The following is a 139,135-nucleotide window of genomic DNA, read 5'->3' on the forward strand; positions in this document are numbered from 1 at the left end:
GCGCCAGTGCCCGTTCCAGTGCAGTGCCAGCCATCGTGCAGCGCCCAGTGCTGTATTCAACACCCCCCACCACCACCACCCAGCACCCACACCATACCCACGCCATACGCACGCCAACCCCGTGCAGTGCCCGTGCCAGTGCCAGCGCAGTGCCAGTGCAGCGCAGCGCCCGCGCAGCGCCGGCGGTGCCGCTGGGCTCACCCAGGAGCAGGAGGGCGAGGGCCATGGCGGGCGCTGGTGGCGGCGATGGGGCCGGCCGGCGGGCGGGGAGGACGAGATGGGGCTGCTGGGCCAAGGATGACTCAGTCCGTCCGTCCGTCCGTCCAGCCAGCCGTCCAGGGGACAGGGGGGGCTGGGCTGGGGGAAGAGGGGGGACCCTGGGACCCCCCAGGCTGGGGGGCAGAGGGGGGGGCGGGCAGGGTGTCCCCCTTGTTTTGTGTCCCCCCCCAACCCGGTGGGGCTTGGGTCAGGGCAGGTGGGGGTTAACGCCAGAGCCACGCGGCGCCCAGGGGACACACGTGCAGCGCCCACACGTCTGCACGCGGCCTCCCGCCGCCCCGACACGCGTGTGCAAGCGGCCTCCCGCCACCCCGACACGTGTGTGCACGGGGCCTCCTGACGCCCCGCCACGCATGTGCAAGCAGCCTCCCACCACCCCACCACGCGTGTGCAAGTGGCCTCCGACCACCTTGACATGCGTGTGCATGGGGCTTCCTGCCATGTGTGTGCACACAGCCTTCTGTCACCTCGCCACGTGTGTGCACGCGGTCTCCTGCCATCCCGACACATGTGTGCAAGTGGCCTCCTGCTGCCCCGACATGCGTGTGCAGAGATGGGCGCACACATGTGCACACTCACTTGCAAACACATGTATTCATGCACATATGCACAGACATCCATATGCATGCACACACTCGTGCACAGACATGCATGCTCACACACGTGCACATGCACACATATGCACACATGCAAACATACATACGCATGCACACACACATGCACACTGAGATGCACAAATATGCACACATGCACACACATGTACAAATGCACACATGTGCCCACATACACCCACACATGCAAACATATGCACACGCACACACATAACATGCACACATGTGCACACACCGGCACGCATGCAAGCACATACTTGCGCATGCACATGTACAAATGCACACACATGCACACATGTGCAGACACGTGCACATGCACGTGCATACATGCACACATGTGCAGATGCACACACATGTGCAAACACATGCGCACACATACACCCACACATGCAGACACATGCGCACGCACACATACATATGCACACACGCACATGCACACACATGCACACATGCAAACACACACAGGTGCATGCACATGTACAAATGCACACACGTGCACGTGCATGTGCACACGCACGTGTGCAGGCACACACGCACACATGCAAGCACACACGTGTGCACACACACGTACAAATGCACACATGTGCGCACACACCTGCACATGTGCACACACGCACACAGACACACCTGCACACATGGGCACATGCAAACACATACTGGGAGTCAGTGGGGCCATACTGGGGAGGGATACTGGGGCCATACTGGGGGGTCAGTGGGGCCACACTGGGGGGGGGATACTGGGGCGATAGTGGGGGCCAGCAGGGCCATACTGGGGGTCAGTTGGGCTGTACTGGGGGGGATGCCACAGGCCCACTAGCCTGGGGGGGGGCAGTGGGGCAGGATTTGGGGCACCCCTGTCCCCCCCAGACCCCTGTCCCCCCCATTGCCCCCAAATGTCCCTCAGAGCCCCACCCCCCCGCCTCCCAGTGCCTCCCTTCTCCCCCAACCCCACCTCTCCAGTGTTCCCAGTAAAACCCCCAGTTCCCCAGTAACCCCCCACCCCCCCCGCCGCAGTGCTCCCCCATGGTCCCTCCCGCGCCCCCCCCCCCCCCGCCCCTGGACCCGCCCAGGCCACGCTGCATCGCGCAGGCCACGCCCCTGGCCACGCCTCCCTCTCCATGACTGCCGGGCAGCAACCCCACCCCTCGCCACCGGCCCCGCCCCTAGCGACGACACCTTCCCACAGCGACAGCCCCGCCCCTAGCGACGGCCCCGCCCCCCCAGTCCCCCCGTCGTGTCCCCCCCCCCGTAAGGAAGAGCCGCACGGCGCGGGGCGGGGCACCGTTTATTGACCACGCCCACGGCGGACCCAGGCAGCCGGGGGGGGGGCCGACCCCCTCCCGGGACTCCAAGGCTACGACCCCCCCCCCCCCCAGCACCGGTTCCACAGGGGTGGCTGGGGGGGCCACGGGGCATCCTGGGTGGGGGGTCCTGGGTGCCTTTGGGGGGGCCCTGGGGGGTCCTGTGGCATCCTGGGGGTCCCGGGGGTCCGGCCCCCTCCCCCCAGAAGATGTGCATCAGTGAGACCCCGGGGCTGAGCGCCCCCCCCCCCAGCTCTGGCTCTGCAGGGGGGGGTCTTGGGGGGTCCCCCCCCCCTCAGAAGGTGTGAACCAGAGGGACATTGGGCAGCTCTGGGGCAGGGGGGCCCGTCCCTGTCCCCCCCCCACTACTGCCACCCCCGGGCACACCCCGGGCTGGGGTGGGGGGCTGCCCCCCACCGCTGCTCGCCGGCACTGGGTCACCCCGGACTAGGAGGATTCGGGGGGGGGCCGGGGGGGGGGGAGCTGGGCCAGCGCCTGCAGGCAGAGGCGGGCAGGTCCCCCCCCACTCCCCCGTAGCAGCAGGACGGGGGGCAGCCCCCCGGCTGCCCCCACCACCGCCAGCTGTGGGGACGGGGAGGGGGACGGGCCCCCCCCCGCCACAAGCACCTCGGGGGGCTGCGGCTGGACGTTGGGCACCTCTGCGGCCTGGAGATGGACATTGGTCACCTCCGTGGGCTTGAGTTGGACGTTGGGCATCTCCAAGGTCTTGAGTTGGACGTTGGGCATCTCCACGGTCTTGAGTTGGACGTTGGGCATCTCCAAGGTCTTGAGTTGGACGTTGGGCACCTCCACGGTCTTGAGTTGGACGTTGGGCATCTCCACGGTCTTGAGTTGGACGTTGGGCACCTCCACGGTCTTGAGTTGGACGCTGGGCATCTCCACGGTCTTGAGTTGGACGTTGGGCACCTCCACGGTCTTGAGTTGGATGTTGGGCACCTCCTCCGTGGTCTTGAGATGCATGTTAGGCCCCTCTGTGGTCTTGAGTTGGACGCTGGGCACCTCCAACACTTGGTGACAGGCGCTGGGCACCTCAGTGGCCTGGAGATGGACATTTGTCACCTCCATTGTCTTCAGTTGGATGTTGGGCACCTCCGTGATCTTGAGATGGATGTTGGGCACCTCCATCATTTGGTGATGGACACTGGACACCTCGGTGTCTTGGAGATGGACATTGGTCATCTCCGTGGTCTGGAGATGGACACTGGGCACCTCTGTGACTTGGAGATGGACACTGGGCACCTCAGTGGTTTGGTGACACACAGTGGGCACCTCTGCATCCTGGAGATGGACATTTGTCACCTCCGTGGTTTGGGGATGGATGCTGGGCACCTCGGTGGCTTGCAGCTGGACAGCGGTTACCTCTGCATCCTGGACATGGACGCTGGGCACCTCTGCAGCCTGGAGATGGACACTGGGCACCTCCATGGTTTGGTGATGGACATTGGTCACCTCAGTGGCCTGCAGGTGGACATTGGTCACCTTCGTGGTCTGGAGATGGACACCGGGCACCTCTGTGGCTTCAAGATGGACGTCGGGCACCTCAGTGGTTTCAAGATGGACATCGGGCACCTCAGTGGTGTCAAGATGGACATTGGGCACCTCTGTGGTCTGCAGCTGGATGTTGGCCACCTCCATGGCCTGTAGCTGGATGTCGGGCACCTCTGTGGCTTGGAGATGGATGCTGGGCAACTCTGTAGCCGGGAGATGGATGTCAGGCACCTCTGTGGCCTCGAGATGGACACTGGGGACCTCCGTGGTTTGGAGAGGGACACTGGGGACCTCAGCGGCTTGGAGAGGGACATTGGACACCTCTGTGGCTTGGAGATGGATGTCGGGTACCTTGGTGGTCTGCAGCTGGACGTTGGGTACCTCCGTGGCCTGGAGATGGACATCTGTCACCTCCGTGGCCTGGAGATGGATGCCGGACAGCTCTGAGGGCTGCGGCAGGGCTTGGAGCTGGATGTTGGTGATCTCAGAGGGCTGTGGCAGGGCTTGGAGCTGGACATTTGTCACCTCGGTGGCCTGCAGCTGGATGTTGGTGACATCCAAGGGTTGTGGCAGGGCTTGCAGCTGGATGTTGGTCACCTTGGAGGATTGTGGCAGGGCTTGGAGCTGGACATTTGTCACCTCAGTGGCCTGCAGCTGGATGTTGGTGACCTCAGAGGGTTGTGGCAGGGCTCGGAGCTGGATGTTGGTGACATCCAAGGGTTGTGGCAGGGCTTGCAGCTGGACGTTGGTCACCTCTGCGGCCTGCAGTTGGATGTTGGTGACGTCCGAGGCTTGTGGCAGAGCTTGGAGCTGGATGTTGGTGACGTCTGAGGGTTGTGGCAGAGCACGGAGCTGGATGTTGGCCACCTTGGAGGGCTGTGGCAGGGCTTGCAGCTGGACATTTGTCACCTCACTGGCTTGGAGCTGGATGTTGGTGACATCCAAGGGCTGCGGCAGGGCTTGCAGCTGGACGTTGGTCACCTCGGCAGCTTGGAGCTGGATGTTGGTGACGTCCAAGGGCTGCGGCAGGGCTTGGAGCTGGACGTTGGTCACCTCACTGGCTTGGAGCTGGATGTTGGCCACCTTGGAGGGCTGCGGCAGGGCTTGGAGCTGGACATTCGTCATCTCGGCAGCTTGGAGCTGGATGTTGGCGACATCCAAGGGCTGCGGCAGGGCTTGGAGCTGGACGCTTGTCACCTCCGTGGCTTGGAGCTGGACATTTGTCACCTCGGCGGCTTGGAGCTGGATATTGGTGACCTCCAAGGGTTGCGGCAGGGCTTGGAGCTGGACGTTGGTCACCTCGGCCGCCTGCAGCTGGATGCCAGTGACCTCGGGGGCCTGCGGTCCCCGCGGCGGGAGGACACCACCAACGCCACCTCTCAGGACGATGACGCTGGCCCCCGCCGGGGTCCCCGCCACCGCCTGGAGCTGGACGCTGGGCAGTGCCTGCCCCGTGCCGGGTACCAACAGGATGCTCTGCCCGGCAGTGGGGGATCCCGATGCCCGGGGACCCTTCCCCGCCCGGGACGGGGGACCCTCGGCGGGTAGGAGGGTGAAAGCAGGGGGCTCGGCCGGGGGGCTGGGGAGCAGGAGGAGCTTCCGCGGGGGGGCCGGGGGGCTGGGGATGAGCTGCAGGCCCTGCGGGGTCTGCACCAGCAGGAAGGTCTGGGCTTCGGAAGGGGGCGGAGGGGGGCGGCGGGGGGTCCCGCGGGGGCCGGGAGCGTGGGTGCGGAGGTGACGCTGGAGGTAGGAAGCCATGACGAAGGCCTTGGGACAGAGCGGGCAGCGGTAGGGGCGGGCGGCGGAGTGGGTACGGCGGTGGAGCTGGAGGTTGGAAGAGTGGGTGAAGGTCTTGCCGCACTGGGGGCAGGCGTAGGGCCGCTCGCCGGTGTGGACCCGCTGGTGTTGCCGGAGGTTGGAGGTTTGGGCGAAGGCTTTGCCGCAGACGGGGCAGGCGTGGGGGCCGCTCGCCGGTGTGGAGCTGGCGATGGCGGCGGAGGCAGGAGGTGTTCTTGAAGGCTTTGGGGCAGTCGGGGCAGCGGTAGGGCCGCTCGCCGGTGTGCTGTCGGAGGTGGTACTGGTAGTGGGATGCCCACTTGAAGGTGAGACCGCACTGGGCGCACTCGAAAGCCCGCAGCCCCGTGTGAACCCGCTGGTGGATCTGGAGGAGGGAAGAACGCTTGAAAGCCTTACCGCACTCGCGGCAGGCGTAGGGTCGCTCACCCGTGTGGTCCCGCATGTGGTAACGCAGCCCCGAGGAGCCCTTGAAGGCTTTGCCGCACTCAGTGCATTGGTAAGGGCGCTCCGGGGCAGGCTGGGGCACTGCTGGGGGGTGAGGATCCTCGGGGGGGGGGACGAGGTGGGACAGCAGCGGGGTGGCTGCGTTGGTGGCCCAGCAGCCCGGCCAGTTGGGTGAAGGTCTTGGGGCAGACGGCGCACTTGAAGGGCCGCTCGGCAGCGTGGCCGTGCCGGTGCCGGGCCAGCCCCGAGCTGTTCTTGAAGGTCTTCCCACAGGTGGGGCAGCGGTGGGATGCAGCCGGGGGGGTCACCGCTGTCACCGAGTGGCTGCCTTGGTGACCCAGCAGCTCCTCCTCGCTGGTGAAGCTCAGCGGGCAGGCGGAGCACCTCCAGAGCGTCTCCGGCGCTGCGGCGGGAGCCGGGAGGAGCGGCGGCATGGCAGCGTGGCCGGCGTGGCTCTGGAGGTGTTTCTGCAAGCAGGCGTCGGAGACGAAGGCCTTGGCGCAGGTCGGGCACTCGTGGGGCCGGGTGCCGGTGTGGGTGCGGCGGTGGAGGAGGAGGTTGGAAGAGTGGGTGAAGGTCTTACCACACTGGGAGCAGGCGTAGGGCCGCTCGCCGGTGTGGACCCGCTGGTGTTGCCGGAGGTTGGTGGCTTGGGCGAAGGCTTTGCCGCAGACGGGGCAGGCGTGGGGCCGCTCGCCGGTGTGGGTGTGACGGTGACGGCGGAGGCTGGAAGAGTTCTTGAAGGCCTTGGGGCAAGCGGGGCAGCGGTAGGGCCGCTCGCCGGTGTGTTGTCGGAGGTGGTACTGGTAGTGGGATGCCCACTTGAAGGTGAGACCGCACTGGGCGCACTCGAAAGCCCGCAGCCCCGTGTGAACCCGCTGGTGGGTCTGGAGGAGGGAGGAACGCTTGAAGGCCTTGCCGCACTGGGGGCAGGCGTAGGGTCGCTCGCCCGTGTGGCCCCGCTGGTGGTAGAGGAGGGCGGAGGAGCCCTTGAAGGCCTTGGGGCACTCGGGGCACTTGTAGGGCCGTTCGCCCGTGTGGCTGCGTTGGTGGTGGGCCAGGCGGGATGACCACCTGAAGGCCTTCCCGCATTCCCGGCAGGCGTAGGGCTGGTCGGCCGTGCCCGGACCACCGGTCCGGGACCCGGTTGGCCCCGCTGGTGGTGTCGCTCCTGCCATGCTGTACAGCCCTGGGGGGGGACATAAGGGGAAGCTGGGCAGGGGGCGACAGCCACCCCCCCCCCCGCCATCAGAGGGACCCGGCCCAGACACGTGGAGCTGCTGAGAGCAGGGGGAGGGGGCGTGGCCTCCACGAGGAGGCGTGGCCTCACCGGCTAGGGAGGAGTCGGCCCCGGCGCGTTGGCAGCGCCGCGGGGGCGTGGCCTGGCCTGCGGAGGGCGGGGCCACCCCGCGGAAGGCCCGCCCCCACCAGCCACTCTACTCCTTCACGCCCCGCCCCCGCCGGGGCCGTGATCCCCTCCGGGCCTCGCCCCCGCCGGCCAACTTTCCCCTTCCAGGCCACGCCCCCACCGTACCTGAAAGCCTTTCAGGCCCCGCCCCCGCCGCCCCTCCAGACCACGCCCCCTCCGCCGGCCCTCAAGCCCCCCAGGCCCCGCCCCCCTTTCCCCCTCAGGCCCCGCCCCTGCCGGGCCCTGATCCCTTCCAGGCCCCGCCCCCGCCCCGCCTCCAGGCCCCGCCCTCGCCGCCCGCCCCGCGCAGGCGCCGCCGCCGCCACCGCCCCGGCCCCGCCGCCGTCGCCGCCGCCCCCCGCTGCCCGCTCACCTGCCGGGAAGGGGCGGGGGAAGGCGCCGCCGCGGCGGGGCAGGGCAGGGCAAGGCAGGGCAGGGCCCGCTCCGGCCGCCCGCCGCCGCACGCCCGCCCGCCCCCGCCGCCGCCGCCGCCGCGCACCCGACTGGGCCGCGCCGCGCGCGGAGCCACGCCCCCCCCCGGCGCGCCGCGCGCACTCGGTGGCCGGGCCGGGCCCGCGCGGGGAGCTCCTGGGAAATGGAGTCCGCGCCGCCGCCATCTTGGAGCGGGGACGGAGGGAGGTGAGGGGCGACCCCCGTGTCCCCGCCATAACGGGGCCGGGGAACCGGCGGGTCACCGCGATAACGGGATCGGGTGCCCGGCGGGCCGCGTGTCGGTCCCCCCGTGAACCCCCCAGGGGACTCAGGGGATGGGGGGGGGGAAGTCCGCGGGGGGGAGTTGGAAGGATTGGGGGCCTCGGGCTGTTCGGGGGGGGCGTGGGATCGGGGGGAGGGGGCAGGAGGTTGGGGGGGGTGATGAGGATTTGGGGGGCTCGGAGGGGTTGGGGGAGCTGGGGGGGGCAGGAGGTTGGGGGGCTGATGGGGACTTGGGGGGCTCGGAGGGGTTGGGGGGCTGATGGGGACTTGGGGGGCTCGGAGGGGTTGGGGGCTCAGAAGGGTTGTAGGAACTGGGGGGCAGGAGGTTGGGGGGTGATGGGGATTTGGGGGGCTCGGAGGGGTTGGGGGAACTGGGGGGGCAAGAGGTGGGGGGGGCTGATGGGGATTTGGGGGGCTTGGAGGGGTTGGGGGACTGATGGGGATTTGGGGGCCTCAGAGGGGTTGTGGGAACTGGGGGGCAGGAGGCTGGGGGACTGATGGGGATTTGGGGGGCTTGGAGGGGTTGGGGGAACTGGGGGGTGCAGGAGGCTGGGGGACTGATGTGGATTTGGGGGGCTCGGAGGGGTTGGGGGAACTGGGGGGGCAAGAGGTGGGGGGGCTGATGGGGATTTGGGGTGCTCGGAGGGGTTGGGGGACTGATGGGGATTTGGGGGGCTCATGGGTTGGGGGAACTGGGGGGGGCAGGAGGTTGGGGGGCTGATGGGGATTTGGGGTGCTCGGAGGGGTTGGGGGCTCGGAAGGGTTGTAGGAACTGGGGGGCTGGAGGTTGGGGGGGTGATGGGGATTTGGGGGGCTCAGAGGGGTTGGGGGCTCGGAAGGGTTGTAGGAACTGGGGGGCAGGAGGTTGGGGGGGTGATGGGGATTTGGGGGGCTCAGAGGGGTTGGGGGAACTGGGGGGGGCAGGAGGCTGGGAGACTGATGGGGATCTGAGGGGCTCAGAGGGGTTGGGGAACTGGGGGGCAGGAGGTTGGGGGCTGATGGGGATTTGGGGGCCTCAGAGGGGTTGGGGAACTGGGGGGGAAGGAGGTTGGGGGGGTGATGGGGATCTGGGGGGGTCAGAGGGGCTGGGGGAGCTGGGGGTGTTGGGGGGCTTGGGGAGGGTTGGGAGGAGCCGGGAGAAAGGGGTTGGATGAATTTGGGGGCCTCAGAGGGGGTTGGAGCAACTGGTGCACTATGAAGGGGGTTGTGGGGAATTGGGGGGCTGGAAGTGTTTGGGGGGTGTTGGGGTGTCCCCCAGGACACCCCCAGGACCTCCTGGAGGACCCGGTGCCCCTGGGATATGGGGTGGGGAGGGGAACAGGCAGGATCCCAGGACCCCTGTCACCCCATCTCCCTTGTCCCCTGGCCCCCCCCCGCAGCGATGTCCCCTCTCCTGCAGGCCACCCCCTCCCTGGGCCGTGACACCGAGGACACAGTGATGGGCGCAGGACAGGAGCCCCCCCACAAGGAGCCCCTGGAGGGGGACAGCTGCCACCCTGGTGAGGATGGCTGGGGGGTCCCTGCGATCCCCCCCCAACCTGGGGACTGCCCCCCCCACGTCCCTTGGGAGAGGCTTGTGACTTGGGCAGGGTTGCCATAAGAAAGGGGGTGAGGGTCCCCTTATTGCTTCCCCGTTTTACCCCCCCTTGTTGCCCCCTGCTTACGCCCGCCCCCCCATCCTCCCCTTTTACCCCCCCGTTGTTGCCCCCACTTGCTCACAGCCCCCAGGACTGGGACCGAGGACGTTGCCACCCTGGAGCCACCAACGTGTCATGACCCCTCTGGGTGCAGGTGGGTGACGGGGGTGGGGGCTGCTTGAGGGGGGGGGTGGCATGTCTCTGGGGACCTGGTGACCCATGTGTCCCTGTGCCTAGAGTGCCACATATTCCCCTGGGGGGCTGGAGCTGGGCATGGGACAGGGGACCCTCCTGTGGGTGCTGGCCTGGGCCACCAGTACAGTGGGGCTGCCCCACATGTCCCCCTTTGCTCCTGCACCCCCTCCCTGCCCCACATCTCCTCCTGTGCTCCCCCTTCTTGCCCCACATCTCCTGTTGCTGCATGGCCACGTGCACCTTTTCTGTCCTTATATTATCCATCTTTATATAGTCCTTCTATCATCTGCCCTTATATTGTCCATCCTTATATTGTCCATCTTTATGCCCCCCCTGGCTTTGGTAGCAGCAAGTATCCCCCGCTATGCCCTATAGATTCCTGAAAAGCTCCCCAGCACTGCCCTATAGCCTGTGTGTGTCCCCAGCTGTGCCCTGCAGATCCCTGAAAAGCCCCTCCCTGCCCCAGCAGCCTGGATCTCCTCCTGCTTCTTCCCAGCAGCCAGAATGTCATCCCAGCAGAGGAGGAACCCAGGTAGACAGCAAGGTCCTTCACCTGGCCAGACCTTGGGATCAGAACATGCTTCCGCCCACCTTCCCTACACGCGTGGAGCATGCCAAGTGTCCCTGTCCTCCAGCCATCTCCATCTGCACCTTTGGGGACCTCATGTAGGATGCAAAACACCCACCCCACCTGTGATGCTGGAGGTGATGCTGGAGGTGCTCCAACACAAGTCTCCCTGCCCATGTACGTGTGGCGTCGGCTGCACCAGCTGATTCAGTGGGCCATCTGAAATGCTTGCTCTTACCCTTGCTCTTCCATGAGTCCCTGTGCCACCTTCCCTGGAGCAGGAGGCTTCTCTGAGCAACAGAGGCATCCGACAAGCCCTTTGCCTTCCCCACGAGGCGTCCCCTGCCTCCAACAGTGGCTACTGCTCTCGGTGCAACGTTTGCAACAGGATGCTCACCTAAAATCAGCACCCCATGCGGAGGGGCAGTGCAGGAAGTGGTTTGAAACCCAAGCAAAGTGGGTACAGCAAGTTACGGCTTCATTTCTTCATACCTTGGTGGCCATTTCTAACTTATTCAACCTTATTTTATTTTATTTAAACAACTGGAGGAAAAAAATAATTGGCAAAAGGAGCTTGCTTTGCCTTCTACCCTCCATACGAAGGTCTCTCCAGACAGTTGCCCTGAGGCAAGCATTTCTGGGGGTGGTGGATACCAAGCAGCCACACCAATCTCCATTGGCTGGCTGCAGGCTCCAGCTCACCTTCAACAAAGCCCGAAACTGAATTCGTAGCTTAGTCAGAACTTTGTTGTGGTGAACTCAAGGTTTGTTCCTGAGGTTGAATCCTAAAAGCAACGCCAAATCGATGCTTGCTGCAGCTGTTTTTGACCGATGAGATGGTTGAAGTCCTCAGGTCAACCACGGAGACCCCATCCCAGACCTGGGTGAGCTGAAGGGGAGGCAAGAGTCATGACAAAGACGGCAGCTTAAGCCAAGCAAGAAAGGAGAATAAGAGCTAGGCAGGAGGACATGGTGTCTGGTGTCCTCTGCTCGGCAATTAATAACTGGGAGATCCTTGGCTGACCTGCTGCCAGTTGTGGTCCCACGGGCATGTCTGCAGCCTCCCCACCCACATTTGCCTGTGGGGATAGAGAAAAGGACCTCTTGCAGATGGCTTCAGCAGCTTTGGGCCGAATTCCTGCTTCAGATCTGAATGAGATAGTAGCTGAAAGTGGAAGAAGCTGCTCTCCTTCCCTGCCAAGAGCACTTGCTGCCTGTCCCAAGCTTCTGAGATGCTCCTGAAGGGTTGCCATGCTGGTGCCCACACCTGATCCACTGGTCTCAGCCCCTTTGGTGGGGCCATACCGGAGTCTGCTCCCCATCAAGGCGATGGGCCATTTGATGCTTATCCATTTTCTTGTCTGTTGGCTATGGAGTCTGCATTGTGTGTGAGCAGACACACTTGCTGGGGCGAAGCTAAGACACTACAACCAAGCCCTGCAACTCGCCCAGCCCTCCCCATCCCCCTTCTGATGTCCTCTTGCACAGTGGACCCATGCGATGTCTCCCACAGCAGCTGCGGCCAGAGGATGCTTGCTGGTCACCAAGGATCAAGCTGAAAGTAGAAGATTCAGTTCCCCTTCATCCACTGGACTCCACGTGATGCAAGAGCCACTGGGGAGCTGGGGGATGGAGTGTGGAAAGCGTCCTCTCCCAGCTGCCTTCATCAGGTCTTCAGCATATTTCTTCTCCAGCTGGTGATGGTGGACCTGATCTCAGCCCCTGCCAAGCCTACCTCTTCCTGCACCCCTGCCAGGCTGGGAGCAGCTTCTCCAAAAGTCCTTTGCTGTCTGCTGGGCACCCTATGGGCGACAGACTATCCATCCATGCTGGTCTTGGGGCTGCAGAGATCCTCCTCATCCTAGCAGGGCTGTGCGGTGAGTGCTCTCGCATTTCCCCCCGCATCCCCTCCTCCCCGGTGCTGGTTGAACGCCACATTTTGGGATGTGGCATGCCAGAGTGCTGCTGCTCCTCTTCGTTTCTGGGCGGTTTGATTGTGGTTGCTGCAAATTTGTAAGGTGCACACTTAGAGCAACACCTGTGGTTTCATGGTTTCTTAAATTGCATGCTTAGAGCAACACCAGTGGTTTCATGGCTTCATAAGGTGCGCGTGTAGAGCAACGGGTGCTTCTGCAAGTACGGTAGACACAGACCTGCCAAGCCCAGCTGCAATGGGCAGCTCTCCTCCAGCTGATGGCTGCAAGAGACTTGAGGCTCCCTCAAAAGTGCCAGTATCTTCTAGAAGGTACATGCCATGAAGAGAGGAGAAATTTTTATGGTGGTAGAGTTGCACAGCACATTAGGAATAAGCAGTGAAAAGTGGGAAAGGTGTAGAAACCAAGTGCACTGAGTGTGTTGCTGCCATTTCAGTAGCACTGACGATGGGCTATGGAGCTTGAATGGCCAAAAAATGAGGAGGAATGGGATTTACGTGCCCTGTGATGTGGAAGGCCATATCACAGTGTTGATGTGCTTGGGTCAGGCTGCTCTGAAGAAGCAGGATGCGTGCTTGCAGAAAGTAAGGGAGCCCTTTGCTCAGCTCCATTCCCTGCCCTGGGGTCAAGGCTGTTCATCCAGCAAAGCCAGGTTAGAGCTGTCGGTGCAGAGTCCCTGGCACCTTGTGCTCCGGCTGCACAGTCTTGCTCAAAATCACTCCCACAAAAAGCCTGCGACTCAGTTACCTGTGCTGGTGTTGTGCTTAGGGAGTTCATCCTGCAACCTGTGCAGAGTCAAGCACTTAAAAAGCAATTAGCAAAACATCTTAATGTATTTTGGCCTTCATGGTTTTGAGGGACACTATTCTCAGCTGGAAAAGCCTGGAGGTTACTCAAGGGCCAGCTGCCATGTGTCCCCCTGAAAATAATTATAATAAAATTATAATTGTTCATGTCTTTCTCTCTCTCTTGCTGGTTCTCCCCCATTCCTTTAGGCCAACAAGTGTCAATATGTTTTCCCAGCTGCTCTCTAGCCTCTTGCATGATTTCCCATTAACATCTCCTTCCCTTTGCTTTCCATTGCCACCAGCGTCAGGTCCTGCCAACGTAAGGCTGGTGAATGGCCCCGACTCCTGCACGGGCCGGCTGGAGGTGTTTTACAATGGTACCTGGGGGACGGTGTGCGATGACCACTGGGACCTCAACGGCGCCCGCGTGGTCTGCCGGCAGCTGGGCTGCGGGATGGCGCTGTCGGCCGTTGGTGGGGCTCGCTACGGGCGAGGAGCAGACCCCATCTGGCTGGACAACGTACGGTGCACTGGGACGGAGGCTGCCCTTTCCAAGTGCCAGGCACGGCCCTGGGGAGCCCACAACTGCGGGCACGCGGAAGACGCCAGCGTTGTGTGCTCAGGTGAGGAGCACGCACCCACCATGGCTTGCATCAGCTGCTGTGGACAACCAAAGGGTTAAACAGCAGGCAGGACGACTGTTGTGCCTCTTGCTATTGATTGGTTGCCCCTTCTTTTTGACTGGTAGCCACTCCTTGTTGAGTGGTTGCCCCTTCTTTTTGACTGGTAGTCAGTCCTTGTTGAGTGCTTTCCCCTTGCTGTTGAGTGCTTTCCCCTTGCTGTTGACTGGTGGCCAATTCTCGTTGACTGGTCTTCCCTTCTTGTTGGCTGGTTGCCCCTTGTTGTTGACTGGGTGTCCTCTGATTGTACACTGAGTGTAGGCACCCAGCTCACAGATAGACATGTAATTATGGCCACTGGCAGGTAGGACCCTTAATTTTGAGCTGGATCTGGCCCCTACAGGTAGGCAGAATTACTCTGTCCCTACCTAATTTTGTGAAGAATTAGCCTCTTCGCACCATTGCTCCAGGCAATTTCCAAATGCTGGTCTCGCCTTCCAAAGCTCTCCACATCTTCTGGCATTGAGGCTGCAGAGCCCTGGCCATTTCTCAGCCCAACTGCCTCTTGGCTTCACGGGGATGAACCCCTTCATGGGCACAGCCTGTCGGATGCCATCTGGGCTTTCTGGGCAGGAGACCCTGCTCCTAAGCATTACCGGCGATGGCATGCCCAGCAAAGTCTCTGACTGTTTGCTCCCTGGGGGTGTTTGCAGGGGCACCTGTTCCAGGTTCAACCCGTACCAGGCTGGTGAACGGCTCAAGTTACTGCTCCGGCAGAGTTGAAGTCTTCCACAATGGTGAATGGGGTACCGTGTGTGACGACAACTGGAGCCTGGTGGACGCCAAAGTGGTGTGCAGGGAGGTGGGCTGTGGCCAAGAACTGTCAGCTCCGACTGGGGCTGCCTTCGGGCAAGGGTCGGGGCCCATCTGGCTGGACGAAGTGACCTGTGCTGGGATGGAGGCTGCCCTTTCTCTGTGCCAGGCCAGGTCCTGGGGAAGCCATAACTGCAACCACGGAGAGGATGCTGGCGTTGAATGCACAGGTATCTCTTCACTGCTGCTCCATCAGGGCTGGCACCCAGGCTATCATAGTTTTTTTTTGGTTTTGGTTTTTTGGGGTTTTTTTTTTGATGGAGGGGTGGAGAAAAGAGCAGAAGACCTTGGAAATGGTCCTGGATGTAGATGTCCCTATTGCAGCCCTGCCAACAGAAGCAGGAAGAATCCCCTGATGGGTGGGTGTGTGCTGGGGAAAGGAAGAGGGAGCTTCAGAGGGGACGTCCATCCAGATGTCACCTGCCAGGGAGGTTGATGAGTTTGGAGAGGTGGTGAGCACCTGAGGGGAGCCTGCTCTTCTCATTTTGGGTGGGCAACCTCCTCACCCTCCAGCTGTGAGGTTCTGGGATGATTGAAGGACTGGTCAGCTCCAGCCCTGTCACCTCCTGGGACATCCAGATGTTTTTGGCACTTGTCTCTTTTCAGAACCGACTCAGGTCCGGCTGGTGAATGGCTCCAGCCGCTGCTCAGGGCGAGTTGAGGTCCACCACAACCAGCAGTGGGGGACAGTGTGCGACGACAACTGGGACCTGAACGATGCTGAGGTGGTGTGCCGGCAGCTGGGCTGCGGGCTGGCCATGTCAGCCCCTGGCAGGGCTCTGTTTGGGCAAGGACACAGTCCCATCTGGCTGGATGAGGTGAACTGCACTGGGATGGAAGGTGCCATCACTGAATGCAGCTTCAGGCCCTGGGGAGCCCATAACTGCAACCACAGTGAAGATGCAGGTGTCATATGCTCAGGTAAGCCTGGTCTAGGTCATGGCTTCAGGGAGAAGTTTTTCTGTAGGTACACTTGCATCTAATTTCAGTTTGCTTCCCTCTGTGCACATTGTTTTCCTTCGGGTATAACGCCATTGCAAGCAACAGTCAAAAATACTCAGGAGGTGAGATAGCTCTGCTTCTGTAGGCATCATATCAATAGACTATCTGGATGCATTCCTGCCCGTTTGTGGTAGTCCTCTGACACCTTAAAATGTCAGTTCTCAAGTGGCTTGCCACATCCATCCTGCACACCTGCTCTGGATGTTGAAGTGCATGCGGTCGGAGGAGGCATTTGGGCATCAATGTTTGCCATGTGTGGCTGGAGGCTTCTCCATCTTTATGTCTCAAGCTTCTGGATCTCTAGAGGTAGTCCAAGATGGAAAGACATCCCCCCCATTCCTCCAGCTTGCAGTGGGATGCCAGCCCTGTCTTCCCAGAAGACAAAACTGGGTGAGTTCAGGGAATATTTGCAAGGAGCTGCAGTAGAGCAGAGCAAACAGAGAAGCACCATGGAAGGACTTTCCTCCTTGACAGAGCCAAGCCAATCCAGCCTTCATTTGACTAGAGTAAATAAACACAGGTTTTTAAAGCGTTTCCTCTTTAGATGTGTTCTCCAAGGGAGATGTAGTCACTCTAGGAGACCTCTGAAGCACATTCATGGTTTGGACATGGATGTCCAAGAGTCTTCTTGGCATTGCCCAAGGGAAACGCTCTCTGCGAGGCATCCCACGGTGTTTTTATCTTCTCCTAAATACAACCAGGTCTTTCTGTTGCTTCCATCTGAAGACGCTGATGTGGATGGGGGAAGCACGATTACGCACTCCTACTTTGTATGATTGCATGTCGTCACCAACACCAGCAGGGTGTCTACTTCAGAGGGCTGAGGTGTACCATGCCCCCGTTTATTCATTTGTCTCATTCCCCCTTTTAGACCCCACGGAGCTACGGCTGGTGAACGGCCCGAATCGCTGCACTGGGCGCCTCGAGGTGCTTCATGACCAGCAGTGGGGGTCCGTGTGTGACAACGACTGGGACATGGAGGATGCCAAAGTGGTGTGCCGGCAGCTGGGCTGCGGTGCTCCAATCTCTGCTCCAGGCTGGGCTAGGTTTGGCAGGGGCTATGACCCCATCTGGTTGGAGACGGTCAGCTGCGAGGGGACGGAGGCTGCCCTTACCGAGTGCAGAACCCAGGTGTGGGGCACCCACAGCTGCCACCACGGGGAAGACGCCAGCGTGGTGTGCTCAGGTGACCCCCCCAACCGCATTCCTGCCGCGCGTCTGTAGGAAGAGCTGTGCCACCACCGAGCCATACCTCCCTTTCCTCCAGAGGGCAAGGGAATGATAATTCCCTTGATACTAGTGATAATCATGATAATAATGGTAATAAGGGCAAGGGATGCAAGGGGGATCCCATCACTGCTGCTTTTCCCATGTTCCCTGGCTCATTTTCAGCCCAAGTGGACAAACACTGAACATCTCCATGGTGTGAATGACCATGCTGGGTCCCACGGGAATCCCTGTTTCATGAAGGTGTCATGTCAGGGAGCCGAGAGTAGGGGAGGGGGGCCACAGTCCTGCGTGAGATCCCATGCCCAGGACCACTTCCACCAGCCCTTCCTGAAGGGTTTCTGGTTGTCCTTCTTCATTCCAGACCCGATGGCACTTCAGTTGGTAGATGGCCCACACCGCTGCGCTGGGAGGGTCGAGGTGCTTCATCAGCAGCAGTGGGGGACAGTGTGTGACGATGGCTGGGACCTGCAGGATGCCGAGGTGGTGTGCTGGCAGCTGGGCTGTGGGGCGGCAGTGGCAGCCCCAGGCTTCGCTCACTTTGGCCGGGGACGTGATCCCATCTGGCTGGACGAAGTGAACTGCACAGGGACCGAGTCCGCCCTTTCCGAATGCAGGGCCAAGCCGAAAGGAGTTCACAAGTGCCACCACGGAGAAGACGCTGGTGCGGTGTGCTCAGGTAGTTGCTGTTCCTCTGCTGATGAGCTCCTGGGTGGGTACCAACACTGCAGGAGCTCCAGGACCGGTTTTCCTTGCTTATCTCTGATGATGTTCTTTCCACATGGGAATCCTCAAATCTCTGAGTCAAGACAAATGCTGAACATGTGGGGATTCATCCTCCAGCTCACATCCAACACTTGCTTTCTCCATCACTAGGTCTACCACCACAAGGTGACACCTCTCTGTCTTCCCATTTCAGACCCTACTGAGGTCCGGCTGGTGAACGGCTCAAATCGCTGCTCTGGGAGAATTGAGGTGCTGCACAACCAGCGATGGGGAAGCGTGTGTGACGACAACTGGGACCTGGATGATGCAGAAGTAGTGTGCCGGCAGCTGGGCTGTGGGATGGCTGTAGCCGCTCCACCCAGAGCTCAGTTTGGGATGGGGCACGAGCCCATCTGGCTGGACGATGTGAACTGCACCGGCACCGAGGCTGCCCTCTCTGAGTGCAGGGCCAGACCGTGGGGAGAGAGTAACTGCAACCACCGAGAAGATGCCAGCGTGGTGTGCCTGGGTAAGCCACCCCATACCCCATCGTGGTGCAGCTCTGGAAGGAGCAAAATGGGCACATGGATAACTCGGTGGTTAAACACCTCCACTCTGCTCACATTAAGCTTCTTGCCTCTGTATAGGAACCAATTTCAGGTTGTCTGAGAGCAGCAGCTCCCCTTGGCCACCCTGAGGACTTGCTGCCAGAAGAACAAGTGTCTGTCCCCAACCACCACCTTGCTCTCCCCTATAATGGCTTAACTGGTCCCTTGACTCTGCTATGAGCATCCTTTCCTTCTTCATATGTGCATGCTGCTAATGTGGCATGTGTTGTCACTGTACTGTAAAGTCCCTTGAACCTCCCCTCTACCTTGGGTCCATCTTGTCTGGTTGGACCGCCAGGACACCAGCATCTCGTGCCACTTGCGATGCACTGGCCTCCTGCCACCACTCCAGTTGGAGGTGGGTCTCCCATTCAGCCCTGTGTCATGGCTGCCCCCTCCTCATGGGTTTCTTGGGTGCCTGAGGGCACATAAAATGGGATCAGATGCCTATGTTTATGCCAGTGACAGTCTCCACATTACCTTGCAGGTGGCCACCATTTGAGGACCCATATTCTAAGGCATGGGCAAGAAACATATATGTGTTTGACCTCCACGTGTCTTTCATAATTCCAGGACTAGCTCAGCTCCGGCTGGTGAATGGCTCCAGCCGCTGCTCCGGGAGGGTCGAGGTGCTTCATAACCAGCAGTGGGGGACGGTGTGTGACAACGGCTGGGACCTAAACGATGCCGAGGTGGTGTGCCAGCAGATGGGCTGCGGGGTGGCTGTGTCAGCTCCAGGCTCGGCTCATTTTGGGCCAGGGTCCAACCATATCTGGCTGGGTGAAGTTGAGTGCACGGGGGCAGAAGTTACCCTCTCCGAATGCAGGTCCAGGATGGAGGAACCCATTAATTGCCACCATGGGGAAGATGCTGGTGTTGTGTGCTCAGGTAATTTTTTTTTTTTTATTCGAATGACATTATTCAGAGGAGTGTTGGGCTGTGTGGCTGGAAAGGTGGAGGGTGACTTTGCTGGTGGCATGGTCTCCTCTGAGCCTGGGTAGCACCAGACCCCATGGAAGAGCTCAGGTCACTCTTCTGCAGAGGTCTGACCGCCTTGTTCAGTGACTGGTCTTGCTGATGAAACCCTGGGGGTGTGAAGGACCCAAGCAACCTGAGAAATGCTAAGCACAAGAATCTGAGCAAAGCAATGAGAGACGCACAATCAAGTCTTCAAGGGGACGGGAAGAAAGAGGCTTTACTTAGGGACCTAGAGGGTGAGATGTAGAATTTGTTGCAATCCAGAAAACCACCAAAAGCTGCTGGACTGAGAGCAGGGTAGGAAGAAGGGACCCATCATACAAAGATGCCAGTGGTCAGGAAGGGAAGAGTTTTACAAATTCCACTGCTTTTGTCCTTTTCCAGCAAACATGGCTGAATTTTCTCTATTTCAGCAGTTTTCTTATTTTAGTTGACATTAATTAAAGCCTAGCTTTAAATATCCAACATCCCTCCGGTGTTGGGCAATGTGCATTAGTCACTACGAGCAGTGCAGATGTGGAAGGAGACCTCCAAAAAGGGTGTCTGCCTTGTCCCGTTTCAGACCCCCCGGCACTGCGGCTGGTGAACGGCTCAAGCCTCTGTGCTGGGAGAGTTGAAGTGCTCCACCAGCATCAGTGGGGGACCGTGTGCGATGACAGCTGGGATGAAGAGGATGCCGCGGTCGTGTGCCGGCAGCTGGGCTGCGGGATGGTGGTGTCGGCCCCTGGTGCAGCTCAGTTTGGGAAAGGGCGCAATGCCATCTGGCTGGACGATGTGAACTGCACAGGGAAGGAGGACACCCTCTCGGAGTGCCTGGCCAGGCCATGGGGGACACACAACTGTGACCATGGAGAAGATGCCAGTGTGGTGTGCTCAGGTAACGTGGCCACTATTGGTTTGGAAAAGGGTCTGGGCATGCCCCAACCCTGGATAAAATCAAGGTCAGGTTGGATGGGGTTCTGAGCAACTTGATCTAGTTGAAGATGTCCCTGCTTATTGCAAGGGGTTGGACTAGATGACCTAGGGTCTAGAGAACAAGTCTTATGAGGAGCGGCTGAGGCAACTGGGGTTGTTTAGCCTGGAGAAAAGGAGGCTGAGGGGAGACCTTATCGCTCCCTACAACTACCTGAAAAGAGACTGTAATGGGGTGGGTGTTGGTCTCTTCTCCCAAGTAACAAGTGATAGGACAAGAGGAAATGGCTTCAAGTTGCGCCAGGGGAGGTTTAGATTGGATATCAGGAAAAATTTCTTCACCGAAAGGGTTGTCAAGCATTGGAACAGGCTGCCCAGGGAAGTGGTTGAGTCACCATCCTTGGAGGTATTTAAAAGATGTGGTGCTTAGGGACATGGTTTCGTGGTGGCCTTGGCAGTGTTGTGTAATGGTTGGATTCTATGATCTTAAAGGTCTTTTCCAACCTAAATGATTCTATGACCTTTAAAGGTCCCTTCCAACCCAAACCATTCTATGCTGGTGTGATCTCCTTGCTCAAGCTCGGAGGGTGCACGCCTGTGAGTGGCTCGGGAGGCAGAGACAAGGATGTGCACACTGGAGAGTGAAGATGGGCTTTCATTCAGCCCAAGCTGGGTCCTATGTTTGTAGACCCCACTGGAATCATCTTGAGCACCACAGCCAACAATGTCATCTCAGGATGGGCGTTCCCGAGTATGTGCTCAGCACAAGTTGGAGGGGAATGATCCTGACCACAGAAAATATTATGATAAAAACCTTTCAGGAGGAAAAGCTACAGCATGGGGAATATCCTCATGGCTGAACTGGGAAGATGAGGGCCATGGTTAGTGTTGGAAAGACTTGTCCCAGCATCCAGCCTTGCCCTTCTTTTCCCACCTAACTTCGGACAAACCTCAAAGCTTCTGTGGTCCCCTCAAGGCCAGTGGGAACATAGAGGTATCTCCATGTCCTTCTAAGAAGGATGTCTGCGTCCAGTGAGTTATCCAGGACTGGATGTACTTGCTTAGGAGCCACCTGGCCTCAAATGCAGTCTCCTTGGGGAGAGTACCACATGGGTGGTAAATCCCGCAGGCATCTCTGTCTTAACTGGTCACCCAGGCTTCTTTGAGGAGAGAAATGGGTAACCATGGGATGTGGTTTGCAGAAGGGATCATTCTGCAATCGTCCAGCCCTGGTAGGGCCCACCAGGAATAAGCCACTCTGCAGATCGCCCTGGTTGCAGCAGTCAAGAGTGGTGGCACCTTGAATGGCCTTGGCTTCCCCAGCGGTCCACCCTGGAAGCATAGACAGTCATGATACACCAGATGATGCATGAACGTGGGCGTTGAATGGCCATGACCAGTGCAAAGGTGCTACAGCACCGAGGGGACCATGCCTGATGGTGACAGGGTCTTAGCAGAAGCTTTCTTTGTATCTCCTTTCCTGAATCATACGATCACAAAACAATGTAGACTGGAAGGATCTCTGGAGAGGTCTCGTCTAATTTTCCACTCTCTATTAGACCAACTAGACCATGTTGTTCATGGCCTTGACCAGTGAAGATGTGAAAGTCCCCAAGGATCAAGATCCAAATGCCCTCCTCATCTCTGTTACAATATTTAACCAGCCTCATGGGAGAAAAGAGTATTTTCTGCTGCCTAATAGGAATTTGCCATGGTGCACACTGTGCCCATTTCCTCATGTCCTCATTATGTCCGTTTATCTCCTGAATTAGCTCTGGATGAAGAGATGTTTGCTTTCTCTCCACAGGCTATGTTACCGTCAGACCTCCGCAGCCTCTGCCGCTGCTCCCATTGCTGGTTTCGATCATCCTTTCAGTCTTGATGCTGGTCTGCGGGGCTCTTCTGTACCAGAGGAGGAGGCGAATGCAAAACGGGTCTTTTAATTTCCCCCAAGGTGAGCTCTGCTGCGGGTGAAGAGGGCAACGGAGCTTGTAGAAGTAGTGTGTGTTGGAAACGAGTTTTATTCAAAACATTGGTGTCAGCAGAGTTGGGACAGAAGTTTTTTTTTTTCCCGTGGCTTGTGTTGGAAGGAACTTCCTTTTCTGGTTTGACCTCTTCTCTCCCCGTCCTTTTCCCCTTTCTTTCTTTCTTTCCACTCTTCCCCTTTCACTTTGACACCATCTTCCCTGCTGGGTTACAGGCACGCTGGGAGGTGGGACAGCCCTTGAAGCCTCCTCTAACACTGCCTGCGCTTCCTTCTGCTGCCTATGCTGCCTGTACATCAGACTGGAGCTCCGAGCAGAGAATGGCTCTATGGGTTCCTAGCTCCCTGTTGGCAAGGGATGTTCCACCTTTAGCCCAAGGGGTGAGAAAGGACCAGGAATTTTGTCTGTTCCTGAAGTTTCAGGGCTGTGGTAGAGACTCTTGGAAAGTGGGGTTGAGTGGTCGGGATTGCCTGTGTCGAACATCTCCATGTTGTCTTGTTGAATGTCCATCATGTTGATGAAAAGTACTGCGTGGACGAAATGCTGGATCAAGGGTGGTTTCTGCAAAGCAGGCTTCATGTCTGAGTGCTGGCAGGGACGATGGTTGTATGCCCTGTGCTGCCACTGTTGTTGGCCAAGCCAAAGTGATTTGTGCTGTCTCCAATGGAGCAAGCATCCTCAGTCTTGTTAAAAAGGGGAAAATTCAGGTTGTGTGGAGCATACCGTTGACTGAATCACCGTGCTCTGCAGGTTCTGTGCGCATGGAGGAGCTGGTTGTCTCTGACACGTACCTCTTGATGCCGGGAGAAGAGCAAGCAGCAGCCAAGGTGGCTCCTGCTGGGGATGCTGACAACAAGAGAGCTCAGCACAGCCTGTGACCAGCCCAGACCTAAAACTCCAGTGAGGCAGCTCCGTCCCAGCACACAGCTCTTTCACCAAGGGCCCAGGACCACCTCGTCTCTACAGAGCTAGGTCACTACATCCACCACCCATCTCCATGCCCACCTTGGTCAGTTAACCTGAGCAATACAAGGCATGACACATACTGTGCGGCACCAATGGTCTGCACGCAGAAGACATTTGATGTGTAGAAATTTAATTTTTTTTTTTTTTTTTCAAATTTCTCTTTCAAATTTTTTTTTGGTGCATTTTTGAAAATAAAAACATTCTGTAAGACTGGAGCAGTGTTTTAATCTTGGAGGGTTTTTTTCTTCTTTTTTTTATAGCCAGTCAGCGGAGGCTGCAAGGTTTACCCCAAAGTATATGCCAGGGGCTTGTTTCCCTACAGTGGTTAAGTTGAACAGTTTTGCAAACTGCACCTGAAAGCTCAGTTTAGGCCTCACGCAGATATTTATAGAGCCATCTGAGATGCCCTAGTTTTAGGACATTGATATGGGACTGGCAAATGTGACAAAGGACCTACCGCTCAGTAGATGCATCTGTATAGCAGCTAGCAGATTTCACTGATCTCTTCCATCTGCTGTATTCCCAAACACGCTCCTGTGCCTTGTATCCTTGGACATCAGACTCCTGGGTCTTCTCAGAGGTCAGAGGCTTCTTGTGAAGGGCTTGGAGGGCATGGAGGTGCAAGTCAGCCATGCAGAGGAATGCTGGCAGGAGGTTTAAGAAGCTCTGGTCATAGAAATAAGCACTGGGTACCACCGCAGCTCATGCCAACCCAAGTGGTATGGGACTACGAGCAGCTGAGCAGTCCCCTGTGTTGACAGGACGGTCCTGCTCGTGAAGGACCAGGAAAATAGAAAGGTAGTCAACCAGAGGGAAACAGACTGAGCGATGTGATAAATACGGTGGCTGTGGTGGGGGAAAAGCATGAACATCTGCAAGGCAGGGGGGAGAGAGGAAACAGGGGATGCACGCTGGGTCACAGGGGCTTAGAAGATGAAGGTTTGGAGTGCCCTGAGAGGATTGACCAAGCTGGACAACAGAAGATGGTTTGCACAATGTGTGGAAAGCATCTGCCAAGGGAAATGAGGAGTGCACAAAGAGCCCAAACGGGCCAAAAGCTTGGAGAACTAATGAGTAAAAGCTGATCCTACAGTATGCAGGACAATTGCAAAGGAGGACCAGACAAGACTATGGCCAAGTCCATGGCTGTGGTATGTATGGAGGAGTGTTTAAGGCTTGTGGAGGTATTCTCTGAGTAGTAACTCTTTGTGTTAAACTTGTAGTAAGCCTTGCGTGAACATTTCATAGTCCGGTTGATGGTGATGTTGGGAATTTTCATTTAATACCTGCATGGATGTGGGTTGGTCCTGGGCTCTATTGCACTAAAAAGGAGTTGCCTGGGGCACACACTCCTTAGTTTCTGCCACTTTTCCAGGTCCTATGCTTACTTTTCTGCTGTTCCCTCAGTCTGAAGGTCAACGGCACCAGTCTTCCTCGTGCAAGGGGGCTTGGCAGTGGGTTATCAGGGATCCAAGCTTTTTCCTGGGAAGAGTGTGATGTTGATGGGATTTCTTCATCCTCCTCACCTTCTGTTTTCTGATTCACATGTTTTCTGACATACCTTCACACTTTGTTCTTCCCTTATCTGCCCGCAAATCAATATTGCACCCAAACCAACTATATATGGGGCTTTTTCTCTGTGTTGGGTACTTCTTCTTTGTTACTCCTAAAACTGTTTTTGTCCAGATGCAGGCCTGCGAGCTGACGATCGGTGGAGCTGCTAACAGCCTTGGGCTTCCCAGTGCGCCCCATCTCTCATCATCCCATGCCTGTCCCCTACACTGACTTGTGTGTTTCCACTTCTCAAGGCTTCTGCTGTAACATCATCTTTATATTTCTCCCCGGGTTTGAGGGCCCCAAGATACCCCTAGATACACTCCAAGGGCTGCTTCTGGAGGGTGGTAGGGGCTACAGCAGGGCTGGATCCTTCACCCCTTATCCAGTCTCCCAAAGCTATCTCAGCAGGTCTTGTCCCACCAGGCACCCAGGTCCTGGCACCACGACCTGGGGTATGCAACACATGATCCCTTTCGTGCTACAGGAACATCCCTTAGTCAGCTGAAATATACCTTACTTCAGGCACTTTGAGATGAAAACATACATCAGGATTAATAGTTCTGCCTTAGGCCACAAGGACATCCTGTGCTGACCCCTGACTGCCTTGGTCCTGCTCTCTGCTAAAGAACAGGGTAACGGTCATTCCCCTAATGACCCTAATGAGGGTAACGGAGATACACACAGCAGGTTTTGCAGAGGTAGCTTTTCTTTCTTCTCGTTCCTAAAGCTGTGGCCCAGGGTTATGCTCTACCTCAGAAGCACAGTTCCCTTTTCAGCCTTTTCCTGGCATGATTTAGAGGAGTTCAGCTCCAGGGTCCTCCCTTGCATGGCTGGGCGGTCATCTCAGGCTACTGCAGAGCCTCCTGCTCCTTCATCTTCTCTGCAGATGAGCTGTTCTGGACACATCCCTGGGTTGCTTCAGTTTGATGCAACCTGGATATTCGATCAGGGATGCTTGGTTGGCTCTTTGTGGAGGGCTGGGAGGTGAGACGGGAGATCCAGCCACCAATGTGGTGGGACAGGCAGTGCGCCCACCACCCAACATCTCCTTGGGCACTAATTTTGACTCTAAAACCTGTCCATTCTTCAGGTTGTGTTTAAAGCCCATGGAGGCGGCAAGAAAGCGTTAGGAGTGGGGTAAAGCTCTTTTTAAGGGTATAAAAGGGATCTGGGTAGCTGAGCGCATGTGTCTAACGGCAATGAGGGATGCAGGGCACCTTGCAAAAAGGAACTGACACCCATGCACAAGTCTCTGAAGCATCCAAGGTTGAGGTGTGCTGGTCCTACATGCATTTTCCAGTCTGTCCCTGCAGTCCCTTTCAGTGTCCTCTGCAAATGGGCCCTGGGGGTAACTCCAGTCCATGCCCTGCAGCCCCAGGACACTGACACTTCTGACCCATCAGTCACGCTGCCTTCATGTGGTGATAAATAAGGCAACGGCCCTTGCTAACAGAGTTACTTCTTCAGGGGCTATTCATTTTTGTGTCTCTTGAGTATCATTGCAGTGCCGATCCCCCAGGAGGGAGCTCCTTTGGGAGGCCCTTGTGGGAGGTTCAGTATGGAGGACACCAAAGGATGGGAAGATGAAGGTACGGTGAGGGGTGTCAGTGTCTGGGCAGGCAGTGATTTGCTTCGTATCCTCCTCCCCGGTCATGACCATGACACTGAGCACAGCTTAGGTCCCTCTCCAGTACCACCTCCTCCCTGCTGTCAGCCCTGGTGGGGCTGGACTCTGCCCCTGGAGGGTCTGCAAGAGCAGCTAGGACTTCTTGGCTGCCTGTGCCAGATCCAGAACTGCAAGGATCCTCAGGGCCTCTGGGGTGGACCCGAAGGGCTTCCAGGGCATCTGGCAGCCCAAATGTCCAGGGATGGTGCTGGGGAGTCCTACAAGAGGGGGATCAGGTGTTTTGGATAAAAATTTTCAAGCTGTGAGCTTCCTCCATCCCTGTTGGGGCTGATGGATTTTCACCAGCTCAAGTTATTCCGTGGGATCTCTTCTTTACCTTTATCTAGACAGAGTTTGCAACAAATTAATTTATCGTTGAAGGGGAGGATGAGAGATTTTGGATGCTTCAGATCAGCGGAAGATGCTGACATGTGAAGGCCGAGGGGTAGCACAAGATGAGTCTGCATTGCATCGGCCATGGTGGGCTGAACCATGGAGATGCTGGCATGTGCAGACCTCAGTCATTTGCAAAGACCCAGAGTGCTGAAGCGCAGATATCTGTGCTGGGCTGCCATTACAGTCATTGGGAGCAGTCAGCAGATTAAAACGAGCCGCACTAGAAGATCCCGATGGCTTCTCTCATCTTTCATCGCCACCTTGCAGAGAACAGTTCGCAACACTCAGTTCTTGGCACATACGTGATCTCTTTGCTCTCCCTGGAAGGTGCAAGCAAGTTTGAAGACTGCAAGGCAGTCACCGGATAGTGTTTCCAACTGCTTGCCCTCGAATAATAAGGCGATTTTCTGCCATCTAGCTACACATCCATGCAATGCAATGCAAGGAAATTCATGGTGCACCATGTCCGGCTTTGACTGTTTTCGTTTTCCAGTAGGCAGCTGCAAACGAGTACTCTGAAATCATCATCTCCGTGTGCTGCAGCAGCCAAAAAAACTCCAACAAAACGTTGCATATCCTAAGAAGAGCACTGAGAACAAGATAGGGGGGTATAATTTTGCTGCGATATACAATCCTCATTCTTCCACACCTTTTGCAGTGTCTGTAGTGCTGGTCACCACATCTCAGGAAGGGTGTACTGCACATAGAGCAGGTCCAGAGAGTGCACAAAGGGCTGGGAGCTTCTGGAAGCTGCTGCCCCAGGGAGGGTTGCGGAGGCTGATGCTGTCACCTAGTTCAAAGAGAAATTAAGCAAAAGCATGAATTATGCATCTGAAAGTAGATGCTAAAGGGAGCATCCTTAACACAAGAAGTCTAGATGCTGGTAGGTTGGAGGCCATCAGAAGTGGCCTGGTTTGCAAGTTGACCCTGTCTCCTGTGCCACTTATGGTATGGATTGGATTGAACACTTCTCAGATCCAGTGGGAAATATTGTATAACTTATCTTTAGCTCTTACTTTGGAGTTAAAGTAAGAGTTAAAGGTAAGTTATACAGTGATCTCTTGGTCAAATACCTGGTCAAGATGGGTATCTCCCAACCCCAGACTTCCTTCTGTGTCTCTGCTTCACAGAACCCTTAAATATGGGTCTGTGGGAGATGTCAGCAGGGCTTGCAGTCCAAGACTGTCCAAGCAGTGATGCCTGCAAAGCTCTTGCACCCTCCCACCACTGAGAGCATGAACACACAAACCCTCCCTTTTCACTTGCACACAAATGCAGTGAGGGTTACATTTCAAAATGCAGCTGCTGGGATAGCAATGCTGACTGGGCAGGCTCCTTGCCCCATAGCCATGCCTCCAACCCCAGCCTTGGGATGCAAAAACCCACAGGTCATCCCACCTGTGCCATCACAGCCCATCCCGCTGCTTGCAGGTAACAAGACCATTCACTGAAAACCCAAATTATAGTACAAGCATGGGGATGTTTAGCACAAACCTGGGGGTTTGTGGTAAACCATTGCCCACCTCAGAGATCAGTCTATATTCCATGAATTCTCTTAAACTAAGGATGAGAGTCAACACAAAGGGGGGTGCCCGAAACCTGAGCATGTGTGCAGCTTAATGTCAGCAGCTACAGCACGGTTTCTGGACCACCATCCCCTTACTCTTTATATTATGTGATACTCCCAGAATACAGACTGCGCATTTTATACACGCGACGACTTCAGCGATGAGACTTTGGGACAGGCTCCAGCCAGAGCATACTAGTCAACGTACACAGCCCCTCGAAACTCTTTATTTCGGGAGGGGAAAGGAGGCTTCTTGCCCTCTGCAAGCACCCTGGGGATATCTCTCTATAGCAGGGGTTCACCTTTGGATACTTGCAAGATAAGACTCAGCTTTTCCTGAGGATGCAAACCCTCCTTCTGCTGGATCTGCAGCCTGGAGCTGGCTGGGGACCGGGGAGGTGGGGATGAAATGGGGCAGACGCAGCTGGGAATGGGGGTAGCCTCCTAGCAGACATGGCTTGGGTGCTGGGGGGGGGACCACTTAAATCACTTAAAACCAGAGGGCAAAATCCCGGAGACAGCAGGGAGGAGGGGTCAGTGCAGGAGGAGGGATGAGTGCCGGGCAAACACCAGGCACATTGCTGCAGAGGAGGGAACAAGCCTGCTCTCACCACCCACGGCACCCAGCTCGGCTTGCAGCTCGTACTGGGACGGTCACCTGTCCTAAGGCGTATGTGATGGGCATGGGGTTTTCGGGACGTTGCCTCCTGTCCCTGCACAGCAACTGGGCTGGCTTCGCCACAGCAGGGCTCCTCATCTACCTGGTGTGCCTCTGTGGTGAGTGGCTCTTGCACGGGGAAAGGAGCATCCTAGGAGAAAGAGGGGGGTCCGTGATCTGCAGGAATGGGGGGGACTGGGCTTGCAGATGGATGGGGCAAATCTTCCTTTGACTCATCAGCCTTTAAAAAGGAAGAGAAAGCAGCGGATGGGGAAGGAGACCTCGTTAGCCACGTAATTATCCTGGCCTCTGCGCTGCTGCCCTTGCACAGAGCAGTTGGGAAATGCTTGGAGCCTTACCAATCGGTGACAGTCAAAACCAGAAATTGCTTATTTGTGTTGGCCACATCTTCAGGGCCGGCCGGTTTGTTTACAAAGGGCACAAAGTCCTCCTCCCCCCAGTGCAAACAGGAGCATTTATTCTGCTCTGTGCCCTACAGACATGAAGGCTTTCCAGGAGGGGACCAATTGTGCTGCAAGTGGGATGCCAAGGTGCCTTTCTTATTTTTTTCTGCCTCTGCCTGCCTCATTTTGCATCCCCTTCTCCAGGGGATGCTACAGCCTCTACCCAAACCCCAACCTGGGCATCCCACCACAGCTCAGCCCCTCCAGTGCTTAGTGCCTCAGCCATTAAACACCTCATATTTTCCTTCCTTGCTGTAGTTTCAGCTGGTGCAATGCCCTCCTCTAAGACAGAGCTCCACTTGACTAGGGGCCATGGGCTCATTTGCTGCGCAGGCTCCCTATCACTTCATGCAAATTGCTAATTAAAGCACCAGGTTGCACACAGACAGTCCCCCCTTTCCATCAGATGCCTGGCAGCTACTCCCTACATAGAGTTTCCTGGAGTTTTCAGTCGAGCTGGCAGTGTTTTCCTTTTCATTGATCGGGAATACTAAGCAAAAAAGTATCTTAAGCCCCTTTAAAGATAATTGTCTTTCAAAAAGGGGGTTTGCAGAGCATTTTTCTCTCCTGGACTTGGGTTGTTAGGTTTGTCTTTGAGCCAAAGGAGAATCACATCCGTGGTTCACATAAGCTGCAGCCATTTGCAGAGGCTCTGTCAAGCTCGTGCAAGCAACACAGCCTTTCCCAGCGCTGCTCTTCCGCAGCAGACCCTCTCTGTATCCCTCTTGCAGACCTGGTTGCTTCCCAGCGGGCTCCCCTCCGCCTGTCAGATGGCCCGCACCGCTGTGCCGGCAGGGTCGAGGTCTTCTATGAGAACCAGTGGGGAACGGTGTGCGATGACCACTGGGACCTGAAGGATGCTGGTGTGGTGTGCCGGCAGCTGGGCTGCGGCATGGTGCTGTCAGCCTCCAGGGCCGGGCATTTCAGGGCAGGGTCCGGTCGCATCTGGCTGGATGATGTGAATTGCACGGGGACGGAGGTCGCCCTGTCTTACTGCAGGACGAAGGGCTGGGGAAAGAACAACTGCCACCACGGCGAAGATGCTGGCGTGGTGTGCTCAGGTAATGCCCCATGGAAATTATGGTGCAGGGGGACATGATAAAATGTGGTCTGCAAAGCAATTCCCTCGCAAGGAGTGTTGCCCCCCAGTTTTCCAAAAGCTCCCTGCGGCACAGAGCACCCATGGCCCCAGCAAGGGATGGTTTTGTGGTTTGTCCCATACAAGGGACTGCAGGCTAGGGAACAATTTAGGAATCAGGCTTGGAAACGTTATCTGTGCTAACTCCACCTTCTTGAGATGCTGAATCACCTCTGGGAGATGCGTAGGGACCCCTTGCACATCACGCACCTCCGTGGTGAGCAGGACCCCCACACGACTTGCTTTGGCTGCATGTTTTGGGAGCACCGGGAGGGCTAGACACCCATTGTGTTTTGCAGGCAGACACTGTGAGACGCAGCCTTAGGCAGGGGAGAAAACGGCCGGGAGGAGACTCCCACATTCCTCCTCCCTGTCACCAACAGGAGAGACAGGATGGTTTCCACGCCCTTGCCTCTGGCAAGCTGCAATCACCTAAAGAACACTCTTTTATGACCACAAACTGCGAGGCTCCAAAAGCTTGGAGCTCCAAAAGCTTGGAGCTTTGGTGGCTGATTGAGGTGCAGGCGCTCATGGCAATTGGTAGGTGCTGGAGCCACTGGTGCCAGAATTGTCCCAACAGATGTCGGCACATGGGTGTGCTGAGCCCTCTCGGTTGTCACCTCCTCCTGCAAAGAGGACGTGGTGCCCCGTGAACACCAGGAAAAAAAGCTTTCTGCCTTCTCCTGTCCCACCCATCCTCAGGATCTCCAGCCACAGCTGGAAAGACCACGGGTTGCTGGGACCATGTGGCATCACCCCTGTCCCAGTCCCAAGGTGGCTGCACTTTGGTAACCGCTGGGTGCAGTCAGCAACCGTAGTGGAGTGCAGAATGGTCCTCCAGAAATGAGGGGCAAGGGGGTTTTCATGGTGCAACTCTTGTGCCCTTCGCAGACTCATCCAGCTACCCTAGGTCCGTCCACATTGGTCCTACAGAGCTCCGCCTGGTAAACGGCCCGAACCGCTGCTCTGGGAGAGTAGAGGTGATGCATGACAACCAGTGGGGAACCGTGTGTGATGACGACTGGAGCTTTCCCAATGCCAGAGTGGTGTGCCGGCAGCTGGGCTGCGGGATGGCGGTCTCAGCCTACGGCACAGCTCACTTTGGCCAGGGCTCGGGCCACATTTGGCTGGACAACGTTCAGTGCAGAGGGACCGAAGCTGCCCTGTCCGAATGCCTGGCCAGTCCTTGGGGTGCCAACAACTGTGACCATACAGAAGATGCCAGCGTCGTATGCACAGGTAACATCATGCTTGTAGACCAGGAGGAGAAGTTCAGCGGAGGATGCTCTGCTCCAGGGATTCATACCAGTTTCACAGCTGCAGCCAAGGGCTGGGCAGCAGACACCTGGGTGGGTGACCTTGTCCCATCTCCGACAACACGTCATGCTGGCACTCGTTAGCACACAGGTCCATGAAAGTAAGGAGCAGCAGGTATAATAGGAAGGGAATGATGCCCTTTGGGCAGCACACAAAAAGTGTGCTTGCATGGGCACCAAGGAGAGAGGGGAAGCACTGAGCTGGGTGATAGATGCTCCTAGCAAGGTCCCAACCCACCACACTATGGGGACCAGTAGCCCACAGGCTGTGCAAAGATGAGGGGGGGGGGGTCTGAAGTCTTTTTGAAGAAGGGGCAGTGGCAATGGGGGTCCGCAGAAAGTCTCTCCCTTCGGTGGGCTGCTGCGGCCATGTGAAGGGTTCACGGACAGCCACCAGGGAGGACTAAAAAAAAGGATTGCAGCCGTTTATGGTTTGCTTGTGCTTATGTTGAATGTGCACAGGCTCTGAGGTTGCACGGCTGGTTTTGCCCGCACCTGAGATGTTTAGCCCCAAACTTTAGATATTCCTCAGCCGTTCTTTGTGGACATGGGAACTTCCCCCATGGTGGCAAGAAGAAGCACCTTGGGGGAGACCTGGTCTGACGGTCCTGTTGTGTCTCATGGCACAGGCACAGGCACAGATACGGCCACAGCCACAGCCACCAGCACACCAGCTCATCTGCGCCTGGAGAACGGCCCCAACCGCTGTGCAGGACGCGTGGAGGTGCTCCACAACCATCAATGGGGGACGGTGTGCGACAACAGCTGGAGCATGGCCGAGGCGGTGGTGGTCTGCCGGCAGCTGGGCTGCGGGACGGCCACTTCAGCCCCGGGCTCGGCTCACTTCGGGCAAGGGTCTGGCCGCATCTGGCTGGATAACGTGAATTGCACGGGGAGAGAAGCTGCCCTCTCTGAATGTCAGACCAGGCCATGGGGCTCCAACAGCTGTGACCACCAGAAAGATGCTGGCGTGGTGTGCTCAGGTGATCCACATTGGTTGGGATAAGTACTGTGCAGGTTGGGGTACAAGATCAGCTCAATCACATCCCAGGTAGCCAGGGATAGATGCCTTTACTCCACCCTCATTTAAAAAAATAAAATTAAATTGAGAGAAGGGTATGAATGCCACAGTGGGTGATGCTCTTCCCTGTGTCAGTGCAGGCTGTGAGATCTCAGCATGCTATTAGGATGATTTTGTCTAGGAAGAGCAAACCCTTCTCCTACTTCTCCCCTTTCCAATAGCTCTAGCTGCACAAATCCATTGGGCAATGCCTCCTACCACCTCCCATACTCACTACTGACCCCAGGAACCCCCCATAGTCATTGTTGACCCCAGGAACCCCCCATAGTCATTGTTGACCCCAGGACCCTCCCATAGTCACTATTGACCCCAGAACCCTTTGTCAGACTCCAAGCCCCAAGCTCTGGAGCTGTGACTCCTCCTTATTCACCCCAATGAGAAGCAAATCCCAAGCCAGCCCTGTTGCTGTAGCACCTTTCCCAGGCAGCCGGAGGCTGCACACGCGGAAGGATGCTCTGATTTTCCTGCAGCTTAGCATGTTGCAAAAGCCCAGCTGGAGCCGTGGATGATGGTCAGGCATGAACATGCCCCTTGCTCCCTTCACAGACACGGACACTTCGGAGCAGCGCCCGCTGCGGCTGGTGAACGGCTCGAACAGCTGCCTGGGGAGAGTCGAGGTCTTTCACAACCAGAAGTGGGGGACTGTGTGCGACGATACCTGGGACCTCCAAGACGCCGCCGTCGTGTGCAGGCAGCTGGGCTGCGGGATGGTGCTGTCAGCACCGGGCTCGGCTCATTTTGGGCCAGGGTCAGATCCCATCTGGCTAGATAACGTTCACTGCACTGGGACCGAGTCTACGCTCACTGAGTGTGAGCTGAACAACTGGGGAGAGCACAACTGCGCCCACAGCGAGGATGCTGGTGTGGTGTGCTCAGGTAACACCAGCCTGCAGGGACCGGGACGGGTGAGCCAGGATGGTTGGTGTCCACCCAAGGTGGGGCTTGATGGGTGCTTGAGCTGCTGTTCTACTCCAGGGCTGCGCCAAGCTCTCTGTTGTCTTTTCACTATTCCCCATCCCCAGCATCAGAGCAAAAGTCAGCTTTCACCCAGCCACTTGGCCTGGAGTTGAGCAAAAAAATGCCACCCTGCCTTAGACAGGAGTTGTGCACCAAACTCATATTGATTTAACCTAGACTATGTCCCTCTAGCTCATCAATGACAGCATCCTGGGATGGGCAGAGCCTTACTTAAAAAAAAAAAAATAATCCAGGCGCACCTTTCCTAGACACAGAAGTCCAGTGCCACTGGGGAGGTGGGTGTGGGTCTCCCATGAGCCCCACCTCACAGATACCAGCCCTGCAGTGACGTTGCTTATTAAGGCATCTCGTACAAGGCGATGGAGTAAGGCAATCCATGCCTCATAGCTAGTCGCAGGTGCTGGCAGCTTGCCTTCAGCAGGGCACAGGAAAAAAATGCCCGGGAGCAAATCAGAAGGTCTCATCGCCATAGGGAGTCAGAGGGGCGACCTTACCCCTTGTGCTCTTCCTTGCAGGCACAAACCCCTTGCAGGTGCGGGTGAAAGATGGTCCTGGTCCCTGCGCGGGACGGGTGGAAGTGCTCTATGAAGCTACCTGGCATGGGGTGTGCAGCACTGGCTGGAGCCTGCTGGAAGCCGGGGTGGTCTGCAGGCAGATGGGCTGCGGGCCAGCCCTGTCGGCGCCCGTCGGAGCCCAGCAAAGCCAGGGGGATGGCCATGCCTTGCTGGAGGGGCTGAGCTGCCGGGGGACTGAGTCACTGCTCCTGGAGTGCCAGCAGAGAGAGATGGGTCTGGGGCCGTGCAAGCAGGGCTCGGCAGCCACTGTGGTGTGTACAGAGCAGAAAGGTGAGTGCTGAAACCCCCATCACCCACTTTGTCTGCATCAGGGCCAACCCAGTGCAGACACATGGTGGGGTAGAGGCTCCTATCTCCATCCCAGTCTCAGCCTGGCAGGCAGGAGCATTGCCATAAACCTTTTTGCCGGGAGACATTAGGTAGGCAGGGTAGAGGCACCTGAAGGCAGTGGAGTGGGACCAACTGGGTGAAGGCATCTCAGTGGGCATGGAGATCATAGCAACCCTGGTGGACAGACTCTGTTTGCATTAGCCCAGTGAGGGTGCACTCACCCTCCTGAAGCAGAGGGTAAGCTGTCACTCCTGCTGATGAGGGTCAGCCCCAGCACCCAGAAGGGCAGTGACTGCAAGTCCCCAGAAACATGCAGCAGAAGGGAAGGGTGAGAGGGTCAGGCCATCCAACCAACCCCCTCTGAGCTTCACTCTTCCTGCAGATATCATACAGTCCTGCTCGGTGCTGGCAGGCCTCCTGAGCATGGGGGCAATGCTCTGCGGGACCCTGTTGGTCCTGTACCTGTGGACGAGGTATGGAAGATGGGCTGGACGCTCCCCAGGTAAGAGCGGGACTGCAGCACATGGTGTATGTGGAGCTGGCTGCACTCCTGGCTGGTGTGGATGCACGCCAACCTGGGGCTGGGGAATGTACCCTCCATGCATCACCCTGCTCCTTCATTTTGCAGCCAAACCACCTCTTATAAAGAAGACAGAGGACACCGGGATGTCATCCGAGGCTTAGGCTTGTTGAAGGCTAGGGTCCCTCAGGACCCCACAAGACCCCGTTCTGTGGAGCCAGGAGAGCAGAGCAGTTGCTGTGATGGTCAACAGAGAGAATCCCCTCTGGCAGAGTGGAGACTCCTGTCCTGTGTGCCCCATAGCCCCCAGCTCACTGCACTGAGCCTCTGTGGGTCCCAGTTCATCCATGCAGCACCACGAAGTCCCTCAGTCTCCAAGCAAGGTCTTCTCAGAATAACCCCTATCTGGTCCTCTGGGTAGGCTCCAGCATTCTAACCCCATCTGCACAGACTCCTCTTATTCCCAGCCCTATAACCACTATAATCCCTATTCCCAGCCCTATAGCCCCTATAATCCCTATAACCTCCTGCAGAGTCATCTGCAGTGGCACCCAGTGCCATCACCCCCACCGCATTCCCAACAGGACCATACCTTTTCCCCTAATCTCCCATGGAAGTGAGGATTACTTCCTGATCCAGGAGCAAGCAAGCAGGGGCCTCTCCTGCACTGTACAGAACCACCTTTGCAAAATGAGGATTGCACTTAAAAGCCCATCCACAATGGGATAAGAAGTGCCTCAACCATTGTATTTATTCAATTCACTTTTGAATACCAGTAAAAACTCTGAAACCCAAAAGAACAAGAATGCAGCATTATACAAATTAAGGGCTTTGGAATGAGTTGGCGAGGTGGAAGAACAGGCCCCTTGGCTATAGAGGGATTGTAGATGATCAGGTCAGATACAGGAGACTCAAGATTGCTAATGTTGGGTGAGATATTGTCCTGGCCACCAACAAGGAAGGGTCACATTCCTAATGAAGCAACCCATGGAGTCAGGTCTAAACTCAAACCATCCACCACATTGGTGAAGCCAGGAGGGGCCATAGTCAGAGAAATGTCCCAGTGTCATGGGGAGGGAACAAAGGGACCACAAGCTTGACTAGGCTGTGATGAAGGTTTGCCTTGCAAGCCTAGCTGAACTCTGCACAAGGGCATGGAAGGGAAGAGTTGGTGCAAGAGGCAGCAGGGAGAAGACACATGTAATGAAAGAGTCACAGTGTGTACTTCAACGCCCTTCAGGTCTAGCCTCCCACCTCTCCTTCCCTCCCAGCCAGCGGCTTGCAGCTCTGACCAGTTTGTGTCTTGCTACTTGCCCTAAGCCCCAGCCATAGAGCCCCCCCCGGCTGGGTGTCTCCTATCACCGCGTGGCCACAAGGTCATCTGATCCTCCATGAACATCCATCACTCCTCAGACTTCAGGGTTTTCTGTCCTCCTGCTGGCACCCAAGCCTTCTCATCTTCCTGCTGGCTGCCCCAGCAGACTTGGTCCTCCAGCCTTACCTGTCCCAAAGTTTACATCAAAAGCCCAGAGCTCCTTCTAGCTCTGGACAGTGTCCTCAGAATAGGGGAAAACAAGAGCTTGGACCCAGTTTTGTGCAATAAAATATATGCACCATTTGGAGAAGGTCTTTGTAATAAAGCTGGGATGAGTTGATGCTCTTCAGGGCTCCAACATGCAGGACCAGCACCTGCCTAGATCCCAGCTCGAGCCAGGGGTTACTCTGCAGAGATGCTCTGCAGTGACTGCAGCATCTCAAGAAGGGGTTTCAGACTTCCCGGGGGGCAACAACACCCAAATTCAAAAGGAGAAGAAGAGACACAGGACCATGACTCACTTCCAGGGTGGCTGTTTGTCCAAACTCTGAAAACAGCCCCAGCAGAAACACCCTTGCCCAGAGCTGCGTCAGCCACATGAGGCTATGACAGTTCACAGCATTTCCGTGCTGGTCAGTGTCGGGAATCTCTTTGCTGCTGGCCTGTTTGTTTGCAAAGAAGGGGAGCAAAGTCCTTGGGCTCACTGAGCCTCTGTACAAATGCGTACAGTCACCTTTCCCAACTGCTCAACTTTTTATGAGATGAGTTTTGACTTGTTTCCAGTCTAATTTTCACCTGCTTATTCTTTTACTTTTGTTTAGTATACCTCTTTTTTCCTTTTGGTCTTCAGCCCTAGCTCTGCATGCTTCTGGGGTTTGGGTTTCTCCTGTTTGATCTTCCTACAGGCAGCAATCTACTCTCCACTCTACTACTCATCTCAGGTTTTGCCAGGCTGAACAGGTTAAACTCAGCCTGAGACCATCCTGGCCATGCTGTCCTCTTCCCATTACATGCTCCAGTTTTGCTTCTTATTTTTGCACAGACACGGGCAGAACCATCCACCCTGTTTCTGGCAGGGGTCACATCCTTGCCCAATGCAAACCCCATCTTCAATGCACCACCAGCACAGCACCCACCTCCATCTGAACTCTCCCCTTCGGAGCAACCAGTGATGTTAATTTGATGACCCTTTTGCAAAACTCATTTTTTCCAGCGGCACGCTGCTCTGGCTTTGGGCTCTTTCCTTGCACAGCTTCAGTGTGCCACCACAAAGGGATGGGAGGACAAGAAACTCTTCCATCCTCTCAGCATCTCAGGACATGCCTGAGGCGGCAATTCGCAAGGGACATGCCTGGAGCATCATCTGTATAACAACCACCGGGAAGCAAACTGCTAATCCAAAAGGGACCCTTGGGGTCTTGCAAGTGCAGCCACGGTAGGATTAGAAAATGGCAGTTCCCCTTATTTTCCAAATCCGACCTAGCCACTCAAAGCATCGCAAGGTGGGTGCGAGACCCTTTCTCATCACGGATAGTGTCCAGGCTTACCTGATGGCAGACAGCTACAGCGCAGGCGCTGGCTCCAGCCTCCACAATAAAGCCATTTCCAGCCTTTAGTAAACTGTTTTCTTGCAGTGGATGGTTCCTCACCCCCCAAAACCGAATCAGACACTTTGTAATGAAGCTAATGTAGCTATATTTTCCTAGTTCTGTGCCTAAAGGCTTGATTTATCTTGTCAAAAGTAGGTATCTAGTACCAGGACACGTCAGGGCAGTCGAGGTGCCCGCAAGGGCTGGCACATACGAAACAGGCCTGAGTGTCGAGAGGGTTTTGTTTGCTCCGTGTTTTCCTGGAACAGCTCGCCATTTCGCAAGCCGATGACAAGACTGGCCGCTGCATGGGGCAGCAGGTCACCTCCTGGCAGAGCTTCACAGGTAGTGAAACTCCCAGGGGGGAAGCACGGCAGAGGAAGAGGAGGGCTCGCTGCAGCAATCCTAGTCTGCCCTCCCAGTTGGCCAGTGGGACACTGGGCTCAGCTGGCACCTCAAGGACAGTCCACGCCAACCTCCAGCCCGTGGCCAGGCTGCAAACTTCAGGATGTCGAGCAGTCTCCATCCCTCGTCCAGCCGCCCTGGGGGCAGAAACCAACCCACCCGTGGTGGGGCCAAGAGCATGGGGACCCTCGTCCTGATGGCATTCCTTTGGGGTGAGTGGCGTTCGCCTTTGCTGCTGACTGCAAGGAGTTTATTGGCCATGTTGGCTCCTCCAGCCCGCTCAGCTAGCACTTCATGGGGCACAGCAAAGGCTGGCCGGGGGTCCTGGGTTTCACGCGGGGTTCTTGGGGGGGGGGGATGTGATGGCTTGTGATGGCTTTGGAGGTGGGTGAAAGTTTTTTTACGTGAAGTCAGGAGCTCAGCTATCTCTGCTGCACTCCAAGAGCCATGCATTGCAGGTCTATTTCTGCACACATGCTTATGCCCCATAATTAAAGGCTTGTGAGCATTACAAGAGCAGAGGGAAGCATGCCCGATCCTGAAACTGTCCCACAGCTGGCCACAGCCTCCTGCCCTGCTTTAATCTTGGCTTACCCTGGACCATACATGGCAAACTCATGGTATTGCAGCACTGAGGGGGCTTGGCCAAACCCAACAGCACTGTGCATTAACAGAGGCGGCTCCCCGTTGATGGAGAGGTGAGCAAGTAGAGACCCACATTGCCAGGACAAGGCTGGGTGGCTTGTGGATGTGCAGCACAAGGAACTGAATAGGTTTTTGGGCAGACAGGCAAGATGCTGGCAAGAGACACATCCCTCCTTGTGCTCAGGCAGAGCCATAAGGAAGCTGCAGACCCTACAGGTCCCTTATCCACAGCCATGGTTTGCTCTGACATTGGTGGGGCAAGAACGAGGATGGGGAAGATCTCTGCTGCAAGAGCAATATCACGCTGATGGTTCAATGGCAGCGTTGCTTTGGAAATGGTTAAGAAAGGGCTCAGGGCTTTGCCCAAGCCGCCCCACCTCAGAGCAGAAGCTGGTTATTTGATTCTAGCAACCTTCCTACTGCTGCTTGACATTTACAAAGGGCACAAGCAGAAACATCTTCTGATCAGGTTTGGAGTGAGCAAAATTAGGAATATGCTTTCCCTGCATATTTCTGGTAGAGATTTTATTTTAATTTCCATGCTGATTAGTTGCTAAGGCCAGTTTGTAGCGCTACCTCTTGGAACTAAAATTTTGCTTTAACTTGCTTGGGTTTCCTCCTTCTTTGGTGACCTACTGAGGAACAGTACAATCTTCCCACTTTTTTTTTTAAATCCTGCTCCTGGAATATTCAGTATGGCATTTGCCTCTTTGACAGTCAGTATCTGCTGGCTGGCTCGAAACATCTGGGCTTGGACTTGGCATGTTTCTTGCAGGCACTGCTCTGTCGCATGTGCATTGACTCTGCTTGGGTGGACAAGAAATCCATCAGCTCTGCTAAGTCTCAGCTGCAGGATTGATTTATTGCTTATCACAAGGTAGCCTCATTGCTCCTAGTAAAATTAAGGAAGAAGAGCAAAAGGCGCACAGGGAAAGGATGAAACAGAACAGCCAGCCTTCATCAGAACTCTGCTCTTAGCCTGGGGACAGGAGAGCTTGCAAACTGGAGACCGAGTGCCCACAATGCATGTGGTTCAGCCTCCTTGCAGAAGTGAATTTTGAGGGGCGGCTTTGCAAAGGGGCTTTATTGCAAGTAAGCTTTATTGCAAGGATGCTCTATTGCAAAGACGCTTTCCTGCTCCCTGTTATGCAGCCTGAATGAAAGAGCTGAGCTAGGCACTCCTGCATGCAGCGTGCCACAGCTGCCCAGATGCTGTTCATATTTGAACGACTCAGGGATTTGATTTTGAGCCTGTTTTGTCTTCTTTCTGGCTTTTGTGACTTCCCAAGTGCTATGTCTAGCCCCTCGCTTGCTGGTGGTCAGACTCAGGTGCAGATCAGTGCCTGAGCACTTCAGAAATCATTATCCATGGTCAAAAAGCTTATTTACACAACGCAATCGTATCCCTCTTGAACTTTTTTTTCTGCTGACCCAGTTGAGCTCTCCACATGACTAACATCCAGTTACAGCTCCTTTCTGCACCGGCTCCCTTCAGTTAGTGCTTTTGCAAAAGCATGCCTATGGGACCAGTGGCAATCTCACACCATGGGTCTTGCACATTGCCAAGACCTTTAGCTCAAGCACTTTTCCACTCATCCCCACAAGCTTGCCATGCAGCTGGACCCCAAGGAATTACCCACTCTTGATGGTGAAGCTACATCTTTGCTGCTGACCACTTGTACAAAAACACACATAAGCTGAAATACCCATATTCCCATATTTTTTTTTCTGCCTGTTACATGAGCAAGAAAAGGGCTCCTGGGGTGTGGGATCCACGCTGAGGGTAAGATGGTTAAATTCAGGGTTTAGATGCAGAGATGGGGCTCCGTTGACTACAGATGCCCAGGGCCATCTGAGATGCCCAGGGCAGGTGTGGGATGGTCAACACAACCTCTGAAACCCTTTTTGGGGGACAGGACCCATCTCTAACATGTGAGCAGCCGAGCCCCATCCACTCCCAGGATTTCACCTTCCTTCTTTCCCCTCCCGGCTTTGCAGGCGCAGCCGCTGAGAGCCCAGGGGGGTTCCTTCGCCTGGTGGGTGGCCCCGGCCGCTGTGCCGGGCGGGTGGAGGTTCTCTACAACGGGACGTGGGGCACAGTGTGCGACGATGGCTGGGGTTCCCCCGAGGGCCGAGTCGTGTGCCAGCAGTTGGGCTGCGGGACATTGCTGTCGGTGGCACCAGAAGCTCGGTACGGAGAAGGGACAGGACAGATCTGGTTGGATGAGGTCAACTGCACTGGGGAGGAAAGGAATCTCTCTGAATGCCAAGCCAAGCCATGGGGGGAACACAACTGTAACCACTTGGAGGACGCCAGCGTTGAGTGCTCAGGTAGCCCGGGACAGCAGCCATCTGGCTGTGCACCCCTGCGTCCCTTCCTGCTGTACCAGCGGTGATGCACAACCGTTCTCCGATTGTCCCTCTTGGGATACCCGCAGAATCCAGCATCACCACCCTGGGCACCCTCCAGCTGCTCAACGGCCCCAACCGCTGCGCCGGGAGGGTGGAGGTGCTCCACCACCACATGTGGGGGACAGTCTGTGACGACGGCTGGGACCTGGTGGACGCGACAGTGGTCTGCCGGCAGCTGGGCTGTGGCACAGCACTGTCGGCCACCAGAGGGGCTCACTTTGGGAGGGGCCACGATCCCATCTGGTTGGATGAGGTGAACTGCACTGGCACCGAGGACACCCTCTTTGACTGCCGGGCCAATGCGTGGGGAGACAACAACTGCTTCCATGGGGAGGATGCTGGAGTGATATGTTCAGGTGACACACCTTGAGGTGCAAAAGGGGTCGATATCAGACTTTTAGGGTTTCCTAAGCGATCATTAGATGGCTCCTGCATCCCCCCGCAAGGGTGCTCGCCTGTGGCATGCCCTCTGCAGCTCTGGGGAGCACCTGCAGCACATAGGCGGGCAAGTCACCCTGCAAAGACTTCGCCTGCCTCCTGCTACCATGGATCCAGTGCTAAGCTGCAGGAACAGCAAAGGGCCGTTCGTTTGCAGTCGCGTGCATGAATTACCAAAGACCGACCCCAAAGCCTGGTTTGCTTGGGAGCAAGTAGGCTGTACCATGCAAAGCTTTCTGCAGGTGTAACTCACCCTCCCCAGTTCCTGCCCGTCTACCCAATCTGTCTTGCCCATTACCCATGATGCGGGGCTTTTGATGGAGTTTTTGATGCACGTGTAGCTCAGCTCTTTTATTTGGGCTGTGTAGCAGGGAGCAGGAAAGTGCCTTTGCAATAAGGTGACTTCACAATAAAGTGTCTTTGCTATAAGGTCCTGCACCTGGGTTGGGGCAACCCCCAGTATCAGTACAGGCTGGGGGATGAAGGGATTGAGAGCAGCCCTGCAGAGAAGGACTTGGGGGTGCTGGTGGATAAAAAGCTGGACATGAGCCAGCAATGTGCATTTGCAGACCAGAAAGCCAACCATGTCCTGGGCTGCATCAAAAGAAGCATGGCCAGCAGGTCAAGGAAGGTGATTCTGCCCCTCTACTACACTCTGGTGAGACCCCACCTGGAGTACAGCACCCAGCTCTGGGGTCCTCAGTACAGGAAAGACATGGACCTGTTGGAGCGGGTCCAGAGGAGAGCCACAAAAATTATCAGAGGGCTGGAACACCTCTCCTGTGAGGAAAGGCTAAGAGCGTTGGGGTTGTTCAGCCTGGAGAAGAGAAGGCTCCGGGGAGACCTTCTTGTGGCCTTTCAATACTTCAAGGGGGCTTGTAAGAAAGATGGGGACAGACTTTTTCGTAGGGTCTGTAATGATAGGACAAGGGGTAATGGTTTTAAACCAAAATAGGGTAGATTCAGATTAGATAGAAGGAAGAAATGTTTTACAATGAGGTTGGTGAAACACTGGAGCAGGTTGCCCAGAGAGGTGGTAGATGCCCCATCCCTGGAAACATTCCAGGCCAGGTTGGATGGGGCTCTGAGCAACCCGATCTTGTTGAAGATGTCCCTGCTCACTGCAGGGGGGTTGGACTAGATGACCTTGAAAGGTCCCTTCCAACCCAAACCACTCTATGATTCTATGATAAGGTGACTTTGCAATAAGTGTCTTTGCAATAAAGCCCCTTTTAAGGGGATGCTGAGCATTTTGGGCACTTGGTCTCCTGTTTGGGTGCTCACCGCACACGGAGGATGCTCAGGCTGGAGCAGAAGCATCTGTGACTCTCCTGGTGCATTTACCCTTGCGTGTCGTTGGCAGCTTCAGGGGTGTCCATGGCCACTGAGCTCCGCCTGGCCAACGGTTCGACGCGCTGTGAAGGCAGGGTGGAGATCACTCACGACGGCACCTGGGCAGCCCTGTGTGACGAGGGCTGGGGTCTGGCCGAAGCTCGAGTGGTGTGCAGGCAGCTGGGCTGTGGGAGAGTGCTGTTGGCACCTGGCGGGTCGCATTTTGGGCAAGGACCCGGGCAAATGTGGCCTGACAGCGTGAGCTGCATGGGTACAGAGACCGCCCTCTCTGCGTGCAAGGCGAAGCCCTGGAGCAACGGCACTTGTCACCATGGGAGAGCAGCTGGCGTGGCGTGCGCAGGTAACCCCCTCGGGAGCGACACGGCACGAGAAGTGGTGGGTCTTTGGTCCCTCACCTTAATTTTCCACTTCTGCAAGCAGCCCTGGACAACGTGTCCTTTTCGTGGGCGTTTCCATCACAGAGTGTCACGGGGCATCTGGGCGGCTGGAGGAATTTTGGGTGTCCTCCTGGAGGGGTTGGTGCTGATGCCAGTGGGTGGGATGCTGCTGCGGTGCAGCTTGCAACCTCTCACCCCTTAGCCAGCAGGCACTGGGGATCAGCCAGCTTCTTTTTGTGGTAATTAGACGAGCCTGCAGCACTTGGTGCAACACTCAGCAGCCTGGGAAGGTGCCAGGGCACTTTTCCTTACCCATGGGTCGCAGCGTGCTGGCCTGTTCCCATATTTTGCTCTTTTAGGTAACTCGGAGGGCGACCAGGTCCGGCTGGTGAACTATGGCAGCCGCTGCGCTGGCAGGGTTGAGATCTTCCATAACAAGCAGTGGGGGACCGTGTGCGATGACAACTGGGACCTGCTGGATGCTGAGGTTGTCTGCCGGCAGCTGGATTGCGGACGAGCACTGTCGGCCCCCAGGGGGGGTCAGTTCGGGCGCGGGAATGGCATCATCTGGATGGACGAGACGAATTGCACAGGGAGGGAGAGCACATTGTCTGCCTGCCAGGCCCGGCCGTGGGGCATCAATAATTGCTACCATGGGGAAGATGCTGGCGTGGTTTGCTCAGGTGACCAATGCTCCTTCGGCATTGCTCCACACGAGGCGGCGGGTGGGGGAGGGGAGCTGTCATGATGGCAGGTCTGCACCCCCAGGTAAGGCTGGGGGTCAGCATCAGCAACCAGTGGGGTTTTCCCGGACCGTCCCTCTACCTGATGGTCCCATTGGAGGGCTGCTCTTCCCATCCCAAGATGTTTATTTAAGGCGGTGGGAGGCATTCCTGCAGGGATCCCTATTTCCCACCCCACCGGGAACCCTCCAGCTCCAAAACCAGGACCAACTCATTGCAGGGAAGCTCATCAAAAGTGACCCACCTGGCAAGCAGTTCTTGCAGGGAGTGGGGCTGGGGACCAGTGTGGACCACCCTCTGCAGGGATATGGTCTGGTGCAGGGTGCTCCTGGTGGGAGTTTTGGGTTTCACCCCTCCTGTTCTCCCCTCATCTGTGCCTTTTGGCAGCTTGAAGAGGGGCTGGGAGCTTAATTGCAATAGAATAAGCACGGAGGGAAACTGGTGGCTGTCTGAAGGCATCAATAACTCTCTTGGGTGTTTGCAGACTCAATCATCCCCGAGCTGGCTCATCTGCGGCTGGCAAACGGCTCGCACCGCTGTGCTGGCAGAGTTGAGGTGCTTCACCAGGAGGAGTGGGGAGCCATCTGTGACCACGGCTGGGATAAGCAGGACGCCGAGGTCGTGTGCCGGCAGCTGGGCTGCGGGACGGCACTGCCAGCATTGGAGGGGGCGGACTTCGGCTCCGGACCCCCACGCATCTGGCTGGACAACGTGAACTGCCAGGGGACAGAGCCAGCCCTTACGAAATGCCAGGCAAGCCTGTGGGGAGAGAGCAGCTGCAGCCACGGAAAGCACGCCAGCGTGGTATGCTCAGGTGGGTTTCACTCCAGCACCAGCAGTGAGTCAGGATGCACTGGTAATTTCCCCCGTCCCAGTTGGGAGCAAGATGCCAGCTTCACCCCACTTGCTGCTGGGTCAAGTACCCCTAAACCCTTTGAAAAGTTCCTCCATGAGGTGGGAATGAGATGCTGTGCATTCAGACACGATGTAACCACACAGCACCAGCTACGTGCCAAAACGCAGCGTCCCTCCTCCTCTCATGAAGGGGCTGGATGCTCTGAGCATCTCCCTGCCTGTTTGCAGGCTCAGCTGTTTCCAGCTTCACCCCAGTCCGGCTGGTGGATGGCCCAGGTCGCTGCGCTGGGAGGGTCGAGGTGTTTCACGATGAGAAATGGGGGACAGTGTGCGATGACAGCTGGGACTTCGCGGATGCCAAAGTGGTGTGCCAGCAGCTGGACTGTGGGAAGGTGGTATCGGCTCCGCGGCGGGCTCACTTCGGGCAGGGACAGGGACCCATCTGGCTGGACGACGTGCGCTGCATGGGGACCGAGGCAGCCCTCTCTGAATGCAGAGCCAAGGCCTGGGGTGTCCATGGATGCGAGCATGGCGAAGATGCCAGCGTGGTGTGCTCAGGTAACCACCGCCTGTCATGGCACCAGGAGCACCATGGCAAACCTTGCCATAGTCCACTTGCTCTGGGGTTTGACTCTGCTTTCCCCTATGGGTGCAAGATCTTGTGACGCAGGAACAGTTTGCAGCCAGCCTGGAGACCCTTTGCTTTGAAGTCAGCCCCCTGTGGTCCATTCTGGTAGAACAGGGCAGCTGTACGCGGACATTAAAGTCCGAGAAAAACAAATGCCTTGCCCATTTGCACGGCTATGGCTAAAAATACGGTCTCCAGCACGCTTTTGGCTGATGTTATTTATCACAAATCCTGGCAGTTAGCATGGGCCAGAGACTATTCTCATCAGGCAAATTAAAACACAGCCACCTCCTTCTTCACAGCAGGGCAGATGGCAGTACAGATGGGTCTTCTCCCATCACGGTCAGGGAGGACCCTCTGACACCTTCAGCTGATCCATGGTAGATGTACCCCATGATGCTCAGAGCTGCATGAGCCCATGAGAGCCCACCACCCATCCTTCTCTCTCCTCTCCAGCTCTGACTTTCTGCCAGAGGAAACCCTCAGCCCATTTTAGTGCCTTTTAAGAAGCTGGGGCCACTGGATTACAACCAGATCACTTAATATCAGGATGGATTTAATATCCGGGTGTCACTGACTGAGACAGCCAGCACTGAATTCAGTTGCCCCAGCATGGGAAGGTAGCATCTCACCCTAGTTGGGCTAAGAGATCCTCCAGGAAAACCTGTGTCCTTCAGGAGCAGCAGCTGGAGGGCAGGTGAGGTATTCCAGGAATCCCAAATAGCACAAGGACACCTACATCTTGGCGACTTGGCCCTGCCCTATGTGTCTGCTTTAGGAAGGCAAACTATATAAGGTCCATTGACTATAGTCTGGTCAAGGCCATGCTAATCAAGCCTTGGGCACCACTTGGGCCAGTTCACATCACACCTCAAAGGTCTGCCCTCTCTGTCATCGCAAGAGCATCCTTGACCCCCAAGGCTCCTGAACCTCTGATGTAAACCCATTGCTGGCAGCCAGAGGCTTCACAGGGCAGAAGGTATCATCTCCTTATCACGTGTACGCTCTCTGATGTTGTAGGATCGGGCATTTCTGACCTCGGAAGCCTCCGCCTGGTAAACGGCTCAGACCCATGCTCTGGCAAAGTTGAAGTGTTTCATGATCAGCGCTGGGGGGGCATCTGCACCGACGGATGGGACCTGGCCGAAGCGCATGTGGTGTGTCAGCAGCTGGGCTGTGGGACGGCGCGCTCGGCCGTGGGGTCTACCCAGTTTGGGACAGGAGATGGCCTGATCTGGGTGGATGCCGTGGAGTGCACCGGGACAGAGAAGGCCCTCTTCGAATGCAAGGTCAAGTTCTGGGGCGCTGAGAGCTGCAAGTCGAGTGGGCATGCAAGCGTCTCGTGCTCTGTGGCCACAGGTCAGTGGCGGTGAGTTGGGGATCAGTCCTCCCCTGGGGGAGGCCGTGCATTCTGACCAAATTCGCCCATCCACCTCCTCCTTGTCCTGGCTCAACCACCCCTTGTTGCTGTGGTCCTATCAGGAAGCACAAGGTGTTTTCTGTTTCGTGGTCTACCAGTCCCTGGCTTCTCTCAGGCAAAGGGCTTGGAAATCCCAAGCCCGGGATTCCCAGAAATCCCAAGCCTGTAAAATGGAGGCTTTCCATCAAGCGCAAAGAGCCCTGACATACCAGGGTTGCAGCTGCCCCGTGGGGTTTTTTTGATACATGATACCACACAGCCTCTAGTCCTTGGAGAGTCTCTCCTCCTCACCAAGCTATTCCTCGCTCAGGTGCATGATGCACCTGGTGCCTCCTTGCCTGCTTGTCCCCATGGGGATACTCACATCATGGGAGCTCCTCAGTAATTTAGCCAAATTCACAATCTACTGGGCATGGTCCTCACAGGCTTGTCCCAAAAGGTGTTCAGGCATGCACACCCAGTGTGCAGCAATAGCAGAAATGCTACATGCTGGTGGACACCTTGCAAAACCCCTTGCAAGGGGAGGGCCACTGCATTGCCAACCACGGGACAGGCAAGCATTTCTGGCAAGGATTTATTGTCCTCCGATTCTGTTTTTAGACTTGGACCTGGGGAGTTCAGAAGCCCTGCGGCTGGTGAATGGCCCGCACCGCTGCGCCGGGAGGGTGGAGGTCTTTCACAGCCAGCAGTGGGGGACCGTCTGTGACGATGGTTGGGACCTGAATGATGCAGCTGTGGTGTGCCGGCAGCTGGGCTGCGGGACGGCCGTGTCAGCCCCAGGTTTATCTGGTTTTGGGCAAGGATCTGGCCCCATCTGGCTAGATGGGGTGAGTTGCCTCGGGACAGAAGCCACCCTTGCTGAATGCCCGGTCAAGCCTTGGGGACACCATGCATGTAACCACGTGGAAGACGCCAGCGTTGTGTGCTCAGGTAACTCTCACCACATGCTTTCTCCGTAAGATGGACCAAGCCCTACCCTTCTGCAGGCTGGGAACAGTTTGGGACCAAGTTGGCCAACAAATTGCCCAGATCAGTAGAAACCATGTTAAAATAACAGTGTTCAGAGACACGGAAAAATACGATATGCTGGCAAAAAAAGCAGCATGGCTTAAGACATGCCTCAGTGTCTGGTACCGTTGGAGGTGTCCAAGATGTTTTCATGGTGTGAAGCACCTGCACCCTTTGGGGACGGTAGCTGGAACGTGCGTGGGTGCTCAAGAGCAGGCAGAGCGACTTGTTCTGCCGGCACTGTAAAATGCAAAGATGTGCAGGTAAATGCAGAAAGATGCACTGGAACCAGCTGCTCTCATGTCATACACCACTTTTGAGCTAGCTGCCACCAGTCTAGCCTTGGCCTTGGAAGGTCAACCTCCACAGACAGGTCAATGCGGCAGTCAGAAGCAGTCAGGACAGGGACAATCACAAAAAGATCCTTTGCCATCTCCCCTAGGGGAAGAAGTGGGTAGCGCCAGGTGAACCTAGGTGATGCAGCTTCCAAGCAAGGGGGAAGGAAAGCGTGGAGAAACACTGGGAAGGACCCTTGTAGATCCATTCTTCCCAGCATAGTGTCCCTCAGGTGGAGATGTGTGCTTTCTCCTGTCCCGACCTCTGAACCAGGGTGCAACCACCCTCAGGGTGCAACCGGTGGAAGGGATCTTCTGTACCTCCTTCCACCCTGCAAAAACCCCTGTGCTCACTTTCCGGCAAGTCCCTGATAAAGGGCAAGGTCTCTGCACCAACACCACCCAGACCTGCCACGGGGATGTCCTGCCCTCTCCAACCCAGCAGGTGTTAAGATGCACAAGCATGTCCCTAATAATGCTCACTTTTGGGTATTTTTCAGGCTCGGGAATTGCCAACAGCCCCAGGCTTCGCCTGGTGGGTGGTTTAAGCAAGTGCGCCGGGAGGGTCGAGGTGTTTTATAACAACGAGTGGGGGACGGTCTGCGACGACAGCTGGGACCTGAGTGACGCGATGGTGGTCTGCCGGCAGCTGGGCTGCGGGGTGGCCCTCTCGGCCCCCAGCTCGGCTCGGTTTGGGTGGGGAGCCGGCCCCATCTGGCTGGACGACGTGAGCTGCACGGGGGAGGAAACCGACTTGGACAAGTGTCAAGCCAAGACGCGGGGCATCCACAACTGCCACCATGGGGAGGACGCTGGCGTGGTGTGCGCAGGTGAGAGCAGGGATGGGGCTGGCCAGAAGCAGAGCTCCTGCTGGTACCCAGGGGCAGGCAGCTGGCCCCCTCTGGAGATGCTGTGTGTGCGGGGTTGGTGTAGGAGCTTCTTGCAGCTCTCACCCATGCGTATGTCCTGCACTTTCACCTCAAGGCCAAGGGCAAGGTCCTGCACCTGGGTTGGGGCAACCCCCAGTATTGGTATAGATTGGGGGATGAAGGGATTGAGAGCAGCCCTGCGGAGAAGGACTTGGGGGTACTGGTGGATGAAAAGCTGGATGTGAGCCGGCAATGTGCGTTTGCAACCCAGAAGGTCAGCCGTATCATGGCCAGCAGGTCAAGGGAGGCGATTCTGCCCCTCTACTCCGCTGTAGTGAGACCCCTGCCCAGCGTCCAGATCTGGGGTCCTCTGCGCAAGAAAGATGTGGACTTGTTAGAGCTGGTCCAGAGGAGAGCCACAAAAACGGTCGGAGGGATGCAACACCTCTCCTGTGGAGAAAGGCTGAGAGCATTGAGGTTGTTTAGCCTGGAGAAGGCCTTCTTGCAGCCTTTCGATATATAAAGGGGGCTTATAAGAAAGGCGGAAAGTGACTTTTTACCAGGGCCTGTAGTGACAGGACAAGGGGCAAGGGTTTTAAACTGAAAGAGTGTAAATTTAGATTGGACATAAAGAAGAAATTTTTTACAATGTGGGTGGCGAGACACTGGCACAGGTTGCCCATAGAAGTTGTGGATGCTGCATCCCTGGAAGTGTTCAAGGCCAGGTGGGATGGGGCTTTGAGCAACCTCATCTAGTGGAAGATGACCCTGCTCATTGCAGGGGGGGTTGGACTAGGGCATTTTTAAAGCTCCTTTCCAACTCAAAACATTCTATGAGTCTATATTGGAAGTGGTCATGGTCAGGTTGGACAGGGCCTTCAGCAACCTGATCTAGTGCAAGATGTCCCTGCCCGTGGAATGGGAGTTGGACTAGATGGTCTTTAAAGGTCCCTTCCAACCCAAACCCTGCAGCCAGGCATCAGGCCCAGGGTTTTGTCCCCCCCAGTAAAATGACAGCACCCGGTCATGTCAATGCCTTTTTTAATCAGTGCTATCAATGCCTGAATGCTGACCCTGCCCTGCTCCTTCCTGGAGGCACGTGGGGTGCTGAAGGTGGGGGTAGTCCATGGATGCAGGCAGGGGGTGGTCCAGGGATGTGGGGGTGCCCTCCAGCCATGTGTCCACCTATTTCTCTCTCCACAAAAGCAGGCAACTCCAGCTCATCCCACCTGCGGCTGGTGGACGGGCCACATCATTGCGCCGGGAGGGTGGAGGTGCTCAACGCCGGGCAGTGGGGGACGGTCTGCGATGACGGCTGGGACCTGAACGATGCGGTGGTGGTGTGCAGGCAGGTGGGCTGCGGCAGAGCTGAGGCAGCCCCCGGTCGGGCTCACTTCGGGCAGGGGACGGGGCGCATCTGGTTGGATGATGTGACCTGCACCGGGAGCGAGGACGCCCTCGCCCAGTGTCGAGCCCGTCCCTGGGGCCAGACTAACTGCCACCATGGAGAAGATGCCGGCGTGATGTGCTCAGGTAGGTCCTGCTCCTACAACACAGGGTGTCCCGGTGGGACCGGCGGTGTCCATCCTGCATCTTGCTGCCTCTGGGGCGATGCTACAGGGGGATGGTCAAGCCCTTCCTGGGATGTGGGTTCCTTTTGCCCCAGCCCTGGGCGCTGCCACCGGCACCGCGTGTGTCCCCAACCCATCGTGACATTTCTGCGGTGCTTCCAGTCACCAGCATAACCAACACATTGACTGTCCGGCTCGTGGACGGCCCGCATCGCTGCGCCGGGAGAGTGGAGGTCTTTCACAACCAGCAATGGGGGACGGTCTGCGATGACGGTTGGGACCTGAGTGATGCGGCAGTGGTCTGCCGGGAGCTGGGCTGTGGGACGGCCACCGCGGCCCCAACAGGGGCTTCTTTCGGGAGGGGGCTGGATCCCATCTGGCTGGACAGGGTCGCCTGCGTCGGGGGGGAGAACGCCCTCGTGGAGTGTCGGGCCAGGCCCTGGGGAATCAACAGCTGCACCCACGAAGAGGACGCCGGCGTGATCTGCTCAGGTGATGCTCATTCTTTCAGGGTCCTAAAAGCACAGCTTGGAGCTGCTCTCTCCACCCCCCCCCCAAAAAAAGCCTTTTCCTCTCCAATCTAACCCCAGCAGCTTTGCCTGCAGGATGGAGATTTCAAGGGCACGGGCGCTTGTCCCCTTGGCAGACAGCGTTGGTCCCCATCCCCACACCCCAGTAGCCCGTGGAGCTGCCCCGATCCAACTGCCCTTGGCACGGCTGAGCAGGGAAGGGGGGGAAAAAGGTCAATGACACCTGGTTTGGGATGCGGGCTGCACCGAGAGTCTGCTGGGTCCCAGTGAGGGTCTCAAAGGGGGAGGGGGGATTTATTTCTCCCCTTCCCCATCAGGGACTGAGTCTGGAAGCTGAACGTAAGTGCCTGGCGGTGCTTACAAAGCCCCAAGGGCCATGCCCGCCTGCACGTCTCTGCAGGCAGGGCTTAGGGCAGGATCTGTCCTCCCATCCCACCGTGGCTGGGCATCTGCCCTAGGTTTGCAACCCGGCTGCTGCCACCAGAAAGCCCCCTCCCTGGACATGCGGTCCTCTTGTCCTCAACGCTGCATCGCCTGCTTCTCTGCCTGCAGATGAGGTCAGGGCAGAGGTCCGTCTGGCAGGACCGAACCGCTGCGCCGGGAGGGTGGAGGTGCTCTACGCCGGGCAGTGGGGGACGGTCTGCGATGACGGCTGGGACCTGAACAACGCGGCAGTGGTGTGCAGGCAGGTGGGCTGCGGCAGAGCTGAGGCAGCCCCCGGTCGGGCTCGCTTCGGGCAGGGGACGGGGCGCATCTGGCTGGATGATGTGACCTGCACCGGCAGCGAGGATACCCTCGACCAGTGCCGAGCCCGTCCTTGGGGGCAAAGTAACTGCCACCACGGAGAAGATGCTGGCGTGGTGTGCTCAGGTAGGTCCCATCCTGTGACACAGGGCATCTGGAGGGACACACACACCCACAGAGGAGGGTCCATTCTGCATCTGGCTGCCTCTGGGATGACGCTAGTCCTGGGAAGGCATGTTTTTGGGGGAGAGGAGCTGGCAAAGGGTCGTAGCCTCTTTTTGGCTAGGCTTGCCCCCAACCCAGCAACAGGTTCCCACCCCATTCATAACCAACATCTCATTGAAACCTTCACACCCCTCCCCTCCCCACGGCACTAAGCGAGCCAAGCCCTGTCTCGAGGGGACCACCCGACCCCAAATTCCCAGCCTGGACTCCGTTGTCTGGTCCACATACTTGCATGGAGGAGACATCACCATTTTAGGATATGAAGGTGCAACTGAAGTCCATACCTACAGCCATGCTCCCCTGGAAGGGTTGGGGGGAGTCACATCCCTTGCTGGGGGGGACCGTAATGACTCTGTATTTGCACTCAGGCTTCTGGTTTGGGGATTTTTTTTTTTTTTGTGAGGTGATGGGTGCCCTGTTCTCCTTTCCTAACCGGATTTCTCCTGGCAGATGCCAACATCACAGAGGTGCAGGTCCGCTTGGCCAACGGCCCAAACCGCTGCGCTGGAAGAGTTGAGGTGTTTCACGAACACCAGTGGGGGACCATCTGTGATGACAGCTGGGATTTGAAGGATGCCAAGGTGGTCTGCCGGCAGCTGGGCTGCGGGACAGCCGTGTCAGTGCCGGACCAAGCTCATTTCGGGCACGGGTTGGACCCCATCTGGCTGGACAATGTGGAGTGCACTGGCACGGAGACCACCTTCTCCCAGTGCGGCTTTAGGAACTGGGGACTCCATAACTGCAACCACGATGAAGACGCGGGAGTCGTGTGCTCAGGTGGTCCCCGGGAAGGGGGGAATGCTCAGATACCCCAAAAAAGGGTTTTATCTGGGATTGGGAAGCTGGCAACACTGGTGGAACATCAGTTGGGAATGACCTTGCAAGGGAGCTGGGCGGGGTGGGGGGGAATGGTGCAGCAGGTACAGGAGACACATGGCATGCACGCCCATCCTTGCATGCGTGTGTGCCTTGCACGCCCCTCTCCCATCTGCCTGCGGGGCTGGAGGGGGCTGTCTCACCCCCTTTGCATCCTCTTGCAGGCACAAACCCCTTGCAGGTACGGGTGCAGGATGGCTCCGGTACCTGCGCAGGACGGGTGGAGGTGCTTTACAACGCTACCTGGCATGGGGTGTGCAGCACTGGCTGGAGCCTGCTGGAAGCCGAGGTGGTCTGCAGGCAGATGGGCTGCGGGCCAGCCCTGTCGGCGCCCGTCGGAGCCCAGCAAAGCCGGGGGGACGGCCATGCCTTGCTGGAGGGGCTGAGCTGCCGGGGGACTGAGTCGCTGCTCCTGGAGTGCCAGCAGAGAGAGACAGGGCTGGGGCCGTGCAGGCAGGGCTCGGCAGCTGGCGTGGTGTGCACAAAGCCGAAGGGTGAGCACCGGGATGCTCCGTGGTGTCTGTGCTGGGTGGGGAGAATAAGGTCCCAAGGAGAGAAGAAAGTGGAAAGGTGGCACATGTTCATCCCCGCAAGCTCTTGAGGGCCTTTCCTGGGGGATGCGCCTCATTTTCCATCACCCTTGGGAGCATCGGAGATGCTTTCCTGAGCCCAAAACACACTCACCCCTCCCATTTCTTCTTGGAGCCCAAATTTCCTTATTTCCCCCCACCCCAAACCCAGGACCAGCCCTTGTTTCTCAGATAGGTTGTGGTAGAGCTGGGACAACTTTGAAGGATGGAGGAGGGTCAGAAAAAGGCCTGTGTGAGATGTAGCACCCCAAATCCTAAGTGGGACAACGCACCAGAGAACTGATGGAGGTTGTAACAGCAGCAGGAACATGGAAGGTCGCTTTGACCCCTCCATCCCATCGTCCACACAGGGAAATGGGTCTTAATGTGAAGACTAATTAAGGAAAGCCCATCTCCACCACCCGCTGAGCTGCTGGGGGAGGTCAGGCTGTGTTCAGTGTTAGGTTTTCTTGCATGCTGTTACTGGTCTTGGCTGGAAATGGGATCCCAAGTCTGTTCTCCCAACCCCAGGTGCTTCACCATCCTGCTCGGTGCTGATAGCACTGCTGGCCCTGGTCATGCTGCTGAGCGGGGTCCTGCTGTGGCTCAACCTGAAGAGGAGGTGCATGGCAGCAGCCGAGGCTGGAGGTGACAGTCCCATCCCTATGTGTCCCCCTCAAACTCACGATCCTCACTCCGGCCACCCCAAAATCCAGGGGGACAGGGAGATGGGGATCAGCTCAGCATCTGCTAGAGCCTGGTGACAGCCCGGTGTCCCCTCCATCTCACAGCCCGTCAGCACCCCAGGGACCAGAGCACTTCGGCAACGTCCTTCCAGCCCATGGGGGCCATCTACCTCCCCACCAAGGCAGAAGCCTCCGAGGACCCTGACACTGAGACAACACAGCTCATGACAGAAGACACTGCCCCATGATGCCAGCCCCCCCCCCCCAAGCTCGTGCCCCGGGGGTCGCACTAGGCTCCCGCTGCCGCCCTTTTCCCTAATCTGCCTTCCTGAAGACTGCAAAGCAGCAGCTGATGGGCAGGACATCTCAAAAGCAGCCAGTACCAATGACTTATACCATGAGCCCTGAAATAGCCGACCAAGGTGGGGGGGCTGTTGCCCAGTGTGGTGATATTTAACCCACCTTCACACCCTCTGAGCAGCCCCTGTGGCTCAGGAGGAGCCCAACGAACCTGGCAGCCAGTGCAAGGCTGAGCTAAAGGAGCAGAGGAGCAGAAGGAGGGGTGCAAACGAATTAAAAGGGGGTCCCCAACCCTCTAGGTGTGATGGGCATGAGTGCTGGGGGGGTGGAACATGAGCTGCTTTTGTGCTCCTCTGCCACAGCTTCCCCCAGCCCTTGGATGGAGGCAAGTCCCCCCCTTTTCTTGACCATGCCAGGTGCCAGAGCTGCGAAGTGCATTACCCCACAACCCTGAATACTCAGGCGTCCTCCCTGGATGCGTTTTGGGATGGCCACAGAGCCCCATTTTCCTTGCCCTGTGCCCCCAGCCTGCCACCATCCCTTGGGGACCCAACCGTGGGGAACCTCCCTGCTGAGGTTCATGGGGGCACAAGACGTGCTCTTGCCTGGTAGCTCACGGTTCTCTGCTGGCAGCCCAGGCCCCAGCTGAGAGGGGAGCAGAGGGTCTGCAGGACAGCCAAGCAGCACAAAACCTGAAATAATTTCCTCCAGCAATGAGACCATCCCTTTCCTTGCCAACTACCAAGCTGTTGTTGGCCATAAGGCCATAATTTGGTTATCTTATCCATTGCTTGGTGACCACCATCGCTTGGTGATCACACAACGCGTGATCCCAGCACATGAAAAAAGCCTCAGTTCCAAGACAGGCATCTCTGGGAGCAGCCACCCTGAGGCTTGAACCACCAGAGATGGTCCTCTCCCCACATCTGAAATGCAGCAGATCAGGAAGGTAAACCTCCCTTTGGCCTCCAGGATCCCAAAGGCTGGAGATCCCACAGGGCAGGATGCCCATCAAAGGCTAGAACTTGTCCAACCACGAGAGCACACAGAGTCTAGCTACCACCCACCTAGTGCCACCTGAGATGCCCTCAATCACCCCAGACACTCACAGCGGGGCTGGCATATAGGACATCGGCACTATAAGAGATGTAGGCTCTCCTGGAAGAGGAGCTGAAGGCCAGCTGCGTACCCCAGATCATCTCTGATGGTCTCAGCAGTTGAATGCAACCCCAGATCTCCATCAATTGCTTGGACAGCCCCTGCCTGCCACCACAGGGACACGTGGACAAAGCAGATCCCAGGATGGGAACCTGCTGAGATGTGTCCACCACCAGCTGGGCTACAGAGGACATTCAGGGACAGGCTCAACCCCGAAATCAATCACAACCTCACAACCTGCAGCCAGGAACAGCCTTATGAAGAGGCCAGAGCTGCCCCAGCGCTGTCTCAAGGGCCGAAATGGAAGTTGGGAAGTTGTGGGGCAGGGGAGACCAACATGACCAGGAGGCCCACAACCATCCTTGCAGGGGGATCCACCAGCCCAAATCCCAAAGATGGCTTGCTGGCCCATCTTGCACACACCTGTGGGGTGCAGGCTCAGCAGTGCCAAGTGGGATACACCCCACACCTGCGATTTTGCAGGTCTCTCCTTACCACATCTGCTGGCAACACATGCCAGGTGACTTCCCACGCATGGCTGAAGGGCACTGGGAAAAGGTACTGGGTGGGAAAGAGGTAAGACCACCAAGGACTGTACCAGCACCAAAAGCCCGTGTCAAGACCCAGCTAGACACGGCCACAAGCTGGAGGAGGTGATGAGACAGAGCCATCATTAAATAACCATCCTGTAATTAGTGTGCAGAGCGCCAAGGAACGCACACAACCCACCCCCGCCCCCCCCCCATTCCCAGCGCTACAGGGACTGTACGAAAAGGGGGGACAGGGTGGGACCTGGGATATCCAGGAGTCCAAGGGCATCAGCGCAGGTGAGGACAGGGCTCCTGTCTCACCCTCGCGAGCAAAGGTCCATGTGCCACCCTCCGCCTGGCAGCCATCAGCCAAGGGGGCACAAATCCAGGCTCCAGCAGCAGCGCAGGGGTAGTTCTGGGAAGCGAGAGAGGAGGAAGAGGATGATGATGCAGGGAGCTGGTCATGTCTCGCTTGCCCATACCCCATCCAGGTTCCTGCCTGGAAAGTCCCAGGAGCGGTTGGAGAAGAACTTACAGCGCCAGGTGTAACTTGCTGAGGCTCCCAAAATGGACGGCAGCAGCATGTCCCCCCCTTTCTTCTGCTCCCTACCAGCCCCGCCAGCACCCTGGGGCAGAAAAAAAGGGGGTGATTAACTGGGTCATTAGCAGCAGCATGAGATATGGACGGGACACTTGAACCCAAAAAGGCTTCGGGGGAAAGGGAGGTGCCCGCTCCTCACTCTTCCCCGTGATCCTTTCCGCTACCCGTACCATTGTCGTATCTCCCTCCCCAAAAGACAGGCAAGTCTGTCCCCTATTGCAGGCAACAGTGTGCCCCAACTCCCTGGGAGCCCCCAGCCCAGGCTGAGCCATGCTCACTGGGATGACTGGGGAAGGTGATCTTGGGATTACTTAGAAGGGGTCTCAGCCCTCCTCCCCACACAAGGGCAAAGAAGAGGGCTCCTGCCTGCCCGCTGGTGGTGTGCCATGAGCCACGGCATGCCCACCAGGAGCTTGCAGCCATCCTGGCCCACAGGCTTGGGGAGGGTCCTGCTGGGATCCCTTGGAGGGAGGAGGAAAGCATGGCATGAGTCCAGGTTCGGCGAAGAGCTGGGGCTCAGGAGAAGTGCCGCAGCTTTTTGGGGGTCCACGCCGGCCCTCAGGCGCACGTACAGGGTCCCCCAGCCTGGGGCTCATCTGCTGTCAGTGGCGGCGTGCTTAGGGCCGCCGTGGCCTGACGACACCGTGGCTGCGCATGCCGCGCCGGGGCTCAGCCGTCGCGGTGAACGCGCTGGTGCTGCAGCAGGTTGGAGGGATGAGCGAAGCCCTTGTCGCAAACACTGCACTTGTAGGGGGTCTCACCCGTGTGCACCTTCTCGTGCACGGCCAGGTAGGCCAGGTCCTTGAAGAACTTGTGGCAGAAGCTGCACTTGTAGGGCCGCTCCTGGCTGTGCACGCGGTGGTGCTGGAGGAGCAAGGAGGGCCGGGCAAAGGCCTTCCCGCACACCTCGCACTTGTAAGGACGTTCCCCTGTGTGTGCCCGCTCGTGGATCACCAGGTACGACGACTGCTTGAAGGCCTTCCCGCAGGTTTTGCAAACGAAGGGACGCTCACCGGTGTGCACTCGCTCGTGGGAGGAGAGGGCGTTGGATTGCTTGAAGCCCTTGCCGCAGAGCGGGCAGACGAAGGGGCGGTCACCTGTGTGCACCCGCTCGTGCACCTTGAGGCTGTGCCCGTAGGTGAACTTCTTACCGCAGACCCCGCAGACGTGGGGTTTGTCGTCGCAGTGCTGGCGCTGGTGGAGGAGGAGGGCGTTGGAGGTGGGGAAGTCCTTCCCGCAGTCGGCGCACTTGAAAGGCTTCTCGGCGCAGTGGGTAAGCGCGTGACGCTGCAGCTCGTAGGGGGTCTTGAAGCTCTTGGCGCAGCGGGGGCAGCGGAAGGGACGCTCGCCGCTGTGGATGCGCCGGTGCTCTTGGAGGTTGGAGGAACGCTTGAAGCGCTTCCCGCAGAGCTCGCAGCGGAAGGGTCGTTCCTCTGTGTGGACCAGCCGGTGGCTTTTGAAGTCCGAGTGGCGCTTGAAGGAGGCCTGGCAGAGGTCACAGCGGAAGGGACGCTCCTCGTTGTGTACCACCTCGTGGCTGAAGAGCTCCCAGGCCCGCTTGAAGGCCTTCTCGCAGACGCCACACTGGAAGGGCTTCTCGTCCACGATCACCTCGCGGATCTCCAGCTCGCTGACGCCGCTCGCTCCCCGTTTTGGATGGGCTGGCAGCCCCACCGCTGCTGCCTCCTCCAGCTCACCCACCGTGCTCCCCAGCACCAGCTTGGCGGTGGAGTAGATGCCGCGCTCGTCAATCAGTTGCACAAAGTCCGGCTTGGGACGGGCATCGCCGGAAAGGGGCAGCTCGGGAGAGCAGGACCGAGACCCTCTCTCCTCCTCCTCTTCCTCGCTGCTCCGCGGCACCTCCTCCAGCCCGTTCTCCATTGTCCTCTGTCTGAAGTCACCTGTCCGGCCCCAGATCAACCGTAGCCTCTTCCCCCGGGAGGGTCCTGGCTCTTCGGCGCTCTCCCCCTGTCCCGGGGATGTGGGGGCCCGGCTTGTCTCGGGCTTCAGGCACAGCCGGTGCTTCCGCCGGCATGGCCGTAGCTCACCCGGCACCTGGTGGCACAGGGAAGCTCCCTCATCCTCATCAGTGTTCTGGCAGGGCCTGCCTGCACCCCGAGGGGCGAGAGAGCCCTGCCCATGGCAGCACCGTCCTGAGCGGCGTGGAGAAGCTTGCCCTAGCCGCTCTGGGGAGCCTTCTCCCGGCTCTTCTCTCGGCTGTGTCCCGGCTGTGTCCTCCTCCTGAGCCTCCTCCTGCTCTTCTTCACCTTCAGGCCCATCTCCTTCGGAAAGCGGGGAGAGCCTCTGGGAAAAGGGGGGCTCGCAGGCGGGGGGACCCAGCTGCCCTTCCATGGCAGCCCCTGCAAAAATGAGAAAGGAGAGAGCGTGAGAAGAGCAACAGGCTGGAGCAAGATGGTAAAAGAGGCATGAAGATGAAGACGTGGGTGGCAGCAGCACAGAGGGAGGTCAGAGAGAGATACAGAGACATAGGAAAGGAGGGAGACTAGGGAGGAAGAGAAGGAGGCATAAAGACAGACACTACAGAGAGTTTGTAAAACCTGGTGTCACCAATCCCTTTCCCCTTCGGGGGATCAAGGTGACGGGCAGACCTAGCACCAGAGAAACGGCCCTGATCAGCACTTAAAAGCCTTTTTACCCATAAGCCTGTTACTAGCACCCATAAGCAGCTGCTATTCATAGCAGGGAGCGATTCACTTCCTCACAGGGCCTGCTCATAGTTACCTGGTCGGAGCAACAGCTGAGGGACCAACCTCAACTGTGTCCGCAACCATCAAGGACCATACTGGCTGGCCGGCAGCTTCCAGGCAGGGGTTTGAAAAGCTCCTCGGAGGGTGCTTGGTCTCCCCGGGTGCCTATCTGACCCCTCGTCTGGGACAAGGAGCTGTCAGCCCTGCCTTGTGCACAGGCAGTGGATGCACAGAGGGATCCAGCCCCCAGCTCCTGGGGATTCAATACCACAACTCAGCTCCAGAGCATATCGGGGTGGTTTTTCAGATCACCTTCTCAACAAATGCTCCTCTCTTAGGCCAGCGTTTTTCCAAGCTCCATCAAAGCCCACTGATACCACTGGAGCCCGTTCAGCGGTTGCACAGCTCGACAAGAGACATCGGGCTCTGATATCCACCGTGGGGATCCCCTGGGCTGGATTTGCTGTCCCCATTTGGGACACCACACATGGATTGGTTTAGCCAAGGGACGGGAAGAAGCACAATCTGTCTCTCAAAACCCTGCGTGAAATCACACCCCATGAGAGCCTGATGCACAGACAAGAGCAACCAACTAAAACAAGGAGGTCTTCGTCACAAACAGCTAAATTCAGGTGGTTCGGTCTTGCCTTCCATGTCCACAGACATCCCGGTGAGAGGCAGCGGGGTGGAGGGGACATCAGGAGCAGCAGATGCTTTAAGGGCCTCCAAGCACCATGTTGCACAGAGGAGAGCGCTCCCACTGACACGACACCAACACGGTGAGGAAGCTGCCACAAAGCCAGACGTAAAACCGCCCTAAAGGTGCCCAAGAAGGGACTCCCGTGCATGTGAGCAGGGAAATGGCTGCCAGAAAAAAAAAGACAGAAGAGAGGAAAGGTACAGCCTGGGAAGGCAGCATGCCAAAGCCTCCCAAAGACTGGTAAGTGCTGGAGATCTGCTGGTGCGGTCAGACCCCCAAGAACTGATAAACTCTGGGCACAAAGACCCCGCCTGTCCTGGTTTCGGCTGGGATAGAGTGAATTTTCTTCCTAGTAGCTGGTATAGTGCTATGTTTTGGGTTCAGTATGAGAAGAATGTTGATAACACTGATGTTTTCAGTTGTTGCCAAGGAGCGTTTAGACTGAGTCAAGGATTTTTCAGCTTCTCATGCCCAGCCAGCAAGAAGGCTGGAGGGGCACAAGAAGTTGGGAGGGGACACAGCCAGGACAGCTGAGCCAAACTGGCCAAAGGGATATTCCATACCATGGGACGTCATGTCCAGTATATAAACTGGGGGGAGTTGGCCTGGTGGGGAGGATTGCTGCTTGGGAACTAACTGGGCATTGGTCAGCAAGTGCTGAGCAATTGCATTGTGCATCACTTGTTTTGTATATTCCAAACCTTTTAGTATTATTATTGTCATTTTAGTATTGTTACTACTATCATTGTTAGTTTCTTCCTTTCTGTTCTATTAAACTCTTCTTAACCCACAAGTATGACTTTTTTTCCCCCTGATTCTCTCCCCCATCCCACTGGGTGGGCGGGAAGTGAGCGAGCGGCTGTGTGGTGCTTAGTTGCTGGCTGGGGTTAAACCACGACACCGCTGAGTCTGCCTGAGGCCACTGGCCCACGCTGGCATCTGCAATGTGGGGTGTAATTTGGTAAAACTCGGTGGCTGCTATGAACACATGGGAGCCCACAGGATTACGGACAGCTGGTGACGTGATGGGGTCCTTCCAAGGGATTTTCCAAACCCCCCCAGCACCCCGTTATCAGTGGGAGCCCGCCATAGCTGGGGATGCAGCTTCAACCAGGCAACTGCAAGGGAAGGCAAGGGGGTGAGCTATGAGTGAACGAGCTAAACACTATTTATAACCACTTTGAGCCCATTAAAGCATAACGAGTAAAACGTGCTCCAAGAAACCCTGCTCCTCACCCGCACCTCCCAGCCCTGGCCAGGTCTCAAGGTGCAGAGAAGAGAATTCACGGCCAAAGCGAGAGGGTTTCCAGGCGCGATTTGGTCTCGCTGGCACAGAGCAAGTAACATCAGCCCAAAGGGTAATAATGCAGGAGCACTGGGATGGGACATCCTGATAAAGCAAAGCTGAGGAATCCCTCATCGAAAAGGGAGGAGATGAAGGTGACGGTCGAATATATTAGAAACAGAAAAGGGTGAAGGGGACGGCAGGTTGAATAAATGAGAAGGCCAGAAGTAGAGAAAGCCAATAAAAACGCCAAACCAGCAGAAATCCTTATTTAGATGAACGGAGATGACCACTTTTTGTCCCCTGCTGAGGCAGGCACTCATGAGACGCTCCCGTTGTTGTTTAAACAGCCTAGCCCTGAGTATTTACCGCATGAGTAACGCTGGAAGCAGAGATGAAGGCTCACAGTTACCCTCTCCTGGGTCACGCTCACCTTTCTGGGGTGGATTTAGACCATTTCTTGGCCAGGACTCTCACCCGGAGGCTGTGGAGCCCTTCCCTTTGAGTTGAGACATCAGGGTGACACTGGGTGGGGGGGATCAGAAAGCTCTCCCCAAGCAGAGGGGAGAACGAAACCTGCCATCTCAGGTCCCCCTGCTCTCAAATGCAGGTGTTAAAAAAGGGATCACCTGCGTGGGCCGAAAAGGACAGCACAGAGTGGGCTGGGCGCGGGACATGGACACAGAGGGGGAGACTCGCACGAGCAGGTGGTTGTATTGGGTTTGCATGGCAAGGTTATGGTAGCGGGGGGGCTACAGGGGTGGCTTCTGTGAGACGCTGCTAGAAGCTTCCCGACACAGCCAATGCCAGCTGGCTCTGAGACGGACCCACTGCTGGCCAAGGCCAAGGCCATCAGTGACGGTGATAGTGCCTCTGGGATAACAAATTTAAGAAGAAAAAAAAAGTTGCTGCACAACAGAGGCTGCAGCTGGAGAGAGGAGTGAGAACATGTAAGAGAAACAATCCTGCAGACACCAAGGTCAGTGAAGAAGGAGGGGAGGAGATGTTCCAGGCGCCAGAGTAGAGATTCCCCTGCAGCCCGTGGGGAAGACTATGGTGAGGCAGGCTGTCCCCCTGCAGCCCATGGAGGTCCACGGTGGAGCAGATCTCCACCTGCAGCCTGTGGAGGACCCCAAGCCGGAGCAGGGGGATGCCTGAAGGAGGCTGTGACCCCATGAGAAGCCCTCACTGGAGCAGGCTCCTGGCAGGACCTGCGGCGCTGTGGAGAGAGGAGCCCATGCTGGAGCAGGCTCGCTGGCAGGACTTGTGACCCCGTGGGGGACCCACGCTGGAGCAGTGTGCTCCTGAAGGACTGCAGCCCATGGAAGGGACCCACGCTGGAGAAGTTCATGGAGAACTGTCTCCCGTGGGAGGGACCCTGCACTGGAGTAGGGGAAGAGTGAGGAGTCCTCCCCCTGAGGAGGAAGGAGCAGCAGAGACAACGTGTGATGAACTGACCGTAACCCCCATTCCCTGTCCCCCTGCACCGCTCTGGGGGAGGGTAGGTAGAGAATTCGGGAGTAAAGCTGTGCCCAGGAAGAAGGGAGGGGTGGGGGAAAGGTGTTTTAAGATTTGTTTTATTTCTCATTACCCTACTCTGGTCTGATTGGCAATAAATTAAGTTAATTTTCCCCAAGTCAAGTCTGTTTTTCCCATGATGGTAATTGCTGAGTGATCTCTCCCTGTCCTTATCTTGACCCATGAGCCTGTTGTTACATTTTTCTCTCCCCTGTCCAGTTGAGGAGGAGGAGTGATAGAGCAGCTGCGTGGTGCTTAGTTGCTGGCTGGGGTTAAACCATGATGGTGGTGAAGAGCCCCATGCCCGGCCTTTCATTGGAAACATGCTTCCCCCAGCTCTGAAAAAGCCAGATATTAGGGCTGTCTCTGCTGCCATCCAGACATCCAGCACATCCTGGCTGACTTGCCACTATGAATTCAGGCAGGATGATAAATTCAGTGTTTTCTGGCACCATGGGACAACTATGGCAAAGTCACTGAGAGGTTTTAGGGTTTCCCTAGTTGCTGCAGCGCTGGGTACAGCTATGTGGGAGCCCCTTGAGGCCCACCACAGTAGGGGGATGTTAATTGGGAGAGAAACGGAACAAGATGCTGGACTTACTGGGGGTCAGGAAGGATCCACCACCGCTGGCTGGTTTAAACTGAGGGGTTTCGGAGGAGTCTGCCCTTGGGGAAGGGATTAAAGTGTACAGGCAGCACCTGTGGACCTCATGAGCCAGAAGAACAGCAAGGGGCAAAGTGAGAAAAGCACAAGGGTGGCAAGGTGACGTACTTGGAGGAAAAATCAGCAAGCATCTGCCAGAGTGAAGCTTCTATGTGCCAAAGCAGAGAAGATTTGGTGGGTTCAGCCCAAGACAAGCAACCACAAGGGTCCCAAAAAAGCTTACGTGCTCCTAAAACACAGCAGGAGAGGTATTCCCTGGGCAGGCAGCGCCGCGGCTGAGCCAAACCCAGGTGAAAACAGCTTTGGCGAAGACAGGGTGACGGCGAGTTGCCATTTTGGAGAGAGTCATGGGACTGATCGGGGTGACCAGTCCTACCCACGGAGCAAGAGCTGGGGGTATCAAGCGTAGCCACGAAGGAATTGCTGCCCCCCAGGCTCTAAACAAGAGCAAGAAAATACGTTGGGAAGGGAAAAAGAATAATTTCAGTGGAAGGAAGGATGGGGCCTGTGTGGGAGCAAAGAGGCAGAGATGGAGGAATTCACAGCAGAGAAAAAGGCTCCAACCGCAGCTGCGTAGGAGCTGCCAGGCCAAAAATACACGATTTTTTTCACCCCCCCCATAGCGTCAGTGACACCCCCTTGCTTGCCCAGAATCCCCAGTGTCCGTGGGATGGCCAGGAACTCCCCCGCCGCCCAGCCCCTCACCCTTTTCCACTCCCCAGAATACCCCAGATACTCCCAGCACAGCCCAGTTTTCCCCCAGTATCAACAAGGATCCTCCCTGCATATCCTGATATCCCCCCACCCCCAAGAACACCACAAGCCCTCCCAGTATGTCCCAGTCTACCCTGGTATCACCCAGTCACTCCCATCACATCCCCCTCCCAAAACCCATTACAACCAGAACCCCCCCAGTATGCCCTGGTCCCTCCCCAGTATCAAACAGACCTTCTCATCTCATTGCCTTCCTGCCCCCCATTACAAGCACACCCTCCCAGCATGTCCCAGTCCCTCCCAGTATCAACCAGACCCTCTCATCTCACTGCCCTCCCCTACCCCATTACAACCACACCCTTCCAGCACGCTCCAGTTCCCCCCAATATCAGACCCTCTCATTTCACTGCCTTCCCCCGCCCCACTGCAACCTGACCACACCAGCATGCCCCAGTCCCCTCCAGTATCAGACCCCCTCATCTCTCTGTGCTCCAACATCATTATAACCACACCCTCCCAGCATGCTCCAGTCCCCCCCAGTATCAACCAGATCCTCTCATCTCACTGCCCTCCTCTCTGCTATTTCAACCACACTCTCCCAGTATGCCCCAGTCCCTAGCCAGTATCAACCAGACCCTCATCTCACTGCCCTCCCTCCCCCCATTACAAGCACACCCTCCCAGCACGCCCCAGTCCCTCCAGTATCAACCAGACCCCCTCACCTCTCTGCCCTTCCCCCTGCAATTACAACCAGACTCCCCCAGTACGCCCCAGTCCCTCCCCAGTATCAACCAGACCCCCATCTCACTGCCCTCCCTCCCCCATTACAAGCACACCCTCCCAGCATGCCTCAGTCCCTCCAGTATCAACCAGACCCCCTCATCTCACTGCCCTTCCCCCTGCAATCACAACCAGACTCCCCCAGTACGCCCCAGTCCCTCCCCAGTATCAACCAGACCCCCATCTCACTGCCCTCCCTCCCCCATTACAAGCACACCCTCCCAGCACGTCCCAGCCCCCCCCCCCAGTATCAACCAGACCCTCTCATCTCACCGCCCTCCCCCTCACCATTGCAAACAGACCTCCCCAGTATGCCCCAGTCCCCTCCCAGTATCAACACGGGCCCTCGAATCTCATCCCCTCCCCCACCCCATTACAACCACCCTCCCCCCAGCACGCCCCACTCCCCCCCAGTATCCACCAAACCCTCCCCGCTATCACCGCGGACCCCTCACCATTCCCCAACGCCCCCCCCGCTCCACCCGGTACCACCAACCTCCCCCCCCCCCCCAACCCCCTCAAGGCCTCCCCGTCCCACCGGGAACCACCGTGGGCCCCCGGCCCAGTATCGCGGTGGATCCTCCCAACCCACCCACCACCCCGTGGGGGATGTCACAGCTTGGGACGACACGGGGAGGCCCGTTCCACCCGCTCCCGTCCCCCGGTAAACCGCAGCCCCTCACCGGACTCACCGGGCCCCCACCGGTACCGCAGCCCAACGCCTCCCCTCAGAGCCGCTTCCGGCCGCGCTCGCGCGCTGCGCCGCAACGCTACTTCCGGGGGCGGGGCGAAGGGGGAGTAGTGGAGGAGGGCGCATGCGCGAAGCGCGACGGGGAGAGGAGGGGCGCGGCGGTAAGGCTGCGCATGCGCGTGGCGGGGAGGGGGGAGAGCGGCGCGAAGGGGAGGGGTGTGCGCATGCGCGGGGCTGGGGCGGGAGTGGGCGGGGCTGCGTGTGTGGGTATGGGGACACGCGTGTGCAATGCGGGGCCATGGCTGGAGCACGTGTGGGTATGGGGACACGCGTGTGCAATGCGGGGACGTGCCTGGAGCACGTGTGTGTGGATAGGGAGACACGTGTGCAATGCGAGGACATGGCTGGAGCACGTGTGTGTGTATGGGGACACGCGTGTGCAATGCGGGGACATGCCTGGAGCATGTGTGTGGGTATGGGGACACGCATGTGCAATGCGGGGACGTGCCTGGAGCACGTGTGTGTGGATAGGGAGACACGTGTGCAATGCGAGGACATGGCTGGAGCATGTGTGTGTGTATGGGGACACGCGTGTGCAATGTGGGGACATGCCTGGAACACGTGTGTGCATGGGAACACGTGTGTGCAATGCAGGGACATGCCTGGAGCATGTGTGTGGGTATGGGGACACGCATGTGCAATGCGGGGACGTGCCTGGAGCACGTGTGTGTGGATAGGGAGACACGTGTGCAATGCGGGGACGTGCCTGGAGCACGTGTGTGTGTATGGGGACACGCGTGTGCAATGTGGGGACGTGCCTGGAACACGTGTGTGCATGGGAACACGTGTGTGCAGTGCGGGGACGTGCCTGGAACACGTGTGTGCATGGGAACACGTGTGTGCAGTGCGGGGACGTGCCTGGAGCACGTGTGTGTGCATTGGGACACACATGTGTAATGCGGGGACATGCCTGGAGCATGTGTGTGCATGGGGACACTTGTGTGCAATGAGGGGTCATGCCTGGAGCATGTATGTGTGCATGGGGACACATGTGTGCAATGCAGGGACATGGCTGGAGCACATGTGTGTGCATGGGGAAGCGTGTGTGCGATGCGGGAAGGTGCCTGGAGCACGTGTGTGTGGATAGGGAGATGTGTGTGCAATGAGGGGTCATGCCTGGAGCACGTGTGTGTGCATTGGGACATGTGTGCAATGTGGGGACATGCCCGGAGCATGTGTGTGCATGGGGACACATGTGTGCAATGCGGGAAGGTGCCTGGAGCACATGTGTGTGGATAGGGAGACACATGTGCAATGAGGGGACATGCCTGGAGCAGATGTGTGTGCATGGGGACTTGTGTGTGCAATGCAGTGACATGCCTGAAGTACACGTGTGTGCATGGGGACACCTGTGTAATTAGGGGACATGCCTGGAGCACGTGTGTGTGGATAGGGAGACGCGTGTGCAATGCGGCAACTTGCCTGGAGCACGTGTGTGTGCATGGGGACATGCGTGTATAATGCAGGGACGTGCCTGGAGCATGTGCGTGTGCGTGGGGACACACATCTGCAATGGAGGGACATGTTTGGAGCAGGTGTGTGTGCATGGGGACTGGCATGTGTAGTGTGGGGACATGCCTGGAGCACGTGTGTGTGCATGGGGACAGGTGTGTGCAATGGAGGGAGGTGCCTGGAGCATGTGTGTGTGTATGGGGACATGGGTGTGCAATGAGGGTACATGCCTGGAGCATGTGTGTTTGCATGGGTACACACATGTGCAATGCATGGTACACGTGTGCAATGCATGGAGGTGCTTAGAGCATGTGTGTGTGGATAGGGAGATGCGTGTGCAATGCGGTGATTTGCCTGGAGCACATGTGTGTGCATCGGGACAAGCATGTTGCGGGACATGCCTGGAGCATGTGTGAGTGCATGGGGACAGGCGTGTGCAATGCGGTGATGTGGCTGGAGCTTGTGTGTGTGCATGGGGACACGCGTGTGCAATGCGGGAAGGTGCCTGGAGCGTGTGTGTGTGCATGAGGACACGTGTGCAATGCGGGGACATGCCTGGAGCACATGTGTGTGAATGGAAACACCCATGTGCAATGAGGGGACATGCCTGGAGCATGTGTGTGTGGGGACACGTCTGTGCAATGAGGGGACATGCCTGCAGCACGTGTGTGTGTGGGGACATGCGTGTGCAATGTGGGGACATGCTTGGAGCACATGTGTGCATGGGGACACATGTGTGCAATTCAGCAACATGCCTGGAGCACATGTGTGTGCCTGGTGACTCCCGTGTGCTATTCAGGGTGGTGCCTGGACCATTTGTGTGTACATGGGGACAGGCGTGTGAAGTGCAGGGACGTGCCTGGAGCATTTGTGTGTGCATGGGGACATGTGTGTGCAATGCGATGACAGGCCTGCAGCACATGTGTGTGCATGGGGACAGGCGTGTGCAATGCAGTGACATACCGGGAGCATGTGTGTGGGCATGGGGACATGCATATGCAATGCAGGGAGGTGTTTGGAGCACATGTGTGTGCATGGGGACACACATGTGCAATGCGGTGATGTACCTGGAGCATGTGTGTGTGCATGGGGACACGCGTGTGCAATGCAGGTACATGTCTGGAGGATGTGTGTATGCATGGGGACACATGTGCAATGCGATGACGTGCCTGGAGCATGTGTTTGAGCATCAGGACACGGGTGTGCAGTGAGGGGACATGCCTGGAGCACGTGTGTGTGCATGTGGATATGTGTGTGCAATGAAGAGAGGTGCATGGAGCATGTTTGTGTGCACGGGGACACACTTGTGCAACATGGTGACCTGCCTGGGGCACAAGCATGTGCATAGGGACACACGTGTGCAGTATGGTGATGTGCCTGGAACGTGTGTGTGTGCATGGGAACATGCATGTGCAATACAGGGACATGCCTGGAGCACGTGTGTGGGCATGGCGACACGTGTGCACAATGCAGGGACATGCCTGGAGCACGTGTGTGTGCATGTAGGGATATGGGTGTGCATGGCAGGGACACATGTAGATCACATGCATGTGTATGGGGACACACATGTGCAATGCAGGGACACACCATGGAGCACACATGTGTGCATGTGGAGGTGTGTGCAATGTGGGGACATGCCTGGAGCACGTGTGTGTGTGCATGTAGGGACACGTGCATTGCAGGGACACACCTGGAGCACGTGTGTGTGTATGTGGCGATGTGTATGTGCATGGCAGGGACACGCCTGGAGCACGTGTGTGCAGAAAGAGATGCCCCCACAGAGCAAGGTCAAGCCCCTCACCTTGCAACCCAGTTGTAGGTGCTGGTCAGGGCACACCAGACTGCTCCCTTGCTGCTCCCGTCCTCGGCGCAGGAGGAGTAGGATCTCTCCTGGTAGATGAAGGGGAGAACACATGGACCGGGATCAGATCCTGGGTATGAAACAGAGAGAGAGATGAAGTAGAATCATAGGATCATGGAATAGTTTGGGTTGGAAGGGACCTTTCACGGTCATCTAGACCACCTACCCTTGCAGTGAGCAGGAACATCTTCAACAAGATCGGGTTGCTCAGAGCCCCGTCCAACCTGACCTGGAATGTTTCTAGGGATGGGGCATCTACCACCTCTCTGGGAAACCTGTTCCAGTGTTTCACCACCCTCATCGTAAAAGGGAAATGCATAACCCTGCTGCATCCAGCCTTGGGACCCAAAGGGTTCATGTTGTTGGGTCGCCACCCTGCTAACCAAAGTGGTCCTTTGGGATTCGCTATGGGGAAGCTCTGAGATGTTCCTCCCACCCAACCCTATGTCCACGTGCCAAAGCCACACGATACAAGAGGACTCAAGATAACCCAATAACACAGACAACCACCATCAGCCTTTAGGCAAACATTTTCAAAGAGCTCAGATACTTGCCCTTGGTTTCAAAGGGCTCTGAGTGATTCGAAGAACCCACGGATGATGCAGCTCTTTGACTCGAGTTTGCCAAGAGGCAAAGCAAACAAGGAAATGCAAACTGCACCAAGCAGGGAAATAAAAGAAACGCAGGAGCTGGTTGAAAAGCCACACCATATTTCAAAAAAGAAAATCAAAGTAGAAAAAAAAAAAACAAAGCAAGGTTGCAAATAACCACGGTTGGAGGAAGTGAAGGAGGTCCTTGGAGGTGCTCTGTGCCATCAACCCAGATGAGCAATGTCTTCACGTCTCCCCGGGTTGCTTGGACCTTCTTGTGCTGCAACGCAATCTGCTGCCTCCTTGGGATCCCGGGAAGGACTCGGTTTGGGGCAACTGGTGGAGGTTGAGGCACGATGCCGTGGTGACACGGTCCTCTTTGAGACACATCCCAATGAAGGACCATCATGCCAACCAGCCTCGAGGGCTGCACCTTTTAGGCACCTCAAAGTTGCCACATTCCTTTTATGTTCAATGGGGAAGGACAGGAATCACATTCCCAAGGGACCTGATGCTCCTCATAATCCCATCTAGATGTCTTGCTTCTCACCATCATCTATGAGCACCACCAGGTGCCTCCAGAGAAGACCCAGAGCTTGACTGATCCCAAGACAAACCACCTTTGGCCATCTCTATCTTTGACTAAGCATTCCATGCCTACGCAGTGTCTAACCAGTGCATCCCATCCGGGTGAGATCTGAAAAAACACCGTTCCAAAACGGATACTGATATTTTTGCTGCTTTATTTATTTATTTCTAATTTCCCACCCAACTGGGGCCAATGTCCTGTTGGAGATGCAGCAGCAGGGGAATTGCCCGGGCTCCTGGAAAGCGTGATGTGTTTGATTTCTGTTCCACTTTAGCACAAATGGGTTTTCTTTAATGAGACTTCACTCCTCTGTTCCTACTTTAATTAATTTTAAAGTGATAACTTTAAGTAATTAACTAATTGTAATTCATTCTAAATTGCTGTGGATTCCGGTTTGGGTAAGTTTGGGGTTTCTTTCTAAAACCTTAGTGCTGAAGAAATTAATTTATTCTATTCATACCTCATTGCTGTGTTTTAAAAGGCCAGCATGCATTCACTCATTCTTAGCTTTTAAATATTGTTTACTTGCTATTAATTCTGGCATGACAAGTTTGATTTGGAATTGTTGCATGTTAATATTTTTAATACTTGACAATCTTTATAATTACAGGCTCTTCCTTAAAGTTTAACTTAAATGCTCTGGCTGCAGTTTAAAATCCTTTCTTTTCTTTTTTTTTTTCTTTTTTTTTTCCTTTTTCCTTTTTTTTTTCTTTTTCTTTTTTCCCCAGTAGCATGGATGGGTTTTTTTTTAATAAGAAACCTTAAAAGTATCTAAAACGTAATATATTCATTTTGAGGTTTCTCTATATCCTAACTAACCAAACACTGCTTATAATGTTTTAATGCCTTTTAAATACAATGAAATATGTATTTCTAAAGTACAGATGATGCCATTTTTTAACTACCAATTCATCCACACCAAGGTGTTTACAAACATATTTGTTATCTAATTTTTAATAATTATTTAGGCTAGTATACTTACTTTTTGGAGGTAGGCAAGCCTGCAGTTATTTATTAACTGTTGATTATAAAACACCAGATAGATTTCTTTTAGGTCTCTTCTGAAAAATGTAGACACCTGCTCGGATTGCAAAGAAAAAAAAAATATTTGGTAATACTTTGAGGTTTTCCCTGTAGTTTTTAGGTTTGCTTAGCTTATTTCTTAACTTGAAGCAGGGAAGGTGATGGGTTAATTTAATTTCCCACTTCCAGTGTTAACTTCCTAGCCGGGGGCGGGTGGGTTAACATTCCTCTTTGAAGTGTTTAAACATTTCTTAATCCCATTTTCTCTCCTGTTTGCTTTGAAAACAAAGCAGGATCCAAAGGGAGATTGCTGCTTTAGTTGGTCGCCTTAAAAAACCAACTGTCCTATGCACCCAAAGCCAATATTTACTTCTCAAACACTACGCATACCCCATGGACTTATTTTTTGGTCTACTTTTATCAGCACATCGTGTTACATAAAATTTTCAAAAGAGCAGGCCTTCTGCAAGAAAGCGGAATACTTCCTGCATTCCTGAGGGAACATTTAGAAAATACTTTTAATTTCGCAGATGACTGCATGGCTGCCTTATTTACAAGAAGCATTGGTTGCTTCTAATTAGCAGGATTAAACATCCCTGTCCTTGGATCTACAGCAGACCATATAGTGCCTCACTGGAGGAAGAACTTCTCCTCTTCCTCTCCCTGTAGTGCAACCTTGAAGGTTTTTAATGAAAAAGAAGATCTGCCCCATCCCTTATTGCTGTAGCAGCATCTCTGTCTTTCCTAGAAGGGCTTTTTTTTTTAATGACCCATTTTCATAATCAATTTTTTAATGGATTTGTTAAATTTACTGGGGTTTACTGGGAAATTTACTGGGAAAGGATCTTCAGTTCAGGGAAATCGTTTAATAGTGTATTTTGAGTAAAAGGGAGAGGGTTAGGTGGGAATTCAAAGCGGCATGGGAGAAAAGTGGGGTTCTTGGAGTTCAGGTCAGAGGACACAGGACACCAGCTTCCCACCCCACCCTGCTCCCAAAAGGACCTCCACTGGTGTACTCCCTGCATCCCAGCCCACCCACCCTGCCTCGGGAAAGGGATGCCCACTGGACTTTGGATCTTGTTAATCATTGCTCCAGAATGGTGGCACAAGGGCAGAAAACTTTTCCCTCCCCTTTTTATTCTCCCTCCAGTTCCTGGCACCTCCAAGGACCTGTAGCACCTGGAGCAGAGCAAAGCTGGGTTTTGGGTACCAGACAGGGAAGTTCTACCTCCTCTCCCTCTGGCTGGCCAAAGATCCTGCAACGATGGCTGCTTGACAACCCTCTAAGCTCTGAGGGCAGGTAAACACGTGGGGCAGCAAGGGGAGATGGGAGGTTGGTCCATCAGCAGGAACTTAGCCCTAGAGCTCCTTAAATGCCCTACGAGCCAGCTGTCCCCCATCCACACAATTTGCTGTTGAGGTACGGTCCCCATGAGGAAGGACCAGCGAGTATCCAGGTGGGTTATCCCATAATACACATCCCATATCCCCAGTATCCCCTGATGTTGGGGATATGGGATGGCTGGGCTCCTGTTTGGGACCCGCTACGGGGGGGAAGAGGTTTCTTGGCTTGGAGTCAGCACCTTTACCCTGTCTCTCTCCCTACCAATCATAGTGGCACATAGCTGCGGCATCTCATCCCCATCCCCACCCAGGTGCGATGCCGGTCCAGTATGTGACGTATGAAGGCATTAAGTTCCCCCCTGCCTACAACTCCGAGCACAGCTTGAGTTTCGCCCACAATGAGTTCCTGGTGCGTGACGATGACATCTTCAACGTCACCTACCCCAAGTCAGGTACGAGGGGTGCACAGAGGGGCTGGCCAAGGGTGGAGAGGGGCAGGAGAGGGGTGAGGGCTTTGGAAACATCTTCAGGTGTTGGTCTTGTGAATATTCTCTTGTGGTGGGGAACAGGAATGTTTTTGGGGGGTTTTACCACAGTGGTTGTGCAAGGGCAGGGCAGCACCATCTCTTGGAAGGGCACAGACTCTGTGCTGAGGGTGCTGCTGACCATGGAGCTATGGCACAGTGAGGTCCTTCCATCCCCACCCCCCAGGCAAGGTCCCCTTCCCTGCATCTCTGCTTTCCCTGGCAGGCACCGTGTGGATGACTGAGATCCTGAGCCTTATTCGCAGCCGTGGCTGCCCCAGCTGGAGCCGAGCTGTCCTCAATTCTGACCGCATGCCCTGGTTCTCAACCCGTCTGGGTCTGGAGTCAGCCCTCAGCTACCCCCCACCTCGCCTGCTGACCTGCCACCTCCCCAGGCACATCTTCCCCAAGTCCTTCTCCCATTCCAGTGCCAAGGTGGGACGGGCACCCATGCAGAGCTTCAGGGGGGACAGGGGAGCGGGGAAGACCATTGCCCGGGATCTGGGGAACCTTGGAGTGAAGGGGCATTGGGCAAGGACTTTGGCATTGGCCTAGGAGAGTGGCGAGTGTCCTCCATGCCCTCCAGATGGAAATATGCAGAGCCCCATCTCACGTCCTGCCCCTCTTGGATGCTTTAGAGAGTCACAATGGCTCTAGGGGACTTGTGTGTTCATGGAGACCCCTGCCCAAGGTCTGCATGACGGAGTCTAGCCCAGGGTTGGTCCTTGTGTGGCAGACCCCTCCGTTTTCAGATCTACCCCAGTGCCAGTGCCTGCAACTCCCCTTCCCCTACCGGGAGTATATCACTCCTGTACGCACTGTACCCCAGGTTATTTACACCGTACGGAATCCTCGAGATGTTGTCGTCTCCTACTACTACTTCTCCAAGATGTGCAACAGCTATGAGGATCCCACATCCTTTGAGCAGTTCCTGAGGGACTTTCTGAATGGAGAGTGTGAGTGTGGTTTCAGGCTTACTCAGGGCACAGGGTTGGGCGGGTGGTGTCTTCCATCGCCTCTGGCTCAAGGGTCTTTTGTTACTGTCCACTGATGATGGCTGTGAAGCCAGGCTTCCCACAGGAGAGAGGTCAATGGCTCAGGAGGAAAGCAAAGCACTTCTGGAGAGACACACAGGTCCACAAAGCCCTGTTGTGCTTTGAAGCAGATGGAAACTAGACTTCCCTGCCTTTTCCTGCAGAGTTCAGATGTCTTCAGGAAGTCTTGGCCAAGAAACCCTATAAAGCCCTGGCAGGACCTTACCCATGAGCCTTGCATACCTCTAGCCTCAGCCTCTTCCCATCGTGGACATGGCTGGAGAAGAACCCATTGCTCAGCTGTAATTGCAGCTGAACCTCCCAGTCCCACCTGCTCCCTGGAAACCATTGCTCTGTCCTGCATCGTGGCTACCCTGCTCCCAACCTTGTGTGAACCCTCCTCGGCCTTGCACATCCCCTGCCCTGCCTTACTGCCTTTTGCCTCCCGTCAGTGCCCCATGGCTCCTGGTTCGAACACGTCCGAGGCTGGATGGAGATGAAGGATGCAGAGAATTTTTTCTTCATCACCTATGAAGAGCTAAAGCAGGTAGACACCTAGGCAGACCCTCCAGCTCCAAACATGCTGGTGTCACAAGCCACTTGGTAACAGGTTCTGTCTGTTCCTCCAGGACCTGCACAGCAGCGTGAGACGTCTCTGCCAGTTCCTGGGCCAGGATTTGGATGATGATGCTGTCTCCTCAGTGGTGCAAAATGCCTCCTTCACGGCCATGCAGGAGAACCCAATGTGCAGCTCCATCCTGCTTCCTGCAGACATCATGGACCAGACGAAGGGCCAGTTCCTGAGGAAGGGTGAGCACAGAGGAGCCCCATCACAACACCTCGGCGAGAGCCTCCTGTCAGGTGTCCTCCCCCATGAGGGCAGCCAGAGCGAGGGTGTCTTGGAGAGCTGTATCACAGTCCGTTTGGGTCTGAAGAACAGGGTCTATATAATCATAGAATCATAGGAGAGAATCATAGAATGGTTTGGGTTGGAAGGGACCTTTAGAAGTCAGCTAGTCCCCTGAGCAGGGACATCTTCAACTAGATCAGGTTGCTTAGAGCCCTGTCCAACCTGACTTTGAATGTTCCCAGGGATGGGGATGGTCTCTCATTTTGGACAACCCCCTTGGGGTGGTAGCTGGACCCAAGAGCTGAGCCTCTTGTGCCTACAGAGCAGAGAGGGAACTGTGTGCTATGGTGGACTCTGAGCCACAAACGCTTCTTCCTCAGGCATCTGCGGGGACTGGGAGAACCACTTCACAGTGGCGCAGAGCGAGACCTTCGACAGGATCTACCAGGACAGGATGCAAGGCCTGAACGTGACCTTTCCTTGGGACAGGCATTGGGATTTGTCCCTATCTGAAGCCAGCTAAGCACTGGGTATAAACCAGCCACCAACCACGGGGGGTAACTGGCTGCTGTTGGACAGAGGGCGTTGTATTCAGGGCTGCAAATGGTACTGAACCTCAGCATGCACACCATTCATTTGCACCCTTTCCCCTTGGGAGAGCTTTTTCTCCTGGGTTGCGCCTGTCCTCTCTGTCCGATCCGTTGACCCTTTTTCCCCTGAGGCAGGCTCTAGGGTCTCCCAGGGTAGGACCCACCTTCCTGCCCTGCAACACATTCCTCTTCTGCAGGCAGAGGACAGTAGCACACAGATAAAACATGTCCTGCCTGTCACATCCACTGGCCAGGGCATCTTGATTGGGAGCTGCAGTCAGCTGAAATGTTCTCTTGGAGCTGCTTATCAAACAGGAGAGCAGCAGGGTAAACCCTTTGCGTGGGGTGGGTTGAACAGCAGGATGGCAAAATATCCCCTCCACTTTCCAAGCCAAGAATGGGAACTCTTCAAATCATAGAATCATAGAATCATAGAATGGTTTGGGATGGAAGGGACCTTAAAGATCATCTAGTTCCAACTGCCTTGCCATGGGCAGGGACACCTTCTACTAGACGAGGTTGCTCAAAGCCCCATCCAACCTGGCCTGGAATGTTTCCAGGGATGGGGCATCTACCACCTCTCTGGGCAACCCGTTCCAGTGCCTCATGACCCTCACAGTAAAGAACTTCCTTACATCTAATCTAAATCTACCCTCTTTCAGTTTAAAGCCATTACCCCTTGCCCTATCACTACATGCCCTTGTAAAAAGTCCCTCTCCAGCTTTCTTGCAGGCCCCTTTTAGGTACTGGAAGGCTGCTATAAGGTATCCCCAGAGCCTTCTCTTCTCCAGGCTGAACAACCCCAACTCTCTCAGCCTTTTCTCACAGGAGAGGTGCTCCAGCCCTCTGATCCTCTTTGTGGCCCTCCTCTGAACTCGCTGCAACAGGTCCATGTCCTTATGTTGGGGGCCCCAGAGCTGGATGCTGTACTCCAGGTGGAGTCTCACAAGAGTGGAGTAGAGGGGCAGAATCACCTCCCTTGACCTGCTGGCCATGCTTCTTTTGATGCAGCCCAGGATATGGTTGGCTTTCTGGGCTGCAAACGTACATTGCCAGATCATGTTGAGCTTCTCGTCAACCAACACTCCCAAGTCCTTCTCTGCAGGGCTGCTTTCAATCCACTCATCACCCAGCATAGGACATGTCCAAGACGGACATGCATGGTCAGCTTTAGGGCCAGGGGTGCTGTACAAGAGTTTAGGAAAGGGTGTGCAGGCAAGACAGCGTTGCCATTGTACTTCTCTTGATCCAGCCTGATAGAGCCTAAACCTAAACCAGGTGATGGGTTTCAGTGAAGCAAGGCCACTTGTGCAAGACGCAGTGGGATTTAGAAGCATAGCCTTGTCCTTGTGCTGAAAGAGGTGTAGTGCAGGATGGGATCTCCCTGGGGACCACAGCCAAAAGCATCCCAGATAATCAGCCTTCTACAAGATTTAGATGATTATGCCCCCAGAGAGACTTTGTGGAATCAAAGAAGGGGATGGACCTTTGTGGATCTTGGCCAAGAGACGGCTCTGTGGTTTGTGCTCCACTGAGCTCGCGGGGAAGACCAGCTCCTTCAGCTGCTGAAGTACTGCTTGTAATTACTGACAGCCTTACTTCGTGATAGAGGCAGCCAGAGACACCGGGTGATGGCTCCAGGCTTGGCAAGACACTGTCCAGAGAGGGGAGGTTGTCCCAGGGACAGTGAGTAGTGCCATGGTTGGCACGTCTGCGTTGAGGTCTTGAGCAATGTCCCAGCCAGAAGATGACCTGAGTTAGAGAAAGCGTTCTAGCCCTGTTGGCAGTGAAGGCCAGGCCAACTTTATTGCACACCCACTCATGGCCAACACATTGTGCCCAAGGACCACCAGGTCACGAGTTGAGAAATAAAGAGAAAGAGTTTGTGACACAGCATTGGAAGGTGCCCCCCCAAACCACAGTCAAAATTGTTTCCTCTTATATAAAGTACAGTCAAATGACCCCATTCATGTGTTATGCTCTGGATGTCTGGGTCCCTTGTTGAAATGTTTGCCTTCAAGCTATATGTGGCTCATTCTATACACAGCACAACATTTCTGTCCATGCCATCCCCCTAAAAGTTGAGGTTTGTGTCAATGCCTCAGCAAGACTTTGTAAGAGCCAATACCATGGAGCCTTGGCGCAACAGCCCCCTCTGCCCCAATCCTAAGTATGGGGAGGGGAAAAAGCCAACGTAAAAGGAGAGTGGGATGTGGGAATGGACATGGAGAGCTGTCAGGTCCCCAAGGACCCTGGCATAGCACTTTTTGACAAAGGGCTGGGCCATGTTCAATGTCTTGCAGAGGCCAAATACTACTTTGAACTATGTGTATCAACTAAATCATCAGTAATTATAAGAGGAACCCTGAATGTCTACTGATTGGATGTAGGTGCTGACACTGCAGACACCCAGGAAAGGGCTCATTTGTCTAAATATAGGCAGTCTTCCACTACATAAAATTTCTAGTCTCTGTTTATTCTTGTGCCATATTTATAACCTGATGAAGATGTCTTGGACACTACAGGGTGACTCCAGCATCAGTCAGTGCACATATCCCACCTACCTTGCCTTTAGAGACATCACGGTATCACATAGAGGCCAGGTGGGACGTGCTATGGTGCATGCAAAGGTGTTCTATCAAAGATGAGACCACTAAAGGGTTTTGCTAGCTTTGGGAAACAATGTGCCTTGTACATCCAGTTACTCAAACTCCTTTTCAGCAGGAGACAAGCCCAAAGAAAATACAGCAAGTACAGCTGTCCTAGCAAAAAAAGAGATCAGTTCCTGATTACCCTTCCTCCTCCTAGCTCACTCTTAATAAGCAGAGCCCTCGTTAAGCCATAGAAAGTAATCGCTGTGCTCAGGGAATGTGTTTTCATGGCCTCCAGAGGGAGAATGCAACCAGAGCACCCTTCAGTTCTCTTCAGATGTGTCTCCTCAGATACATGGAGAGCATCCTTCCCATCTTTACACACTTACACCTTCTCACCTCAGATCAACCAGCTGCACCTGTAAATTTTACCTTGCCACAGGGCATAGACATCAGGTCCCAAACACGGTATCTCTTTGTGAACTTGTTTCTTGCCTGTTCCCTCTGTGTTTACATGGCACACGTGCTAATCCCATCCACCCTCTCTTCTAGACCAAAGCACATATATTCCCCAGGGAAAGCCAGAGCCCAGCTGAGGGGCAGTTCACACCAGAGCCCACCCCAGTGTAGAGATGTATCAGACTGCTTTTGCCTCTCTTTGCTCCAGCTCTGTTGTAGCCAGCTCTGCCCTCCCCATGCACACATTTCCCTGCCGCTCCCCTGCGTACCCAACACATCTCGTCTTCATTCTACAGAAAACAACTCTCTGGCAGGCTTAAAAAAAAAAATTCCTACTACCTCAATCATTTTGAGCTGAGAAACAATGCAAATATATCCTCAGGTGTGGAACAAAGAGCCCATCCAAACCAAGCACCATACAGAATGAGCATAGCTAGTCTGCTTCATGTGGCACTAACTCTCAGCGGTGTGAATGTGAGCTGGTTCACGCCTTGGCTGCATGGAGTGGTCCACTGAGCTGCCTTCAGCCAGCAGGTCTGACGATGAAAGGATAAATGGTTGAGTTTTCACCCTAAGAATGCTGGTGATATTAAAGCTTGATCAAAACAGCAGGTCTGATGATGAAACTCAACAAATGGTTGAGTTTTTACCCTACGAATGCCAGTGATATTAAATCTTGATCCCAGCCTGCCCGAGAAAGTGATAATGACAGCATGGTCACTGCTTGCCTTGGAAGAGATCGAGTGCCTGGTTAAATAAACAGCAGGTCTCTGCTGCTCCATGTTGAGAACTGACTGACAGCAATGATGCTAAAGCAGCCAAAGTCACTGTGTTTCCTGGTTTGCATGCACAGGACCAGTGTATGGCTGAAGAAAAATCAGGAAATTTGGGTTATCTTCAGAGTGTCCTGAGGAGAGGTGTCAGGGCTGGGTAGGACTGTGTTTTCAACAGGTCAGCAGGGAGAAAAGAGGAATTTCTGTTTGAATTTTTGGGTACTCCAAGTAAAAGATGCTGGGAAACTCCAGAACATTTCAGGAAAGCCACAGCGGATGTCAAGACTTGTCATATAGTACAAGGGACACCACTCCACGCAAGGACCCTCATGCACAGTCAGTTGCTCCAAGCCTCCCTACATAGTTAAAATTACACTTTGATCCACTTGGGTCTTAAGAGAAATGAATGAACGAATAAATGAATGAAAGAGGAATAGAGAAAGAAAGAGAGGAAGAGAAGAATAAAGCAGGGAAGGAAGGAAAAGAGGGAGGAGGTGAGGAAGGAAGAGGGAACAAGGGAGGGAAGAAGGGAGGGGGGGAGAAAGGAACTCTGGTGAATTTTAGAGGATTCAGTCTAAATCCAGTTCCTGGAAAAACACTGAGCACAAAGCCAATACTTCTATTTGTAGCCACCTAGAAGATAACATGCCAAGTGTTATCAACAAACACAGGTTTGTTGGGATTAACTATCAAGTGAGCAATCGACTGTACAAATACAAACCAGGAATCACTGGCCAGACTTCCTGCAAGTGGGAAGAACCTAAGGATCAGTATCAAAGCACAACAGGCTATGGCTCAACAACCTATGGGTATTGCGACAAAAGCAAACCTCACCTGAGGCTTCTGAACAGGGGGTCCTCCCACACACGAGATGTCTGTGTGACTGTTGTCTTTTCCCAGCAGAGCTGAGGTCTCTGCTGCTCATCAGTGGCTGGGTGTGTGCATCAGCTTTCAAGAAGGGTGTTGGCCAACTGCTGGAGACTGTCCAGAAGGGAGGCAGTAGCAGCTAAGCATAGAAACCAGGACAGAGATGGAGAGATTGAAAATGTACTCAATGAGCAAAACTGAAAACTAGGCAAACGGATGAGAACAGTCTTCAAATGCTAAGATACAGAGCTCATCTGTGTTCTCTCCTATGAAGAAAGGCTGAGAGAGTTGGGGTTGTTCAGCCTGGAGAAGAGAAGGCTCCGGGGAGACCTTCTTGCAGCCTTTCAATACCTAAAGGGAGCTTATAAGAAAGATGGGGACAAACTTTTTAGTAGGGCTTGTTGTGATAGGACAAGGGGTAATGGTTTTAAACTAAAAGAGGGCAGATTCAGGCTAGATATAAGGAAGAACTTTCTTATGATGAAGGTGGTGAAACACCGGAACAGGTTGCCCAGAGAGTTGGTAGATGCCCCATCCCTGGAAATATTCAAGGTCAGATTGGCTGGGGCTCTGCGCAACCTGATCTCGTTGAAGATGTCCCTGCTCATGGCAGGGGACATGGACTAGCTGACCTTGAAAGATCCCTTCCAACCCAAACTATTCTATGATTCTATGATACATCTGCTCTCAGCTGGATGCAATGCTCTCCTCCACCACACACAGCTTTGATACTGAATTTCATATGGACCTGACTTAACCTTGGACTGATGCATGCCTTTGAGAAGGCCATGGTCCTTGGTAGCCTGAGATTTGTATTTATTCAGGTCTGCTTTTCTGGCCTATCACCTTCACCTTTCATCTGCTGGAGCGGCTGTTGCAAAGAAAAGACTTGCTACCTCTACCCTCCTTCACCTTCCCTGTGAGTGGTCACCCACTCCTACCCTCCATTTCTGCCAGGGACCTTCTCTTGTCTGTCATCTCCAGAGGGTATCTTCACACTCTTCCTTGGCATGGGGAAGACAAAGGAGGTGTTGCAAGCAGTCCCTGGGTTGTACAGTCTAAGCAGAGGAGCACCTCAGAGCTGCACAAAAACTTGTCTGTCCAACGGAGAGTCCCTGGCATGAAAGATATTCCTGTGTGTCTTCAGTGGTGAAGCGTATTTTCTGTATGTTCAGCTGAGCTATTTTGCACCTGCCTCTGAGCTTCCTAGAGACGATGCTGAGCAATGGTCCTGTGGGCTAAGCTTGCCCACATAGCTAGTGCAAATGCAAAGAGGGGGTCGAGGATTTTGCTGAGTGGTGGAGGGTGCGGTGCGATTCTCCCAGCATCACATCACCTACCCTTCAGGATGTCCGCCTCCTCAGCCAGCCCTGGGGCATCTTCCCCCTTAGACATCTCCAGTGCGGGTGTCTGAGTCTGACACCTGACTGCAACTGCCGCCTAGGAGTGCCTGATGATCTCTGCTGAGCATACAAGGTATCTAAATGCATTTTCCAGATAGAGAAGTTGGCACGAGGTAGATCCTACCCACGATAGCAGCAGCATCATATCCCTGCTCAGCAGTGTGACTATCTGGGTGGTTCAGCCTTGTAGGGGATCTGGAAGCCTGGCTGTCCCATCCAGGGACAGAGCATCCTGCCACATGCACATCTGGCTTTGTTAAGACCGGGAGGAGGTCTCACACCAACCAAAAAATTAACTGGATTGTGAACACACACAAAGCTTGCAACCAAATTTCACAAAGACTTCCCGTCTTTTGGGACAAACAAGGGACAAAAGCTGGAAAAAACTTCCCCTGTTGGAAGATGCTGCTTTCAGCAGTGGGAAAAGGTTTCTTATGTCTTCTCACGCTGCATTACCGGCATGGGATCATACCCATTTTCCCAGCTAAGCCTGGGCACTGATGCCCTATTCCTGCAGCTGCAAGAAGCCGGTCATGGAAGGCAACTTGCAAACCCCTGTCTCCCCCCATCCCTGCCACTGATGGTCCAGAATCGGCTGTCCTGAGAGGACTTGTTTGCTCTGCAGATTCCCAAAACAGCCCAATTTCACAATCATGCAGCTTACGTGATGCTCATGGCCCAAGAGTCACTTCCTGGCAGAGGCTTGGCTTTTCATACTTGTTGAGCGCCTGCCACGGGGCGCAGAGGGAGTTTTTCGAGGTGAAGGGGAGGAGCTGTGACAAGGGGGACTTCTCAAATAGCCAGTGCTTTGGGTGCATGTCCTGTCTCCTCCCTGCCCTGCTCTCCCGTGGAGACAAGGAGCGCACGGTATCTTTGCCACCAACATGAGGCTTGTCCTCCTGGCATGTCTCTGGGGTAAGTGAGGTGGGATTTTTTTCTCTTTGCTTCTGTCTTGGCATCTCTTTGTCAGTGGTTCTCCTCTTCCACTATTGCTTCTTCTACAGCCCGCAGCACAAAGCAAATGGGACACTGCAAGGAACTGAAATGCAATTGGTGGTATTTGATAGCTGAGTGTGGACACTCAGATCCCCTCAGATGTCACTAGATGGCCACAGGTGGACAGCTGGGTGCTGCCCCACCTTGGCACCAATACCCAGACACCTTGAGAAGTGTCTCATTCGGGAACTGAATCTCAGTGCTCGTGAGCAAAGACAGCAGCACACGAGGTGGGCTTCCCTGCCCCTGTTTATCTGCTGTGGGTTCCTAGCCTCTGTGGGTTCGTAGAATCATGGAGTGGTTTGGGTTGGAAGGGACCTTTCAAGGTCAGCTAGTCCAAGCCCCCTGCAATGAGCAGGGACATCTTCAACTAGATTGAAGGTTGCTCAGAGCCCCATCCAACCTGACCTTGAATGTTTCCAGGGATGGGGCATCTACCACTTCTCTGGGCAATCTGTGCCAGTCCTTCACCACCCTCATCATAAAAAATGTCTTCCTTGTATCTTCCTTCGTTCCTGTGCATCAGGGATGAGACCAGACCTGGTGGCAATGGGCAGAGGCACTGAGCGTGCTCAGTGGGTACGGTACGTGGGTAGGCACTTCAGGCTCCCAAGAGGATATGTTGTCTGAATGCCACTGGAATTTACAGAGAAGGGGGATAACCATTAGGTATCTCAGCCCATAAACCTTAGAAGTAGCTAAAAAAAAAAAAAAAGGCAGATGGGTAAATGACTTGTCTGGGCTTGTCAGCAGTTCTGCCCTTGCCCAAAGCTGTTGGTCAATGCTTGGGATCTTGCCAGACTGCCGCATTTGGGAGCAGAAATCATTGTTTGTTTTCAGCTCTTCTTTGCTGTTGACCTTCTACAGTGGGCACAAAGTCCCCTTCTCCTGAGTTTCCAGGAAAAACAGGTCCTGGCAAGTCTTTCCTCAGGCTTTCCCTCCCAGGGTTTGCCTCCACCTCTAGTTAATCCTCAGGGAAATCTGCTGAATGGGAATAGCCTCTTTGCACAAGGCTCCAGACACAGTCCACCTTGAAGACGCTTCTTTGCGCAACCCCAGTAGCAGGCCCATAGCTGTTCCCGTGGCATTTTTATTGCTGCCATTAATGTCTGCAGGACTGACAGCAGTCCTGGGGTTAATTTTGTCTGGTGCCTGCCTGAAGTTCAGAGACAGCAATGCTTCTTCATGGTCTGGCCCTGACCAGCAGGCAAGAATAAAAATGCTGTGCTGCTTGCAACTCATCACATTTTCAGCAGTTTCGTTCAGTAGTGTACCTCTTGCCTGGCTGTTGATGAGAGCTGGGTGTCACACCAAGAGTCTTTAGGCAGAGACTCCAGCCCCAGTTCGACCCTCTGCTGCTCTGGACACCAGCCCTAGGATGAGATTGGTATGCATCAGCTGTGACTCAACTCTTTCCACTGGCTGTCACAGGAGCCTCAATAATCTAATCTAATCATCTAATCTAACCTGTCTGGACACTGACTTTCAGGTGACTGAATGTGGACAAGAGAAACCCCAACTGCTCTGCTATGGTATTTTCACATTATCTGCCCAAACCAATTTTTTTTTTTTTTTTCCCCCAGTAGGTTGGTTTTGGGGTTTTTTTAGGTTTTCTCTCCTTATCTGATCTCTTTATCAAGAAAATCCTGTGGACATGCACTAGGATAGGCAAAGCTGATTGACAGCTGGGTTAGGGAGACAGACAGCAATGATGGGCCCTACCAGAGCTCACAGAGTCTTGTCTCTTGCCTGTGTTTTGCTGTCCTGAATCTCTGCACTCTGCAGAGCTCATAAGACTCAGACTAATACCCTGTGTTTCTTCTATTTCAGCTTCCCTTGCAGGAGTCCTGCTGGCAGGTCAGTATTTGTAGTATAGAGTGGAGCATGAGTCAGCACACACAGCTATCATAAAATGTCATGCAGAATGATGCTATGTCTGATCTGGAGATTTAAATATGCTGCTTGGGGCCAAGAGACCTTGGTCTGAAACCTGCTTCTGTGGCCAATGATCTTTCTGTAAACCCCATTCTCCTGATTAGCTGATGGAGAAGACCTGACTAGCTCCTGTATGCTCTGTGAGGTGCAGCTGGCTGGAGATTTCTGGGTGAAAGGGGCAGTACTGATCCAAAACATTGACAAAACAGCTGCTCATTTTAGTGAAGTTAAACCAGAAGTTGGGATACCCTCAATGCTGGGCTCTGATCTCCATGAGATGGAAGAATGCCTGGTGTCCCCTTGGCTCCATAAGCCAGTGTGGAGGTGCTTCAGGGTTTCAGACCCTGGCACTTTTCAGTCCCTGGCACTTTTCAGTCCCTGAATTTCTGCCACTACAGCACCCCAGATCTGTGCAAAGGGACAACGGTATCCAGAGAGATTTGGTTCTTGATATTAGGTGGCAAACAGTGTTGTGATCAGAGGTTTGGCAACTGGGGCCAGGTTTTCAGAGTGATTGTGTGTCCTGGTGGGTTCAACAGCAGGAACAGGACTGAGTAGGTCCTTTCCACTCCCAAGTGCTGACTGGCTGTAGGTCCACAACTGCACCCAGCAATCACTGCCAATAGCTGAGAAAACCCAACCCTTCCCTTGGGAAATGGGTAGAAATGTTTCCATTCTCTCCTCCCTGCTTCCAATCCTTGTAGCAGCATTTGCTGGGAGACACAGGCCTTAACTCTGGGGACACTTACCCAGAACCTGAATGCTGTGGTAGGTTTTGGGGGGACTACACATCTCCCTTTACAGCTGAAAATGAACCCTGTGATTTGTATCTCAGAACAGACTTATGGTCCCACAAACACCTGCAGCTTTTGGCCATTCCAAGCTCAAAACCCGGTTCCCAACCACCAAAGATTTGGGATGCTAGAATATCCTGGGCTTTTCTTCCTCCTGGTTTGGCAATAAAGACAGTCTCACTGGGGAGGAAAAGCCCTCTTTCTCATTCTCTGCCTTCACCCTGGGGTGTCTGGTCTCTCCAGAAGATGTAGACACAAGCAAACATGAGATCCGCCTCGTGGGTGGCCCCAACAGCTGCTCCGGGAGAGTCGAGGTGCTTCACAACGGCGTCTGGGGGACCGTCTGCGATGACCAGTGGGATTTACGGGAGGCGAAGGTTGTGTGCAGGCAGCTGGGCTGTGGGACAGCGCTATCAGCCCCTCGGGTGTCTAAATACGGGGAAGGAAAGGGCCAGATCTGGCTGAGTGACATGAACTGCAAAGGGACAGAAGCATCCCTCGCTGAATGCAAGGCGAAGCCGTGGGGAGACAACATCTGCAACCACGTAGAAGATGCCAGCGTGGAGTGCTCAGGTAACCCCCAGGTGTTTTCTACTTTGTGCCACATTGGCCCTTCTGCCTCAAATAAGCCAGGGTGCAATTTCTGACCCATCCAGTTAGGAGGTCAGGGATGCAGAATGACTTTGAAGCTCCAGCTTCCTACCCCGCTTGACCCAGAGACGTTGCATCACAACTCCTGGACCTGGAACAACCTGCAGAGATGGGAGAGGACACAGATAGTGCCCTCCCTTCCCTGACGGCCTCCATGCTGATACTATTTTCCCTTCAACTTTTCTTCTTAAGACAGAAGTTAGGAAAGGAGCCTTTGACAGGCACTTGGGATGAGCAGAGACAGTTTTGGTGCATCATGGGAGATTCTGCTTTCTCCAGGTGATCAGGGGTACAGAGACATGTCCCAAAACTTTTCCCTCGTTTGTTTTTGGCAGAAACAGAAATACCTGAGCCAGGACCAATCCGGCTGGTGGGAGGCCCGAACCGATGTGCTGGGAGGGTTGAGGTGCTTCACGAGGAACAGTGGGGCAGCGTGTGCCATGACAACTGGGATCTAAATGATGCCCAAGTGGTGTGCAAGCAACTGGGCTGTGGGGATGCGGTGCTGGCCCCCATTGGAGCCAAGTTTGGACGAGGATTTGACACCATCTGGCTGGATGACGTGAACTGCACAGGAGTGGAAGCTGCTCTCTCTGAGTGCCCGGCGAGGCCGTGGGGGGACCACAACTGTTACCACGGGGAAGATGCCAGTGCAATTTGTTCAGGTAATCCTTCCGTTCTCCTGCTTTTGCCAGCCATGCATTAGGGTGCCTTCACTGTCAACATGGGCACAACCTTGGACAGGAACAAGGGCTTCCTATGAGGCACTCTCCTACTGGGTTGGTGCTAACCTAATAGTCCTGCTGGTGGCCTGGGGTCCTTACACCATGGAAGAGGGCTTCAGTCTGGGAGGTTCTCTCCTCTCTGCTTACTGGGGTGCTCTGTGGCCATTTTTCTTCAGCTCAGGCTTGAGGTTAAGACTGCCATTGTTCTTCTTGCTTGGACAGTTGCATGTTATATGTGGAGAAAGCCATGGAGGAGAGGCTGCTGTGTGGAGGGCAGGGATACTCAGGGAAGAGGGGACACACACACCAATACATAGCCTGAGCATGCTCTCTCTGGATGTCTCTGCAGACTCAGGGATCACCGTCTCCACTTCAGTCCGCCTGGTGGGTGGCCCCAACCGCTGCTCCGGGAGAGTCGAGGTGCTTCACAATGGCGTCTGGGGGACCGTCTGTGATGACCAGTGGGATTTACGGGAGGCAAAGGTTGTGTGCAGGCAGCTGGGCTGTGGGACGGTGCTATCAGCCCCTCCGGAGTCAAAATACGGGGAAGGGAAGGACCAGATCTGGCTGAGTGACGTGAACTGCACAGGGACAGAAGCATCCCTCACTGAATGCGAGGCAAAGCCGTGGGGAGACAACATCTGCAACCACGTAGAAGATGCCAGCGTGGAGTGCTCAGGTAACCCCCCCCTCCATCCCGCATCCTGCGCGTGCTGGGCAGTAGGGTGGGCAGATTCCACCACACACATGCCCCCTGCCTGAATCAGGGCTGGTCCTGAGCCCCAGTGCAGCTCTGTGGATATCTGCTGGTGGGAACAAGAGAGGGACGCAGCTGATTAACTCATCCCATCACTGGGTGCAGTGCTTGCCCAATGACCTAGGGATGACACATGGATGTAGCTGACCCAGGAGCAGCATTAAATCCTCTCTTACCTGAAACTGCTCTGGTCCCTTGTCCCACCTCTGGGCTGCAGGGTGACTAGCATCAGCAGACTCCTTGAAGCAGACACACAGTAGAGCCTGCAGCCATCCATGAAGACCAGGAAAGCTTCCTCCTGCCCTTTTCCCACAGCCCCTCTCCCTGGCTTTTCTGTCTTCCTTCCCACTCCAGAGAAGCCTGGCCCTTGCCATATCGCCGGTGTGCTCAGAGACACCTGAGCCTCTGCCAAGCAGGCAAGCCTTCCACAGGTGGTGGGGTGTGTAGGATGCTCTCTTAACATTTATTTTCTGGGTACTGGTGCAGAGGTGGACATTCCTGAGCAGGGGCCAGTCCGGCTCGTGGATGGCCCGAACAAGTGTGCTGGGAGAGTCGAGGTGCTCCACGAGAACCGGTGGGGCAGTGTGTGTGATGACCACTGGGACATGAAGGATGCCAAGGTGGTGTGCAAGCAGGTGGGCTGCGGGTCACCACTGTCGGCTATGGGAGGTGCCCGCTATGGGCGAGGGTCAGACATCATCTGGCTAGACGATGTTGAATGCAACGGGACGGAAGAGAGCATCTTTGACTGTCAGGCCAGGCCATGGGGTGAACACAACTGCTATCACGGAGAGGACGCTGATGTTGTTTGTGCAGGTAACTGCCCATCACTGTGGCATCTGAAATGATGTGGGGACAAGGTCAAACACTTCTAGCAGAGCCAGCAGGCTCAACTGCAGGGTACAGAAGGGGAATCACAGGGTGGGAAGGCTCCCACCAGCTCAGGATAATGCTGGTGGAGGCAGGGAAATGAATACAGCAGGGAGCTGTAAGGAATATAGAGCGTCTGGTTAGGATGGATGTGGTGGGACCAGCTGGTGGGAGAGAGGCATCAGCACAGCAGAGGCAAACACACCGGTGACAGTCTGACTATGGGATGGATCCTGCTGGGGAGATGCTGTCAAGGGGGTTTTATATAGGGCAAGGCTCCTAAAGGGCAGAAAGCAGGAAGGTAGGGCAGTTTCTGGGGCAGGATACAATGATGAGCATCTGTGGGGGCAACGGTGTCTAGTGCGAGATGCCTCTGTGTTGGTACATCATCAATACTCAGTAAATATTTGAGTTGGACTCTCTGAAGCTCTTGGGAGCTGAGTTCCTGACTTCTCATGCCCTGTTTCTTGGGAGAGAATCTTGGATAGGCCCTGCATGGGTGAAGGGAGGAATCCCTGGGGGTCTTAGGCTGGTTTTGTTATGGAGGAGCAGGGCTGTAGGGGCTTGGATTTCACTTGGGTGCTGCACAGGGTCATGCTGTCAGGACCGTGTGCTGCAGTCCTCTAGATCAGTCAGTGCATTCTGCACTTCATACAGTCCCGTCCTGGCTCCCGCAGGGCCCTGTCCAAAGCTCGGGTTGGGTTCCCAAGAGCCCCAAATATAAGGCTATGACCCAACCTGCAGACCTTCTTCAGGAGCAGAGTCTTTGTCATTTCTAGCAGGCAATTCTGGTGTCAGACAGTTCCTGAGAGCAGATTTTGCTTTACCTTGCTCCCTTTCTCTGCAGTTAACAAGAACCTGGAGGAGCCAGAAGCACCATGAGTGCCAGACAGGCCCCGCTGGTCCGTGCTCATCTTGCTGCAGCAAGATGGGCCAGCAAGATTCAGCTGGGAAGGTGAAGGCCAGGGATGTTGCAGAACCATCTTTGTGCCACAACAGGATCCAGGGTTTGGCAAAACCGTTCTCTCTCATTCTTTGAAGGATCTATAAACTCAGTAATAACTGCACTGATGGAAAATCCAGCTCAACACATTGTTCCCACTGAAAAGCAAATATCATAAAGTAACAATAAAGTTCCCCTAAAACTGAACTGGCTGTCTCATAAATTGCTCGTGGATCTCTGCTGCCTAAGCACATTATCTGGCAGGGTGCAGTTGGTCCAACATGATGAATATTTATGTGATAAATGAATACGATGAATATGTATACCAATGGTATGGCAGCATACCATTTCTCAGGTCTGCAGAGAAACATTTGCCTCCACTAACATTCAGATCGGTAACAAGGGCAGCCATAAGAGCCTTGGGAAGGGTATTGAACATTGCACAACACAAGCTTATCTCTGAAGGTTTCTCTGTCCCTCCTCGGCGGGGGACAACTGCCCCCCATAGGGAACAATTCACCCCACTTCCTCCTTCACTTTTCACACGGACCAAAGCCGGCACTTTACAAGTGGATAATTTCCCCTTTCAGGGATGTCCAAGCAAGACCTAGCCTTCAACACAGAATTTTTTTGTGATTTGTTGCTTTCCAAAAAGCAAGGTGCTTTGTGCCTGTCAGCACAACATAAACACTTTAATCCCAATGAAGCAAAGAGCAAAGGTCTTCAGCTCAATATTGACATCGGGTGTCTCCAAGTTAGCTGGCCAACTCAAGCTAGTTTTATGGGAAGGAGAGATGACTGCGTCTTCTCGTCCACCTCCCCCAGACCAGTTCACCTCATTCCAAAGCAGGTCTAAAGCAGTTCATATCATCATGCTTTTGGGAGGTGCCCTAGTTTAGTGTGGCTCTGGGGAGGGCAGAAATGAGGTGAAGCTGGTGGTGATCTGACCACAACACAGAGCATCACACAGACTCACAGGAACAGGAAGTTCAGGTACATGTCTTTTTTTTTTTTTTTTTTTTTTTTTAACAGAAGGTGAGAAGAGGCACAAAAATGGTTTAAGGCTTGGAGGGAATGTCTCAGAGGGCCACAAGTTTCAGTCTGTCCTACTTATGAGAGGGCAAGCTATGTGAGGACTTCACGGCAGTACGTGAACACTTCTGGGGGAAGGGTGCTAGCTACCCGAGGCTGTCCAAGCCCATACAGCAAGAGCCAAATGTTTATATACTCTATCCCTACCATCAGCACAAGACAACTTTTGTGTATTAGAGGCAATATCAGCAGAAGAGGATGAATTGGCATGGGAACTGTATGACCTATTGGGCAGGGAAGGGATGCTAATGTGAGACGGTGCAAGGATTCAAGTTGACTTCAAGTGCCCAACAGTGTTCTGCAAATATTCCCTCCACCCCTGAGAGAAGATGCCTGGAAACTTGTCTTGTGGCAGGAATTGTGGCCAGTGGGACCATGTGCAGGCAAGCACAGAGGTACCCAAATTAGTCACAACATGACCTAAAGTTCCTTCTATAGTCAGGGGAGTGAGAGGCATCTGAGGTGATTCAGAGGGTAGCTGGACTGTCTTGCCCCATGCAGTTGCCTCTCTCTCTTCATTAACTGAACAGGTTCCCAGGGCAAAGATGCCCCTGATTTGGGCGCATCAGTTTGGTGCTCGCATTTGAGTGTGATAGAACAGAGTCTCAGTTGTTTGCTTCTGTACTGCATGGTCTTTGGACTTCAGACATCACTTTTGTTTGGGTTAAATGAATGTCATACTCGTGTTGGCTGGCAATATCATCTCTCTTCTCCACTCTGGAACAATCTGTGATGTTTAGATCCCACCTGGAAGGAAATGTAAGCAATCCAGATCTGTAAAAGCAGCTTGCTTTAGCCTAACAAGCCACTGAAATTTACTAGTGTGGATATAGTATTTAGTGATATTTAAAAAATGCAAATAGGAAAAATGTCACATGGAGGGATGGGAATCATCCCTCAAAACAGCAAGCTCCAAGTCCACACCTCCAACGACACCCCATGGTACTTGTCTAAGACAAGAAGGTTAGACCGGGAAAGGACAAAGAGCCACCAGCCCCAACATCCAGCCTAGAAGCTTAGTATCGACTAATGCCTAGTAGGACAAGGCATGGATGAAGGTTACCTGAGCATACGATGCCCGCATCTTCTCCATGATTACAATTATGGACTCCCCAAGGCCTCGCTGTACACTCGGAGAGGGCTGATTCTTTACCAGAGCATTTCACATCATCCAGCCAGATACGGCCAAAACCTTGCCCAAAATAAGCTGAACCTGGGGCGGACATGGCCATCCCACAGCCCAGCTGCTGGCACACCACTGCAGCATCCCTCAAGTCCCAGCTGTCATCACAGATCGTCCCCCACTGCTGGCTATGAAGCACCTCGACTCTCCCGGCACAACGAGTGGGGCCATTCACCAGCCGGACTGGAGGCACTTCTGGAGTACCTGCACAAAAAGCAACCAAAAAGGATAAATGCACACAAATACACTGCACCTGACACATTGTAGGGGACGAGTGCTAACCAGGCTGTCCCACGGATGAAGAACAGATGGCTAAAGAGGACACTTTAGGTGTCCATTCAGGGCTACCCCAAAGTCTATGTGGCTCTGCACTGCCTGCAGACTGGCAGAAATGTCCCACTTAGGTCTGGGAGCGGTATTTCAGTCTCCCAGCCAGTAAGACATGCTAATGCATCCCTTCCAAGCAGGCAGGTTTCAGATGGTTTGTTTGAATCGCTGCCAATGCTACGGTGACACGGGACGCTGTGCCTGCTCTGAATAAATAGCAATCTGCTAGGCTGAGCTCTGAAGTAAAAAAGTAATGTAATCTACAGACAAAACCCGTGCAATGGGAGCAATTCAAGAGCCTCCAATTAGGTGTCTTTTCCCATTTGAGATGCGCTGGGGCATCCTTGCCATCCTCCAGCTGTCATGTTGGAAGGGTGTGGGTCTCTTAGCTCCAGGATCACATCAGCCAGCCCCACATAGATGTCTGCATACTGTTAGGTGTCTTATATAGCATTAGGTACCTATGTCCAGGAACATGATGCATGATCAGATAAACTGGGTCACATAAGTGAAGCTTCATAATGTCCATCAGGGAACAGACTGTCCAGTGCCCATATTCCTGAAACTTTCTTTTGGTCTTACACCTTTTACTCCAGTTACTGCAATATTCACCATATGTGTTCTGAATAATTGGCTAGGAGAAAGCAGATTATGGTGATGTATATTAATAGACACTTAACCTTCCTCGAAAACTCTCATGGCCAGTCAAGCCAGCTGAATTGGACAATAAATGCTCTTAAAAAGCATCAGCCAACCCTTTCCTGCACTGAAGCAGTGTGCCAAATCAAGTTAGTCAAAAGAGGAGGTTAAAATTAGGTGTTTAACAAAGGGTCTGTCCTGTCCATAGCTGAGAACCCAGCACTGGGTGACAGCATTTCAACCAGCTCAGCTGCAGGCATGTACTTTGCTATGTTCATGGTAGGGGAGATGACACCGCTTGAAAGAGCACTGAGTTCTCCCAAAGATTCCCAAAGCTTTTCATAGAAGGAAGGAGGGACTCCAGGAAAGCTCTGCTAGCTTCTCACTCAGACATCCCAGAAATGTAGAAAAGAACAGCTAAAAGTTGAGAAACCGGGATGCCTGATTTTAAAGAAAATATTGGAATTGTTTAGGATTGCCCTGAAAGATTGTCAGACTAGGTTTTTGAGCCTGGATAAAGGTCTGCTGGTCTGACCTCATAGCTGACCTTGCTTTGAGCAGGAGACTGGTGTAGAGAACTCCCGTAGTCCCTTTAACCTGAACTATCCTATGAGCCTCCCAATTGCTTTAACAAAGCAAGAGGTTTCTTCAGGACTGCAGATTGCAAGAGACACTGGAGAGAAAACTGAAAAAACACTTAGATACAAGTGCTGCAAAGACACATTCAGTGGTTTCAGGTTTCTAAACTTCTCTATGAATCCTGAAATGGGACATTTTATTGCTTTACCTGATGGCACGAAGTAAATTTCCCAATCAGCCAGACACCAAGACTTGCTGACAACACTGCTTAGTTTTACCTGTGATCTTCATGTAAAAGTGTAGACTTAGTGGTGACTCTGTCTATACGACACCACAAGCCTGTACCTCAGCAGGAATGGGATATTTCTGGGACCTGTCCAGCCCTGGAAAAATCTTGGAGCCTTTAGGAGCTGAGGTATGGAATACAAACCTTGATACAGCTATGAGCCTGGGGCTTGCTGATGGTAACTCCCTAATTCTGAATCAGTGGGGACCGCTGACCATGGCCAGGGCCATGAGTGTTGTATAAATTACACAGCTATGCATTTATACACCATGGTGATTAATAGCACACACTAGGAGCATCATGAGCTCAGAGAAGACCTTCTGTTGAGGATGAAGACATTTCCCCAGCACAATTCCCCAACTCCATCAAGACTGAGACACAGACAGGGGTTACCTGAGCACACAACACCAGCATCTTCTCCATGCTTGCAGTTATGGGACCCCCAAGGCTGGGCCTTACACTCAGAGAGGGCAGCTTCGTTCCCTGCACAATTCACATTGTCCAGCCAGATGGGGTCAGGCCCTTGCCCAAAATGAGCTGAACCCGGGGCTGACAGCGCTGCCCCACAGCCCAGCTGCCTGCACACAACGCTGGCTTCAGCTGTATCCCAGTCGTCATCACAGATGGTTCCCCACTGCTGCTCATGAAACACCTCGACTCTCCCAGCACAACGATTCAGACCGTTCACGAGCCGGAGGGGAGGTGGTTCCGTAACACCTGGACCAAAACATAATTGCAAAGTATTTGGGGAGCCTTGCATGCTTCAGAGCTTTGTGCAGAGGGCAAAAACCCCTCCTTACAGGTGTCTTGTGCCAAAAAAAGCTGTAGACGTGGATGTTGATCACCAGAGCATCAGTCAGCGTTGCTGCCTTGATGAGGTGGCACTGTCTCAGAGCCCATTTGTACCTGCGGCAGATTACTGCTGGCGAGAGCTTCAAGGAGCTGAACTCTTGGCTCGGGGCCCCAGGGTAAGCTGCAGATTCCACCAGTGCCATCACTGGCTACACAGCACTCCCATTTTCTGCAGAGGTCAAGGATAGCCAGGGCAGCCTGTCCCCCTTGTTTTTCCTCCCCAGATCACCTTCCCAGGAATATTCCCCAGTAACTGTGGCACAGGTCTCTGTCACGATGCTGCGCCACTGTGATTTGGAGTGGAGAGTGCCCTTTACCTCATTACTCAACACAACCCTCCCACACATCACCCACTGATGACACCCCACAGCACCTGGGCCTGCCTTCTCCCCACTTAGCCCATACTGCAGGTGGGATTTTAGCTACTAAATACACATGCCCATTTTGGGAGCCAGTTTATTCTGCCTGGTTTGCAGCTGATGCTCTAGAGGAGCACTGGGTCCTCTCTTGTATTCCCAAGCACTGTACAGGTGTCTTGGATCCCCTAAGAAATCTAAAATAGGATTGGATTCACTCCTTCTGTATCTCATCTAAAAGCAATATCATGGTAAAACGTGTCCCCCAGGGCCACAGGCACCTCTTCTTGAAACATAGTCCCCATGCACCCCACATTACATGGCATAACAGTACCTGAGCAGACCACACCAGCATCTTCTCTGTGGTTACAGTTGTGCTCTCCCCAAGACCTTGCCTGGCAATCAGAGAGGGCATTTTCAGCCCCTGCACAGTTCACATCATCCAGCCAAATTCCCCTGGTTCCTTGTCCAAACTGAGCAGAGCCGGGGGCTGAGACGGCTGTCCCACAGCCCAGCTGCCTGCACACCACTTGAGCATCTGTCAAATCCCAGCTGTCATCGCAGACGGTTCCCCACTGCTGCTCATGAAACACCTCGACTCTACCAGAGCAGATATTTGAACCATTCACTAGTCGGATCGGGGCTGGTTCTGGAACACCTGAACCAAAAAGGTAAGACCAGGTAAGTTTTATTCTGGCAAACAGGTTCCTGCTAGCCACGTCAGCAAACACAGTGTGTACCCATTGGCTTAGTATGACCTACAGGGACAAGCAGCATGGAGAAAGAAAGTTCAGTGTCATTGTTTTCCCTCTTCTTGCCCCAAAAGTCAAGGAAAGATGCTGTCCAAAACTGAAGAAAGGAGATGTATTGATGGATCTCACCCCCAAAATCTGAAGTCCTTAAAGCCTTCTTTCCCCCTCTGTCTTTGACTAGAAAGACACCTGCGCCCAGACAGCAAGTGCAAGAAACCCCACAGACTAAGGCAAAGGAATTAGCAAGAAAGACCTCTTTAGGGAACACGGCAAGAAAACTGGGGTATGATTCACCTCAGCTAGACTTGGAGCCCTTAAGCATAAACTTCCAGGGGCTGATTGGCTTCCCTGAGCGCTGGTACCTGGTGCCATCTGAGATGCCCAGGGAATCCCAGACATCCCGATGGGATTTGGAGACTTGATGCAGGACTCAAGGGAGATTGGTGCCCTTCTGGACCTGCAATTAGAGACTGGGTGGGATATAGTGGGACATCTCAGATGACAATAGACACCTATGTTTAGGCAGCTGAACGTCACTTTTACAACTCTGCTGAGGACCCTCAGTACCCTTTATAGTGAATGGAAGGAAAGGAGCACTGTTGGGTTGCAATTTCTTTAATCTGCTTTGGGCATCTGCATCAGGATGGGCCAAATCCTGCCATTGACTGCACTGACTCAGTCCTCACTGGCTACAAAGGGACATCAGGATGTTTAATTCGGAGACAGGCATCTGTGTTTCATCAGTGAATCCACAGGGTGTTTTCAAGATGTGGGCAAGCAACCAGATGAAAACAGTTTGTCTCCTGCAAGGGCAAGGCAAAAGTTCACCACTTCTGGAAGGTAAAATGATCATATAGAGGATGAAGAAGAATGAATTAAGCAACCAGTCTTCTCGGAGGGATTTAAGGGATATAGAGGAGTGAGAGTGACACACCACCATATCAGGCTGTTCTGAGAAAGACATGAACACATATAAATGGGAGTGCTACGAGTTATACAAACCAAGCCTTCAGAGCTACTCAGCACTGGCAAAGCCTCAGCTGGCATAACAGACTAAAAGAAATATGCCCAACAGTTAAGGAGAAACCAGAGAAGAATGACAGGAATGAGGAGAAGCTTAAAAAAGTGTCCCAAGAGGGAACTGGGAAGAGGCTGAGGAAACAGAAAAGGGATGTAACAGTCTTAACAAAAGGCAGATGCAAAGAATAAATGGTAGTTATGCCCTGCAAAGAGGCAAGAGGCTGTAGAATAAATTCCAGGTAATGACAATGAGCTCAAGGTTTCCTTCTAGTGGCAACAAAGTGCAGTGCTGCAACACTTGGAGGAAATTTGTATCAACTGTGGAGGTTTCAGAGAAAAAGCTAGAAAAACATTGGTGAAAAAAGGTGTCATGAAAGTGGTTCTACCAAGTGAGGGAGGAGGAGAGGTAGAGTAAGAGGATTTCTGCAAAATTTTTTAATATTCTTATCTGGAAGAGGAAAGAGAGAGGAAAATGGGGAGCATATCTTGATTTTTCAAATGGCCTATGTTCATTGGGGTTGTCACTGGCAGCAGTAGAAGAGTCCAAGTGACCCTACACCCTCTCTAACAGGGCAAATCACACCAGTCCTGCAATGCCACCAGGTTTGCTGGTAACTCATGTGGGAAAGAGTCCCAAATTTAAATTCTTCTGCACAGCCAGCAGCAGGCTGGACTGCAGCACCACAATGTTATGATTAGCTTTTGAATGGGAAGGAGAGGGGTACACAGGTGGATTCACCCACATCCCTGTTTGAAGCACTATCTCTGCACATACTATGGTTTTAGAGTCACAAGACAGGAAGAGGGTACCCTATGGCATTTCAAACATCCCTCCACATACCACAGAAGTCAAGCAAGTGGTGACACAAGTGAGACTTACCCAAGCACACAACACCAGCATCTTCTCCGTGCCTACAGTTATGGACTCCCCATAGAGTGGTTTTACATTTGGAGAGGGCATTTTCACTCCCTGTGCAGTTCACGTCATCCAGCCAGATAGGGCCAGATCCTTCTCCAAAATAAGCAGAGGCTGCAATGGATAGTGCTCTCCCACAGCCCAGCTGTCGGCAAACAACTTCAGCATTGCTTATATCCCAGTAGTCATCACATACCGTTCCCCACTGCTGGCCATAAAAAACTTCAACTCTCCCACTGCAACGATTTGGTCCATTCACTAACCTCAGTGGAGCTATTCTTGGTACATCTGAAGAAAAAAACAAGGGCAGGGATAGATATACATTAAGTTGCCATTTGACTGATTAAAAATAAGATAAAATCTATGTGAGCCTAAAGACATTGAGGATGCATTTATCCAGTTTCCTAATGTTGGGATATCTTCTCCAGTTCTTGTATTCAGAGTTAAGTGGACAACAGACTGTGTACCATATTCTGCAGTATATAAGTAAGAAATCCAAGTCAAGGAAAGCACGCAGCTTCTGTTTACAAGAACAGCTACACACACGCCAAAAAGAAAAACAAAAAACAGAGGAATTTTTAAGAGATCTCCACTATGATGAAAGAGACCTCACGACCCAGATTCAGGGCACTTCAAGATAGCCTGCTGCTGGGGTGGTACATAAATACCCCTCTTGGTAATAGCAAACCTTCCCTGTCATGCAGACGGACACAGACGGTGGTTACCTGAGCACACAACACCAGCATCTTCTCCATGCTTGCAGTTATGGGACCCCCAAGGCTGGGCCTTACACTCAGAGAGGGCAGCTTCGTTCCCTGCACAATTCACATTGTCCAGCCAGATGGGGTCAGGCCCTTGCCCAAAATGAGCTGAACCCGGGGCTGACAGCGCTGCCCCACAGCCCAGCTGCCTGCACACAACGCTGGCTTCAGCTGTATCCCAGTCGTCATCACAGATGGTTCCCCACTGCTGCTCATGAAACACCTCGACTCTCCCAGCGCAATGAGTCGGACCGTTCACGAGCCGGATGGGAGGTGGTTCCGTAACACCTGGACCGAAACACAATTGCAAAGTGTTTGGGGAGCCTTGCATGCTTCAGAGCTCTGTGCAGAGGGCAAAAATCCCTCCTTTCAGGGATCTGGAAGCCAACAGGGCTTGGGTCCATGATCTCTAAACTGGCACTAGATGTCTATGGCCTCACAGCTTGATCCCACATTCCTTGACTGGAGCTTTTGCAATAAATCAATCACCTGCAGAGTGATCATAAATGAGTACCCAGGTTACTTCCCTAACAGCAGAGCACTGAAATAGGGAGGAGAGAACGGAGCACTGGTGGAAACAGTGCATTTGAGAGTGCTGAGTCCTCACTTGTGAGCCTCTACAAGCCTGGCCATCAGGACTGGCTAACAAAGTTGGCAGCACCCTAGTCCCGATGAGATGTCCAGGGCCGTTGGCACTCTTCCTACAAATACAGGCCATCCCTCATACCCCACATTTCATGACATGCATTAGTGGTACCTGAGCATTCCACACCAGCATCCTCTCCGTGGTTACAGTTGTGGTCTCCCCAAGGCTTGGCCCGGCACTCATGGAGGATGGTTTCAGCCCCAGCACAGTTCACATCATCCAGCCAAATTTGGCCGGTTCCTTGTCCAAACCGAGCAGAGCCAGGGGCTGAGACGGCTGTCCCACAGCCCAGCTGCCTGCACACCACTTGAGCATCTGTCAAATCCCAGCTGTCATCGCAGACGGTTCCCCACTGCTGCTTATGAAACACCTCAACTCTACCAGCGCAGTTGCTCGAACCGTTCACCAGGCGGACTGGAAGCAGCTCAGCAAACCCTGTGTTGAGAAAAATGAAGACCTCAATTCTCTGTTGTGTTTTGGTCTGTGCTGACAGGGTAGAGCACTGCACTGTGCTGCTCACTTCTGGGTTACATCAGTCTGGCATAGACAGACATTGCTCATTTTTTCATATCAGCTCAGTAGACCCTTGCAGCAATTTCAGTCTCTTAGAGCGGTGGTTCCGTGGACATGTCTTGTTGACTAGCACCTACTAAAATCAGCCAGCTCTGTCTGAAATGTCATCAGAAGATGACAGTTATGCCTGCAGCCTGTTATTGTGGTGGATGAGGCTAGGGGGAGTATCACTGGGCTGGCTAGCTGAGTTGGGAAGGGACAGGGACCTGTGGTCTAACACTGGTCCAGGAGCACCAGGTTGCCTTATGGTCTAGGCTGTGTTAAGGACTCTTAGCATCTGGAATCAGAATTCTGGTAAAGCAGAAAGTGTTCATTGAGGACTGCTAATATCAGATGCTGAAATTTTCTAGCTCTGGTGTTGGTGAACATCAGGTATCTGGTGCTGGGGACTATGAGACAGGCCAGACAAATCTCACTGGAGGTGCCTGTTTTCTTCACAGGTGTGAGGTTAACCCACACTGTTAGATTTATCATCTGCATTTTTCACATCTAAGGTCTGAGATATGAATCCCTCCTCCCCAGACTACGCAACTGCTGATGGGAACTGCTCAGGACTGGCTGGCCAGAGCAGTGGACTGGAAGACCTACAGGCATCCCTGACAGATGTATTTTTGTGAATCTGTGTGAAGGAAGAGGAACAAGAGAAAGAATGATGGTAGAGACCCAGAGCTGCCAGCCGTGGATGGCCTGGGCAGTAGCTGACTTAACCAGCAGAAGATCCCTCCTACTCCACATGCTCTTTTCTGTTGCACTATGAGAAAGTGCAAAATTATTGAGTTGAAGAGTAGCTGAGCTGAGAAAACACCCCAAAATGAGTGTTTCTTCTGTCTGCTATAGCAAACTGGCCTCCAGAAGCAATTCGTGAAAAAGGTTTCAATGAGGAAAGAGAGGTCAGAATTGTCTATAGGTTTAGACACATCTTTTTCCGAAGCACTTTTGAAGCACTCCGTGTCACTTTCTTTGGAAGACCTATTTGTCCTGAAGGACCTGGGCCTCAGGATCTGTCGGAAAGGGTCACCCACTAACAACTTCCCCCATGACATGCCATGACTGATGGGTACCTGTACAAACCACGCTGGCATCTTCTCCATGCCCACAGTTATGGCTTCCCCAAGAAGGGTCTCTGCACTGGGAGAGAGCAGCTTCTGTCCCTGTGCAGCTGACATCATCCAGCCAAATGGGACCAGATCCTTGCCCAAAGTAAGCCCCGTGGGGAGCCGACAAGGCCTGCCCACAGCCCAGCTGCTTGCACACCACTTCTGCCTCGACCAAGTCCCAGCCATCGTCACACACAGTTCCCCAGCGCTGGCCATAAAACACCTCGACTCTCCCAGAGCAGTGGGTCAACCCATCCATTAATCGAAGTGGGGCAGGTTCTGCAAAGCCTACAGGGAAAAAAAAGGAAAAAAAAAAAAAATCAGGAAAGTAGCTGGTGCCGAGTCTGGTGTGTCTGTCCTCCACTTGGCAATGAACATAGCATCTCTCACAGTTTTGCATGGGAAAACATTGCATAAAGAGGCAACACAAGCACTTCCTCCACCATCACAGCGTTCAGTGTTCACCAATGGATTTTACAAGCTTAAATATACTTGGGATTGAAGAGGGCAAGCCCCACCCTTGCTTAAATGTGGATGTCCAGTGCTTTTAAGATGCTCTAGCCTCTGTCTGCCATTGCAAGGGGTTTCAGGTCTGCTGTGTGTCTTGCTGCCAGCCCCTTATAGATGTCTTGTGAACCTTAACAGGCCCCAGAAATTGCTAGATACGTAGAGGTGCCAGAATCACTCTCCTACTCTCTCTTCAACCTCAAGTTAATGCTGTTTTTATCCACAAGTCAATGAACAAAATGTGGATTTCACAATATATGAAGTCCCTACAAACTTTGCAAAAGTCTGTATGTGGCTACAGAAGAAAGACACTAATTAGTACCTCGTTACAGGAAAGGCAGATGGAAACCAACTCTTCTCCTTCCAATGTTGTCCAAGCAATCAGCGTATTCATAATAACTGGCCCACCAGCAAAGGCCTAATGGTAAAGCAGCTGTGGTATATGCCGCCTCTTGCTTGACCAGACAGCTGGTGAACTGGGAAGGAGTAGGTGGCTCTGGGAATCATGACGGGAGACTTGGAGGTGTAACCTCGGGGCTCTGGTTACATGGGAGGAACTGATACTAATACACTGGGAGGGACAATGTGGGACATGGGAAGAACCTCACTTATTGCAAGAGTTTTTGGGGAACTTCAGAAGGAACTAAGTCTACTGGCATGAGGGTGGGATGGTGGGGCTGCCAAAGCCACTGATCTCTGCAGTGAGAGAGGACGCTCTACCGAGGCATCCACTGGCCATGTGTGTGGGGAGCCCTACAAATAATTCCTGCAGCACCGCTGTCTTTTACCAGTGGCTCCTGTGGTGGATTTTAATTAAGAAGAGGCAAGACCACTTTAGGGCTTAACAGTATGAATCACTTTTTATCTTACAGTTCTCTTGAGTGTTGGGGTCAGCGCTGCTCCAAAGGGAACAGGGCCTCCTACAGCACTTCCAGCATCTCTCCACACCCCACAAAACCCACTCGTGTCACGCAGAGTGGCATTTACCTGAGCACACAACACCAGCATCTTCTCCATGCACACAGTTATGGCTTCCCCAAGGTTTTGCACTGCATTCAGAGAGGGCAGCTTCGGTACCTTTGCAGTTCACATCATCAAGCCAAATGGGGTCAGGCCCTCGCCCAAAGTAAGCTGAGGAAGGAGCAGATAGAGCGGTCCCACAGCCCAGCTGCTGGCATACGACTTCAGCATCAATTATATCCCAGTTGTCATCACAGACAGTTCCCCATTGCTGGCCATAAAGCACCTCCACTCTTCCAGCACAGCGACTTGAGCCATTCACTAATCGCAGCTTAACTGGTTTTTTACTTTCTGCATTAAAAAAAGGAAAAAAACAACAAGAACATGATATGGGATTGCATATGGAAAGATTGCCTAGAGATCAAAGGCAAGGAAAGATCTCCACTAGCAGTGCCCAGGACTGTTCAAGGTAAAGGCTGATGAGGATCAAGTTCTGTATCTTCCTCTGTGGTTTCAGAGTTCAGAATTAGAGAGATAAACAGCATAGATTAGGAATCCCTTATGAAATAGGACTGTGCAATTCCCACTGTGATGTTACTCCAGGGGTGGGGACTCGCTACAGGTCAAGGCACCCACATGTGTTGTAGACCTTTTGGTGTCTTCATGTGAGATGGATCCTGAAATTCTAGTTAGTCAATGACATCTCTGGAGCTGCTCAGCTGGCCGAACATTGGCATATGATTCAATTGCCCAAATAAGCGTCCAGCAGCATTTGTGATGCCATAGATATTCCCCTTTAGAGTCTCCCTTAGGGCCTGTATCTTATCTGCCAGGTTGTGAGATGACCCAGGGCATCTCTAATTGCACTTGGCAACTCTGTGTGGAGAGCTGACTCCACCCTAGGTTTCCATTGCTTGCAACAGGAAGACACCCAGCCCTAGTGGTGACACCTGCATTTAGACATACATATGTCTGGGTCTTAATATGGCCCTGAATCCCATTCCAGATCCAAGTAGGGGATTTCCAGTTTGGAAATTTGGTTTGTTGTTCAGGGCTGAGTGGAGCAGCATTTGGGAAATACTGACCTGAAAGAGGGCAATGGACAGCCCGTCAACCTCCCAATCCCCTTTCTACCTCCTGGGGTTCATGGCCCGCTTGATTAAGCTTTACTCCCCAGTTAACTATGATGTAGAGGGGTAGGGCACACCTTCAAGCTTTCCCCAACCAATTCCTGGAGCTCAGCATTCATTAGCATCATGCTGTGACATCCAAGTTAGGACTGGCTCAGAGACAAGTGACCCACAATTGGATCTGTCATCCCAGTCCCAGTCTGGAGAATAAACACATCCATAAGGAGAGAGTATTGTCACAAAATACAAACGGAAAGAGGCCACATAAATGCTCAACTTCCCTGGCATATTTCAGCCATGAAATATGTGCATGGAAAGCATGTGCGTCCCGGTGGAGATTCTTCAGTCTCCTTACCTGTTAAATTCATGGTGATGGCATAAGAGGCAAGAATAATGTAGATTGGGGGAAAAAAACTATGATCTCTGTTCTGCCCCAGTAACAGGATGAGCACAAACACCACTGCCCCCCCCCCACACTGTTTAACTGAGCTGGACAACGTTGTCCTTGGCATGGTACAGGCCACTGCCTGAAGCAGCCATCCCCATCCTGAGCCCTGAGGGTAGCACTGATGGAGAAATAAAATTTTGCAAACAGGCTTAAAAACATCCCTCTACACAGCACAGCCTCCTGAGGTCACAAGGGGAGGGGTGGAAACATGAGTTACCTGAGCACACAACGCCTGCGTCTTCTTCGTGATTGCAGTTATGCTCTCCCCAGGGTCTGGTCCTGCAGGCAGTAAGGTCCGCTTCTGTACCGGTGCAGTTCATGTCATCCAGCCAGATACGACCAGTTCCTTGACCAAAGTGAGCCGAGCCAGGGGCTGACAGTGCGTCCCCACAGTCCAACTGCCTGCATACGACCATGGCATCGGACAGATCCCAGCTATCATCACACACGGTTCCCCACTGCTGTTCCCAAAGCACCTCGAGCCGCCCCGCGCAGCGGCTGGGGCCACTTGCAAGCCTGATGGGAGCTGAGTTGGCAACACCTGAATCCCAAAAGAAGCCAAGGTGGAAAATGGGCATAAGCCAGGTTTTGGCTGATAGTGGAGAACGTAACATCCTGCTCTTGCAGGAATAATGCCATTTTGGGTCTGTCTGGAGAAGGATTGCTGAAATGCTCACCACTTTTTTTCCAGCAGGAACATTATAAGAAAAGCTTGATGGCTAATTAGTGGTGTAAATTTCTTGCACAGATGGTGTTAGGACCTCTAACACATCGCTGCATCTCTATAAGCAGCTGCAAGATCTTAGTCACCTACAACAGATCCGATCATGGGATTCCTACTAATATGTCTCTGCCAGACACACGCCAGATATTCAAAACCTTGAATGAGAACCAATCATTGCCAGCCATGCAACAGTCCCAACATGCCCTCCAACATGGTGTGTGACAGCTCCACACCACGGAGACCCTAGACTACCCTGCACGGAAGACGAGAGGAAAACCTCAGATTATGGTCCTTAGGAAGATGGTGGAGGTCCCGGAGTATATGCCTCCACACAACCTGAGCTACTGTGGCACCATGGGGCTGAGATCATCCCTCCCCACCCTCACTGTGCAGCTCCCTGCTCCATGCACAAGACTGTGGCCATTCCTCCTGAGTTCTGCCACTCTCCCTGTATTGTGCAAGTTATCGAAGGAAGCTTTCAGGTCACTTCTCTGGGGACAAATTAGGGTATCCACATCCTTGTCCAAGATGCTTGTCAGAACTTTGCTATCCAGAGCTTGCTCACCTGGTGCCATGTGGAGCGTAGTTTGTTCACCTAAATGAAGGTTTCTAGTGCCATTTGTAGGCCTGCAGCCTCCAGAGCAGTAGTTGGAGTCCAGGACTGAGAAACTAGGGCAACTCCAATGGCTCTAGGCACCTACACTGAGGCAACTACCTACAGTCCATAGGGTAGGATTCACCTCCCAGCTGCTGACAGTTGCAGTGTTGTCCGTGCTAAACAACTGGACTCCCATACAATGCAGAAAAGAAGGTATTTCCAATCAACATCCATCCATAAGGGAGGAAGACTTGAGGTGGAGAAAGGCCTCTTTCCCGTTATGGGTATAAGGAAAATCCAGGCTACTGTTGGGATCTAAGCCTGGCAGAAGATGCCAAAGATCCCTCCTTACTCAGAAAGGCCCTGTCAGATGCTTAAACTGTGTCTACATCTTTCATCCTGGGTGCTGCTCCCCACAGCCTTTATAAGCTTATATCAGAGGCTTTAGAGCAAGGGCTGCCATCTAAGGCTTGCCAGGTCCACCCTTCTATGCTGCTGGAAAGCACGGATATTTTTCTAACAAGCTTCAAATTCCGAGATCATCCTCCTTCATCATTTGCAGATCTGGCACAGCCTTTACTTCATCCTAGCCCCTGAAACAGCCTCAACTTGTAACAGATTTTGTTAAAAACCAACAACATCACTGTCTTAGGATAATCCTTATCCAATTGTTTTACTACTTTTTTAGTTTAAATTATTGGATTATGCTGATCTGCAGGACACAAATGCAGCTGCACTAAGCACTGACTCTGACAGGGAGGCAACAGAGGTCTGCTATGCTTATTCACTCTTAGGTCCTGGCTCCAACACAGACTGTGACTCTAGGGTGGAGGAAAAAAACAGGACTACATTCTGGATTACACAGATCAGTCAAAGGAAGCTCTGTCTTTATGCTTGCATTTGTTTGTTCCCAGGGTTTGCCTCTGTATGTTTGCATTGTTAATGCCTCTAAATCTCTAGGTGACCTTCAGAAGCCAAATTATCAGCTCTACTACAGTCTTCTTTTGTCTCAGAAACGTCAAGCCCTTTTCCAGTGCCAGGGGTTAAAACTCAAGCTTTCTGGATCTTCAGTCACTTACTCCAGCCACAAAACCCATTTCCTTGCCAAGGCTGGGGATACAAGAGGGGTCAATCCATCACGAGTCCCATTTATCGGGCCGTATCCAGAACCCTGTTCTCCAGGAGCAAAGGAGAAAACTTACCCCAAAGACATGCCAAGAGGAAGAGCACAGTTTCCATCCTGGTTCCAGCAAAGGCAGCCAGGCTCCCACTGTGGGTATCCCTGGGTGGGAGAAGATTTCCCAGTGGTCCCATGGTACCAGCAAAGACCTTATACAATCCAGCTCCTGAAGACCTGGTTGGCAGGATAGAGCAGGAGGATCGTCCTTCTGGAGAGACAGACTCAGTGGCTGGCTGGGGAAGCAGGAGAGAAGACAGTAGGGACCAAGATGGGAGGTAGATGACAAATATTTCTTACCCTGACTCCTCCCCTTAATTGGCCTCTCCCCCTTCACCCTCCAATACTGGCCCCCTCCCTCCTGTTCCTTGCATCTCCCTATGCTACTTCCCTCCTCCCATGCTCTTCTGTTCATCAACATATTAAGGAAAAATAGTCCCTGCTAGAAAGCACTGTATCTTTCTTCCTCTGTTGTTTTGGCAAAAAGTAAACCATTTCTGGCACTTCTAAAACTGCCATTCTCCTGGCAGGACTAGCTTGTGAACAGGCAGTGCCCTAGGAAGTCTTCTTGGAGAAGGCAGGAGTGATCTCTGTGTCTGCCTGTTCCTCTGACTCTTAAATGCTCTCTAGGAATGGGGAGCATATGGAAAACAAGAAAACACTTTTTTTTTACTGTGAGGGTGCTCAAACACAGGAACAGGCTGCCCACAGTGGTTATAGAGTCTCCATCCTTGGAGATATCCAAAACCTGACTTAGTATTGTCCATGACAACCTGCTCTAGCTGACCCTGCTTGAGCAGGGGGCTGGACAAGATAAGGAAGAAGAGGTCCCTTCCTACCTCATCGACTCTGTGGAATAACTCCTGCCTGAACTGGGGGACAGCGAAACACAGTCTCCATATAGTGGTGACGGGGAAGGGTGTCTTAGGAACTGGATGGGGCCACATTCATGAAGTCACTGTAAACCACTTGCAATAATGAGAACTTCAGGATCAAAGTGTGCAACGAGAGATATTGTCCCAGGACAGGGACACAGCATGTGCAAGTAAGAGGTTGAAGTAGGGAGCAGAAGATAAACATGGCCCCTGGAGATATGGCTTGCAAGGAGTCTGCTTAATGTCAGCTTGGATAAATAACACTGGTGAACCTACACTTCTGATATTTAATACTGGTGATTAAAATAATGTTTGTTTTCAGAAAAACTTTAAGTTAGCCTGCGGTTTGTTTATTTTCAGGACTAAGTCTTCCCTTAGAGAAGTGTTTTTCACTGGTGCACTCCTGGGAAAAAGCAGACTTTCTGAGACCTACAGTGCCAAACTCTCAGTCACCAGTTCATATTCAGCCTGATGAAGATGCTTTCTATGCCATGGACCAGTTGTTCTCATGGACACAGATTATGGATGAATTCTTGGACATCTGTGATGGTATGATTGGCCTTGAATCTAGGAGATGTCCAGGATGAACATTCGGAGTCATGAGGAACAATATAAGGTGCAGGGCTTGTCTGATTGCCTGGTTATCTGTCCTACCCCTGTCAAGAAGCTTTTGGCTTTTTCATCTTTACTGCTGACCTTCAAGTGATCCTAAGCTTCTATTTCATCATCCTTTGCTTTCTCTTCTTCAGAAGAAACAAACTCAACTCTTTTGGCTTCTCCTTATTGATCATGTGCTCTAGGTCCCTGGCCACCTTGGTAGCTCTTACCTTTGAGCCAAACCATGGCACTGACCAAGGCCAAATGCAGAAACCCTTTAGATCATACCAGATACTCAGGTTGTTTAATTTATTTGGTCTTTCATACTTCTTCCCACCCCCCACCCCCCCACATTATGCAAGTGTGGAAGACTCCTAGATGGAAGAGGAAGCACATTTTGAGTCATATTTGCACGGTAAAAGTATCAAGAGGTGAATCTTACTGAATCACATGCCATGAAGAAAATTGAGCCAGCAACTGAAAGGAACAGAGCAGGCTGCAAGAGGGACAGAGACCATATGCCAAGAGGAGAGACCCCATGAGATATCAGAGCAACAATGAACAAATCTTATCTGCTGTGGATAAAATATCAGCAACACCTTCTATGCCTTTGAAGGGAGCCACTGAGTCCTCATGGCAGGATCTTTGTCAGAGGTGCCAATTAGTCTCCCTGCTCTGCCTTCATATTTCACATTTTCAATTGAGATATGTCTTTCTCAAGTAGCCGTTGTTCCTTCAGCCTACTATTTACCATTTGCTTCAACTTCAATTGGCTTTGTAGTTCCTTGTTTACCCTTCAATCCTATTCCTATTGACCTTTAATATAACCCTATATATCTTCTTTGTCCCCACTTACTGGAAACAATAGGCCTTTGGCCAAGTAGTGGAGCAGCTCTGCATTCCTCTGCTCCTACATCTCCCTCTGCTTTTGAAAACATTCTGCCTTGGCTTATTTCCCCTCCCTGGATTTGGAGGAAGGGAGTCTGCTGCATTGCTCTTTCCTGAAGTCTTCTCAGAAGCATGTAACATAATTTGTTCATGCAAAGCCGTGCTGCAGCATTGACATAAATCTGTGGCGTTAACAGGATGGGAAGGAAAGGAACATTGTGCTAGGTGCGGGATAAGCCACGTGTGGCTTGAATGCAAGTGTTTGAACAGGGCAGACAGACATTTGGAGCACAGCATGTGAGTGAAGGCATTTGACTATAGATTATTAGAACAGAGCTGTTCTCTAAAGGAATAAAAGACAGGAGCTAAGGGCAGCCACCACACAGGCAAACCAATGAGCTCACCCACAGGGAACAGTCCCACAGCACCAGAAGAGCAGAGAAGGATAATGAGAGCAATGGGACCTCCCAACAGTACAATAATCATCAGGTGAAGACAAGGTAATGAGCCAGCACCAAGGTCAATCCAGGGCAAAAATCCTGAGCAACAGCTCAGGAACAAGGCTGGAAACAGGCATACCCACATCAGAGCTCAAGTAAGGGTTGAATTTTCAATGCTGAGCTTAAATGGAGCCCCTGGCCAGAGGGTGTGGGTGTTGGCTCCAGGCTCAAACAATTAAGCCCTATTGATGCACTCAGCATCCTGACAATAAAAGAGGGAAAAAAAATTGGTCCTAATTTTAGTGGGTTTAGAGAATATCTTGCAGTTTTATATCTCTCCTTTTATGTCTTAGCTCCTGACCTGGTGTTCATTGGGCAGAATGTGTTGGCCATGAGCGGGTGTGCAATAAAGGTGGCCTGGTCTTCACTGCCAACAGGGCCAGTAGAATTCCTTTTAGTCAGGTCATCTTCTAGCTGTGACATTGCTCAAGACTTCAACATGGATTTGTCAACCCCACTGGCAAGGAGGGAAGGCATTGCTGCCTGCCCCAGGACAACTTTCCCTCTCTGGACAGTGTCTTGCCAAGCCTGGAGCCATCCCCCAGTGTCTCTGGCTGCCTCTATCAGGAATTAAGGCTCTCATTAATTACAAGCAGTACTTTGGCAGCTGCACCACTGCAAGGAGCTGGCCTTCCCTGCAAGCTCTGTGGAGGCTCAGGGGTACACAAACCACAGAGCTATCTCTTGGCCAAGGTCCACAAAGGTTCTTCCCCTTCTTTGATTCCCCAGAGCCACTTTGTGGGGACGATCATCTAAATCTTGTAGAAGGCTGATTGTCCGAGGTGCTTTTGGCTGTGGTCCTCAGGGAGATTCCATCCTGCACTATACCTTTTCAGCACAAGGACGAGGCTGTGCTTCAGAGTAGTTGGGGTTTCTCTTGTCCATGTTCAGTCACCTGAAAGTCAGTGTCCAGACAGGTTAGACGATTAGATTAGATTAGATTAGATTAATCTAGGCTCCTGTGACAGCCAGTGGAAAGAGTTGAGTCTCGGCTGATGCATACCAATCTCATCCTAGGGCTGGTGTCCAGAGCAGCAGAGGGTCGAACTGGGGCTGGAGTCTCTGCCTAAAGACTCTTGGTGTGACACCCAGCTCTCATCAACAGCCAGGCAAGAGGTACACTACTGAACAAAACTGCTGAAAATGTGATGAGTTGCAAGCAGCACAGCATTTTTATTCTTGCCTGCTGGTCAGGGCCAGACCATGAAGAAGCATTGCTGTCTCTGAACTTCAGGCAGGCACCAGACAAAATTAACCCCAGGACTGCTGTCAGTCCTGCAGACATTAATGGCAGCAATGAAATGCCACGGGAACAGCTATGGGCCTGCTACTGGGGTTGCGCAAAGAAGCGTCTTCAAGGTGGACTGTGTCTGGAGCCTTGTGCAAAGAGGCTATTCCCATTCAGCAGATTTCCCTGAGGATTAACTAGAGGTGGAGGCAAACCCTGGGAGGGAAAGCCTGAGGAAAGACTTGCCAGGACCTGTTTTTCCTGGAAACTCAGGAGAAGGGGACTTTGTGCCCACTGTAGAAGGTCAACAACAAAGAAGAGCTGAAAACAAACAATGATTTCTGCTCCCAGATGCGGCAGTCTGGCAAGATCCCAAGCATTGACCAACAGCTTTGGACAAGGGCAGAACTGCTGACAAGTCATTTACCCATCTGCCTTTTTTTTTTTTTTTAATCTACTTCTAAGGTTTATGGGCTGAGATACCTAATGGTTATCCCCCTTCTCTGTAAATTCCAGTGGCATTCAGACAACATATCCTCTTGGGAGCCTGAAGTGCCTACCCACGTACCGTACCCACTCAGCATGCTCAGTGCCTCTGCCCATTGCCACCAGGTCTGGTCTCATCCCTGATGCACAGGAACGAAGGAAGATACAAGGAAGACATTTTTTATGATGAGGGTGGTGAAGGACTGGCACAGATTGCCCAGAGAGGTGGTAGATGCCCCATCCCTGGAAACATTCAAGGTCAGGTTGGATGGGGCTCTGAGCAACCTTCAATCTAGTTGAAGATGTCCCTGCTCATTGCAGGGGGCTTGGACTAGCTGACCTTGAAAGGTCCCTTCCAACCCAAACCACTCCATGATTCTACGAACCCACAGAGGCTAGGAACCCACAGCAGATAAACAGGGGCAGGGAAGCCCACCTCGTGTGCTGCTGTCTTTGCTCACGAGCACTGAGATTCAGTTCCCGAATGAGACACTTCTCAAGGTGTCTGGGTATTGGTGCCAAGGTGGGGCAGCACCCAGCTGTCCACCTGTGGCCGTCTAGTGACATCTGAGGGGATCTGAGTGTCCACACTCAGCTATCAAATACCACCAATTGCATTTCAGTTCCTTGCAGTGTCCCATTTGCTTTGTGCTGCGGGCTGTAGAAGAAGCAATAGTGGAAGAGGAGAACCACTGACAAAGAGATGCCAAGACAGAAGCAAAGAGAAAAAAATCCCACCTCACTTACCCCAGAGACATGCCAGGAGGACAAGCCTCATGTTGGTGGCAAAGATACCGTGCGCTCCTTGTCTCCACGGGAGAGCAGGGCAGGGAGGAGGCAGGACATGCACCCAAAGCACTGGCTATTTGAGAAGTCCCCCTTGTCACAGCTCCTCCCCTCCACCTCGAAAAACTCCCTCTGCGCCCCGTGGCAGGCACTCAACAAGTATGAAAAGCCAAGCCTCTGCCAGGAAGTGACTCTTGGGCCATGAGCATCGCGTAAGCTGCATGATTGTGAAATTGGGCTGTTTTGGGAATCTGCAGAGCAAACAAGTCCTCTCAGGACAGCCGATTCTGGACCATCAGTGGCAGGGATGGGGGGAGACAGGGGTTTGCAAGTTGCCTTCCATGACCGGCTTCTTGCAGCTGCAGGAATAGGGCATCAGTGCCCAGGCTTAGCTGGGAAAATGGGTATGATCCCATGCCGGTAATGCAGCGTGAGAAGACATAAGAAACCTTTTCCCACTGCTGAAAGCAGCATCTTCCAACAGGGGAAGTTTTTTTTCCAGCTTTTGTCCCTTGTTTGTCCCAAAAGACGGGAAGTCTTTGTGAAATTTGGCTGCAAGCTTTGTGTGTGTTCACAATCCAGTTAATTTTTTGGTTGGTGTGAGACCTCCTCCCGGTCTTAACAAAGCCAGATGTGCATGTGGCAGGATGCTCTGTCCCTGGATGGGACAGCCAGGCTTCCAGATCCCCTACAAGGCTGAACCACCCACATAGTCACACTGCTGAGCAGGGATATGATGCTGCTGCTATCATGGGTAGGATCCACCTCGTGCCAACTTCTCTATCTGGAAAATGCATTTAGATACCTTGTATGCTCAGCAGAGATCATCAGGCACTCCTAGGCGGCAGTTGCAGTCAGGTGTCAGACTCAGACACCCGCACTGGAGGTGTCTAAGGGGGAAGATGCCCCAGGGCTGGCTGAGGAGGCGGACATCCTGAAGGGTAGGTGATGTGATGCTGGGAGAATCGCACCGCACCCTCCACCACTCAGCAAAATCCTAGACCCCCTCTTTGCATTTGCACTAGCTATGTGGGCAAGCTTAGCCCACAGGACCATTGCTCAGCATCGTCTCTAGGGAGCTTGGCCATGAGTGGGTGTGCAATAAAGTTGGCCTGGCCTTGACTGCCAACAGGACTAGAACGCTTTCTCTAACTCAGGTCATCTTCTGGCTGGGACGTTGCTCAAGACCTCAATGCAGACGTGCCAACCATGGCACTACTCACTGTCCCTGGGACAGCCTTCCCTCTCCGGACAGTGTCTTGCTAAGCCTGGAGCCATCCCCCGGTGTCTCTGCCTGCCTCTATCACGAAGTAAGGCTGTCATTAATTACAAGCAGTACTTTGGCAGCTGTAGGAGCTGGTCTTCCCTGCAAGCTCAGTGGAGCACAAACCACAGAGCCGTCTCTTGGCCAAGATCCACAAAGGTCCATCCCCTTCTTTGATTCCCCAAAGCCTCTCTGTGGGCATAATCATCTAATCTTGTAGAAGGCTGATTATCTGGGATGCTTTTGGCTGTGGTCCCCAGGAAGATCCCATCCTGCACTACACCTCTTTCAGCACAAGGACAAGGCTATGCTTCTAAATCCTACCACATCTTGCAGAAGTGGCCTTGCTTCACTGAAACCCATCACCTGGTTTAGGCTTTATCAGGATGGATCAAGAGGTGCAATGGCAACGCTGTCTTGCCTGCACACCCTTTCCTAAACTCTTGTACAGCACCCCTGGCCCTAGAACTGACTGTGCATGTCTGTCTTGGACATGTCCTATGCATTTGAAAAGTTCCCATTCTTGGCTTGGAAAGTGGAGGGGATATTCTAGTAGCGCTAGTAGTCATACCAGTGGGTATTTGTGTTTTGCAGGTTGGAGCCGGGGAGGAGGGTGGGGTGGGGGGTGTAGCTTTGAGACTGCAGGAGGCTTTTCTAATCCTATCTTTTTTTATAGTATTCATCACCAAAGTAGAGAACATGTCTTTCTTATTTTTATGAAAAATAAAGGCACCTAGACACTTGACCTTAGGGGGATACCGCACCACTGATTTTTATTGTCTGAGGTATCCTACCTGCTATTTTTTTCTTTTGTGGAATCTGTAAGAAGCTTCTCTGACAACTGCTCTTCTTACAGGTCCATGTTCTCTTCTGCTTGTTCTGGTGGTCTGGGCTCCCTTGCTTCCACCCAGGAGTGCTGTCAAGGCTGCCTGAGATCTCTTCTGCCTCTCATCTAAACCCCTCTAGCTAGACAAGCTCCCAGACTGTCCCTCCATGCATGGCTACTTGTGGCACAGCTCAGGGTGACCAGAACATTCAGAAACCCTTGCCTACCCCTTCCCATTTTAGCTGTCCCTCCTGGCCCCTTGGGAATCCCAGACTTTCAGGGCAAGTGTTGCTTTTCCTCACCTTTTCTGTCTGGGATCGCTGCTTGTGCCTTTTGCTTCCCAACTTTTCAGCCAAACTTGAGGTGGCTGCTCAGACTTGGCTTAGCCAGCTTTTCTCTTGCTGAGGCCACCCTGACCTTTCACTGAAATACTTTTTGTTTGTATAAATTCAGCCTCTTTGTGGCTTTTGCTGATTTAATGCATGGCTTTACGGTCACTAGCTGACAGGGATGTTTGTCAGTGGGACGCTATGGCAGGCAGGGCTCAGCCTGCCTGCTCTTGCTGGCTTACCCAAGTGAGAGGGCTCTACAAGAAGCTCAGCGTCTGCAGCAGGGAGACTGGAAACACCTGATGTGTCTATACAGTTCACCCAGCTGTGATATTTGCATGCTGCAGCCTTGTAGATCCAGTAGATAGAGCCTTGCACTTGCTAGTAAAAACCATGGGGTTTGCGTTAATAGACCAATGTAGGGCACAGGATTTGCCTTGATACAAGCAAATTTTAGCTTGTTTTAGCTGTGGCAGTGATTTTCTAATGCTCACTTAAATTTTGTCTAGTGGTATTTGTGCAGCTAAGCTATAAACAAATAGGAAATGCATAAAAAAAACCCCAACAACAAAAAAACCCCACCAAACACCGAACTCTGTAGCCTTTGAGAAATATTAACACTGTATGTTCACTGAAGCTGAGGGGCTACTGTGTAATTTATTGGTGCTGAACATGTACATGTGCTGTGAAGTTTATGTAGACCACTTGCTACTACTAATTTTCCTGTAATAATCATATAATTAGGGGGTATAAGTGTTAATATAATTGCAATTAGACCAATAATTGTTGGTCTATATTTGTTGCCCATATAGAGAATAATTGTTGGTCTATATTTTTTGCCAATTATTGACTAGGTCAATAATTGTCACCAATAATTGTTGCCAGTAATCCTTGGACTGTTAAAACATGAATTAAGCTAACAGTAAATTCTCAGCTCTCTCTATATTGTGTGTTCTCCCTGTTTGCCCATAATAAAGGCAGCAATTAAATGCAATAATAGTTCACAAAAATCTTGCAAAGATTGCATTCATACCTGCCTGTATTTTAAAGCAAATGAAATTATCTTTGTTTCTCAGGCCTGATAATTGTGCATAGTGTAATACAGGATCAAATCACCCAGAAATATTTATAATTATTTTTAACACCCTCAAAGAACATGTTTGAAAGCAAGTCATTGATCTAATGAGATAGTTATGCCATTAAGTCCTTAAGTGGTGTGCCACAGCCCTGCTAAGGACATGTGCGAGTCAAACCAGCTCTAATTTTGCAGGTTCTCCATCATTCTTGTCTCAACAATTTTGCATCTTTCTGCTTCCACCTTTCTTCTCTTGTTTGGCTTTTGTTTGTGAGCTGCGTGGGAGTTCAGTGATGCTCTCATTCAAGAGACACACTCACACCAAACTGTGCATCGAGGGCCTCAAGCTGCAATATTTTTCTGCCGTGTATAGAAGAAAGGTGTATGACACAATGATTAGCAATCACGACACTTGACCTGCATCAAACAGGAGCATTGCATGGAAAAATCCTGGAGCTTCTGGAACTGTTTAAAAAAACCAAACCCCCCAAACCCCTTTTCATTAGGAACAAATGGCTGTAAATTTGTTTCATTGAAGGCTTTAGCTACCTTAAGTTGGGCATGCTGTGTGATAGTCAAGACTTTTACTTGTTGTGCAACATTGGCAGTTTGAGGCATTAAATAGTTCATGAAAGGGTAAGTTGTATAGCGTAATTGCAAAAGTAGCTTTAAGTAGACATTAATTTGTTTACAAAACATGGCTTTGCACACAGAAAGGGGTTGATCAGTGCAAAATGCTTGATCCTTCATATAAAAACATCATGGTCTAATGCATGCACATTTTTGTTTGACATCAGTCATTGCAAACATTATATCCCTCAGGCAAAGTAGAAAAGGATTTTTTTCTATAAACATCAGTTTGTAAGGGTGATGAAAGGCACAGAAACTGATCATCAAAAGTTACGACTGTTGGAGGTATGTGCTGTTTACTGATGACTAGATTTTGATGAGGCTGTCTAATTGCTGACTGAGATAAGGCAACTTTGCCAAGGGCTAACAATGGCCCAACTCTTGTGACGTCTTTAAGTGTGGTATCAATAGTTATGACTTTTTTTCTTAGGGCTGTAAAGTTCATTTGCTTTTTCAGTTGTAAACATTTGTTGAGTGATATTTTCAGCCAGGTTTTGATGACAGGCTTCTTTCTTCTAAGTTCAGATGCAGTCATCTCCGTGCATACAAAATAATGTGCTAGATGACTATGCAGGCAAATAGTATTGTGTTAATATTTGATCTTATCTTCTACTTGAGGAAGTTACCTATTGAACAAATTGCTCGCCTTTTTTAAAAAGGTCTCTAGTATAAGATATTAATTTCAATTAACGAATTTCCTTCTCACTTCAAATACATAAGTTTTAATTTCTTCAACTGTTAACTCTAATTCCTGAAGCATTAACACCTCTTAGTGTGTTCTTTTGTTTGAAACTCATTTTCCCACCAGTTCTGCTACTGAATTTGCTTTAAATGGCTCTACCCCACCTACTTCCCTTTAACTAAATACACATTTACCCAAAAGCTCATCACTCTTTCAGATGAGATGACCTTTCCTCTTCTTGATGTGCTTGAGGTATCTTCCTGCTGCCTTAAGTTCCTGAGGGTAGAACTGCAGTGGAGAGGGTCATTTCAGGTGCTCAAAGAAGTAAATGTTTTCTTTGTCAAGGTGAATATCTTGTGAATTCCTCCCTATTCTCCCACCATCAGTCTGGTGAGGTGCCTCAGGCTTCCTCTGTTGCAGAACAGACTTGTCATTATTCATTACAGCTCTTGGAAAGCTTCCAGCTGACGAGTAGTCACGTACAGAACAGCTCTGCAGAAACAAGATGGGTTCCTCATTCTTGAAGCATATCTTGGGAGAAATCAACAGTGCCACATCCTTTCCATGAGCACCTTGCTCTGAATGAGGCTCTGGGGCCTCTTCCTGGGGATCATGGGCAGGTTTACACAGCTTGCTAGCGACAGATGGTATCCAGCTATCTCAAAGGAAGAAAAGAATCCTCACTCATGAGATGGCGGGGCTCATAGAGAGGGCTTTAAACTAGGTTTGAAGGGGGGATGGGATAAAACTAGGCTCACCAGAGATGAGCCTGAGGGCAGCATGCCAATGTTAGAATCATAGAATCATAGAATCATTTCGGTTGGAAAAGACCTTCAAGATCATCGAGTCCAACCATTAACTATGCCCCCTAAACCATGTCCTGGAGTACCCTGTCCACTCACTTTTTTAATATCTCCAGGGATGGTGACTCAATTCGATGGGCCAACTCAAATACATCTATGCCAGTGCATGCAGCATGGGCAATAAACAGGAGGAGCTGGAAGCCATCGTGCAGCAGGGTAGATATGACTTAGTCGCCACCACGGAAACATGGTGGGACGACTCCCATGACTGGAGTGCTGCAATGGATGGCTACAAGCTCTTCAGAAGGGATAGGCAATGTAGAAGAGGTGGTGGGGTGGCTCTCTATGTTAGGGAGTGTTTGGATTGTACAGAGCTACAGGAGTGTGATGAACAAGGTGGAGTGCTTATGGGTAAGGATGAGAGGGAAGGCCAATAAGGCAGATCTTGTGCTGGGAGTCTGTTATAGACCATCCAAACAGGTTGAAGAGACAGATGAATCATTCTACAAGTGGTTGGCAGTAGTCTCACAATTGTGTGCCCTTGTTCTCGTGGGGGACTTCAACTTTCCAAATGTCTGCTGGAAATACAACACAGCAGTGAGTAAACAATCTAGGAGGTTCCTGGAGCGTGTGGAAGATAACTTCCTGACACAGATGGTAGGTGAGCCAACCAGGGGAGGAGCCTTGCTAGATCTACTGTTTACGAACAGGGAAGGACTGGTGGGAGGTGTGATGGTCGGAGGCCGTCTTGGGCTTAGTGACCATGAAATGATAGAATTCTCAATTTTTGGTGAGGCAAGGAGGGTGGTCAGCAAAACCACCACTATGCACTTGCGGAGGGCAAACTTTGGCCTCTTCAAGGCACTGGTTGAGAAAGTCCCTTGGGAGACAGTCCTGAAGGGCAAAGGGGTCCAGGAAGGATGGACATTCTTCAAGAAGGCAATCTTAATGGCTCAGGACGAGGCTATTCCCATGTGCTGCAAAGTCAAACCACCGAGGAAAACGACCGGCCTGGCTGAACAGGGAGCCTTTGCTAGGACTCAAGAAAAAAAGGAGAGTTTATCATCTCTGGAAGAAAGGGTGGGCAACTTGGGAGGAATACAGGGGTCTTGTTAGGTCATACAGAGAGAAAATTAGAAAGGCAAAAGCTCAGCTAGAACTCAATCTGGCCACTATTGTAAGGGACAACAAAAAATGTTTTTACAAATATGTTAACAGCAAAAAGAATCCCAAGGAGAATATCTGTCCTTTAATGGATACAGAAGGGAATGTTGCCACCAGAGATGAGGAAAAGGCTAAGGTACTTAATGCCTTCTTTGCCTCAGTCTTTAACAGGGAGACCAGTTATCCTCAGGGTACTCCACCCTCTGAGCTGGAAAGCGAGGATGAAGAGCAGAATATGCCCCCCCTTAATCCAGGAGGAAATAGTTAGGGACCTACTATGCCATCTGGACACTCACAAATCTATGGGACCTGATGGGATCCATCCAAGAGTACTGAGGGAACTGGCGGAGGTGCTTGCCAAGCCGCTCTCCATCATCTATCAGCAATCCTGGTCAACAGGGGAGGTCCCAGAGGACTGGAGGCTTGCCAATGTGACTCCCATTTATAAGAAGGGTCGGAGGGAGGATCCGGGGAACTACAGGCCTGTCAGCCTGACCTTGGTACCGGGGAAGATTATGGAACAGTTTGTCTTGGAGCACTCTCATGGCAACTCCAGGATAAGAAGGGGATCAGGCCCAGTCAGCATGGGTTTATGAAAGGCAGGTCCTGCTTGACCAACCTGATCTCCTTCTATGACCAGGTGACCTGCCTAGTGGATGAGGGAAAGGCTGTGGATGTTATCTACCTTGACTTCAGTAAGGCCTTTGACACTGTCTCTCATGGCATACTCCTGGAGAAGCTGACATCCCATGGCTTGGACAAGTGTACTCTTCGCTGGGTGAAAAACTGGCTGGCTGGACAAGCCCAGAGGGTGGTGGTGAAGAGAGTTAAATCCAGTTGGCGACGGGTCACAAGTGGTGTTCCCAAGGGCTCGGTGTTGGGCCTGGTTCTGTTTAATATCTTTATCGATGATTTGGACAAGGGGATTGAGTGCACCCTCAGCAAGTTTGCAGATGACACCAAGTTGGGAGGCAGGGTCGATCTGCTCGAGGGTGGGAAGGCTCTACAGAGAGATCTGGACAGGCTGGATCGATGGGCCGAGGCCAATTATATGAAGTTCAACAAGGCCAAGTGCCAGGTCCTGCACTTGGGTCACGGCAACCCCATGCAGCGCTACAGGCTTGGGGAAGAGTGGCTGGAAAGCTGCCCGGCAGAGAAAGACCTGGGGGTGCTGGTTGACAGCCGGCTGGATATGAGCCGGCAGTGTGCCCAGGTGGCCAAGAAGGCCAACGGCATCCTGGCCTGCATCAGAAATAGTGTGGCCAGCAGGAGCAGGGAGGTGATTGTTCCCCTGTACTCAGCACTGCTGAGGCTGCACCTTGAGTCCTGTGTTCAGTTTTGGGCCCCTCACTACAAGAAAGACATTGAGCTGCTGGAGCGTGTCCAGAGAAGGGCAACGAAGGTGGTGAAGGGTCTGGAGCACAAGTCTTATGAGGAGCGGCTGAGGGAGCTGGGGCTGTTTAGTCTAGAGAAGAGGAGGCTGAGGGGAGACCTTATCTCTCTCTGCAACTACCTGAAAGGAGGTTGTAGTGTGGTGGGTGCTGGTCTCTTCTGTCGGGTGGCTGGAGATAGGACAAGAGGAAATGGCCTCAAGTTGCGGCAAGGGAGGCTTAGGTTGGATATTAGGAAAAATTTCTTTACTGAGAGGGTTGTCAGACATTGGAACAGGCTGCCCAGGGAAGTGGTTGAGTCACCATCCCTGGAGGTATTCAAAAAGCACGTAGACAAGGCACTTCAGGACATGGTTTGGTGGGCATGGCTGATGGTTGGACTCGATGATGTTGAAGGTCTTTTCCAACCTAAATGATTCTATGATTCTATGTGTTGAGATGATAGCAAATAGGGGCCAAATCTATATTGGGGCATGAAGAAGAAAGTTGCCAATAAGAAGCTGTTCAAGGACATAATTGTAGCCACACAATCTGTTTTGTTTTCTTTTTTTTTTTTCCTCTGAGCACCTGGAGGGCCATCCTGACCAACATGATGTCACTCTCATCTCCATTGTCCTGCACTAGACCAGCAATGAGATGCTCTGTGTTGTAGCTGTTACGCCATGTTACACCTCATGGATGACATCTATGTGTAGATGGAGACAGTGAGGACTCATCTGCAAGATCTGCAAGCTGCAAAAGGGATGAGGGAGGAGAGATCTGTAAAGATCTTGCCAAACATTTAGACATACCTGTCTGCAAACAACAGCCCATTCTCAGTCTCTGATGGAGGATGATACCAGGAAGGTATGTTGGTACTGGGATGTGGTGAAACATTTAGCCGTGACTGAAGAAAGGCCCTAGACAAACAGTAAGGGATAATGTTTGCCTGGGGTGTGTCTAGACCATCCAACACATCAACATTGTGTTTTTGTTATCTACCAGCTCATTAATTCCCAGACTCCGTTAATAGGTCTCTTCCTCTTTTTCTACATCAAATTGTGATCACTCTCTTCTCTGAGAGGCACAACTGGACCATTACCCAAAAATAGTCATGGGAGGAGGTCACAGCAGGCACACAAGAGGTGAAGTTGTAGGATAGTGGCCATGGAGGCCAGGGTGCTCCAACTCTTGGCTGATGCATCACCCAAAGGTAAGGTCTTTGGTATGCATATGTATATCTAGTCTGGTTGTGGATGAGGTGAGCTTTTCTAAGGCTGCAGACACTTTCTAGGAAGTCCCCGTGTCTTTTCTATGTGAATGGGAATCTGTGATTAGGCTGTCTTGTATGCAGAATGAATGGAGTCCTTCACACAGAAGTTCTGCCCTGAAAAGAAGCCCAAGAGTTTCTTCCAGCTGAAGAGCAAGAAGCTCCTCAGATGCTTCTCCACACTCTTCCTGCAAAAGTCCTGCTTGCAGATAGCCCACCACAGGCTGGAATTACCAGGACAGAAACCCAGGGGTGAGTGGCTACAGACACAAGCTCCAAATCCTGTTGGATTAGAGACCTGGAGGTGTTCAGGCTCTGGACCTTCATTTCACCAGGTATTTTGCCAGATGTCCAGGTACAGCTCATTTTTCCAACTTCCCTTGTCAGCATATTTACACATGTATGTGTTTTGTAGCATTAAAAAAAAAAAAGAAAAAAGAAAGAAAGAATGGTAAGACACTTAATGGTGTCATACTTTTTATTACTAAGGGCTTTTTTGGGGCAGGTGACATAATTCCAAAAGCACGTGTGGTCACAGAACAATAGACACTATACAAAATTCATGCTTTATAGAGAATAATATTTACTGTCTTGGTCATCAGGGATGGGCAGTTGTAGTGGCTGGGGGATGAAAGTGAACAGTTCATAAAGGGAAATGCACATTTCTAGGGAAAATAAGCCATTTGTCAGAGATAATCCGAAAGCTTCCCATGAGCTGTAGAAGGAAAGGGAGGCTATTCTTGGTTCCCAAATCCACAGAAAGAAGAAGTATTGGAAGAAGTAGAGCTTGCCTTTTGGCTCACACCAAACTCCATGCAGCTCCGCCGAGGTCGCAACTCCCTCTGGTGGGATGACACTGTCTTTGCATGGAGTATTTCATCAGACACAACAGCATGAGCTTATTCTGTTCGACTTCCCTTCCCCATGCCTTTTCACTTGCTAAAACTCCCCCCCTGCAGTGTGTGCATGTTTTCATTGAAGGGATTCTTATTTTTTTTTATTTTTTTGGTTCATGGAAATAGCCTCAGAAGAATGCAAGACTTCCAGAGGGAGGAGGTTTTATGCAAAATATTTAGCATTGATTTACAGATAGACAAAGAATGTTGTCGGTTTCGGGAGGGCACATAATTTATCTTCTGATATCACAGCAAGTGAAGACATAGATACCAGACTACAAGTAGGAAGGCTTTTTTTCTCCCCACAGAGACCTCTTCCAGCACATCCAATGTCAAGCACACATTGTCACCTAGCAAAACCTGCTATCCCCCTGTTGCCTTTTCTCCTTCCTCACCCTGGTTCTTCCTTCTATTAAAAGTAGTTCAGGATGGGAGACAGTCCACCCCCCTGCTTTACCTCCAGGTCTTCTAAACCTGTTCCTGCACAAGCACTTTGGAACAGGGCTAAGGCAAATATCAGGTAACTACTAGGATGGAAAAACAATGCATTTTTTACAACCTAATCAATAATAGTAATTCCTTTTCCCAGTAATTATTCTGCTTTTAGATTAACTGTAATTTATTGGCCAGCCCTACTAGTTTCTTGGGGTCCATTTTCCACAGCATTATAGAAAGCTTCTGCTGTCTGAAGTTTCTAAGGGCTCTTTACACTTCTTTTTACTTATCATAGAGTATTTGACCACAAATAGTATAAATCCCCAGTCTCACCCATTTTTATTTTCTTTCACTCTCACTGTACTGCATTGCAAAGGTTAATAGCTAACCTTTGGAAATAAATGGGTTATTTTTATAGTCAGGATTGCAGTGGCTGACAGGGTCCAAAGGTACCAGCAGTCTTCTGAGCATCACCAACAGATGTAAGCACCCACACGCAGATTTCTTTAAGGAGCAACTGCGTTTCTGGAAATCCAGGGTGGTGTTATTGAAAAGCAGGTTTGTGTTCGTCAAAACAATGGTTTATTTGGCTGCTTCTCTAGGGAAGAGCTCCGAATGTTTTCTTAGCCCTCTGTTTCCCGCAGGCTTTGTGTTGTTTTGGTTGGTAGATGTTTTGGGTGCTATCCTGAAAGATCTGGGAACTATCTTTGCTGAACTCTGCTTTGTGTGTATTTTTGCGTGGTGAACTGCTGCTTGGGAGAGAGAGAAAAACCTCAAACATACCTTTATATCTATCTATCCTGAAGCCACGCTTACTGTTAGATTTGGCTTTGGGGTTGAGCAGGGCTGGATTTAGTGGAGAGAAATCCATGCTCTGACAGTGAGATGTGGATGTACAGACCCTTTGGGAAGCCCCAGACAGGCACCGATAGCATGTAATGGGCACAGATCCCTTGCTCCACTTCTTTTTTTGTTTGTTTTTTTTTTCCTATGGTGTAATGCATTACTTTCATTTCTGTTGTTCATCCTTCTCTCTGCCTCTGCATCTCAGTTCTTGTAGCTCTATCAGACTCAGCTGTGATACAAAACTAAAGTGAAACAGTTTCTCTAGTTATCTTGGCAGCAGAGGAAGACCTGAAGATGGTGTGTGAAGGCTCAAAAAAAGAGGAAAATTATGAAAACAACTAAAAAATATGTCAAAATCTGACATTCTTAATGGCTATAGGAATGGACTATATTGTGCCTCCAAAAGATAAAAGAAGTAAGATGCATACTATGTATCATTAGCTAGCTAAGTGTTAGGCTTCTAACATAATTTAATTTCCTGGTCTCCCTTTACTAGTAGTGAAGAAAAACAGCCACCTCCAGATATATTTTCTCCTCCTGTGAAAGTACATGCTGAGAGGTTATCATCAGTTGTCTTAGTTATTACAACCAGTGAAAACTCTGAAAATCCTTAGGGAAGTTTGGATGAGCCATAACTATTGGGAGGTTCCATTTTGTATTGCAAAAATGTGTGGTGGGGAGGAAAGAAGCAAATCCGTGACCCACCTGGACATGTGGTGCACTTCAAAGCATGGCTTATTACGTTTTGCTAGGTCAAAGTCAAATTAAGATCTTACTTTTTTTTTTCTATTTGAGTTATATTTATTATAGTATAATATATATTTATATATGGTTTTATATCTATACATGGAGAGAGAGAGAAAAAAAGTGGGTTCGGTTATATGAATCTTGGAAACTTCTGCTTTAAAATCCTGGTTAATTTAGAAACTTTTATTTCTACTTTCATTAAAAATATTTGAGGAATAAAATGGTTATAGTATTTCCAAAGTGAAATATTTAATTTAGAAAATACCTATGTGTCCTTTTTTTTTTTTTTTTAAGGTAGAATTTATGTTCTGGGCTTTTGTATCATCTAAATCGTCTTTGTCTTTTAACTCCAAGGAGCCATCTCAAGTCCTGTTACTGGTACTACTAATGAGACACATATCTGCCCAGCTCAGCAACTGCCCACTTCATAACCAATGACTATTATCAGTGTTGGAGTGTCTCCATACAGACCATAAGAACAATCACAGGACTTCTCTGACTGCTGAATCACTCCACAGGTTCACCTGGGGTGCAGCTAAGCATGTGGGTAGTGCACATAAGCAGGCAACAAGATATTGGAGTGAACCTGGCTATGACGTAACTCAACTGTGCAGGACCCCATGTCATTTATTTTGCATTCAAACATAGACTTTTGTCTTCCACATAGGTATGGGGCTCTTGGTTCAGCTGAGAGGAGTCACCTTCGTCTTGGTATTGGTATCTACACACCATCCCACTGCAGGTAATTTTGCTCTGTAATGGATTGGTTTTGCTCTGCACTAAATCCATTTCAGAGCCCATGGCTAGATTTGAACTGATGCCCCCTACAACTTTCTTCTCCACTGAAGGAGGTCCAGATTTAGATGATTCCTTTGGATTTCATGTGAACACAGATGTATGTTCTGGGATTCAGTGTGCTCAACTGTAAGCATTAAAATTGAGAATCTGAGAGCTATTTGTCTAAGGTATGTGTACAGTCAATAGAAGAAGATGGGCCCTCCCAGAGCATAACTCATTTATCTCAGATTCCCATCACCCCAGGGAATGAATCGCTGAATGCCGTTTCTCCATAGTTTCTCTACAAAGTGATTGCCTCAATGAGATACTTATCTTTTAGGTGGCTAAAATTTCGTGAGATGAACATACCTCGATAACTTAATGTTGTCAACACTACAAAGGGAGGTGATAGGTAATTTTGACTTGCATGATGTATTGGATGCTGGTCATTTTAAATGGGGATGACTTTTAACAACTTGTGTTTCAAATGCATCTACGTACTTTTCTTCATCCTCGAATTTGCAGCTGCTGCTTCTGATCAGAGCTGTGGGAGGATGTGCTAATGTCATAGTATCAGTGGGGAAAGCACTTATAGGGCACCATAAATTCAAAACTTCTCATGGACTTCTTCTCCCTTAGCCTTTAAAACCACTGTGACTGCTGAGCACAGCTCACCTGTTTGTCTCTCTCTTCTGTAGGTGGTGGCCATGATCCGTTGCTTGTCTTGGATGGTTATGAGGCTGATGGTATTCATGTCAAATGTTTGTCTGAGAGGTCGTTTGCTGAAGTCGAGGTGTTGTGGACAGATGGTAGAGGAGACAATGTCACTGGGACTCCTCTCACCACTGGCACTACCACTGCTAATGCCAGCAGCTCTATCATCCTAAAACCAGGATCTGGAAGCTCTGTGACCTGCAAAATAATTGATAAACTGCTGAAAACATCAACAGAATCTTCAGTTGTCATTGCGGGTGAGTATGAGCTTGTGTCCTTGTGGCCTGGGAGAAAAAATAGTGAGCTGATACATGCAAAGCAGATTGCCCCAGAACCTCCTATTTCTAGTGGAAAAGAATAATCAGTTTTCACAGGACATTTTCTTCTGTAATACTTCTTGGTCTTTGCACTGAACCACTGTGGGCAACTCCCAAACGTTGTCAAATTATTAATAGTAGAAATACTCCTCTATGGGTGTGATGCCATCTGGGGGAAATGAAATCTGGTTATTGAGTGGTGCCTATTCTCACTTGCAAGGATGGAGGATGCTGTTCCATCTTTCTCTCTCATTTTCTTCTGCTTCTGTTTCTATTGCTATAACACCTAATGCAGTGGTTTACACAAATCACTGATGGTGCTTTGTAAAATAGTCTAGGGATGTAACAGTCACAGTGAACTGCTCCTAGAGGTGTCAAGGACAGAAATTTAGATCCAAATTCATTTTGTTTCACTTTAGGCATGTAATCAAAGTATAAAGTTGATAGTTAAGGAAAGTTATAACTGGTCATCTGAAATAATTTGCAGATGTCTTCTTTCCTGACACTTCCCCTTGGCTGGCGGCTTTTGTTGTGATCCTGCTCTTGAGCATATTCCTGGTTATCGCTGCAATTCATAAACTCAGAGGTAAGTTCCACTCTTAATGCTGAAGTGATGAATGCTTCATACAATCCAGTGGAAAGAAAAATCCCACCATGTCCCGAATTATCTGGGGAGGGTACAGGATTATGAACAATATCACCCTCCTGATTCTTCAACCATGGCTTTTTACTGTATTTTTGCTTTCCTTGCATATTCCTTTTTAAGCATCTCTTAACTACTCCAACACTTTGGGGTATAAACCTATACAATCACATTTGCCAATATGATTTGACATATTACTATAGTGAAATTATCGTTGCAACTTAATCTCATTTTTGAAAGAAAGCAATTCTTGCAAATAACTGAAATATGTTAGTGTACCCAAATGTATCCACTGGCTTAATTTATTTGCAAGTAATTTTATTGCTTTATAAACTAGTTTCTAAGACAGTTCTACAACACAAATCTGTTGCCAAGACAGCATGCCAAGTCTGCATTCTTTCTGCTTTCAGCATCCATAGTTTTATTCCTTAAATTCTGTGTGATTTCTCATTATTTTAATGGAAGATATAAGTATATGCAAATCAAGATATTTTGAAACTAAACTGCTTCCTTACCAAACATGACCACCATGAAATATGAAATTTTTCATTTGAAAACCTACAAGTAAGCAGAAAGTAAGATAACATTTTCCTTCTCCCTGCCTCTCTCTGCTCTCTTCTTCTCTCAGAGAACAATAAGACAACTACTCGTGAAAGTAAGTCACATTAATACCATATTTAAAAGTCTTATTAATATTATATTTCATCATGAACATCTTGAAAGATATGTGCAACAGTATGAATGCTGGCCAGTGGTATGAACCATGGGGTGAATTAGTTGTATTCCTGAAGTTGTTTTATGACAGAGACTTCAAAGATTGGGACTTTGGCTGACCCTATCTACCTGTAGGCTCCAGCTAGGGTGCCTTTGGGGAGTACATCACCTTACGCAGAGCCAATACAGAAAGACAGGCCCACTGCTGATTCCTGTTCCTGAAGAGAAATGAGGAAATTCTTGCGTCCCACTTAATGTAGGCTATTCTGCCTGCAGATGTTGAAAGAAGTAGTAAAATACTTTTGGTACGAGTCATCTTTTGTGCAAAAACCTTGATAGGTTTTCTTTCCCCTGACCCACTATCTCTCTAAAAATTTACCATTTCCAGAAAAATGACTTTTTGACAATTCTCCAAGCTGTCATATCCAGGATCCTTAAAGCAGTAGAATATTTTCTAATGGCCTTATGCAAAAATGTGATAGAAAGACTCTCTGGACACCCCGAATACCATGTTGGAACGTGGTTAAAACCGCCACATGGATGTGATTGAGCAGGACATAGAAGTGACAGCATGTTCTGGCTGGAAGGTGTGTCCACAGACCAGTTTTTCCCTGCCAAGACCTACTCCACCTTTCAGTAGGTGCAAAATTTTCAATACAAAATTTTGTTTCATGTGAAAACTGGAGGTACTTCTAAAACATTTTTTCTAGATTTTTTTTTTTTTTAAATTTTAAAAACAGTCTTAGGAAAAAGAGAAAACTGTATCGCTTCTTTTAGATAGCTTGCATCTTTCATCTCTCACCAGCAATGAAGAAAATAATGATCCAGTTCTAGAGCAGGAACTCAACTTATTCCTCTGAATTGTACATGGATTTTTTTTTTTACTCTCTAATGACTACAGAAACAATTAAAAAAAAAATAAGCTTCCTGGCCTAAAGGTAGCTTTTGTAAACTTCTGGAGAATCCAACATATTCTGTTTGAAAAATACCACAGGCTAGGAAGTTATTTTCATTTTTAAAAATAAAAATCTGATTGTCTGTCCGAATATTTACATCAATTTCTGAACAGTTTAATCTTTAGGATGAGATTTATTTTTTTTTTTTAGGACTTCTGACTTACAGAAGAAAAGCAGAATATATCTAGTGGCTGTTTTATACTGATGATAACTCTAAAGGAAAGAAAATACCCCTTTGCCATAATTGAGGGAGTCAACTGCTGCCCAGGAACTAAACTCAGCAATTTGCATACAAACGAAAATGTTTTGGAATTTAAAAAAAAAAAGTGTATGTGGGAACAAATCTATGGAGACTTTTATTAAAATTCACATCCAGTCATCCCTGAAACACTTCTCATCCATTTTGCAGAATCTTGCCACCTCTCAGCTGATAAGTCAGTATGACTTGTGAAATAAAACTGAGTATATACTAAATTATCAGAGAACAGAAGAAAGTCTTTTTACTGTGAAGATCTTTGAATACTGGCACGGGTTGCCCTGGAGAACTTGTGGAGTCTCCACCTTGGAGACATTCAAAACACAACTGGACACAGCCCTGGGCCAACACTGCTTGAGCAGGGTGGGTGGACTAGTTGGATCTCCAGAGGTCCCCTTCTTCAATAATTTATGTGTATGTATATATACATGCAAATATATACATACAACTATACATATAAATCGTTGTGGCTTAATCATTTCTGTACAGTCTTTAAAATGGAATGTGAAGTGCTTGAAGAATTATTTTTAGGATATAAAAATATTTCTCTGTTCACAGAAAATGCACAAAAGGAAATTCAAAGAGGTAAGTGTAACAGCTTTTTTTTTCATTGATTTCTTTCTATAAATCTCTCTAGTCCTTTAGAACCAGATAAAAGCTGAGCTCAGGAAATACTAGTGACTGTTTTGCTTTTGCAAAATAAAATTTAAAAAAAATCTTTGCAATACCTTTTATATTGACCACTTAAAGATAATCAATGCCCATTGCAAAGACGATGACTAACTCCATGGAGAAGTTTGATATATGGCTGGTATTTTTTGCTCAGTATTTGAGCCTGCAAATTGTTCTGTTGGTTAATTTGGGTAAGTTAATGTGTTCTTAATTTGGGATCATGGTTCATGATGAATTTCAGTCTGTAAGAAAAAAAAAGAATTAAGCTCTAGAGTCTGAAAAATAATAAAAAAATTCATTTTCTGATCTTTTTCTAAAGACTGGTTAGGACTGCCTTGTACAAAAGTAGAACAAGAAGATTGCTTTTACTGTGAAGAGCAAGTGTGCTGAGTATGCAAATTATGCCAGAGATGTAGTAAATACAGTAAACCTTTTTGAAGTCCTTTTTAGTAGCCCTTATGGTACCATGGAGAAACATCAGTTATAGCTTTTATAAAGCCTTGTTTGAGATTATCTGGACACAGTTCTGTTGTTTCAACATAAGTACTAAGAACCATCAGCAGATGGGTGTGCTAATGCCATTCAAGCACATGCTAATGCCATTCAAGCACACCCTCATTAAAGTACTCATTTGGGGTTTTCCCCTTAGTTCAGTCATCTGAAGTACTTCATTTTACCAAGGTGAATTTCTTGACCAGTCTTTTTATTCCCACATTAAGGGAAAGTACCAGCATAACGAAGACTGTAACTCTGGCTGCTTTATAGCAGGGGAACATCTGGTCATTTTTATGAAGCTCAGATCATTTCATTTTATCTTCGCTCTTGCTATACAGAACACAGTGGAACACATGGAAAATTCACCGTATTTGTGTTTAAAATAAAAAAAAAAAAAAGGAAAGGAAATTGTGTTTTAATATTTAAACATAATATTTTTCAGAGATAAGCCAACTCAAGGATGACCTGGGTAAGAGCATATTTTGACTTCCTTGTTATGTTGGTTTGGAGTATCCCTTGGTTAGACGAAGCCTCTGTATTTCCAAAAGTTATAGTATCATGAAAGAGGGCCCATATTGAAAATGTCCTTTTATTGTAAAGGTAGAGTTTTCAATTGCATTAATGATATCTGGTATTATTATCTTCAATGTCACCTGGTTTTAACCAGTGGATGTTACGCATCTAGTCTAAGCTAATAATCTAGACTCCTTCTACAGGATGGGTATCTTCAGAGGACAATGTATCTCCCACCTATTTTGAAATCATATTCTGAACTTAATGGCAAGCCTCAGTTCCCTAAATGAACACATTCTTTAACACTGAAATTCTCAGTCACATTTTGTGAGTTTTTGTCTTGAATAATGTAACATCCTCTGCTATTTCTCAGTTTGTTTCTTTGTTTTTCAGCTGAGGAGCAGGACAGATTTCAGAAGGGTAAACTAACATTTTTTTTCTACCCTGCATTTAGTACCACACGCTATTCTTTTAACCATACCCTGAAAGATGCTTTGCAGGTGACCATTCTAATAACACAGTGGTGTTTTATGCAATTTTGAATACTAGAGTTGGAAAAACATTCTCAGAACTTCACATTTGCAAAGATTAACTCCCCGATTCCAACCAGAAAGATAATTGAAAAGTTGTGTTATGCGTATGTGTACACACAGTCTCTCCATCTATAGTTACATAGCTATATATCTACAGATAGAGAGTATATATGTATATAAAGTTATTTTTCCACTGCTAGAAAATATTTAAGCGGAACATTTTATTTATTGCATCTCAGAACAAAATAATGACTAAAGCATCTGATCACAGCATTAAAATTAATATAATGGGAAAAAACCCAGCGCAATTCCTCTTGAACATTGAGAATAAAAGAGTTCTCAAAAAGCAGCTGTGACAAGCTGTGTCCCCAGGTGAAGCTAAGAACCATAAAAAGGATACATTGGGGTTTATTTGTGTACAAGAGACAAATATAATCTCAAGCTTTGTGTTACTGAGAGAGGTTTTACTCTCCTCCTCTTATGATGCTCTATGAACTGTAAATATCCTTGGGAGCTATTTGTTCTGAATCACTCCCTCATTGTTTCTGATAGTTTCCTTTATTTATTTTGTCATGTCTCATGCTCAGGAATATTTGTGCAATACATTATTTAATACCAGAGAAAACTTACATAATGCATATCTATTATTCTACAAAGATAAACAGATTAATCCTAGATCTATTAAAATATATAAACAGATTAAGCCTGTATATATAGATAACCTATATATATTAGTATTCCAAAATGAATAGTGAGTGTACCATAATTCACCTGCTTTAGTCGTCCTAAATTTTAATTTAATTTTGTTTCCCTGTAGAAAATCTGGATATGTCGATCAAAATTGGTAAGGATATTAAGTTAACTTTGGTCCTTAAAAATAATTTATATTATTTGTGATTAGAAACACCATTTTGGAACTGAACTGTGTCACCATGTGTCGGCTGTTGCAGCACTATGGTCCCTTCCACACTGAGACTTAGTTGTCCCTAAAAAAAGTGTTTTTCTGACACAATCTTGAGCTCCAGAATGTCTGTTTCAATAACAAGGGTACATCATTCCAATCATTTAAGGATTTAATTTTTGCTGTAGCTGAGTAGAAAACAGATTTCCTTTCCTACTAACAAACTGATATTTTTGAAAGCAAGAAAAAAACCCCAAACTTTTATAGGCATTTTGACTCTTGGCCACGTGAAGCTCCTGTTTGTCACCTAACAGGAGACATGGCAACAGCTCCTGTATGTACCTACAGGTGATTCAGCTCACCTAACTAGTTAACTAAATTTTGGGCATTGAGGCTAAGGCAGAGTTCTTGGCTCCCTTGTTGAGAGATGAAGGCATCCAAGAGTAGTTTCAGATAGGTGGTTGAAACAGCAGTGAAGAAACACTTTCCGATGTGCCATTCTTTTTCTCCTGACTCTACACAGAACCCGGGTGACTAGCTTGGGTTTAGATAACCTCTAGCTCTCCAAAGTTAAGCTGGCATCCTTTCCTTAGTCCTAGGCCAGGTCATACTGAAGTAATGTAGTATTGGAAATACTCTTATTAGCACAGATACCCTACAGAAGAGCCTTGCCATGCATGAGGATAATGTAACTTCCTGTCCTTTTCAGAAAAAATCCAGAACGAACTGGGTGAGTTGAAAGCTGAAAACAATTTTATCGAATCTACACCCCTCCAGCCCCATACTGTACTAAAATTGGGTAAATTAACACTCTGCAGTAATTTTAATTAATCATTCATTTCTTTTCTTGCAGAGTTCAGGAGAGCTCATAGAAATGCAGGTAAGCCAAGTCTTGCCTGCCATTAACCTCATGTTGTTCCATGCACATACCAGAGTCTATCCCTTGTATTATAAAAAACTCAAAAGCTGTCAGAATTTGGGAAAAATTTGCAGCCCATTGGTTGAAACAGGCATGCAGGTTTTCTTAGGCATCTCCCATCTACACAGTTCTCGGTGTCATGAGTTGGGGTGAATCGTTTCTGCACCAACCAGGACCTTTTTACATGTTATGTGGCTTGGAGAGACTCAGCTTTGTGTTTTATTCCAAAAAACCAGGCTGCCAGATGGGTCCGATCAGAGAGCCTGGATGTCCTCAGTCAGAGTAAGGATGAATTAATAAAGGCACAGTGGAGCCAGAGAACAGGCATGCCCTGCTGGATATTATTTCTGTTATTGAGTTTTTGTCTGACAAATGCACACTGTATATTCCTGGGTTGTTTGTTTGTTTTGTTTGGGTTTTTTTTTAATAATTTCTCTCCTTTATTCACTTCCTTTCAGATAATTGTTTATTTTCCTGAAAATCAGAAATAACTTGCTACTTTGTGGTTTTTTTCTCCCCCCCCCCCCCCCCTTCTTTCTCAAGTTAATATCACTCTGGATGAGAACTGCAAACATCCCAGCCTCACCATTAAGGAGAAAAACAGAGTCGTGTCCTCTACCCAGAAAGAGATCCTGCCCAAAGCGTTAGTAGTAGCTACTGAAGGGTTTTCAGAAAAGAAACATTACTGGGAAGTGGAGGTGGGGGACAAATCAGAATGGGAGCTGGGCGTGGTGTGTGAGGAGATTAGAAATACGCTGAGGAGCAACACGATGAATACTTTCCCAAAGGGGAATTTATTCAGCCTGCAGTTTTCTCAGGGAGAATACAGCTTAACTGGTGGGAAGGGTGTAAGAACTTGCAAGCCCTGCAGCGTGGTAGGTGTTTTCCTGGATCAGGAACTTCATAAGCTTTCATTCTTTGATGTTGAAGAAAAGTGCCTTCTCGAGTCTCTCTCTTTTGAGTTTTCTGGGAATCTGTACCCATTCTTCAGTCCAGGCTCTGACGGCAAATGGTTGGGAGTACGCCCAACCAATGTATACATTTAAAACACATTACCCTCTCTGTGACATCTTTCACAGGGCCAGGAGGAGATTAATAAATTGATAATGTGAATCACAGAGGACGTGAAAGCAGAGAGGAAGGCAAAAAAGTAATAGCAACTTTTAAAGCCATGGTCAAGAAAGAAATAGTCTCTTAAGTACTTCTTAGGGATCCATCTTGTACTAAGAAATAATTTTGTAAAAACCCAGACCTGTCAAATATTGCAATTTTCTTTCATTTTGCCTGGACTAAAGAAAAATGGATTTATTTCAGTATTTGTTGCATTTGTTGTGTATTCATTTTTGACTAATAAACCCATTGGAACAGTTTACCAAGAAGAGTATGAATGTGAATTTCAAATTTTATACAAAGTCGGAAAACTATTAATAACAATCAGATTGTGAACTATGAAATGCAAGTAGTCTTTCTGGAAGTCTGCTTATAAGAGTTATTAAGTGATAAGGGTGAAATCCCCAGGTCACATACTGGATGTGATAAAACCCAGGAACAATTGCTTATTTGTAAGCAGTTGGTTAAGTTAGTTTGACTTAAGGAATGGGAGTCAAGAGTTAGATTCAGCTGCCCAAATGTGGAAACCTAATGCAATTTGAGCTCCCACGGGGCTATCAGAGCACGGGATTTATAGGATTCTCACAGCCTCCTGAAGCAGCAGCGTAAGATGAGGGAAGGTGTGACATGGCATCTCAAGTGGCAATAGATGTCTGTCTTCAGGCAACTGAATGCCATCCTGTTCTCTACTGTCTGTAACCAGAGCATAAAACTCATGCTCACACGTAGGCAGTGTGGTGGGTTGACCCTGGCTGGCTGCCAGTTGCCCACCAAGCCACTCTATCACTCCTCCTCCTCAACTGGACAGGGGAGAGAAGATATGACAAAAGGCTCATGGGTCGAGATCAGGACAGGGAGAGATCACTCACCAATTACCATCATGGGCAAAACAAGCTCAACTAGGGGAAATTAATTTAATTTATTGCCAATCACATCAGAGTAGGATAATGGTAAATAAACCCAAATCTTAGAACAAGATTTCCTCCACCCCTCCCTTCTTCCCAGGCTCAACTTCACTCTTGGCTTCTCTACCTCCTCTCCTCAAGCAGCACATAAGGACGGGGAATGGGTGTTGTGGTCAGTTCATAATGCATTGTCTCTGCTGCTCCTTCTTCCTCATGCTCTTCCCCTGCTCCAGCGTGGGGTCCCTCCCATGGGAGACAGTCCTCCACGAACTTCTCCAACGTGGGTCCTTCCCATGGGCTGCAGTTCTTCCCAAACTGCTTCAGCGTGGGTCCCTTCCATGAGCAGCAGTCCTTGAGGGGCACACTGCTCCAGCGTGCGTCCCCCGCGGGGACACAAGTCTTGCCAGAAAACTTGCTCCAGCGTGGGCTCCTCTCTCCATGGGTCCACAGGTCCTGCCAGGAGCCTGCTCCAGTGAGGGCTTCCCACAGGGTCACAGGCTCCTTCAGGCATCCACGTGCTCCGGCGTGGGGTCTGCCACGGGCTGCAGGTGGATATCTGCTCCACCATGGACTTCCATGGGCTGCAGAGGGACAGCCTGCCTCACCATGGTCTTCCCCATGGGCTGCAGGGGAATCTCTACTCCGGCGCCTGGAGCACCTCCTCCCCTCCTTCACTGGCCTGGGGGTCTGCAGGGTTGTTTCTCTTACATGTTGTCACTCCTCTCTCCGGCTGCAGTTTCTGTTGTGCAGCACTTTTTTTTAACCTTTCTTAAGTTTGTTATCACAGGGGTGCTACCAACTTTGCTGATTGGCTCATCTTCGGCCAGCAGCGGGTCCGTCTCAGAGCCAGCTGGCATTTGCTCTATTGATCACAGGGAAAGCTTCTAGCAGCTTCTCACAGAAGCCACCCCTGTAGCCCCCCACTGCCAAAACCTTGCCACTCTACAATTAAGTGACTTAATTCACAAGCTGAATATCACCTCTAATTCAGGGTGAGCTGAAGCCGCCATTAGCAATTAAGTTAGCTGAATCCCACTGCTTTAGCTGAGTTTAAAACTCTCATGAATAAAAATTTCTTGAATAACTGAAAGGACAATCAGGGCACTGATTCAATACCATGAGATGTATCAGTTACTCAAAGTGAGCAATGCCTTGAAAAATGACTCACTGTGAAATGGGGCAGATACATTAAAGCAAAAAGGGAGGGAACCAACCGGTGAATAAGTTATCTTCTAACCTGCCTTTGAAGAGTGTAGTGCTACGTGTATATTGCCTCCCTCTTGTACTCTATGCATTTAGCATAAATACTGGATCCTTTCAAGCCATGGCATAACCCATCGTGGCTCTTTTACAGTGGTAATACTCCCTCTGTTAATCCAGATGACCCAAGGTGTTCTGCATTTCATAGATAACTGCCACTGGGCAAGAAAAATGCGTGTTCATTAAGAGAGGTGTATGTTCATTCAGAGAGGATGGGAGGACAGGATTGTGGGAGATAGATTGCAGGTGCAAGGTAATGGTACAAAGACATAGTTTTGGAAATGGGGCCGCAAAAGTGTGGTGGTACATGCCCGGACACAAAGGTCTGGATTTAGCCCAGCCATGAGAAGTACTATAACAGAAGAAAGACAATGGCCAGGGACAGAAAGTCATGACTGGGACACGGAGCAGCTGGAGTGCTGCAGATCTGTGGGATGCATTGCTTGTCTGAAGTCTTCTGAGGCAGGACCGTGGGAATGTTTCCAGGGATATCTCCAGAGTGGCAGACCGGGCAATCATCCCTCTCTGTCAGTTTTCCAGGAAGCAGATTAAAAGGATCAGTTAACATCTGCTTGCTAGCCGTGTGATCCTCCTCATCCCTTTGGGAGCCACAGTTTCCTGAGATCAGTTCTCCGCTGTGGCAACAGTTGAAAAACCATGTCTTTTCTCAATGTACTCTTGCTGTGGATTGGCACGTTTCCATGTTCATTACACCCCAAAGGATGGACGTTGGGAATGAGAGAGCAATTACAGATTTATTGCCTACAGACAGCTAGTTTAAACTTAGATGAGTACTTCTTAGAGAGAAAGGAAGCTTGGTCTTTACCTTCAGTCACAGACACCTGAAACCCTGGTCTGTGAGTAAAAGGTGGTCATTAACTTCTGCTATAAACTTCTAGCTCGTTTGTGTAGCTGGACTCTCGGTTGCAATCTGGTTTAACTTCTCTGAAACTTTCTCTGCCCGTGAAGGTGATGTTGGAGAAAAATCTAAGAATTTCTATGATGATTAGGAGTCTTAAAAAAAGAAAGAACAACCTTTATTTTTCTGGGTTTGTTTTCTTAATTCATGAAGCCCAGTTTCCCAATTTTTTTTTAATAAAAGTGAACTTCTGGGGACAAATCAGGGGTGGACGGCAATAGTCAATTAACTACACCCGTAGCAAATTTTCTCTAAAAAACTTGCAGTTAAAAACTGATTCACAAACCTGTTCCAATGGGCAGAAAGCACTGTTAATTGGATGATCTTACTCTTTATATCAAGGAGATGGATCTGAAAGGTGGAGATGGAAAACCTCAAAAGGATTTATTGAGATTACTTCTTAGCAACCTAGCTCAAAGGGGAGAGACAGCAACTCACCCTGGAAGGTGAGTTTCAGCTTTTTTTTCCAAAGTTTTCAGCTTTGGATTATGACCCTTCAGCAATTGCCTGCGAGGGTGTCTCTATTTGAGTGAGGTGTTTACCCTATCACTGGAGTCTGTATGGATATTATAAGAATCCACCACAAAACAAATGAGACTGCACGTGGCTGATGAACAGGACCTAACTGGAGAAGTGCTACCCTGTGAGCTGCTCTGAAGCTGTGACCACGAAGCAATTAGATTTAACGCTGTAGTTGAAAAGCAAGTCAGGTAAGTTCAGCACATGGATATTCCATTTGAAGGAAGGGAACCATGTAAAAGTGAGTCATATGTCTTTAAAAAACAATCAAATAAACCCTTAAAGGTACAGGGCAGAAAGGAAGGAGCCCACAGGCTGCCCGGAGACTCTGAGAGGTACATTGCTTTGGAAGCTCTCGTAAAGTGTGTGCCTCAACTCAGACAGAAAGAAACCTTGTTTAAAAAAAGTCCCTGATTCAGTAGGAAAACTAAGAGCACGTCACACAGAAAAGATCAGCATAAAAGAAATGGAAAATCAGAATAAGAGGAAAGCCTGTAAGGTCAAATGTATATTAAAAAACTGAGATCCAAAAAAGCAGTAATATCAAGATAACCTTGCAAAGGATGTTCAAGACTATAGTGAAAATTCCATCAGCTGGCAATGGACTGGGGCAAATAAGATATCACTAAGTCACTAGAATTACATAGTGTCACACACAAGTCCTGAAGGAAACTGCAGAACCGCCAGCCAAGTATTTACTTAATGACCATGCACTGGAGGACTGGTGGGCTGTCTATATAATTTCTGTTTACAAATAAGGCTCTGGATAGGATATTGGAAACTACAGTGCCATCTTCCTCTCACCTCAATGAGGTTATAGAGGCTGTTTTAAAAACAAGAACTCTTGGTGCAGGGACAAATGCAATCTGTCAGAGAAGAGTTGCTCAGGTCCTGTAAAGGGAAATCCCACCTCTCTGTGCTGCCTGGAGTTCCCAGAAACTATCAATGAGCATGTGGATAAAAGTAATCCAGTGGGTAGAATGCACCTGGATTTAAAAAAAAAACCAAACAACAGCCAACACACCCAGTCTTTGACAAGGTTCACACCACAGTCTGGCATAGATTGTCTCAGAACTGGGGAGAAGGTCCTTTCAGGGCCTGGAAATCTCCCACCCCTTTTGGCAGTGACCCTACACTATTCTGAGTCTTCCTTTTGCTGCCAAGGGGCCTTGTTCTACAGCAGTTTTAACTTCAGGTGAGTTCTGACCTTCCTAATTCCATCTGTACAAGCCCAGACAATGCTGCTTCATTCCTCCTGGTTTGCCCGACTACTCTCCACCTGCTATACACTTGTTCCTTGTGCTCAAACTGAGTCAGGAGTTCCCTGTTCAGCCTGCGGGGATGAATCATGGTCTGGAGAAGCCTGTCTTTCTCCATCAGCTCCAGAGGGAAACAAGACAACTCGCTCTTCCATGCAACACTTCACAGTAAATAAGTAATAAAGGCAGGGCTCTGTGGAAAG

General features: G+C 51.8%; 7 protein-coding genes across 11 annotated transcripts; 4 read left to right on the forward strand and 3 right to left on the reverse strand.

Annotated features, from left to right (window-relative positions):
- Positions 1-2,213: 2,213 nt before the first annotated feature.
- LOC128135777 (zinc finger protein 628-like) lies at positions 2,214-7,140 on the reverse strand. The gene is given in 4 exon segments (XM_052774840.1): positions 2,214-2,938; positions 3,149-5,662; positions 5,664-6,039; positions 6,041-7,140. Coding segments are annotated over 4 exon segments (4,269 nt in total). The 5' UTR covers positions 7,120-7,140; the 3' UTR covers positions 2,214-2,638.
- A 733-nt stretch (positions 7,141-7,873) lies between these two features.
- LOC128135765 (deleted in malignant brain tumors 1 protein-like) lies at positions 7,874-55,491 on the forward strand. The gene is made up of 40 exons (XM_052774827.1): positions 7,874-7,988; positions 9,463-9,562; positions 9,785-9,854; positions 10,395-12,340; positions 13,488-13,808; positions 14,519-14,848; positions 15,285-15,599; positions 16,552-16,866; positions 17,272-17,586; positions 17,827-18,141; positions 18,794-19,108; positions 19,761-20,075; positions 21,918-22,064; positions 22,846-22,970; positions 28,748-29,024; positions 30,101-30,430; positions 31,399-31,746; positions 32,453-32,806; positions 33,451-33,780; positions 34,398-34,727; positions 35,170-35,289; positions 35,416-35,465; positions 37,665-37,790; positions 38,481-38,556; positions 41,260-41,592; positions 41,700-42,029; positions 43,475-43,804; positions 44,201-44,524; positions 45,069-45,398; positions 45,668-45,997; positions 47,088-47,426; positions 48,088-48,417; positions 49,331-49,660; positions 50,906-51,232; positions 51,433-51,762; positions 52,353-52,670; positions 53,220-53,546; positions 53,810-54,139; positions 54,746-54,862; positions 55,006-55,491. Exons 4-40 carry the CDS (start codon positions 12,268-12,270, stop codon positions 55,146-55,148), a joined length of 10,095 nt encoding a protein of 3,364 aa, XP_052630787.1. The 5' UTR covers positions 7,874-7,988; positions 9,463-9,562; positions 9,785-9,854; positions 10,395-12,267; the 3' UTR covers positions 55,149-55,491.
- Positions 55,492-56,687: 1,196 nt separating this feature from the next.
- LOC128135766 (zinc finger and SCAN domain-containing protein 2-like) lies at positions 56,688-73,212 on the reverse strand. The gene is made up of 4 exons (XM_052774829.1): positions 73,164-73,212; positions 69,863-69,992; positions 66,551-66,783; positions 56,688-59,849 (listed from the first exon to the last, which is right to left on the reverse strand). Exons 1-4 carry the CDS (start codon positions 73,210-73,212, stop codon positions 58,159-58,161), a joined length of 2,103 nt encoding a protein of 700 aa, XP_052630789.1. The 3' UTR covers positions 56,688-58,158.
- Positions 70,065-78,943, forward strand: LOC128135787 (sulfotransferase 2B1-like). 3 transcript variants are annotated; one of them, XM_052774860.1, is made up of 8 exons: positions 70,065-71,202; positions 73,275-73,424; positions 73,740-73,920; positions 74,219-74,427; positions 74,822-74,948; positions 75,479-75,573; positions 75,656-75,836; positions 76,257-78,943. In XM_052774860.1, exons 3-8 carry the CDS (start codon positions 73,785-73,787, stop codon positions 76,397-76,399), a joined length of 891 nt encoding a protein of 296 aa, XP_052630820.1. In that variant the 5' UTR covers positions 70,065-71,202; positions 73,275-73,424; positions 73,740-73,784; the 3' UTR covers positions 76,400-78,943. The 3 variants fall into 3 exon arrangements, with proteins under 3 accessions (XP_052630820.1, XP_052630821.1, XP_052630819.1); XM_052774861.1 differs by lacking the exon at positions 70,065-71,202 and adding an exon at positions 71,217-71,499; XM_052774859.1 differs by lacking the exon at positions 70,065-71,202 and having other exon boundaries at positions 73,010-73,424.
- A 4,335-nt stretch (positions 78,944-83,278) lies between these two features.
- On the forward strand, positions 83,279-90,437 carry LOC128135781 (soluble scavenger receptor cysteine-rich domain-containing protein SSC5D-like). 2 transcript variants are annotated; one of them, XM_052774849.1, is made up of 7 exons: positions 83,279-83,474; positions 85,386-85,412; positions 86,528-86,857; positions 87,271-87,600; positions 88,010-88,339; positions 88,904-89,233; positions 90,135-90,437. In XM_052774849.1, the coding sequence occupies exons 1-7, from the start codon at positions 83,444-83,446 to the stop codon at positions 90,167-90,169; spliced, it is 1,413 nt and encodes a 470-aa protein (XP_052630809.1). In that variant the 5' UTR covers positions 83,279-83,443; the 3' UTR covers positions 90,170-90,437. The 2 variants fall into 2 exon arrangements, with proteins under 2 accessions (XP_052630809.1, XP_052630810.1); XM_052774850.1 differs by having other exon boundaries at positions 83,365-83,474; positions 86,531-86,857.
- Positions 90,438-90,893: 456 nt separating this feature from the next.
- Positions 90,894-112,369, reverse strand: LOC128135778 (deleted in malignant brain tumors 1 protein-like). Of its 2 annotated transcripts, XM_052774841.1 has the most exons (13): positions 112,175-112,368; positions 110,542-110,608; positions 106,879-107,089; positions 104,572-104,895; positions 102,804-103,127; positions 101,274-101,597; positions 99,751-100,074; positions 98,958-99,281; positions 98,197-98,520; positions 95,879-96,202; positions 94,730-95,053; positions 92,386-92,709; positions 90,894-92,069 (listed from the first exon to the last, which is right to left on the reverse strand). In XM_052774841.1, the coding sequence occupies exons 2-13, from the start codon at positions 110,596-110,598 to the stop codon at positions 92,059-92,061; spliced, it is 3,195 nt and encodes a 1,064-aa protein (XP_052630801.1). In that variant the 5' UTR covers positions 110,599-110,608; positions 112,175-112,368; the 3' UTR covers positions 90,894-92,058. The 2 variants fall into 2 exon arrangements, with proteins under 2 accessions (XP_052630801.1, XP_052630802.1); XM_052774842.1 differs by lacking the exons at positions 90,894-92,069; positions 92,386-92,709 and adding an exon at positions 93,115-93,466 and having other exon boundaries at positions 112,175-112,369.
- A 9,346-nt stretch (positions 112,370-121,715) lies between these two features.
- Positions 121,716-134,077, forward strand: LOC128135767 (butyrophilin subfamily 2 member A1-like). Its single transcript, XM_052774830.1, has 12 exons — positions 121,716-121,878; positions 125,218-125,292; positions 126,026-126,298; positions 126,846-126,944; positions 127,630-127,656; positions 129,486-129,512; positions 130,537-130,563; positions 131,001-131,027; positions 131,958-131,984; positions 132,751-132,771; positions 132,895-132,921; positions 133,504-134,077. Exons 1-12 carry the CDS (start codon positions 121,716-121,718, stop codon positions 134,004-134,006), a joined length of 1,296 nt encoding a protein of 431 aa, XP_052630790.1. The 3' UTR covers positions 134,007-134,077.
- Positions 134,078-139,135: the final 5,058 nt, after the last annotated feature.

This window comes from Harpia harpyja, chromosome 24 (assembly GCF_026419915.1).
Source record: "Harpia harpyja isolate bHarHar1 chromosome 24, bHarHar1 primary haplotype, whole genome shotgun sequence".
Lineage (NCBI taxonomy): Eukaryota > Metazoa > Chordata > Aves > Accipitriformes > Accipitridae > Harpia > Harpia harpyja.

Excerpts from the sequence above, each read along its gene's own strand:
- LOC128135767 (XM_052774830.1), top strand. The coding sequence starts at position 121,716 with ATGGAGTCCTTCACACAGAAGTTCTGCCCTGAAAAGAAGCCCAAGAGT. Across the intron at positions 125,293-126,025 it reads TACACACCATCCCACTGCAG|GTGGTGGCCATGATCCGTTG; the intron begins GTAATTTTGCTC and ends TCTCTTCTGTAG. Across the intron at positions 126,945-127,629 it reads TGCAATTCATAAACTCAGAG|AGAACAATAAGACAACTACT; the intron begins GTAAGTTCCACT and ends TTCTTCTCTCAG.
- LOC128135765 (XM_052774827.1), top strand. The coding sequence starts at position 12,268 with ATGGGCGACAGACTATCCATCCATGCTGGTCTTGGGGCTGCAGAGATC. Across the intron at positions 42,030-43,474 it reads TGCTGGAGTGATATGTTCAG|CTTCAGGGGTGTCCATGGCC; the intron begins GTGACACACCTT and ends TGTCGTTGGCAG. Across the intron at positions 49,661-50,905 it reads CGCTGGCGTGGTGTGCGCAG|CAGGCAACTCCAGCTCATCC; the intron begins GTGAGAGCAGGG and ends TCTCCACAAAAG.
- LOC128135766 (XM_052774829.1), bottom strand. The coding sequence starts at position 73,212 with ATGATTAACAAGATCCAAAGTCCAGTGGGCATCCCTTTCCCGAGGCAG. Across the intron at positions 66,784-69,862 it reads ACCTACAACTGGGTTGCAAG|CCCCGCGCATGCGCACACCC; the intron begins GTGAGGGGCTTG and ends CTCCCGCCCCAG. Across the intron at positions 59,850-66,550 it reads GCGGTACCGGTGGGGGCCCG|GGGCTGCCATGGAAGGGCAG; the intron begins GTGAGTCCGGTG and ends TCATTTTTGCAG.
- LOC128135778 (XM_052774841.1), bottom strand. The coding sequence starts at position 110,598 with ATGGACAAGAGAAACCCCAACTACTCTGAAGCACAGCCTCGTCCTTGT. Across the intron at positions 107,090-110,541 it reads CTCGTCCTTGTGCTGAAAAG|CCAGCCACTGAGTCTGTCTC; the intron begins GTATAGTGCAGG and ends CTGCTTCCCCAG. Across the intron at positions 98,521-98,957 it reads TGCTGGTGTTGTGTGCTCAG|ATGTACCAAGAATAGCTCCA; the intron begins GTAACCACCGTC and ends TTTTTTCTTCAG.
- LOC128135781 (XM_052774849.1), top strand. The coding sequence starts at position 83,444 with ATGAGGCTTGTCCTCCTGGCATGTCTCTGGG. Across the intron at positions 86,858-87,270 it reads TGCCAGCGTGGAGTGCTCAG|AAACAGAAATACCTGAGCCA; the intron begins GTAACCCCCAGG and ends TGTTTTTGGCAG. Across the intron at positions 87,601-88,009 it reads TGCCAGTGCAATTTGTTCAG|ACTCAGGGATCACCGTCTCC; the intron begins GTAATCCTTCCG and ends ATGTCTCTGCAG.
- LOC128135787 (XM_052774860.1), top strand. The coding sequence starts at position 73,785 with ATGCCGGTCCAGTATGTGACGTATGAAGGCATTAAGTTCCCCCCTGCC. Across the intron at positions 73,921-74,218 it reads CGTCACCTACCCCAAGTCAG|GCACCGTGTGGATGACTGAG; the intron begins GTACGAGGGGTG and ends TTTCCCTGGCAG. Across the intron at positions 75,574-75,655 it reads CCTATGAAGAGCTAAAGCAG|GACCTGCACAGCAGCGTGAG; the intron begins GTAGACACCTAG and ends CTGTTCCTCCAG.